Below are 138,359 nucleotides of genomic sequence, written 5' to 3'. Positions count from 1 at the left end.
ATCCTAACTTATTCACAATCAGGTATGTTTGCATACACAAGGTCCTGACTAATATAAAATACAATTACATCATATAAAACCATGTGTCAATACAAAAAAAGAATGTCCAAGCAAATGTAATTGGGTCTAGGTTTGATTTTCTTTCAAACATGAGCAAGCAAAGCTGTAGATTTTTAATTTTGTCCCATTATTTCTTCCATTCCACCTCGTCTTTGGAATCCGTCTGAATTTTAATCTCACCTCAGTCCACTGTACATGAGAAAAAGGGATTTCTTTGGAGACCTTATTTGTTTGTGACATCATGTGCATTGTTATCCTTCGTATTTCGTATATAAAAGATGTCCATACAGTCTATTCAAAGATTTTCACAGGCCGATTATTTTTATATTTAGGCTTGTAATTAAAAAAAAAAAAGAGTTTCAGGGAGTAAGTACAAATGTGATATTAAACTCTTGGTAAATCCAAACTTTCTTTAAGATACTAAATTCAGGTCTTTATGAAATTGTAACAAGATATAGATCTGTGCCATACATAATGAAACCTCTAAAGACAGATTCCAAAAGTAAACATGCTGAACAGTTTTACAGTAGTTTATAGCCAAGAGGAACCTCTACTTGCCCTGAAGGAAGACCGTGGTAATTCAGTGCAGACCGTGGAAATTCAGTACGGATGCCATGGTAGACTTGTGTGCAAGACATTTCTTAAAACAAGAAAGGGTGAAGATTAAAAACTAATAATCATATCAGCAGAAGTGTCTTGAGCATTTGTATTCTCATTGAGAGTCAAGTGCAGTTAAGTGCGTTGTCTGAACAAGATCTCGTTTCACACCCTGAGGGCTTTAATAGATTTCCATTGATAAAGTCAAAATCCAAAGCCATTTTAATTTCACTCAGTCCTACGCACATGTTGAATTCCTACCCCATAATTTCCCCAGAAATTCCTTGCTAAACCCAAACTGCTGTACTGTAATCAAGCAAAGGCTGAACATTTTCCACTGCATCTGTAGGTCCCTGATCTAGGTAAAGTCCTAATACCTGGCTCCTGTCCTCTGCTGGATGAGGACACGATCTACCCTTAACTTGCTGTCCACCCCCTGCCCAAAACGGCAAGTAGAATCTACCCTTGGCCTTGGTGGTTTTCTTGGGTCTTTTGAAAAGCTCTCCTTCAGAATCATGACCTGGTGGCATCCAGCCAGGTTTTTCTTTCAACAATTTGTCCCGGTCAGGTCGCACACTACGCAGAAACCTTTTAAAGATATTGCTGGTGAGTGAGAATCTCTTGCACAGCTCTTGGGATCGGCTGAGGTAGAGTGGATGAGCTGGGGAGTCTGGTCTGTTGATTCCCTTTCCCCCTTCAACACATTCTTTGTCTACTTCAGGCAGGTCAAGCCAGTTGCCTACCAGGTCGGCAAGAACGTTGTCTCCGAGTACCAGAGGCTGACGATTGCGACTGCGGCTCATGAGGGAGGAGGTCCAATCACCGGAGTCATCCAAGGTGTCCTCGATGTAGTCACTGTCTAAAGATGGACCCTCTCGAGATAGGCTATGAAGAATCCCAGACAGATCCACCGGTGTAACTCGGGATGAGTGTGGGTGCATGCTTTGGTGGTCTGTTGGTGTTTCACACACTTTTGGGCCACAATATTCCACTTGTGGTGCAGTGTATCCTGAGATCTTCCAAGGCAAAGACATACCCTTACTCTCTAGGCTGGATATAGAGGACGAAGTACTCGCACTCCTGGAATGTAGATGATGGAACTGAACTTGTTCTTCTTGGCCAGAGTTCTCCGATGACTGATTTTGCTGATCTTTAGTCTGAGTGTTTATGGATTTAGCTGGTGGATCCACACAAGATTTTCCTGAGATCTCCAGCTGCTCAAGTGCGGTTTGGACTTGGAGAAGTTTGAGTTCTTGAAGAGCTCCCATCATAGAGTTCATCTGAGCATGAAGACCATCACCAGCCTCTTTCATAGAAAGCTGCAGAGGGAAAGGGCAAAGGAATGGACAACAGATTAGTTAACGTGACATACACTGATATAGGACCTTTTACTTCTAAGCAAAAAAAGACTAAGAAAAAGGGAATCTCAATGGATTTTTGGATAACTTCGTTTTTTAAGCTCTTTTAAGTGAATATATTTGGAGATCTCTTATAGTAAAACATTTAGTTGTATTTTATTTATATATAATATAATATAAATGTCTATATATAGTCTATATATAGTCTGACCACCTCTCTGTTCATGCTACCCAAATACACACCACTGATCAAACGGGTGAAACCAGCTGTGAGGACAGTAAAGATATGGCCAGAGGGAGCCATATCTTCTCTACAGCAACAGTTTCAGGATCATGGAACATGTTTGCCTCTCAGGTCACATTGGACTCTCACACAGACATGGACATTTACACATTATCTGTTTTGGACCATATCAACACGTGCATTGACAATGTCACTACCGTCAAACACGTGAAATGCTTTCCTAATCAGAAGCCATGGATGAACTTTGAGGTCTATCTACTGTTAAAAGCAAGAGATGCACATGACCATTCTGGCTAATATTTCACATTCATGTATATACAGTATATATATTTAGTGGACTTGTTTATTCAGCTTGCACATTTTTTAATGCCATTACCGTCTACTTGTTGTTCCTTTACAACAGTGTCTGCACATGTTTTTCAATGCCATAGCCTTAGAACCATGCACTTGTACTTTTCAACAATGTCCACACATCTCTGCACTGCTATAGCCTTTATAATTATTCACTGTACATATGTTTATATATATATATATATATATATATATATATATATATATATATATATCGTCGCTGTCGGGCGGATGCCGGATGCTATTGGTCAGTCCCCAAGTTATTAACCAATCTAAAGTCTTGAAAATAGCTTGAGCGTAAATCTCATAACTCCATTGGACACTTCAACTGTCCACCTCTTCCTCACTCCACGGGAGAGCTTCACGGCGTATTTCTCCTCAAGAAGAGTCGCAACGAATCAACACGTCTTCTGAGGTAAATGTCTTCAAAACACTGGGCTCAAAGAAAAAAAATCTTGACCCCCGCTAGTTCTGGTGCTCGTCTGAGGACAGGAATTTAGCGCAAGACAATCCACTGCAACGCGGACTAAACCCTGTGCACTGCAGATAAGGTACGGCGTTTTTTTAATTTCCTGAAAAGTAACGGTTTTGGAGATACGAGGATTCCGCCCGACAGCGACGAAATATATTACATGCTGCATATTTATCTGCACTTGTTTAATGTTGTATCTATCTATGTATGTATGTATCTATCTATCTATCTATCTATCTATCTATCTATCTATCTATCTATCTATCTATCTATCTATCTATGAATGGCTCATTGGTTTGTTCATCTGGAGAACTTGTAGAGATTCTATGTTAAATCTTACAACAGAAGGTTACAAGAATGAAGTACAAATCCTTTAGAAAGCTACTAGGAACCTTGAGCAGCCCTTTTTTAAAACTTTATTGATATGCAATTTTTGGAACCTTATCAAGAAGAACTATTAATGAAATATGTGTTAGTGGGTAAAAGATATAAAGAAAGACCCATGTACTGTATACCATTCATTAACCAGACATTTATACCCAGCTTGTAAATAAAGGAAAAGTTAGTTGCTTATCATATAGTGCAAAATTAGAGATTTATTTCAGCTCCAGCAAGACCACAAGACACTGACCACATCCCAGCGCCATCCTTCTTGCTGATGATGTCATTCCTAAGCAACACATTTCTGCGTATTTCCTTACAGCTTATCTAATTGCGCATCATTATCCCTCAGTTATCTTTCTTAATGGCATTTTACACGTAATCCAAATGCGAAAAGAGACTATCAGCTTACCTTGCATCATCTTTCACACAGGGGAGTTCCTCCCTTCTGTCAGTCTCTTGTCCTCTCACCTTTCAGAGGCCAAGTTTGCTAGCCCTATATGTAGCTTTCTGCCAATTGGAGACCTTTGTTCTGCTCTGGCACCCAATAGGACATGTCTAGACTTTAATCCCAAATAAGGGGGGCAGGTTCGCTCAAGCATGATCGATTGACAGAAACTGGTGAGAGTGACAGTGTGGGGGTGGTAAAGGGATGCCATATGTCATTACTCTATTTCACCCACTCTGAAAAGAATTATTGACTCCATTCTGGATAATACCAATAGTAGAAGTGACAGGAAGTATAGGGCAGATATATTCATAATTTTTTCTGTTAGAAAAATGGTAGAAAGGTCTTTCTATTAGAAAACAAATATCTGGCACTACTAAAGCTGAAGCAATCGAATGATGATGGAGAAAACCATGTTATAAACCGGGGATATTTTATTTGTTGGCAAAAAAAGTGCTGTTATTTGTTTCTTCCGTGGAAAATTTAGCTCCACTTAATTATAACCATCCCCTTGTTCTCCATCTGTGTGCACCACACATATGGCTGACTTCATTAGGAATAATTAAACATCTTAAGGCAAAGGGTTCACTGAACATAATGACTGTTTGGTTACGTAATCCTGTGGGCATCAGCACATAACACTGTCATGCTCTACTATTACAGATGCTTTCAAAAAGATTGCTGGTGAATAATTCAGTGCCATGTTTGCATGCTTCAAGGTGGCAACCATGTGCGTTTCTAGGCACAGCTCTAGCTTGAACATCTGCTCATGCAGGGTGTTAGTACTTAAATATGGATGTCGGAAAGCATCACTGAACATTTTTCATTTGAAGATTGAAAAGAGTAGGGCTAAACTCCTAAAATGCCTTTATGGGATTAAGTCTTTAACCATTATTCCTAACAATTTTTACACGGGTTTATTTAATGTATATTCATAACAAATGTTTAATTTCCTGCCTTTTTAATGTTAATGTTTTTTTTATATTAAAATATAATTGAAACCATGAACAATATTATTAACAGAAGTGTAGTATACAACTAGAACGTATATTTCCTGAAGAAAATGTGAATGGTGCCTGCACGTAGGAAATCCCGGAGGCTAGTCGAGACGAGCATGTGACGTCATCTGAATACTCTTGAGGAGGTTTTCCTCATTGTGCTGAGTGTTTTGATATGTCACATGTCCATGTTGTGCTATTTTTTTATTTTCACGTGACATCACGTGACATCACGTGACGTCATCAAAATACACGTGAGGAAGTTCACAACAATGAGGGGAACTTCCTCACGTGTATTTTGATGACGTCACGTGATGTCACGTGATGTCGCGTGAAAATAAAAAAATAGCACAACATGGACATGCTGTCCATGTTGCAATCAAAAGTTTTTTGATTGTGCATATTTTGGGGGCGGGGCTGCGGCACAACCGGAAGGCCAGTCGTTACACCAATTTAAAAGTTTTTTTCAGAGTCTCACCCTAAAGGAGCTGGCGGAGTTTGGTGTAGATAGTTCGAAAGCTTGCCGAGTTATAAACCTCCAAAGTTTATAATGGGAGTCTATGGGGAAAAAGGCCTTTTTGAGACCCGGTACCGGAAGTACCGGTACTCGGATCGCTTATAAAAGTCATAGCACACCTCTCCTCAATGAGCCAGTCGATTTGACATGTCATTCATGGGTCTAGGACCAAAGCTGCGGGACAAGTTACACGCCGAAGTTTTGTCCGGCACAACAGTAATAATGTTGCTTTGCAAGCACCATTAATTAGCACAACAATTAGCCTCCAATATTAAAAACGCTCGTTTGATTAACATGCCTTATTAGCATCGACTTCACCAAGGTACATTGTTTCCCAACTCGCTCACGTTTTTCTAATTAAATCCTGCACCTCCTTTAAATATCCGAGAGCCTTGGTATACTCCTGCATCAGCATCGTTATGTTTATTCCGCTGCCGTTCTCATGCCCCCTGGTAATGTGAATAGAACAATGTCTGCTAATAGCCTCCTCCCTTGATTGAAAAGGGAACTTCCACAAGCTCTGGTAATAAACATGTAAATGTCAGGCGCACAGGAGGAAATGCTTCCATCACTATGCTGATGCTTCTTGGTTCATAATAGACAGCAAGTTTCATCCAATTTTTTCCCCCTACTGTATATAACCACTTGCTGCTTTTATATCTCCACATACAGTATATTAAACTGTTTAGATGCTGTTTTTGCACATTAACGTCTATTACTGTATATAAGTATGTTTGCGAGAACCCTTTTGTTTACAATCCTCTATTTTTGCACAATGCATAATTATAATATAATATAATATACAATATAAAATATAATTATATATAATATTTTATATTATATATATAAAATATAATATAAAATATATAATATACAGTATGCACACTAGTCTGTCCTGTACTGTTCTGTATTGTCTTTTGTCTCGCACTGTTTGCAGTAGGTTGCACACGATGCACTTTATGTAGCAAGGACAGCTTACTTTAAGTCCTTAGGTCCTGGAGAAACGTTGTCAATGTTGTCTCATTTCACTATGTACTGCATCAGCTACAGTATATAGGGTTGAAATGACAATAAAAACTTCTTGACTTGACTAAAAGTCAAACATGTAAGGAGTAAAACATGAGCTATAATAAGATCAATAAGGTGGTTCGAGGAAGCTTAGTAAATTTTAGCGTCCAACAGTATAAATAAGATAAATAGATAAATAAATAACAAATAAATAGATAGATAAAATATTTTTTAAAAAATGAAATAAATAAATATACGTTGTAGAATAGAACTACTGTTGATGAGTGTTGACAAGACATTTTAGGATGAACGTTGCTTTGGTATTATTATTTTTTTCATTCATTCATTCATTTTCTACCGCTTATCCGAACTACCTCGGGTCACGGGGAGCCTGTGCCTATCTCAGGCGTCATCGGGCATCAAGGCAGGATACACCCTGGACGGCGTGCCAACCCATCGCAGGGCACACACACACACTCTCATTCACTCACGCAATCACACACTACGGACAATTTTCCAGAGATGCCAATCAACCTACCATGCATGTCTTTGGACCGGGGGAGGAAACCGGAGTACCCGGAGGAAACCCCCGAGGCACGGGGAGAACATGCAAACTCCACACACACAAGGTGGAGGCAGGAATCGAACCCCCAACCCTGGAGGTGTGAGGCGAACGTGCTAACCACTAAGCCAATTTATTTAGTTTATTTATTTATTATAATATTTTTAATATTGTTAAAGATTTCTAAAAAAAATTCGAAAGAATTCCTAGCATTGAAGAAATTAACGAATTAGCTAATTTTAGTTCATCTCCATCCTACTTTTTCATTCAGTCACATTTTTCTGTAGCTGACTTGCTATTATATATTCACATAGTACAATCCGCATTCAGGGGCTTATAGTGTGTCATATTTATAGTTTCATCAGAGATAACATGACTTGGATACTTTAGATATAATATAAAAAAAAAGAATAATAAGAAGAAGTCAGTACTGAAGCTTTACATGTGGTTATGCATCACCTATAGGATCCGAGTAAGAGTAAATCAGTGTATCCTGTGTGTCTAATAAATGTTTGTTCATGGTCTTTAGAGATTTGTGTATACGTGAGGCACAGTGGCGGTTCTTTTTCAAACGCTCGAGTGCTGCCAATTGTTTGGTGGTGGAATTGCATCTGTGATCGTTTTGAAAAATTCTCCGGTTGCTCTTCTCGTCGACAATTGATGGAACAGGGGCCAATCAGGGGCCAATCAGATTTCAGCAGGGGCCAAGGCCCCTGTGGCCCCGCCTCTAGAACCACCCCTGGTGAAGCACAATCATGTACGGTATTTAAACCCCAGTGCACATGTGAAGCAGGAACCAACAGACCGATGCAACACATTCCTCAGTCACACGGAATAATGAGGGCACTTACAGGAGACTGTGTGGGCACATGAGGCTATTTCATGCCATGAGAGTTAATAAGGCTTTTCAGAGTCCTGGAAATTGAGTGCACTTATTTAACATCCTGCTTAGTGAATATGAACCACAAAGGTCAAAAGTGGAAATGAGATCCAGACAGTATCTTATTGAGACAAGGTGAAGCTAAAGCATGGGACTTGGTGCAATCGATCACTCTTTTTTTTTTATTTCTTAAAGCATTAGGTTAAAAATGTTCGTACACTAAAAAAATGCTGAGCAAGAAAAATCCATTTGCATGCATTTCCATGTGATAAGCTGGAGACATTTCCATTTGACCTATTTAGGGACGAAACCGAGCATTGAGGCGCATTTCATCAAAGCTGTTTGTGCCAAATTTAAAAATAATCGCTGCTGGTTTGCATATCAGAGCCAGACACTTTATATATTAAAGGCTCGCACTGATAAAAACTGGAGCATAGGAGATTTACTCAACGTGATAACTGAAGCATCTTCCTATTCACAGTGAAGGAAGGAAAGGACCAGGGATTAGCAAAAGCACTCAACTGAGCAAGCACTTTTTATTTGTTTATCTTAATATCTCCTCCCGCAAACTTTATCGTTATCTCAGCAGTCGGACGCAAATCTTTCTGAATTAACGTAAAAGAATACGGAGATTTCAGTGCTCCAGCTGCACCTTTTTTCCCTCAACAGGGTGAGTAATCTGCTTTAATCCATGCAGGCTAAATTGACTTGGGTGTGTATGTACACAGTCCCATGTGCATGCCCAGAGCTGGTCGTTAGAGGTTATCTGCAGCATCTCCAGCACAATAAACACGTAAGCACAGCCGCAGCTGTCGCCAGAATCCGAGCCAGTTTTAGCCGGCAGGAAGGAAGGGCTTTGTGAAGAACAGGAGCGATGGAGGAACAACAGAGACCTGGCTCAAATCAGGCCCATTCTTACGTCTGACCAGAACTTTTATTACAGCGTTTGTTTTTTGACTACACCTACTTTCAAGTAAAAAAAAACATGCTGGGGAGCAAATACGAGACTCAGACTAATGGACTCAGGCTAGTATCTTTAATGATTCTTCAGGTTTTTCCTTTTTGGTAGAACCTAGAAAAGTTAAAAGTTCTCTCTGAAACACTTCATGTAGAACCTTCTGACAAAGTTTGAGCTAGTAACTATTTGATGTTCCCTAAAGGAACATACCCAGTAAAACATACATACCCGGTATTCTCCTCTGCACTGTCAGGTTTCTTCCCTTTCTTCCTCCCAAAAACATGGCTGTGGCCTGGCGTCTATAAATTAAGGTGTGTGTGTGTGTGTGTGTGTGTGTGTGTGCGTGCGTGTGTGTGTGTGTGTGTTTCCTATCGAATCCTATCCACATCAACGATACATGATGATTCTGACATGAATAAAAAATTTATTATGAATAAATGACTCATTTCTCTGAATGAAGTTGGTTTGAACAATTCATTGACATTGAGTTGTTCCTTTAGATTAGTTTTGGAGACATTCTGTTTCGTGCAAAACCGATCCACTATTATGATATTATTACAGACGTTATTTGCTGACATTTTATTTCTAACCTCGCTAACTCGTTATAACAAACAGCCTCCTAATAATGCCTCCTAAGGTTTATGGAGCTAAATGATCTATTATTGATCATATTGTTTAAGTTATAATAGTAACAACAAGCGATTGCTTGCACACTCGGAAAACTAAGAAAAACGGCTCATTCCTGATCAAGGATCCATATCAACGTACCTGAAAATCGTCACGGTCCGAAACCGATCCAGCAAAAATATAAAAAGCCAACAAAGCCACAAACAGGTCAACTCGGTTTACTGCAATGGTCAGTCAAAATAGCCAAAAATAGCCTTGAGTTCTGTCAGAGTCAAAGCCTGACCTTTGTGCCACACACAGACTGACCCCCAGTGACCTCTCATTATGTTCACACTTGTGCCTGACAGGTGGCATTCAATTAGCCAAGTCATTATGGTTAAAGCTCTAAGAGCAGGTGATGAACTTAAAGCACATAGGCACTGAAGCCAAGCGAGTGAGAACCGGAAGTTTCCGACAACCGTGTATTCGTTTGAAGGATGTCCGAATCGTGAAAAAACTCTCTGGAAGGTTTTGAATTTTTATGTCATTTCAACATTTCAGCACCCTATTTGTAAACAGAGTGTCTATTCTATCTATTGTATGATTTAATATAATGAGCTACGATAAGATAATCCTTTATTTGTCCCACAGCAGGGAAATTTTATACAATAAGCACAAATCTGCGACAGCATGAAAGGTTGATTTTGTGAAGAAACGTTCATATTATTTTTTTTTTACAGCACAATTAATTACAACAATACGTATATGGAGTTAGTTGAGGTTAGTTTATTAGTTTCTGTGTTCTCTGTATTATAAGAAACTGCCTTTATACTGTAGCTGCTATGACAAGTGATAACCGACAACAGGCACTAACTTGTTTCACAGATTTTCTACGTTATGTGAAAAAGGTAACTAGGAACTGATAAAAACTGTAAAAAACTTTTAAGTTCACTTTAATGTCTTGCTCCCCTTTTGCTCTTGCGCTGTGGCTATTCTGCTCGACTCTAGTGTGGGTTTAAATGAATAACTTCCAGGCTGTTGACACTAACCATCCCACCATAGCTGATTATTTTTCTATAACAGCATGCAGAAAATGCATAACTCAGAATGAACCCTTCAAATGGCACCCCTTTGCCAAAATGACAGACAGACAGACAGATAGATAGACAGATATGACCATGTGGCATCTCTGGCAAAACCACCCCCAGTGCCAGACTCTTCTCCTCAGGAAGTCCGGGAAGACGGCTGTGCGTCTTTCTAAATGCATCTGTCTCTCCAGGCTGCAGCCCTACATGCTCCTTTACCATGTTTGCAAACTTAGATATGGCAACCGTGATCCGCCCTGGCACATGCCTGCCACCCCTGGTCTTAGTGCCAGCTGGTAGACATGCGAGTAATTTGGTGCAGTCTCTCCAGAACAGAGCTGGTAGCCTGTGCCAGGCTCAGGAATATGAGAGAAACTCCATTAGGATCTGATTACAGAAAGAGTCAGATCTAGTGTCACTAAATTCTCTTCTGAGATGCTGTGGATGGTATGTGGAAGTAAAAAAAAAAGAAGTGTGGGTTATTTGATACATTTCTGAAGTGCTGACACAATAAACACGAACTAAACGGAAGACTATTGAGTGTAATGTAGAAATTATAGGCACATATTTTACAGGCACGCGTCTCTCTGTCTCAGTCATGGTGCTGTCGAATGCTTCAGTCTGATTGGCCAGACGGCATCTTATGACAATAGCTGTGACGGTAGTTTAGGCAAATCACAAGCCCCTATTAATGCGTCCAAATATGTTATCGTTTCTATAGCAACGCATATCATAATTCCAGGTATTCCAGGGAATATAATCGATGCTCCGCATAATCTGAGTACAATAATAAAGTGATTAAAAAAAATAAAATAAAAAACAGTTAGAGTTACAAAGTATAACATGTTATTTTTTATTAATATAAAATTATTATCAATTGTAATATTGTAGAATGAGTGTGTGTGTGTGTGTGTGCCCTGCGATGGGTTGGCACTCCATCCAGGGTGTATCCTGCCTTGATGCCCAATGACGCCTGAGATAGGCACAGGCTCCCCGTGACCCGAGGTAGTTTGGATAAGCGGTAGAAGATGAATGAATGAATGTAATATTGTATTGTATTGTATATTGTATTAGACCATTTTTTTTTAGTGACACTGTAATTAATTCCAAAACAATGCAGGTGAAAAAAAAATTGCAATAACTTTGCACTCACCGGTCTCAAATGACCCACAATTTATGCACTCCAAAAGCCATTAAAACGTGTCTTCCCCAAACTGATGGAAATCCAGTGTGATAAACAGCGTGGGCTGACGTCACTGGTGACGTCACCATGACGCCGTGTTTATAAAAACATGCTAGAATGCGCGCAATAAATCCGAAAGCACAGCACGTGCTTATACAGTAAATAACTGGGTTATGATGTCACTTATGCATTAACATTAGAATGCAAGCAAACTAGCAGTAATGATTAGAAACAGCCTACAACATCACACTGGTTGTGCAACGGCATCATGTGAATAAACATTTCCTATGGACACTTTAAGCCTGAATGTCTTTAAATATGTTTGCGTTATGGGTAACCAAAGATATCCCACACCACTGGGTAGAGAAGCAGTTTATTCTGTAGCCCGAATATAACAGTATACATAAATCATATGAATGCATATCACATCCCATGCATACATACCAGTTCTTGTCTGAGTCTCTTCAAACATAAATCCATGCTTATGAGCTCCGACGCGCTGAAAAATGTTCCATTACATTAGAAATAAATCAGCAGCAAACAGCTGATTACTGATTTCCCTTATTTATTTATTTTTTTTCCCAGAAAGATTTTCTTCCCAAATCAGTTGTCAGGAATAAAACGCGCACGTGAAGCACGAGTCATGTTCAGGAACGCGCGCGCCTGCAGCTGTGCGCTCTCTCTCTCTCTCTCTCTCTCTCTCTCTCTCTATCTATCTCCCTCTCACTCCCTCTCTCTCTCTCTCTCTCTCTCTCCCTCTCACTCACTCTCCTTCTCTCTCTGCCCCTCTCTCTCTGTGTCTCTATTTCACTTTCTCTCTCTCTCTCTCTGTCTGTGCGTCTCTCTCTCTCTCTCTCTCTCTCTCTCTCTCTCTCTCTCTCTCTCTCTCTCTCTGTGTCTGTGCGTCTCTCTCTCTCTCTCTCTCTCTCTCTCTCTCTCTGTGTCTGTGCGTCTCTCTCTCTCTCTCTCTCTCTCTCTCTCTCTCTCTCTCTCTCTCTCTCTCTCTCTCGCTCTCTGTGTGTGTCTGTGCGTCTCTCTCTCTCTCTCTCTCTCTCTCTCTCTCTCTCTCTCTCTCTCTGTGTGTTTCTTCCTCTGTCTACAAAGGTTCAGGACTGAATAACAGTTACTGTCTTCTTCCACATGGCAGCTGTCCTGCTTATCTTCCCCCTTTCCGCACGCGCTGCAGCAAAGGCAAAGAAAATGCACACTCCTCCCCTTCCCTTATTAGGGCACCTAATTTTCCAGGCTTAGAGAAGTTCACGGATATGATTACTTACAGTTTACAAGCAGAGCTGCATTATAAGCTAGTAAAAGTACACAAGCCACTAAACAATCATTAAACAAAAATAAATAGGGAGATTTTCTGCTAAAGATAAGATAAAAAAAAAACTATAGGCATGATATATAATGCACATCTGAATTTCCTCAGCAGATCTTGGAGCTTACAGTATATTCCAGTATTAATCTGAGCTTGGAACACATGCTGGACAGATGGGATGCCAATACAAAACAGGGCATCATTTAGAGTAATTCAGAAACTCTAATTCAGTGCAATTTAGAGTATCTCATGAATTTGCCTACAGTTATTTTCTTTCTTTCTTTTTTTTTTTTGGAGATCCTGAAAATCAAATGATTTTAAAATAATTTGAACATGTTTGCATGAACATCTGTAACATTCATTCATTCATTCATTCATTCATTCATTCATTCATTCATTTCATTCATTCATTTTTCATCGTGCATCAAGGCAGGATACACCCTGGACGGAGTGCCAACCCATCGCAGGGCACACACACACTCACATTCACTCACGCAATCACACACTATGGACAATTTAGAGATGCCAATCAACCTACCATGCATGTCTTTGGACCGGGGGAGGAAACAGGAGTACCCGGAGGAAACCCCCGAGGCACGGGGAGAACATGCAAACTCCACACACACAAGGCGGAGGCGGGAATCGATCCCCCAACCCTGGAGGTGTGAACCACTAAGCCATCGTGGCCCCTCACATCTGTAACAGCCGTCAGCAATCAAGATTTACTTACATTTATTCCAGTGGTTTCTTGCTTTATACCTGCATGTGGTATACTATGTTGTTGAAGTAGGGATGACTTGGGTTTAAAGAGATCCAAAAATCTTCATGAGACAATCCATGCTGTATGTCTGCTTCAGTAGCAAAAATTAACAGAGCGGAAACATTTCTTTAACTGACCCGATTCCATGGAAATGAGTGCTTTAATCATCGGATTTTCCAGCTGTACCGCATGTTCACATGTCCCCACAGTGTGAAGAGCTCCAAAAGCAAAGCGCCGAGACAGGTACATAAATAAATCATCTAAAAGTCGCTTGTAAACGGAGAAAGTGAGGAGGAAAGAAATGAGGACGCTGCAGCAAAATCCTCCTGGATCTCATGTGAACTTAACGGCCTTGTGAATATGTGTCATGACCTCCATCCTGTTCTCCAGCTGCAACTTCCTTAAGCTGTCCTTGTAGAGGAAAGGAAGGAAGGAAGGAAGGAAGTTGTCCTTTTCTACTGATGCAAGACTGAAACCTACATTAACATTAATAATGGCTCATTTCAACAGACGCCATAATCTGCTTTTGTCAGGTTTTTAAGTTTTAGAAGTTGGAAATTGTTTATTAACCCCAATCACAAGGCTCTAATGCTTTATTTAATATCAGTGTTTATAAAGCTACGAGACATGTATGTGACCACTTCATGACTCCTCATATAAACCTTATAATCATTTATAAAGTTTAAATTCAACAGATGTCAGCTGTTATAAGCTCTGCTTTTGTCAGTTTGGTATGATGCTTAGTATAAGGGTTCATAAAGGTTACATAACACCAGAATAACCTCTTCATGACACCTGATATAAACCTTATAATCATTTATAAAGCCTCAATTCAGCTAATGTCAGCTGTCAGAATATTTGCTTTTGCCAGGTTTCATTTACAAGTTGGTATGACACTTCAATAAATCAGTGTTAGTGATTATAAGGCTTCATGACACCGGCATAACCTCTTCATGACTCATTCCATAAACCTTAGAATCATTTATAAAGGCTCATACTGTATAAACAGATGTTAGAAACAGATGCCTTTGTAAATTTAAAAGTTAGGTTAGAATAAAACTTTACTTTATGCCAGTCTTTATAAGGCTACATGACACCTACATTACCTCTTCATGAGTCCTGCCCTAAACCTTGTTAACATTTATAAAGCCTCATTTCAACAAATGTCAACCTTAATTAACTCTGCTTTTGTGAATTTCACTGTTAAACTGGTATGATACTTTACTTAATTCTAGTGCTTATTAAGCTACATGACACCTACATAACCCCTTCATGACTCCTGACATAAACCATTTAAACATTTATAAACCCTAACCCTAACTTATGTCAAGTGACATAAGTTTTTGTTATAACACTTTCCATGCTGACATAACCTGATACTTTGAGATAAAATTCTTTAATAAAGCCTCATTGAATTGCTGAATTATGCATGTATTTATTAAAAGTTATATTTATAAATTGCTAACAGAATTCATTATAAGCCATGTTTAAAGCATATTATAAAGCCAGCACAAACACTTTTTATAATGAATCAGGTTCATTCATAATTTATGGTAAACAGTTATAAAGTATAATAATTTTTTAGTAATAATTATAAATGTATTATAATGCCATGATTGTATTATAACATGACATGATTGATAAATCTGTCCGTCATAGACAGTGTAGACTCTACAGTACTATTTATCATAATGTTAAATGGCAGACGTTATTATGCAGAGCGAACGTAACATCATAAGAAAGATGATCATAAGCAAGATGAAGCATACGTGAGCTTTCACACACACACACACACACACACACACACACACACACACACACACACACACACACTTATCTAAAGGGAAGTAATATCTAGTTGGCACATGGCACACGGGATGCTGATAAAGAGTGTGTTGAGGAAATACTGTAGCTGTCTGAAGATGTTTAACTCAAGCAGATAAAACAATATTTAGTAAAATTGGAGGTTTTAAGGTTAATATAGTGCATATAGTATAATAATTTTATAAGGAATATAACTTAAAAAAAAAGTTTCTTTTTAAACTGTAGCCTGTATTTAGTTGAAATGGTTCTGCTTCAATTTGAGACACGTTTGACTCCAGTTTATGCAAAGTGCGTCTTTTCTCCCAAAATGTACTGCTAGTCTTGTGTTCAGTTTACTAATTTTATTTATTTATTTATTTATTTATTTATCTATTGGGGGGCACGATGGCTTAGTGGTTAGCACGTTCGCCTCACACCTCCAGGGTTGGGCGTTCGATTCCCGCCTCCGCCTTGTGTGTGCAGAGTTTGCATGTTCTCCCCGTGCCTCTGGGGTTTCCTCCGGGTACTCCGGTTTCCTCCCCTGGTCCAAAGACATGCATGGTAGGTTGATTGGCATCTCTGGAAAATTGTCCGTAGTGTCTGAGTGTGTGTGTGCCCTGCGATGGGTTGGCACTCCGTCCAGGGTGTATCCTGCCTTGATGCCCAATGACGCCTGAGATAGGCACAGGTTCCCCGTGACCCGAGGTAGTTCGGATAAGCGGTAGAAGATGAGTGAGTGAGTGAGTATTTATTTATTTATTTATTTATTTATTTATTTATTTATTTATTTATTTATTTATTTATTCACACCATCCTGGCTCCACCTGGAGGTTTAAATTGCATCTGCACCTCCATAAAAGATTAAAAGCTAACACACACGTTTGTAGGAATAAGATACAGCCTCTAACTTTTATCTACAGCCATTGAAGAGTAGATAGGAAAGATTTTATATATTAATATTTATATATTTAATCATACAGCCAGAATCTCATCAGAATCTCTTCAATAAATTACATGCTGTCTGGGTCACGGTCAAGCGATGCATTTGAATCTTTAATGCATGTCAAAAAAAATAGATTTTAAGCAGATCTGAATTTTTTTGAAACTTTTCCACTCCACAGTACCTTTAATAATGAGAATAATGACTCTAATCATTCCAGAAAACGGAGACCTTTTAATTTAAGCAGTTTGAGTAGTTTTTTTTTAATAATTATTTTTTTTTTAATCAGATGCTTCTTTCACAAGGACAAAGTCATAAATGAAACAACATTTTACAGAATAATGCACAACAGACATTGAAAATCAGGCTCAAAAACAAACAAACAAACAAACAAATAAACAAACAAAGAAACCCCTGAAAAACGAGAGAGCGGACTGTTATGGGAGAACATTTCCTCGGAATGCAGTTTCTGAGTAAAGTTTGTGTTCCTGTTGTGTCTGTACTTTAAATGTTTGGGGAAAAATGTGAAAAATAACTGGGAAAAAAATCATTATACCAGACACACAAAAGAAGAAATCTGAAATAATTTCTGAAACTGGCAATAACACCAAAGCATGCTGTAGCATGCAACAAAATATCAACGCACAATTTGAACATTAAACAATATCAGCTCACTAACTGAATGCATTTAATGCATGGTTACGTTATCTACTTTTCAGAATGTTCATTTGTCAGCGTGAGGGCTTTAAACTTCAAGCCCTTAAACAGGCGGCATGCACCACAAAGCTGAGATTTCCTGAATTATTTTAGTTCAAACAGGCGTGTCACATGACCTGCTTCTGTGATGGTTTATTCAGTCTGGCTATAAAGTGTCATATGGCAGGAGACGGTGAGTGTGTAATGAATAATTCTGATTTTAGCAATATATTTTTTATAAAACTTAAACATTTTCTAATATTTAAAATAACCTCCAAGAAGAAGAAAATAAAACAAAAGGAAAGTACTAATGTTATCCATGATGTTCTGGGAAAACTGGGATTTGTTACCTGGTACTTTTTAATACTGTGATTATAAATGATTTATACACTGTCTATGATGGGTTATGAAGTTGTTCTAAACAAACTGTCACAAAACAGGAACTTACTCCGGTGCAATTAACCAAAATGAACTTTTTTAACGAGTAATTATTAATAATATACTCTTATGACATTGTCTCATATGTTAATGACAGAATTATGTCAATCCTATGACATTGGGTGTTGTTACAGGAAGTGCAAAATAAACACAATATCTAGTGTTTTTCTGTGCACTGCTTCTGTTAAATAACTCCAAATTATGAAAGAAAAATGAAAAATGTCATATCATGGTTATAAGTGGTTATAACACTTTTTTCAATGCCACAGAACACATCTAAATAATGCTGGAATTAACCAGAATTAAAATGTGTCCAGTTTTGTAATGATTTCTTTTTTATATTTAATGTGTAACATGCTACGTCATCTTGTGTCACTTAAAGTAAACTGTAATTACTGTACTTTATTGTTTATAAAAAGACTATGTCAGTCATATGATTTCATCAGGTAAAACAACTTTAAAGGATGAAACTTAGGACGATTGCTTTATGACTGGGAATACACTGTTAACGACAGTTTATGCTATTACAGTTATTATCACTTATGATATGTTTATGGCATAATTATGTCAATCTAAGGACACGTCTCAGGAAAAGCATTCTGAAGTAGAGATAAAGCAAAATGAACATGTAACATAGGCTGTGATATAGTGTTAGATCACTGAAAATAAGCTGTCATGTCTTATAATATGTTTATGACAGGATTATGCCAGTATTATGATAGGTGGTAAGCAATCTTAACCATAGATGAGTTAAAATGATTGTGTATGTAAGGATGCCTTGTCTTGTTATATCACAGGAAATTAACTGTTATGGCAGTTATTATCATTCATGACATGATATGATTATGTCAAACCTATGATACATGGCTCAGGTAAAGTTAACCAGAGAGGAGCAAACAATGCATAACATATATATTCATATGATTGATCGCTGAAAATCAATGGTTATGACAGTTACTATGCACCATGAAGCCTTTATGACAGTATTATAACAGTTTTATGACACATGATTCAGGTGAAGCAATTTTAACCAGAGATCCCCAAAATTAACGAAGTGCATGGGCTATGATGTTTTGTTATATTATGGAAAAGAAACAGTTATGACAGTTATTATCTCTCATGATGTGTTTATGACAGGATTATATCAGTCTTATGAAAATGGTTAAGATAAAACAATTTTAAACAGAGAGCCACGAACATTAATGTATAATATTAGCTGTCATATATTGTTAAATCATTTAAAATAAATGGCTGTGTCAGTTATTAACCTCCATGATGTGTTTATGACAGGATTATGTCAGTCTTATGACATATGGTTCAGGTAAAGCAATTTTAACTAGACATCAGCCAAAATTAACAGACAAATAGAGCTGTAATGATTTGTTCTAAATTAAAGAAGAAACTTATAGATATCTATGATATCTTTATGGCAGGATTATGGCAGTCTTATGACAGAGGGATCAGGTGACGTGTTACACGTGTTATATTTGTTATATAAAAACAACTTAACTAGCAAAAAATGGTTAAGCAATTTCTTGTTTTTTTAATTTTTTTTTTATACAAATGTGCTTTGCCTGTTTAAGGGCTCGAGGTGGCCTTCAGGTGAAATGTCGGGTTTGTGAATCGAAGCCTTTCAGGTTCTCCCATAATCTTAAGCGGTCAAATCACTATTCATCTAAACAGTCACGATGCACAGACAAATACGTTCACATTAGACAGGGCAACAAGGATCTCTGAGCTTCTAACGGGCCGTTTACTTTATTTTCTTACTGCCACGAAGATGGACTACAGCGAGATGTAGGAGTTGTAACCACTAATCGACTTACTGTAGAGCAAAGTCTATTGAGTGATGACTAATGTGTGAGTTCAAACTGGAATTATGTTAGAATAAAGAGATAAAAGACAGAGAGAGAGAGAGAGAGAGAGAGAGAGAGAGAGAGAGAGAGAGAGAGAGAGAGAGAATGCTTTAAACTTTAATGAGAAGAAAATATAATAGAATGAAAGGAAAGAAAAGCAAACAGACCAGAAAAAATCTAAACCGTGTTTCTAATCGAAGAGAATTAAAACTCTTTTTTTTTTCTAAAATAGATGAGAATGTCATTTGGCTGTGTGGAAAAAAAAACGACTTAAATAAAACAGTGTAATCTTGCCCATTTTACACAACCGTATGTTCTGACTTAAACAGATACCTCTAGAACCTGGGAATAACACACAATATGGAAAACACATTGATTCTTCTATGTACTGCTCTTTGCTCCTAGCATCTTCAAACCATCTTTAAACATCTATCTCCTTTTTCCATCTCCTTCTTGAACACCTCGGTCACAAATCTGGAAACCAGTCCAGAAATGTTCAGGATTATACGTCATTTTCAGACAGTACACAGTGTCTTCTAGCTACGGTCTTCGACCTTTACGCCTCATCCTTTACGTTTTTTGTTTAATTAGATAAATCCCACAGTGTGTCCATTAGACGTGTTCAGCTCAAGGCTCATGGCCCTGCTCTGCTCTCCTACAGTTCCTCTTGTTCGTTCACAAGGCCGAGACCTTCACTATGCTGGAGCTGGAGGTGGTGTTGATAGTGGGGGTGATGGAGGAGGTGGTGATGGAGTTTGGCAAAGGCAGGGTGATGATAGCTGTGGTGATCTGCTGCCCTCTGCAGTTTATCTGTCGATCGTTCGGCTTTAGGTTGAGACTGGAGCGACAGCTGGAGGAAATATGAACAAGTTTTGTTAGATTTTGTTTCAGTTATTTGGTTTAAAGCATATTATTAATATCTATCCACAACAAATTTCTGTTATCGGATGATGACATGATGACGTGATGTGGCCTGATCCTAAAATCATTTTGTTTATTAATGAACAATGTGTCATACTTTTTATCCATTCATTTCTAACGATATATCAGATATAAACTACTTCCTCACTGTTTTATTTGTCTCTGCATGTCATGTTACCAGATCTACATGTCTCATTCACCATATCAGTGATTTTCTTTAGTTTATTGTTGAGCTTAGATTATATAGAGCATCTATACACAAGCAAAAAGCTCATACACATAAAACTTGTAAACTGGAACTACTTTCAGTGCTCCAGTTAGAGAAAATGAATCAAGAGTGTTGTCATGAGGTGGCGGAAGAATATAGAAAGCAATTTGGTAACTGATATGATCTGTTATTTTAATTAATTGTATTAATTGGTTTAAAACTCAAGAGTCTAACTATATAGCAATGTCTTTTTGGATCAGAGAGAGAGAGCGAAAGAGAGAGGTATAGAGAGAGAGAGAGAGAGAGAGAGAGAGTAAGTGTGTGTGTGTGTGTGTGTGTGTGTGTGTGTGTGTGAGAGGGAGAGAGAGAGAGAGAGAGAGAGAGAGAGAGAAAACAGGGTTCGTTCACCACTCGTTCACCTCGGTCCGAGGCTCAGCTGATCTCCACATTGGATGTGGATGGCGCTGAGCTCTTGCAGGTCCTGCGTGTGTGTGTGCGTGTGTGTGGTGGACAGACTGGCGTTGGGCAGTGCAAGTCTTTTGCGTGAGCGGCGAGTGCAGCAGGTTCCTGTGTAGTCTTCATTGCTCGAGAAAGAGGGGCTGCGAGAAGGAAAGTTCTGCAGCTGCGGTACTCCTTCAATACAATTCTGCTCGTACAAATCTTCATCCACAAACTCATGAGCCTGGTGGAGAAGAGAGAGAGAGAGAGAGAGAGAGAGAGAGAGAGAGAGAGAGAGAGAGAGAGAGAGAGAGAGAGAGAGAGAGACAAAGCGAGAGAGAGAGAGAGAGAGAGAGAGAGAGAGAGAAAGAGAGGGAGAGAGAGAGAGAGAGAGACAGAGAGAGAAGGAGAGAGAGAGAGAGAAGGAGAGAGAGAGAGAGAGAGAGAGAGAAAAGCAAAGAAAGTGAAATACAGCGAGCTCAGAAAGAGTCAGTGAGAAAGACACACAGAATCAGAAAGAGAGCGAGATGAAGACAGAGAAACACACACACACACACACACAAATGTTAGACACCACAGAATTTTCTGAATTATCTGAACTGATGAATCCCCTCACATTCATGTCCTTGAGATTATTAGCTCAAATCCAGTCGCCTTCACACACTCACACACTCACACACTCACACACTCACTGCTGCTAGACATTTTACAAACGACCCAAATGACTGAACAACTGAAACGCTCAGAGTATTGTGTTAGGCTTGTGACGGGACACGTTCACACTCACAGTGGTTTTCTCCAGGCAGTGCAGTAGGTGGTGGTGTTGACTCTCCAATAACGACGGGGTCTTATTCATGTGCTGCTCCTCTTCTTCTGAGCCCTGACACACACACACACACACACACACACACACACACACACACACACACACACACATTTACTGTATCAATATATTTTACAAAAAACGACGCAGTTAAGATTATACGAATTTCATGGTCAGGTGCAAAAGTTTGTACATATAAGATTATGAAGATTATGAAGTTCAGAGTTCATAAAGAAGTTCATCATGAAGTTATTTTATTACAATTAACAACAATAATTAAATACGTTTATATATATATATATATATATATATATATATATATATATATATATATATATATATATATATATATATATATATATATATTCTTTCTTACACCTCAGAAACACTGCACCCAAGCCAAAAATAGACATAATATATGAACATCCTTTGCAGGAAATCTACAGTAATATAAAATAATTTCAATGTAAAAATATATAAAAAGCTAATGTAAATATTCCTTATTGCCAACAGTATGCCTTTTTTATCTGGTTCTGAATTTCTTTATATCATTTAAATAGATTCTGCTTCCCTGGAAAGCTCATCTCAGAGCATATTATTGCATATGATGCTGCTTCTTCAAGATCTGGTCCAGAGCAAAATTTATCTTCCTAACGATTTGATTTTTGGGTTTAGAAATGTTAACAATTTTAACATTTTGAAACGGAGACAATTAATTATTTTTTTTCATTCAGGAACTACAGTTGCTCCAGATTTTCCACCTAACTGTAAGAAAACATCATTTCATTCAATCCCGAGTGCGGCTCAGAGAACCGGTGGTCTTTTATATACATTACAGTATATTATTATTCTAACTCATATTCTAATGTTTGTAAAAACCTGTAGAAATAGATGTATAACAAAAGATGAACTTTTTTTAATCAGTCTGACAGAAATCGGTGTGAAAACAATAAAAAATTGACATCAGTAAAGCTAAATTTCTTGATACTCACATAACCTTTAATCAGGAGGAAATGCTCTAGTGCCTTTATGGTATGATTTACTTACGTTTAGCCATCATAAAAACAAAACTCACTGAGATAAAACCAACAAAACAACAACTAAACATTTCACTAAATCTTCCAGTAACGCAGCTCAGCCACCGCAGCGAGTCACATAGGCCCTGTTCACACTGCAGGTAAAAGTGGCCCAAATCTGATTTTTTTGGGGTCAAGTGAGCAGGTCAGACTTCTTCAGGAGTAGTGTGAACACTCAAATCTAGCCCAGATCTGATTTTTTTCAAATCAGATTCAGACCACTTCCATATGTGGTCCTGAATCAGACCCAAATCTGATTTTTTCCAATGTGGCCGCAGTGTGAACAACCGAGACGGATTTGATGCGACTTTTATGTCAATCTACATCGACATTCGTCACAATTACACACCGGCGAGTTCGCACACAAACGTGACTACGCCTACAAAATGGATCAAATAATCAAAAGTTGCCCTCGACATCCGAAAATTTTCAAAACACTGCGTCTTTGTGCTGCCATTACACAAACATTTAGAAATAAAAGCGAAAATGCTTACTTCCTCCATAACCTCGCCAACTTTATCGCAACGGTGTGCTGCGTGTGACGTCAATGTTATTGTTCGTTTGCGCATGCGGGTCGGTTCGAAACAGCAAACAGTTCACACTGGTATCTGATATAGGCCACATTTTAAAAGGTAATGTGAACAGCCAAACAAAAAAATCAGATCTGAGCAAAATATCCAAATTGAGCATTAAGACTTGAAGTGTGAACGCGGCTATAGACACATGCTCACTCTTCCTCATTTTCAATTCAATTCAATTCAATTCATTTGTCTAGGCTTTACATAAGTATGGAAACAGGAAAAAAAATTTTAAAGTTTAAAATTAAGTTACTATTTATCTCTAACAACTATCCTTAATGACAAGCCTGAGGTGATGGTGGTGAGGAAAAACTCCCGGAGATGGTATGAGGAAGAAACCATGATAGGAACCAGACTCAGAATTGAACCTCATCCTCATTTGGGTGACACTGGACAGGAAATAATGTCAATGTAAATAACGTCCTTTCTACAACAGTTTGTAGTCGAGTGGAATTGTGTAACCAAGAGCTCCTGAGGAACTAACAGGTCAGAGTCATTTCTGAGGTAATTACTTAAAACTAATTCCTTCCTGCCGTCTTCAAATGTTCACTGATGAAGATCCGAGCACAAAGCTGACTGACGCAAAGGCAGTTCATAAACGGTGTGATTGTCTCCAAGTGGTTCTATCCACAGCAGTCCCATGAGTCAAATGATGTCCATGTACTGTAGCTCTATCTCAAGCAGAGCACACACCAGGTGACGAGACTCTAACCAGTGGGTTTTATAGGTCACCAATATTTTTGTCCTAATTGATCACTATTTTTTATGTTGAAACAATATGAAACCATTTGCATGAACTCATCAGAGATGATATGCTTTTACGCCAGTCATTTGAGGTTTATCTTAATGAGATCTAAATATACACAAACTCAGCAGTGAACATAGAATACAAGCATTTTTCTGAACCACTTGAATTTTCATCAACACCAAAATTCTGATGATTCACAAAAATATTTGTGTTTATAAATTTGTATCCAGGGGGGCACGGTGGCTTAGTGGTTAGCACATTCGCCTCACACCTCCAGGGTTGGGGGTTCGATTCCCGCCTCCGCCTTGTGTGTGTGGAGTTTGCATGTTCTCCCCGTGCCTCGGGGGTTTGGCGATGGGTTGGCACTCCGTCCAGGGTGTATCCTGCCTTGATGCCCAATGACGCCTGAGATAGGCACAGGCTCCCCGTGACCTGAGGTAGTTCGGATAAGCGGTAGAAAATGAATGAATGAATGAATGAAATTTGTATCCAGCCTAATTCAGCTATTTAAGGTCACCGACAGAGACAGAGCTAAGGTTGGCTTCAAATACTGACATTAACAAGTGTAGCTCTCTGGCTTAAGAGCTGAAGCTTGTAAAACACCAAGTTAAACAAACGCTGAAATAAGGCCAAAGTGCACATCACACAAAATGACATAAAATAATTTAACTAATTATTTTTTATATTATAATTTATATATTTATACAATTTTATATAATTTATAATTTAACTAATTAATTTAACAAAGAAAACCAATCAAAACAACTTGTTCTCCAGGAGCCGAATGCTTTCAAACCGCGAACCTTCGAAACCGTGACCATGTGCGTCTGGGTCTTGTTCGATATTGACATGTTTGCCGCACACTCGCACCGTATATCTGCTCATGCGGGTCAATGTCAAAATGAAAGACCAAATGAAATAATAAACAAAATTGAACACAATCAAATTTTTAACACTCAAACCAAATTTGAATGCTGAATGCTGAATGTTTGTACAAACACTGAATGAGCTGAATGTTTGTACAAACACTGAATGCTGAATGTTTGTACAAACACTGAATGAGCTGAATGTTTGTACAAACTCTGAATGAGCTGAATGTTTGTACAAACACTGAATGAGCTGAATGTTTGTACAAACACTGAATAAGCTGAATGTTTGTACAAACACTGAATGAGCTGAATGTTTGTACAAACACTGAATGCTGAATGTTTGTACAAACACTGAATGAGCTGAATGTTTGTACAAACACTGAATGCTGAATGTTTGTACAAACACTGAATGCTGAATGTTTGTACAAACACTGAATGAGCTGAATGTTTGTACAAACACTGAATGCTGAATGTTTGTACAAACACTGAATGAGCTGAATGTTTGTACAAACACTGAATGAGCTGAATGTTTGTACAAACACTGAATGCTGAATGTTTTTACAAACACCGTAATAGCTGAATGTTTGTACAAACACCGTAATAGCTGAATGTTTGTACAAACACCGTAATAGCTGAATGTTTGTACAAACACTGAATGAGCTGAATGTTTGTACAAACACTGAAACAGCTGAAAGTTTTTACAAACACTGAAATAACTGAATATTTTTACAAACACTAACATAGCTGAATGTTTGTTCAAAAACTGAAATAGATGAATGTTTGTACAAATACTGGATGAACTGAATGTTTGTACAAACACTGAATGCTGAATGTTTGTACAAACACTGAATGCTGAATGTTTGTACAAACACTGAAACAGCTGAATGTTTGTACAAACACTGAAACAGCTGAATGTTTGTACAAACACTGAATGAGCTGAATGTTTGTACAAACACTGAATGCTGAATATTTGTACAAACACTGAATGCTGAATGTTTGTACAAACACTGAATGCTGAATGTTTGTACAAACACTGAATGAGCCAAATGTTTGTACAAACACTGAATGCTGAATGTTTGTACAAACACTGAAATAGATGAAAGTTTGTACAAACACTGGATGAACTGAATGTTTGTACAAACACTGAATGCTGAATGTTTGTACAAACACTGAATGCTGAATGTTTGTACAAACACTGAATGCTGAATGTTTGTACAAACACTGAATGCTGAATGTTTGTACAAACACTGAATGCTGAATGTTTGTACAAACACTGAATGCTGAATGTTTGTACAAACACTAAAATAGCTGAATGTTTGTACAAACACTGAAACAGCTGAATGTTTTTACAAACACTGAAATAATTGAATATTTGTACAAACACCGTAATAGCTGAATGTTTGTACAAACACTGAATGAGCTGAATGTTTGTACAAACACTGAATGAGCCGAATGTTTGTACAAACACTGAATGCTGAATGTTTGTACAAACACTGAATGCTGAATGTTTGTACAAACACTGAATGCTGAATGTTTGTACAAACACTGAATGCTGAATGTTTGTACAAACACTGAATGAGCTGAATGTTTGTACAAACACTGAATGAGCTGAATGTTTGTACAAACACTGAATGAGCTGAATGTTTTTACAAACACTGAATGCTGAATGTTTGTACAAACACCGTAATAGCTCAATGTTTGTACAAACAACATAATAGCTGAATGTTTGTACAAACACTGAATGCTGAATGTTTGTACAAACACTGAATGCTGAATGTTTTTACAAACACTGAATGCTGAATGTTTTTACAAACACCGTAATAGCTGAATGTTTGTACAAACACTGAAATAGCTGAATGTTTTTACAAACACTGTAATAGATGAATGTTTGTACAAACACTGAATGCTGAATGTTTTTACAAACACCGTAATAATGTTTGTACAAACACTGAAATAACTGAATGTTTGTACAAACACTGAAATAGATGAAAGTTTGTACAAACACTGGATGCTGAATGTTTGTACAAACACTGAATGAGCTGAATGTTTGTACAAACACTGAATGAGCTGAATGTTTGTACAAACACTGATTGAGCTGAATGTTTGTACAAACACTGATTGAACTGAATGTTTGTACAAACACTGAAATAGCTGAATGGTTGTGTCAAAAATTAGGCTTTCTTTAAACATAATGTGAATGCACCAGCACTTACTTTTCAATAATACAATTCTTTTATACAGTATATATATAAAAAAAAAATCACCCAAGGCCTTACGCCTCCTTGCGCTGACATCGAGTCTCAGAGAAAGGCAGAAATGGCACGTCTGTAATTCCAAGTGTCAAACTTCTGACAGCTTCATCACAACTTCTGGCATGAAATCGCCCAGAAAACAGAGACCTCTCTGACTGCCTGGTTCCTGACACCTTCGACAGAAGGGTTTTTTTTTCCTTTCTCTCTCTCTCTCTCTCTCTCTCTCTCTCTCTCTCTCTCTCTCACACACACACACACACACACACACTTTCTCTCTGATATGATGAGAATAATGACAGCATCCTGAACTGATATACAGTACACATGAAGCCGTCACGGTCACGTGCACTAACAAAACAAAGGCTTGAAGCTTTGACACAGAGGTCTGAAGGAGGTTCAGGGGTATGTATTACACATGCTAATGGATTTTAATTAGAGGTGACTTTTATCGCTGAGTGACACTCAAAGAAAACAAAAAAAGGACCGTCGGGTCAGACAAGTACAGATGATTCTAGAACCTTTACGTTTCGGTTCTTTTAAAATCAGCACCGCTTCTAATTAGGATGGAAGGCGAGAGTGAGTTAAATCTGGCCTGATTTCATTAGCATGACTTTACCCTGGCACAGAGCACAATAAAATGGTGTCACAGGCAGTGGGATTTGACATAAAGATGGTCATTGCAGATTAGGGATGGAGTTAAAAAAAAAGTATTTCTCATTACCTCACAAGTACAAACCTGGTTTTATGTATGATTTTATAAATATGCGTATGGCTAAAAGTTTCTGGACACCCAACCATCACACAAACATCACATGACTTTTTAAACATCTACAACATTCCAGACTTAAGTCCAATTTTGCTGTTATAATTCACTCCACTCTTTTCTTCTACAGAGGATTTCCATTAGATGTTGTAGCAGAAGTCTGTGAAGATTTGTGATCATTCATCTACAAGAGCATTAGAGAGATCAGTATGTGCTCTGGGGTGCAGTCTGTGCTCCAGTTCAAAAGGTTTATAGTTGGGTTAAGTCAGAGTCGAGATCTTCTACTCCATCCTTCTCAAACTATACTGTATCTTCATGGAGTTTGCTTTGTGCACAGGAGCATTATCCTGCTGGAATATGTTCAAACATTTTAGTTCCTGTTTCAAATTGAGAAATTTTCATTTTAGAGCATACAAAGACATTTAAGATAATTCTGTACTTTGTGGAAACAGTTTGGTTAAGACCTTCATATAGATGTGATGCTCAGGTGTCCAAAAACTTTGGTACCATAAGAATATTCACTATCACTAAGGTATTGCATGATGGGCCAGAGAATTATTAGAAATTATAATATTAAACGGTCATCAAAATCAAAAACCTTTTAGTCAAATGTAAGCTGTGGCTTTCTGGTTCGAAGGTTCTACCTACTGCGATAAACAGCTACTCCAATCTGTTGAAGCACCTCCAGAAACTATATGACTCGACGAAGCTAGAAGCTAACCCGGTGTCGGTGGACACACTCGAAGTGAGTCAAGCCCCTCCAGCCAAACAACAGCGCCTAGATCTTACCCGGTGTCATGATTCAACCCGGACTTTTGGCCATGTGCTATTGTTGTTGTCATGTGTCTGCCCCGCCTATGTCTGCTCCTCCCTGTTTCATCACCTGTTCCTAATGTTGTCATTATCTTTATAGTATTTAAGTGAGCCGCGTTGCTGAATGTAGCGCGGAATCATTAGTTGCGTTATACCCGGTGTCATGTCTAGTCTATGTTAAGTGACGTCATCTGTTTTATTTCAGTTCTCGTCATGTTTTTGCACCTGTCTTCCTCATTTATTAAACCCCCTTCATTTGAAGCTATCCTGCGTACGGGTCTGTCTCATTCCAGCCCCCGGTTGTGACACCCGGACTGTTAGCCAGGGACAGATCAACAAAGCTATTGCACGGTATGTCGTTGAAAACATGCAGCCTGTCTCTACTGTGGAGTCACCGGCTTTCAGACAGCTCGTTAGCATGATAACATGTTCAGGCGGCACACAGCAAATGGGACGAAAAACTTTTTCCAACTACTTGGATAAAGAATAGTCAAAAATGGAAAGTGAGCTGAAGACAACATTTGAGGGGCTAGACTACATCGCGACCCCTGCAGACATTTGGTCCGTCCACAACAAAATATATTATTCAGCTTGTTTTGTTATTTATTTCAGAAATCCTTGTGATATATTCAGTTTGTGCTGGTCTGACTTTAATAAAATAGTGTTTAAAAATTACTTTGTGTTTAAGTCAGTTTTGTGTTTAGACTATAACGCATAAAACGCACAATTACTTTGAGTTACTTTTTGAATGAATTAACTAGTAACTGTAACTAGTTACTATTTCTTAGTAACTAGCACAACACTGGTCATCATCATGTATCATGACATCATTTACGGCGATATAGAAAGTATATTGATTGTGTGTCACATCACCTGGCCATAAGTACACTATTGTTAGTCTCCAAACTTTGTCTTTTTAAAAATGTGGCAAAAAATAAGGAAGCAAAATAAAAAATGTAAACAATCACCTGCTAAATCAAACTCAAAGCCTGTGGCTGTATTTTAAAAATACCCACTATAACAGTGTTATGTTAATATATCAGTATATTTATATATAATATATATAAGAGAAACTCACAGTGAGATCCAGCAGCTCGTTGAGGCGGCCGTTGCGTTTGCTCTGCAGGTAAGCGTTGGAGCTGCCCTTCTTCGCTATTCTTATTCGGGCCAGACGGGTTTTCTGTGTGGGCAGAAAAGTCCGGTGTCAGACAGCCAGTGGGAAGAGTAATGAATTGTCATTTGTGCCCTAGTCCACCACCTCACCCATTAATCACACCACAGACAAACATTAACCCGAGGCGAATTCCTGAGCCGCAGGTTCGGCTGGTGTTTTTCAATTATGCACATTATGTAATTACACTCAACATTCACACTGTACATCACTTTATTTATGAACTTAGACCTTAACGATTGATGTTATCATCGCTTGTTGGATGCAGAGTGAAATCGGTGGCAAATAACTACTCAATGCAGTAAAAAAACATTTTTTTAACCTAGTGACTTCCCACAATTTGATTATCAAAGCTGGAGATGTATTTTTTAATAGCGTGATTGTGTCAGAACTTCAAACAGCCGGTGTCATGAACAGAAAACACACACACACACAGACACAAATACAGATGTGAAACATATGAACATCTGATGTCTTGAAACTGTGCTCATGTACCATAGTGGTGGAACCAAATGGCCATAAATTAATCAAATTTAAGTACTGTGTAAAGAAACAAGTTGCTGAAAACAAGTCGTCCCGCTGCATTTTGGATCATTTGAAGAGGACGAATTGTGTTCATATGTAGACCTGCACGCAGTGACCTGCAGTGGTCCAGTTTTGAAATGACAAGAGACTGAACAAGTACAAGAAAATGTCCGAATCCTTCTTGTAGAGAAGGAACTGACATGAGTGTGTCACATTAGCGAAGAAAAGGACAGTTGATTACCCATGGTTACCCCAAGGTTGTGAGCTATGACCGAAAGGGGAGATCAGATCGTTGTGCAGGGATATTGCCTGGGGATAAATCATCTGGGATGATCAACAGTTCAGTTTTGCTGGGATTGAGTTTCAGCTGATGAGCTGTCATCCACGATGATATGTCTGCCAGACATGCTGAGATCCGAGCAGAAGCCATGGTATCTGAGGGAGGGAAGGTCGTGAGTTGGAATCCCAGCTTCACCAAGCATCCACTGTGGGCCACATTTTTCTCCAAAGATGAAAGAACAGCCCTTTTTGGTCCATTTATTTCAGCCGCCTCTGCCACTCATAGGTCTATCACTACTGTTATTACACTCTAATGCAGGGTGAAAAGGTTCTATTAAACTTTTGTCTCATCGTTGGGGAAAAAAATAACTCCAGCTCTATCACAAAACAGCTTTGAGATCCAAGTATCTGGGAGCCGTAATGAAAAGAGACGATTTGAAATTGATGAGAAAGTAGGGGAGAGATAAGCCGTGAGTTCTTTTCTCACGTTCAAGGTGAGAGTCATGTCTTAAAACTGCATGTCACACACTTTTGCAGCTGCTCACACACAAATTCCCCTGAGACGTGTGAAGATCTTGAGTCCCGGGGGGAGGGAGGGAGGGAGGGGGGGGGGACTTGCATTAGGGGAGTGTTGGGAAAATGGTTTATTTCAAAACGATAACGTGTTACGTCGTGTCTCACGGTGCACCAGCGTGAGACGATTCAGATTGAGTTCGATTCAAATAATAAAGGACGAAAAAACAAAAAACAAACAGACAAATTGTGGATGGAAATAAATCATAGAAAGTGAATATGGGATCGAGTCCACACCCAAAACCAATCATTAAAAATGTATGATCACATGTTATTATTCAGACCCCAGGGCTAACCGTGTACCACTGGCTCCAGGTTATACACACAACTGCTTGATCCAACAACATACTGGAGTCAAAACCTGCAAATGAGATCGAATTATAAATACAGTTTTATTTAGACGTGTTCGTTAGTGTAGTTTTTATTAGACATATCAACACTAGCTAATTTAAAGGTCAGGGCACCTTTTTGGAAGTTTTTATTGGAATGAAATACAAGGATGAGTAAAGACTTGGGTTACAGATCAGAAGGTCAGAGGTTCGAACCCTTTAGTCTTTTACCCTGTCAGTTCCAGAGGGACCTTAAAAGCCTGACCCCACATCTGACCACATTTTTCCTTACAAGCTGGGATTTATTTAAATAAAAAAATATATAAATCATAAAAAACATGCTAAATTATAAAGAAAATAAAAGCTGCTTAATTCACATAAATGTCTCAAGAGACGTTCAATATTAAAGGTGGGGTCTCCGATTTTTGAGAAATGCTTCAGAAAACTATGTTGGGATGCCAAACAAAGGGGCAGAAAGGGGCGTGTCTTGACAATATGTGCGGAGAGAGTGTTCAGTGTGCATGTGTGACATTAGCAGAAAGCGGTTTTAACATTGACATGGAGGATAAAAATAAAAAAAGAAAGTGAAGAAAGACTTACGATAAGGTAAGAAGTAGGACGTGTTAATATAGGATCAGCTTTCCAGTGCTGGAGAGAACTGAAGGAGCAGGAAGTTGGTCACATATTCACAGATTGGAGTTTCCTGAGTCAATAACTCCTGAGCTAAACACTGTCACTACACAAATAACACATCTTTTCTATCGTAGTAATGTAGAGACGCAGCTACAACCACGTTTTGTGTAGTAACAGCGTTTAGCTCAGGAGTTATTGACTCGGGAAACTCCAATCTGTGAATGTGACCAACTTTACTTAAGACGCCGAGGCGCTTTTTTCCTTCTCGATAGGTGAGTAACGTTGGTTTTGCTTTGTTACACAGAACTAATATATGTCTTTGTCCTTTACATGATTATGCTTGTGTGTCATTTTTGCTTGTTTGTTTATCTGCAATCGTATCGTTCTTCCCTTCAGCTATGATAAAGACATTAGTTGCCTGGGTTACGTATGTATGTGTGGGCGGAGCTATCAATACAGGGGTAGGACCCATTTGGGTTAGGGGTGTGTTTGTTTTGGTGATTTCAAATGTCAACATTGGCTTTCAAACATCGGAGACAACACCTTTAATCAGCAATTTTCATGCAACGCATCAATAAAAAAAATTATCTTAAGAAAGGTTTAGAAACGTTTTAGTGAGTTCGGAGTTGCTAAAATGTCTGCAGTCAGATGCAGAGTGACAGAGAAATGTTTAGAAGGATTAAATGATAATAAGTTGGTTTAGTGATACAATTAAGATAGAAACGATAGAAGCGCTCTCGGTAGAGCTTCCAGCCGATCAGACGGCATCAGAAAGCAATCAGTACGACGCGGTTAATCTCATCTATGCAGCTATATTCCTTTTCCCAAGCATTTATCAGGAACTTTTACGCATACTGCCAGGGTTCACTGAGGTAAATTAAAAGCTTGATGAAAATGTAAGGATTGTGAAAATGTAGAATGTTCTGAAATGAAAATAAATAAATAAATAAATAAATAAAAAACCATTGACCCCATTTTGTAAAAAAATTCACAACATAATAAGCAGTAAAATATAATTGTAAATTTATATATGTAAATGATTTGAATTGGGTTACAATGTGCTTCTTCAGACCTTTTTCCACATGGATGAATTTGATTGGATGCGTGAAACTTGACCAGGAAATAAACTGTTCATTAAAAGTTTCATTAAAAAGGTTTAATTGTACCAGCACCTAAGTACATCAAGGATGACAAACTTTTTCCCCCCTAACTGAGGCCAATGTCGTTTCTTTTTTCATAATTACTAAGCCGGGCCACCTCTCCACATCCCAGTCCTCTCCAGTTGGCCTCTGAATTACCTCCATGTCCTTGTTGTTGCGCTTTGTTTGCTGTCGCATGTATCCCTCTGGCCATGTCCTGCCCTTTTTCTGCTCTGCCTCTCTCTTATAGATGCACTTGACATTGCTCCAACATTACCGACTGCCCATTTACAATAACCTTCCGTGCCCACAATCAACCTCCTCATTGGTCCAGTAAATCAACTCTGAGATTTGTGATTTGTGCAGCAATAAAGAAGAAAATGTTGGTAGCCACATAAGAGTACTTAGAGAATAATTTAGTGTATTGTCAAAAAAATAAAAACAGGAAAGTGGGATGAGGTATCTGTTGACCCTGATTAAGAGAGAGAGAGAGAGAGAGAGAGAGAGAGAGAGAGAGAATGTAGGATATTAAGGTGCAGCAAATCAGGTAGCTGTATTCAGCAATGTATTTGTCTCTTAGGGTACAGATGTGGTACCTGGACTTGACTGAGTTTAAGTCTTCTAACACGAATCTACAACAGCTTTTACTTACATGGAAATAATAAAGATGATGGAGAGAGAGAGAGAGAGAGAGAGAGAGAGAGAGAGAGAGAGAGAGAGAGAGAGAATGTAGGATTTTTAGGTGCAGCAAATCAGGTAGCTTTATCTTGTATGGTACAGATATGGTATCTGGACTTGACTGTGTTTAAAGCTAACTAGAAGACATAGTAGCAATTAACACATATATACAACAGCTTGAAAGATGAAAGATGGTGGAAATGATTAAATGCCAGTTAACACATAAGAGAAGTCAGACTATAATTTAATCGACTCTCAAAAAATAAAAAAAGGAAAGAGAAAAGAGGGATTTCCTTTCCAGGTGATCAGCCAGACAGATGTGAGCCTGACCGAGAGCAGGTATGAGAGAGAAGGAAAGAGAGAGAGCGAGAGAGAGAGAGAGAGAGAGAGAGAGAGAGAGAGAGATGTAGGATATTTAGGTGCAGCAAATCAGGTGGCTTTATTCTACAATGGCTTTGTCTCGTAATGTACAGATATGGTATCAGTGTTTATAGCTACCTAGAAGCCCAGATGTATCTAGTATGTAACTTGCAGCAAATCAGGTAGATTTATTTATTCCACAACGCCATTGTCTCAAAATATGACGTTCAGCATCGTTAAACGTAACAATACCCAGATAAAAAATATTGATTATTAATGTTCGTTATGATCATGGTGAGTGAAATAAAAATGACTCAAGGACATATATTTAAGTTGATTGTTTAGTTAACTGCAACAGAAGTACTATCTATTACTGTATATGTATTAGTCATAAATGTTGAATTTGTCAAAGATCTGTGTTAAACAGTTCTATCCCTGCTGTTTTTTTTTTCAGGATCATGCACCTTCATAGCTGTTCTATAACTGGCAGGTGTGAAGGGTAGACTAAATGACTCCGCTCTCCAAACTGCCAACAAGAGCTTGCCGACGGGAGCTATTTGTGGCAAAAGAGCACTATTAAGGGCAAACGTCTCCCAAAACAAACTCTCTGACCCTCCTTGCTCTCTTTTTCTTTCCTCTCTGTGAATCTCTCTTGCTCTTCACCATCTAGTCTCTCTCTCTCTCTCTCTCTCTCTCTCTCTCTGCTTGCATGCCTGCTTTCATGTGCCAGTTCTGAAAGGTCAGCTGCGCTGTCTCTGGACTTGAGAGCATTTGCTGTTATTTAAACATAAGGAGAGCAGGTTGAACGTCCACTGGGGGTTGCGTTGCAGTCCGCTGGGACAACTGAGCCGTATCACGCTTATAAATAAATGGGAAAAAAAAAACATACGCTTTCTTGCAATCACATACCATTTCAGCACTATTCACACTCCCGGGATTTGGGGTTTTATTTGACTGAGTTTCTTGTTGAAGTAATTAGATTTTGCAGGAGGCGTAACAAAATGTTCAATAAAGCAAACGATCCAACCTCAAGCTAATGCAAATTGCTGCATTATGTCGCCTTTTTTCTTTGTGGCTTTGGGAAATATGGCAAACAGAGCACGTTAAATTGAGAGTTAAATGAATTTAGGTGGGAACAAAAGTCATATATTACAACCTAGTCTATTTTAAGCTGATATGTTTTTTTATTAAACTATATAACAAGGAGTTTGTCTATGGGTATCAGAAGATAGTAAGGTTGAAGACATACTGTACTTATATACAGATGGGTGACAAATTAAAAAAGAAAAACCCAACAGAAAGTGTGTTAGTAGGATTTTAGGCCACCAGTACAGCTTTATTTAATGCACCTTTTAGTAAATCAATAAACTTTATTTTTCTTTTTACGCTCTACTGATCTCACACGTGACTCCAAAATTTGTTCAGCTAGGTCGAGATTTGGTGAGTGTGTAGGCCATATTTTTGACCTTACTCCAACTTTTGGTCAAATCCAAACCATTTGGTCAAATCTTATGGCCTGTGAACAGGGGTGGGGTCACAAGAAAAGACCACGCCCATCAGAATAGAAAAACGTTAATCTTATCCTAATATCTTAACATAATATCCTGTGGATAGGCAGATGGATGGTATTACCCTATCCACCGTCACATTAAAGGTGGGGCGCACGATGTTTGAAAAATGCTTCAGAAAACTGAGTCGGGCCGACAAACAATACAAACGTGCAGCCAATGAGCAGAAAGGGGTGTGTCTTCTCAATATGCAGCAGAGAGAGTGTTCAGTGCGCAAGTCTGTCATTAGCCGAAAGCGATTGAAACATTGACATGGCGGATACCTGCCGTTATCTCTGATTCGGGTTTTAGGTGTTGAACTTCGTCTTCCACGTGAAACGGAGCTAAACCTTTCACAATACAACACACAGTACTACAAACACACATTTGTATTACCATAGTATTACTCATTGCGTTCATTTATTGATAAAAATATACCCTCGGCCAGCTGCCCCAACAGGTTATGCCTTAATAATTGCCTGGGTTGCGTATGTATATGTGGGGCGGAGCTATCAAAACAGGGGTGACACCCATTTGGGTTAGGGGCGTGTTTGTTTTGGTGATTTCAAATGTCAACATTGGCTTTCAAACATCGTGCACCTCACCTTTAAAGCAACAGTAAACAATCAGAAATAACCCTCATCATATATCATATAATCTTCTAGTCTCTCGAGCCTGACTTCCAGCTTTCAGTACAGTTTATTACTAAACTTATCCATTTTTTTCTGACACTGCAGAGGAGACTGTCTGACAGTAGGTCCACATGCTACAACCTAAAATAAAACCACTTTTACTATTACTTCTAAGCAATGACCAGGTAATAACAAGGAAACGTTCTAGAAAATACTTTTTATATTCAGCTATTTCTAGGAACATTTTATAGGAACATATAATAGGAATCGTATCATACTTCCATGCGGATTTTCTTTTTGTAACTCCTGAGATCTTATGACCACTTTGTGAAGTGTTCACCTGATACGTTCAATGCAAAACAATTGCTTGCATACTTGCAATTGTGCCCTTCAAACTGGTAGATGTTGTTTTTAGTAAAGAAGAACTACACTTTATAGCCTAAAGCATGTGGACACCTGATCATCACAACCGTATGTGGTTCTTACATTGTATAAGATAACATGCTGTAGAATTTATTTCTCATTTCCCTTTACGGGAATTCAGAGGTTTGAACCTGTTCCAGCATGACAACGGCCCTGTGCACAAAGCACGCTCCATGAAAACATAGTGTATGAAGGTTGGAGTTGAAGAACTCAAATATCTTGTACAGAGCCCAGACTCTGACTCAATCCCACTAATGTTCTTGTAGCTGAATGATCACAAATCCCTACCGCCTCGCTCCAACATCTAGAATCTACAACTTTCCAGAAGAGAACTAGATTTATAAAGTTCTTCGCAACAAACTTTGATGTTGGCTTTGAGGAGGCAAGTATTCGCAAAGGCGGGTGCTTTTTGGAGGCAAGTGGACATAAGGGTCAGTGTTACTTTTGGAGCCAAGTGGACATAAAACTTGTGAAATCTAGTGGAGCGCTAGGGTGCAAAAACATTTGGAGGCAAGTGGAGACGAGCATGTGACGTCATTAGAATACCCATGAGGAAGTTCCCCTCATTGTTCTGGGTGTTTTGATATGTCACATGTCCATGTTGTAAAATGTTTTTTAATTTTGCATATTTTGGGGCGACACAACCGAAAGGCCAGTCGGTACACCAATTTAAAAGTTTGTTCAGAGTATCACCCTAAAGGAGCTGGCCGAGATTGGTGTAGATCGTTCGAAAGCTTGCCGAATTATAAACCTCCAGAGTTTATAATGGGAGTCTATGGGAAAAAAAGGCCATTTTTGAGACCCGGTACCGGAAGTGCCGGAACTCGGATCGCTTAGAAAAGTCATAGTAACAAACTTCAGACCAGGGTCTACAACATATCCGAATTTGGTGCATGTGGTTAGAAAGCCCTTGGAGGAGTTACTCTTGATAAATTTTTGTCTAAGCTTAAATAGGAAAACAGAATGTTGGCTTCTACAAAGCGACATAACTAGGAATAAATCTGGAATGAGATGGTCCCTAAGCAAAGATGCCTGGTGTTCACAAACGTTTTCCTATCTATAGTGTAGCAACCAACTCAGTGGGAACTGAAAACGGCTAAATTTAGTCCAATCATGATACATTATTAGGAGGTAAAGGTATTTCTGATACCTATAGGCACTTGTTACATAGTACAACAATTGCACAATGTGAAGAAGCACACATCTGTAAGCTCTTGAATGAATGAAGACCTCATTTGTGTCACCTGCTGAAGCCCTGATCGGTCCAATGTCCGTTCATCAAACGAGGCCATCACTCATCAAATCTCTGCATTGCAATTAAGCTAATGAGCCTGTAAATGGATGTTCATTTGGTTTTGTGTGTATTCATGTGTGTGTGTGTTTGCGTGTACTAGTCGATCCAGGGGCATGCCATGGTCCATTGTGCCAGCCAGCTGTGCAGGGCAGCGCATACCAGTTGTTAGTCACTCATCTGGGGCCAGTGTTGGAGCAGACAATGTTGCACCATACTGGCTCTTACACACACATAGACACACAGGTCCGCCTTTGTCCCCCCGGTTAGTGTGGCAAAGCTCAGCGATTAGCTAAAGGTGTTCACCTGTACCTTCTGAGCACGCCGCTTGTCTGCTCTCTGGTTCTGGTGATAGATTCGGCTAAAGTTCGACACGATGACAGGCACAGGCAAGGCTATTACCAGAACACCGCTCAGGGAGCAGATGGAGCCGAAAATCTTACCGGCGATCGTCTTAGGAACCATGTCTCCGTATCTGGAATAACAAAGAAGAAGAAAAACCTAATCAGAAAAGATAGATAGAGAGATAGACAGACAAACAGACATAGAGATAGATAGAAAGATGGAAAACATAGACTGAGACAAAGTATAAGATGAGATTAAATGAGTTTGGGTACGAGTTTGATAGAAACCCATTTGGTATAAATAAGGATCCGGATCCAGAAGCTCAGGAGACTGATCATTTTGTTATCATTCAACAAACACATTTTGCTGTGATAAGTTAATCCTGCACACGTATTATTGTAATTTAATTACACACATGAGAACCCTGAAAATGGCTTTGATGCAAGCGGTCAGAGAGACGACTCTGATTTTTTTTACAGCTGATTGCCATGCTAGGTTCTGACTGGGTAAATCTGTGCAGGAATACCACTGGCTTCATCAGATACATTAGGTACAAGCTAAAAATTGTATAAAGCATTACACAACACAGGGGGGCACGGTGGCTTAGTGGTTAGCACGTTTGCCTCACACCTCCAGGGTTGGGGGTTCGATTCCTGCCTCCGCCTTGTGTGTGTGGAGTTTGCATGTTCTCCCCGTGCCTCGGGGGTTTCCTCCGGGTACTCCGGTTTCCTCCCCCGGTCCAAAGACATGCATGGTAGGTTGATTGGCATCTCTGGAAAATTGTCCGTAGTGTGTGATTGTGTGAGTGAATGAGTGTGTGTGTGTGTGTGCCCTGCAATGGTTTGGCACTCCGTCCAGGGTGTATCCTGCCTTGATGCCCGATGATGATTACACAATGAATGAATTACACAATACAAGTATATTGCAATAAGGGCGTGTCCTAGGACAGGAAATTGGCACCAAATTTTCATTAAAAAAAGTCCTTAGAAAAGCTCCACTTTCTTCATGCTTGTTGCACTAAAGTAATGGTACCTCTGTGAAAATTCTCTGAAATGCCAAATGTCCCTGATTATTTGCAAGAGAGAACACACAGATGTGACATGATTAATTATGGATTTGCCTCGGCAGCTTCACTGCTTTGCAAATAAAAATTACAAACAGCTTCCCTTTGAACCGAGCAATAAGTGCATCGGTAACCTCGGGGGCGAGTTCGCAGAGCAACGATAAGCGCAAGGAATCAATCAGCTGCCGCTCAGCTCATCTTGCATGCCTAAGTTCTTGTGAAAACAGTGATAAAATTAAAGCAGAGTGAGAAAGTGGGCAAGATGCCATGACTTAATGAGATTTGTTCTTTTTTTCAACTGGAATACTGCAGGATTTGTCACTTTTCTGTTTCAATTAAACACCCTTGCACCCGTGACTTGAGCACAAAAGTCTCACTCTGAAATGTCCTTAGTGTCTGTGCCGTCCTGTGGTTCTTTCTCTTTTTCTTCAGTCATATTAAAGAAGACATGGTCGGGGGATACAGTGAACGGACATAGTGTAGGTTGAGTTTTTGAACAAAAACTTAGAGATGTGTTTTTCTACAAATTTCTACATTCAATTTCACTACAGTTTAGCTGTCGGATTGGTTTGGACGTCACTCACCACTCGCTTGGACTGTATATCGTCGCTGTCGGGCGGAAACCTCGTATGTCCAAATTTTGTCAATTTCATATTTTTTCACATATGGATGCTATTGGTCAGTCCCCACGTGGGTCTGTTATTTTTACAAGTTATTAACCAATCTAAAGTCTTGAAAATAGCTTGAGCGCAAATCTCTTAACTCCATTGGACACTTCAACTGTCCACCTCTTCCTCACTCCGCGGGAGAGCTTCACGGCATATTTCTCCTCAAGAAGAGTCGCAACGAATCAACACGTCTTCTGAGGTAAATGTCTTCAAAACACTGGGCTCAAAGAAAAAAAAATGACCCCCACTAGTTCTGGTGCTCGTCTGAGGACAGGAATTTAGCGCAAGACAATCCACTGCAACGCGGACTAAACCCTGTGCACTGCAGATAAGGTACGGCGTTTTTTTAATTTCCTGAAAAATAATGGTTTTGGAGATACGAGGATTCCGCCTGACAGTGACGATGTGTACTGTATCTATAGCTCCTGCCGTGGTTTTAATGAAAAACAAAAAAATTCTTACTTTTCACATTTATTTTTCATCATTACTGATAATTGTATAAATGATTAATCGATTACGAGTCATTTTTTTTCCTGCTTTGTTTGTGTTTTACTGGTTCAAAAATGTGCCCATTTAATAATGTTAGCATTTTTTTAAAATTATTTTAAACAAAGTGATTCTCGCTACCAACATTACTGTAGTTACCATAAAAGCTGAGTTTTAAATTTAAGGCTTTGACTTTTCAGAAGTTTCTCAACAGCTGTATAGTATCTACTTCAAGGGGGCCAATACTTCTAGATTTAGATAGATAGATAGTGTAAATAGATAAGTGCGTGTTTTGTATTTAAAAAAAAAAAGTGTATCTAAATAAAGTGAAGATTTAAATGCTTTTCTTGTCAGATGTGTTGTGAATATTAAATATAGTATAAGCAACATTTCTATGTTGAGATGACTTTCTCATTAATAACAATTACATAATAATAATAATAAAAAATACTAATTTAAAGTTTGGCTAATTTAATTCCCTTAATGCCCTTAAGTCATATTTAATTTCACACAACTTCTGTTCTTGAACTGACTTTCAGTCATGGTGCTTTCATTTGAAATACTTAAGCCTATCTACTGTAGACCCTGGATTTTTTTACTAGAATGTTTATACATGTTTTGAAATACACATCATCTAACACTCACTAATCGCTAATCACAAGGTATATATTAAGTGCAGAATTTGATTTATTGATCATTTAGACAGGAAACTGTTACTGAAAAATATAACCTTCTTATAAAGCAAGTTGAGTTTACATTCATTCATTCATTCATTCATTCATTCATTTCCTACCGCTTATCCGAACTATTCTCGGGTCACGCGGAGCCTGTGCCTATCTCAGGCGTCATCGGGCATCAAGGCAGGATACACCCTGGACGGAGTGCCAACCCATCGCAGGGCACACACACACTCTCATTCACTCACGCAATCACACACTATGGACAATTTTTCCAGAGATGCCAATCAACCTACCATGCCTGTCTTTGGACCGGGGGAGGAAACCGGAGTACCCGGAGGAAACCCCCGAGGCACAGGGAGAACATGCAAACTCCACACACACAAGGCGGAGGCGGGAATCGAACCCCCAACCCTGGAGGTGTGAGGCGAACATGCTAACCACTAAGCCACCGTGACCCCCCTTGTGTTTACATTGAAGATTTATTTAAATATGTGGCTGGTGAGAGTTTGTGAAAGAACCAGAGCAGCTCTTTATTCCAATGTTATTCCAATCTGAATAACAGCTCTTGGATTTGGCCATGAATACATTATAAAAAGAAAAATATAAAAAAGCCTGCTGGCCATTTTCCACCAGGTACATGGTAGCAGTTGGTGCAATTTTCCCTAGAACAATATGATTATTGCACCTATACTCCTACTTCAGCAAAGAAAATATGACATTGTCTCTTCTGGTAGAGTAAAATGACAAAACTTTCCAAAACAAATTTCAGTCTTGACCACAGATAGTACAGTAATTCCACCAGTTTTGGCACGTTGGAATTCCAAGAGATTAAAATTGTTAAAAATCAAGGCTGCTCCATTATAACGGTGAAGCAGCCTGGCATCTGGTGAACAGACAGCATCCCTCAGCTAGCACTGACTGGCATGGTATTAATGATGTCATCCCTTTGGCTCCTGTGTTCCTGACATATGGGCACTTCCCAAGGAGAAATGGAAATAGGAAAAATGATCAGAAGGGTCAAAAAAGAGAAAAAAGAAAAGAAAAACAAAATAAAACAAATGTTTTACTCTAAACAAATTAGTATCAATGCAATCAATGTGTTTTCTGTAGTCCATTCACTATCTACTATCCCCTATGCACTACCTGCTATTCACTATACACTATCCAATATACTCTAGCCACTATCCACAACCCACTACACACTATCCACTATTCAGATCCCACTATCCACTATCCACTAGCCTCAACACTATATATAAGTGCTGTATTATATATATTGGCTATACACTATCCTGTATCCACTATCCACTATATGCTATATTCTATACACTATCCACAACCCACTATACAATATCTGCTATCCACTATATGCTATCCACTATCCGCTATCCGCTAAGCACTATCCAGTATATGCTATCCACTATCCGCTATCCACTGTACATTATCCACTATATGCTAAGCACTATCCACTATATGCTAAGCACTATTCACTATACGCTTTCCACTATCCGCTATCCACTACACACTATCCACTATCTGCTATCCACTATCCGCTATAAACTATACACTATACGATATCCACTATACGCTTTCCACTGGACACTATCCACTATACATTATCCACCATATGCTATCCACTATCCGCTATACGCTATACGTTATACGCTATCCACTAAACACTATCCATTATCTGCTATCCACTATCTTCTATCCACTATACACTATCCACTATACGCTATCCACTATACACTATCCACTATCTGCTATCCAATATCCACTATCCAATATCCACTATACGCTATCCACTATACGTTATCCACTATACGCTTTCCACTATACGCTATCCACTATACGCTTTCCACTATACGCTTTCCACTATCCGCTATCCAATATCCACTATCCAATATCCACTGTACGTTATCCACTATACACTATATGCTATCCACTATATGATCATGGTTTCATTTGCATCTCAGATGCAGAGACTGACGTTTAATCTCCAGAAAAAAAATATTTGCTGTTGCAAAAAAAAAAAAAACAGGATTAAACAAATGTGCTGCTTTACTTGCAAAATTTCATTATTCTACTTCTAGATAAGCCTCACACCAGTGTGAGTACCTTCCTTAGACCTGAAAGCACAGATTTGTCTGGAATGTCTATATGCTGATTCTCTTCACTGAAACTAAGAGACTCAAACCTGTTCCAGCATGACAACAAAGCAAGTACCCCCTCTGACTCAACCCCCTATGTCCTACACAGAGCCCTGACTCTGACTCAACCCCCTACAGTATGTCCTACACAGAGCCCTGACTCTGACTCAACCCCCTGTGTCCTACACAGAGCCCTGACTCTGACTCAACCCCCTATGTCCTACACAGAGCCCTGACTCTGACTCAACCCCTATGTCTTACACAGAGCCCTGACTCTGACTCAACCCCCTGTGTCCTACACAGAGCCCTTACTCTGACTCAACCCCCTATGTCCTACACAGAGCCCTGACTCTGACTCAACCCCATTAAACACCTTAATGAACTGGAACACCGCCTGCACCCCAGACCTCGTCACCCCACATCACTACCTAATCTCATTAACGCTCTGACTGAATGAACAGAAATCCTCATATCTAGTGAAAAGCCCCTGAACCATGAGCATCACCCTTCCCGCCCAGACATCTTTGTTAAAAGACAAAGACAAGAAAAACAGGAAATCAATTTTGAGGAAATGTCTTCATTCTCTTTTATCATCTCAGACCTGTGCTTGCTTTTGTCTTCATTAGAAGCGCCTCTGCAATTACTTTTATAACAGGGGCGAACTCCTCTCCAGCGGCTTCTAGCCGATTACTTATTGACGGACATCAAATGAAACAAAGCGGATTGGCCACGATGACGTCCAGTCGATGAGGAAACAAAAACAAACCATTTATCTGAACGGCTGAGAGCTGAGGATGTTTAGAACGACAGGTCGTGAGTTGTGTGCCAGAGAAGCCGAGGAACATTCAGACGAGGTTTCTACAGATAAGATCGGGTTATCTAATCATTTCACAACCGTGCCTCTGACTACCTTTTCCACATCAGCGGTAATGACTTATGACTCATGTGTCAGATTTGAGCTCACTTTCGGAGAGATAGATCGACCGTCTGTGCAAATTTGCCGCAGAACGTCGGATGTGGTCCAGGAGTTAAAGAGTCTGTCTGAACTTGCGACGAGCTCCATGAGCTGGCGAGAGGGGAATCTAATGAGAGAGGTGAAATCAAAGTGGAGCTATTCGTGGTGAGATGGAGTCGAGGGAGCTGGCTAATTTCTGTTTAGACCCTCAGGGGGGTGAAGCAGATCTTAACTTCTTAGGCATGAAAAGTACAAGAGAGAGTGATGGCCTGAGCAAGCCATTTAGAACAGAAGAGCCCAGTTTGTAAAATCCCTTTAGTGCTTTCATGCTTATTTATATCGCTTTAGCATTTATTGCGCAAAAATGGATTCGACTTGCTAACATTCAGCATTCAACATTTGAACTTCCTGTGTACGTGAAAGTTTATTAGATAGTTAGATAGATAGATAGATAGATAGATAGATAGATAGATAGATAGATAGAATTAAGATCACAAACACAGTCTCACCTCCTCCACACAAAGATGTGCAAATAAGGCAAATGAGTTGTTGTTTTTTTTTTTTAAATTACATCCACCTCAAAGGCAAAGGTTTTATTAACACGAAGGCTGTAAGGACACAATAATAGAGAATACGCTAATGTTTATTGACTAAAAGGATTACGAGCTCGATCACCCACCGTTATCTCAGCATATTTCTAGAAGAAATTAATTGAAAATCATTAGCTCACCTTCATTAAACAAACACGACCCTGTAATAGCATCTGTAATAACTTCCATTTCTGCTAAATATAAACAAACATAAATGTCTGCACCGCTACTGAAAGTTTTTTTTTTTCTCAAACCCCTGGAGTTTCTTTTGCGTTATTACAATTTAATCATTATTATGGCTGCTGATAAATAAGGAATGCGAGATTTTTTGTTTCGACGCATTAAGAGCTCGCAATGAGATCAAAATGTGACTCTAAATGCGTGTTTAATGAAATTAATTAATCCGTTAAAGCTGTAGATAAAAGACTCATAGGCTAAAACTGTAGTGCTAGCTGTAAAACGTGGTGATACATAAATGTGCTTTAGCTAAAGTAATTTTTCAGAGGGAAGAAGTACTGTTAATTCATGGATTAATAAATATTCATTAGTATGTTAAAATTGTGTTAAAACTATATTTAAATTAAGTTAAAGAGTTCTTTCTTTCATACTGTTTAACATACGTTTCGGTAACGATCGGAAACCTCATTCTAGTAAAAGTACTGGCTGAGGAAACTTATACAAACTGTTGTTAGTCGTGATCATTTCTCTGTTTTTCTCAGGGGTTTAACAGATACAACCATGGTGAGCAGGAAAGCATCACAATGAATAGTAAGGGCTACAAAAGCAGAAGACCACATGTTCGCCTCCAACAAGAATCCGAGGCTACAGACTTATTAATATGCAATGTTTTTAACCGTCTTTTGAACTGTCTATGGGTGGCACGGTGGCTTAGTGGTTAGCATGTTCGCCTCACACCTCCAGGGTTGGGGGTTCGATTCCCGCCTCCGCCTTGTGTGTGTGGAGTTTGCATGTTCTCCCCGTGCCTCGGGGGTTTCCTCCGGGTACTCCGGTTTCCTCCCCCGGTCCAAAGACATGCATGGTAGGTTGATTGGCATCTCTGGAAAATTGTCCGTAGTGTGTGATTGCGTGAGTGAATGAGTGTGTGTGTGTGCCCTGCGATGGTTTGGCACTCCGTCCAGGGTGTATTCTGCCTTGATGCCTGAGATAGGCACAGGCTCCCTGTGACCCGAGGTAGTTCGGATAAGCGGTAGAAGATGAATGAATGAATGAATGAACTGTCTATTGAACCGAACGGGACTTTTCAATAGACAGTCTTAGTATCTTATAGAGATTGTTAAATAAAAGGAAAAATCCAAATCCAAATCATTAAATTCAGGTGTTCCAATTCCATGGGGGTAAGTTTGATTTTGACATTGGTGGGGACATAATTTATTTGTCATTGGTGGGGACATAATTTATTTTTCATTGGTGGGGACATAATTTATTTGTCATTGGTGCGGACATAATTTATTTGTCATTGGTGGGGACATAATTTATTTGACATTGGTGCGGACATAATTTATTTGTCATTGGTGGGGACATAATTTATTTGAAATTGGTGGGGACATAATTTATTTGACATTGGTGGGGACATAATTTATTTGTCATTGATGGGGACATAATTTATTTGACATTGGTGGGGACATAATTTATTTGAAATTGGTGGGGACATAATTTATTTGTCATTGATGGGGACATAATTTATTTGACATTGGTGGGGACATAATTTATTTGTCATTGATGGGGACATAATTTATTTGACATTGGTGGGGACATAATTTATTTGACATTGGTGGGGACATAATTTATTTGACATTGGTGGGGAAATAATTTATTTGACATTCGTGGGGACAACATTCCCCATATTTTGTGCATAAAACTGTTGTTATAAGAATACTTTCTTACTCACATACCGGTAGCTGCATAATCACGTTGCATATTGCTTCATACAACTGAATCTAGCTGCAGCCTCCGACCTCAACACATTAGCGAGATAGACAAAGCCAATCAAACAGCGACGTTGGTTAGAGAGGCAGGACTCAAAAAAGGCAAAGGCCAATCCTTTTAGAGAGGTGAGTTACAGAGGCAGGATTCATTGTAGGGGGTAGATCTGTTAACCGTTTGTGTTCCACAAGTTGCGCTATTTTTTACAGAACGCCGTTGATTCCTGGATAAATGTTAAATGAAATAAGTAAAAAAGCACAAGACACAGAAGGACATCAGTGGTTATGTATAAATATATATATATAGGCTTGGTCTAATTATTGCTAGGGACAATTGAGTGTTCCCTGGATATTGGTAAGGACATGTCCCTACCGTCCCTACCCAAATCGACGCCCTTGTCCAATTCCTTCCATGGGCACAGGTGTATAAAATCAAGCATGCATGCAATCTACAAAGTGGCAAGCCACGTGAAATAAATGACCAACTTTCTGCTGTGTCAGTAGCTACAGACCTCCGAACAATGTGAGGCCTACAGATTAGCTCAAGAACAGAGCTTAAAGAGCTCCATGGGATGGGTTTCCATGACCGAGCAGCTGCATCCAAGCCTTACATAAGCAATTACAATGAAAAACATTGGACAGTGGTGGCGTGGTTTAGAGCAGTGGAGAGGCGTCGTCTGGCAATCCGATGGACGAGTCTGGGATTGGTGGTTGCCCGGAGAACGGAACTTGCCTGCCTGCATTGTGCCAAGTGTAAAGATTGGTAAAGAGGGGATTATGGTATGGGGTTATTTTTCATTGGTTGGGCTTGGATCCTTAGTTCCAGTGAAAAGAACACTTAATGCTTCAGCATACCAAGACATTTTGGACAATTTTATTCTCCCAACTTTGTGGGAACTGTTTGGGGATGGCCCCTACTGGTTCCAACATGACTGAACACCAGTGTACAAATCAAAGGTCCATAAAGAAATGGATGGTGTGGAGGAACTTTTCTGGCCTGCACAGAGTACAGACCTCAACCCGACAGAACACCTTTGGGATAAATTAGAGCAGAGACTGCGAGCCAGACCTTCTCGTCCATCATCAGTGCCTGACCTCACAAATGCGCTTCTAGAAGAATGGACAAAAATTCCAATAAATACACTCCTTAACCTTGTGGGAAGCTGAAGAGTTGAAGCTGTTATCGTTACAAAAGGTGGACAAACTTTATATTAAACCCTATGGATGAAGAACGGGTTGTCAATAAAGTTTATGTGCATGTAAAGGCAGACGTCCCAAAACCGTTTATGTTAATCTAACAAGGCTTTTAGAGCGTGTTTTTGTTTTTCCTTTAGCTGTAGCACTGCACCGACTTTAGCTGAAGAACAAAACCGTGTGCTAAGAACAACAAGGCAGAGCAGAGTAGCCACGGGCATGACGCAACCTGTTCGTTTCATCTGTTTCGATGCTCAAAGCCTTTTTGTTTCTAATAAAGAAAAAGCACAAGGTTGTATACTGAGAGGAGTAAACAAAGCAGAGGACATGGAAACAGGAACAGGGTCTGTATTACCAGCTCGGCTAATGAGCAGCGGGAGGATTATGAGCTCTGAGTCTCATTCAGCTTTACAACAGAGACTCATTCATCATTTACTCAAAAAAAGTACACGAGCTTGAAAACTCAATTACGGCTGGTCCTTTGACCAGAGACTGTATTTATTTTCGGTGCTAACTAACACCAGGTGATATTTATTATTCATGAATACATAATGATTCATGGTGAAAATATATATCATAAGGTTCTCACAGGATATATTTCACGTAGTACAGTAGTCCATGGCAGTACTACACACACATTTACACGCACATTCACATCTAGGAGAAAGTTAGCAGAGTCCGTCCTGCTTCTTGCATGTTTTTTGGGAGGTGGGAGAGAACTAGAGGAAACATACCTAGACTAAAGCCGCGTTCACACTGCAAGTCTTAATGCTCAATTCGGATATTTTGCTCAGATCTGATTTTTTTGTTTGGCTGTTCACATTACCTTTTAAAATGTGGCCTATATCAGATACCAGTGTGAACTGTTTGCTGTTTCGAACTGACCCGCATGCGCAATGACGTCACACGCAGCACGCCGTTGTGCTAAAGTTGGCGAGGTTATGGAGGAAGTAAGCATTTTCGCTTTCCTTTCTAAATGTTTGTGTAATGGTAGCACAGAGATGCAGTGTTTTGAAAATTTTCGGATGTCGAGGGCAACTTTTGATTATTTGATCCATTTTGTAGGCGTAGTCACGTTTGTGTGCGAACTCGCCGGCACGTAATTGTGACGAATGTCGATGTTGTTAGACGTAAAAGTCGCATCAAATCCGCCTCGGTTGTTCACACTGCGGCCACATTGGAAAAAATCAGATTTGGGTCTGATTCAGGACCACATATGGAAGTGGTCTGAATCTGATTTGAAAAAAATCAGATCTGGGCTAGATTTGAGTGTTCACACTACTCCTGAAGAAGTCTGACCTGCTCACTTGACCCCAAAAAAATCAGATTTGGGCCACTTTTACCTGCAGAGTGAACGTGACCTAACAGTAATATGAGCTCAGAATCTTGGATCTGTGAGGTAGAAGTGGCTAATATGATAATGTCCTAATGAGGTTTTTGTGGGCAGTGGTGGATGAGTGGTTAAGGCTCCGGGTTGAGGGTTGGGTTACAGGCTCCAGCACTGCCAGGCTGCCACTGTTGGGCCCTGGACTAAGGCCCTTAACTCTCTCTGCTCCATTGGTGTCGTATCACGGCTGACTCTGTGCACTGACCCCAACTTCCAACAAGGTGGGATACGTGAAGAAATCATTTTACTGTGCTGTAATGTATATGTGGCAAAATAAAGGCTTTTAAATAATAAAAAAGGAACATAAAATAAATAAAATAATAAAAATAATTTAAAACAAATAAAATAAAATGTAAAGCAAAAACAATTAAAGAACAAAATATATCATTTGAAAAAGTGACATACATACATACATACATATCTCCACATTTTTTTAAAGAGTTTCATCTGATGATTTATTTTTCTCAAATTTATAACAGCTTCATATTTATCCATATATTCTTTAATACTGAAGAATTTTAAGTATTCCAGATGTCCAAAAAATAATAATCCTGCATTATAATTCTAATATAAAACAACATGATTGACAACATGCAGTAGAATTTTGACTAGAGACCAGCTACAGGTGAAACCTTGGGGAAAAAAAATTATGACCATGTGATAAATTGCAAAAGAAAAGTATATTTTCTATAAAACTCTACAGTTTATGCCGCTGTTGTCCTTGAAGCACATATTTCTAACCAGAACTCTTTAAGGAAAAACATAAAATAAATCTTTATCTGGGGGCACGGTGGCTTAGTGGTTAGCACGTTCGCCTCACACCTCCAGGGTTGGCGTTTCGATTTCCGCCTCCACCTTGTGTGTGTGGAGTTTGCATGTTCTCCCCGTGCCTCGGGGGTTTCCTCCGGGTACTCTGGTTTCCTCCCCCGGTCCAAAGACATGCATGGTAGGTTGATTGGCATCTCTGGAAAATTGTCCGTAGTGTGTGATTGCGTGAGTGAATGAGTGTGTGTGTGTGTGCAATGCGATGGGTTGACACTCCGTCCAGGGTGTATCCTGCCTTGATGCCCGATGACGCCTGAGATAGGCACAGGCTACCCGTGACCCGAGGTAGTTCGGATAAGCGGTAGAAGATGAGAGAGTGAGTGAGAGTGAGTAAATATTTATCTCAGTAGCTAATAATATAATAGCATAGCATTACTAACATTCCCTTGCTGCATTGTACACAGTATATACACATCTATGTGGTTCCACAGAGAAAATAAATAAATCTGTACTAAAGCTCTGGATTTGCTCCGAGGTTTGACTTGCGCTCTATAAATAAGAAATTTACCACAAGTTTGGAGTGATGTTGTCCGTGTGTAACAGACATCTTAATGTTTTAGTTTTAAAAAAAAAATACGTCTGATTTTTTCCAAGTCATTTCTAATGTCTTCTAGATGTAAATCAAGGTGTAGGAAATTGTGTTGTAATCTTGAAGCCATTTTGCAACCCATCGACTCAGGAAGGCCAAATCACTGGATCAAGATCACGAGTCGGTCTACACGTGAAGGACTTTTTTTTTCTCCCCCCAAAGACAGTAATATAAAGAGGAAAAGTGCTGGAGGCTATATTTCTACATTCAACTGGAACAATGGTTCAGGAACAAAGTCTTTTTTCCACTTGGTTGAAAAAAAACCATTAAGCATTCAGCCACCATTTATCCTCCAGGCGAAGCTAAATTTTTAAACTTGAAAAGCAACTCTAGAAATAAAGCATTTGGAAACTTTCGAGCATCAGTCCAAAGCCTGCACACGATTTAAAGGCTTTATTGAAATGTTTATTGTGCAGATGGAGCTTGTTGCTTCATAGGAAAAGTTATTCAGATGGCAAACTGGACTAAGGGTCACAAATGTGTCAACTCTAAAGGTGTCTAGATTAGAAAGCGTTTAACATTTGATAATTCTGGCAGCTTTAATGGGTTTAAATGTGTTTCTTGAGGTTTGTAATTGTAGTTTAATCGAACACGTTGTTCCTAATGGCTCCTAATAACGTCTAATTTGATTCTGATGGTAATCATCAACTCATAAAAGAAAACCCTACTGGGTTCTGGTGGTATTCCAGAGTAAATGGAAAAGCCCTAATGAAAACCTAGAGGATTCTGATGAAACTCATCAAGCTGGTTCTGATGGACGATGACGGAAACCATTAGATTTTTATTTAGATCAGATACCTAGATGCATTTCCCTCATATCCCTTTCATACATTCCTTTTCATATGAAATTGTTGGAATATCGCTAAAGTCATGTTTAACAGAAAATGATACGATTTAGATTTCCTGAAGATCCAAACACAGGAAGAAGAAGAAAAGAAAAGCATGTTGGGTCGGTCATTCGTCTGTAATGTTTTGAGAAATGAAATCAATTTGGAACAAACGACAAGCTGCAAATAATAGACCGAAAGTAAATCGTTCATTTAAAAAAAATAGATCTTTAGTAGCGGCACGGTGGCTTAGTGGTTAGCACGTTCGCCTCACACCTCCAGGGTCGGGGTTCGATTCCCGCCTCCACCTTGTGTGTGGAGTTTGCATGTTCTCCCTGTGCCTCGGGGGGTTTCCTCCAGGTACTCCAGTTTCCTCCCCCGGTCCAAAGACATGCATGGTAGGTTGATTGGCATCTCTGGAAAAAATTGTCCGTAGAGTGTGATTGTGTGAGTGAATGAGAGTGTGTGTGTGTGCGCCCTGCGATGGGTTGGCACTCCATCCAGGGTGTATCCTGCCTTGATGCTCAATGATGCCTGAGATAGTTCGGATAAGCGGTAGAATATGAATGAATGAAAATCTTTAGTAAATTATTAGAATATCCTTAATGTCCACATTTTGTTTATTCCACGCACAAAAAAGAGCAGAATGCAGCAAAGAATTCTTATAAAAATGTACCTTAACTTTACAGTAAGCTATTATAATTTTTTTCTGATTAAATGTGTGTTGAAAATTCTACATTTTTAAATGAAGAGAGTTTGAAGAACTAAAACAAGTATATTATGAATCATATGTATAACAGAGTATATTTTTTTATTCTATTTCTTTTATAAATAATATTTTAGAATGACAATTAATATATTTTTTCAATTATATTTGATCAAATTTAACAGCAGACTATAAAATCCGATAGACGAGTCGTGCCACGTATTTATCTTTTGATAAAGGTGAATAAAATACGAACAAGTCAAATCCTTCCTCAAAATCCTTGCTATGCTTTAAACCACGCAGAGCCTGAAGTCGATAACGCACTTAATGAGATGGATTTAAAACCAGTCATTATTCCGGTGTTTGATCCTCCAACAATCAGTCTCTTCTTTTGGATCTTTTGGATTTCACCGGTGTTCTCAAAATAACTGCTAATACATTCTCGGTTGTATAATCAATAATAGCACATTGTGTGAAAAAAACAAAACAAACCCCAAAAAAAAAAAAAAAAAAAAAAACGGAACTTGATGTAATTAACAAACACATTCAAGTAATGAATGAAGGAATAATTAATCACTTAATTAGTTTTTTTTCCTGTTCTATTATCTGTTGAAAGCGTGCATCAATATAATCCATTTCTGTAACAATACCTTTATTGCTCTTTGTAATTTTTTAAAGCATGTACAGAAGGAATGGAATATCATTCAATATGTACTTACTGATATCCTAAAAATGTAAATAGAATACATGGCTTTATTTTTGCCTGGAGCAGAGAAGGTTAAGGGCCTTGCTCAAGGGCCCAACAGTTGGGGCTTGAACCCTGATGCTCAGTTCAACAACCCAGAGCCTTAACCGCTTGAGCCACCACTGCTTAACCTGTTTGTACCTCACACAATTGAGAAAAGCATCTTAACAATCTGATATACGTATCACAAAACCTAGTTAGCATCAGTGGAAGTCTTAAAAGTCTGTTAAACTCTTAGACTGTTAGACATTTTCCTGATTTTATATCACAATTGTGGGGGGCACAGTGGCTTAGTGATTAGCACGTTTGCCTCACACCTCCAGGGTCGGGGTTCGATTCCCGCCTCCGCCTTGTGTGTGTGGAGTTTGCATGTTCTCCCCCTGCCTCGGGGGTTTCCTCCTCCGGGTACTCTGGTTTCCTCCCCCGGTCCAACGACATGCATGGTAGGTTGATTGGCATCTCTGGAAAATTGTCCCTAGTGTGTGAGTGTGTGTGCCCTGTGATGGGTTGGCACTCCGTCCAGGGTGTACCCTGCCTTGATGCCCGATGACGCCTGAGATAGGAACAGGCTCCCCGTGACCCGAGGTAGTTCGGATAAGAGTAAATGTAAATGTAAATATAATCATAAATGTATTGAGATCTTCACAACACATTACTGCTCTAAATTTGTTATCCTTATGAGGTACACCACCTGAGGCATGTTACTAAGAACTTTCAGGAATGCGTACAGGTGAGAAACGCATGATGAGCTCAGCTGGCCTGGTCTCACCGGAGCTGCCCCATCTACTTTGGGCCAGGACCACCGCTATTTAATTAAGCGCCACTCCCTTCAGGTGGTTCCAGCAATGGAAGCCCAGAAATGAACAGTTTCCCTGGGTTCCCTAGGTTTTAAAAAGGCCTCTAAGTAGGTTGCAGACACAAAAAAAAAAAGAAGTAGGCTACCGGTGAGGCTCAGGAGAGCTCCATGCTGAAGCTTCAGTGTTAGAAAGATGACTTTCTACTTTAAGGGGATGCAGAATGATGTGTTCTCAAGATGATCTCCTAAACAAATCAAGAGAAACAGCTCACTGTGCAAGACAAAAGATAAAAGTGGGACTGCTTTCTACATGGACATGACAATGTATACATAACTGTGTGTGTATTTATATATATATATATATATATATATATATATATATATATATATATATATATATATATATATATATATAGTTTACATGACTTTCTCAGTCTCCTGGTTAGAAGCTAGAGTAGAAAACATGATTATTGTGTCAGGAAAAGAAAATACCATATTGTATGATGTTCCTGAGCTGCTCAGAGTCAGCCTGACAATCCTGTATTAGAAAATAACATTCAGTCTCGTGTCAGGGGTATAGGCTTGGATTTGATGGGAAATTTCTACACATACATCATAAACTACCTGAAATGTCATCATGCTACAGACAAAAAGAAGTCTGGCTAAAAGATGAGTCTCTGGCAGGAGACTCTGAGAAAATATGTTTTCCTGCTCAACAGGTAAGGCATTTATTTTTGCTCCATAACTTGGTAGGAAGCAAATTTATGATCTGATTGAATTTGTAATTTGTTGTCCTTTGGGAATTTGTATTATTAGCCAGTTGTTAGTGATCTAGCTAATGGTGGGTGTTTAATGAGTTCTGCTTATTTCATGTGTTGCATTGTACAGTAAGTCCTGTTAAACCAAGCAAGAGCAAACTGATTGATAATTCTGTTTGTTCTTGGTGTGTGTGTGTGTGTGTGTGTGTGTGTTTTGTTTTTCTGGATAAAATAGTACAGCTAAAGGCTAGTTATATGTTCCTTTACTTTATGCATTTAAAATTCAGTTTAATTGACTGAGAAAAAGTCAACCCAGGTTTCTATGTCTTATGTTTGACACTTGTCCAAAAAACTCAAAAACACTCCAACACAATTTGCTGAGTCTTTGTTAAGCCAAGTCAAGTCAAGTCAAGTCAAGTCAAGTCAAGAAGTTTTTATTGTCATTTCAACCACATATACAGTAGCTGACGCAGTTAACAGTGAAATGAAACGTTTCTCAAGCACTATGCTGCTACAAAAAAAAATGGCATAAAGCTACATAAAACCACATAGAGCTAAGGACTTAAGTGCAACCTACTGTAGTGCAACAGTGTGAGACAAAAGACAGCGCAAACAGACACGTAAATAGCACCACGTTGTATCCAGAGTGGCCGCTGCGTGCTTCCCGCCGTGCCGCCATCTTGGAACCATTCACACAAGCGTAGCATATACTGTACAAAAAGCGTAGCTTCTTCATATATGTGCATAAGTATAAAATAAAACCAACGTATTTTGGTTAAAAATGTAATACATTTCAATACTTTGTACTCACTGCTGCTTCTACAATTACCTCATGCTTATTTTATGTGTCTCATTTCTTTACAACTGCGCTGATAACGATGGTCAATACTGTATGTCCAGGATCCAGCTGTGCCCTTGAGCATAAATAATAAAGGTTTCTAAAGTTTCTCCAGTTCGGCTGTTGTGCTTGATATGCAGCAGAGTTTCTGTGCTTAACTCCAACGTCTCTGCACTCATTTACAGATGTCTACAGATGACTTCGACTAAACGATATAGACGCTTCATCTGTTTCACCCTCGGCTTTCCTTACGCACAACCTCCTAATTAGGCCCCAAATGTTCTGCTAAATGATGTAAAATCTGTTTATTAAAATGTTCGAAACAGAAAGACAGGACATCCACACGACAGCGTGTTATTTGTATTCTGCCGGCTTGCCCCGTGTCATGCTTGCTGAAAGTATGAGAGTGCCGGGTTTATATTAGATTAAGATGAAAAGTGAAACAAAGCTGTTGGCATTAGTCCCCTGTGGCTTTTTTTCTCAGAGCAGAGGAGAAATGAGTTGAACGTAGCAGCTGGCAGAGCTAATGAATTTGGTGCTTAGTTGGCCTGGACTAATATTTGCCCATCTTCACTGCATATGTATTCTGACAGTGACATTTTTAATGGGATTCTTTACGTTCATGGATTTGTATCTGGTCCAAGAAAAATCCAGAATGACTCGATGTTCGTCTAGAGTCGTATAAAACCTGGGCAATTTCATTATCAGTGGAAAAATCAAAAAAGAAGATGATTGCATACAGTAAGTGTTCACCCCATTGCTGTGACTAAATTAGTTCTAAATTAGTCCCTAACCCAGGAGTCACATAATTAGATGAAAGAAGTCAACCTGTGTGCAATTAAAGTGTCACATGGTTTCAATATACTGTAAATAACTCGTTCCTGAAAGAACTCATCGTTTGTTAGAGAGCATCATGAACATCATGAAAACCAAAGAGGAAGACATCCTTCGATATTCAGTGATGGGGTCAGGAGAAGATTAAGGCCATGTCCACACTAATACGTTTTCGTTTGAAAACGTATATATTTTTCTCTTCGTTTTGGCCTTTCGTCCACACTGAGACAGCGTTTTAGGTCAACGAAAACGTAGCTGTTGGAAGACGCTCTCCAAAGCGGATAAATTTGAAAACGCCGTCTTCGCGTCTTAGTGTTGACTGTGAAGACGGAGGCTTTTGAATACTATGACGCATTTTTAGTCACGTGATGCAGTCGAAAGTAAATAAACGCCTAGCGGAAATGACGCAGGTCGAAGTTTTACTCACGCGCAGTAGGGAGATGTAAGCGTTTTCATACTGTACATTTCAGTGTGGATGAGCAACTTTTGGAAAGCGTTTGAAAACGATAACGTGGACGCAGAACGTTTTTAGACGTAAACTCTGTTTTCAAATATATCCGAATTAGTGTGGACACGACCTAACCCGATAACCATATTGCATATTCGGTGCAGAATCTTGATACATAATCTCATATTCCCATGCTTCTTCTTCCGAGTTCTGGAAATTGTGAAAAAAATCTGATTTTAACTAACCAATGTTGTTATGAGATTAAACTGAACAAAGCGAATCTGACAGAAACCTTTGAATTCTTAAGCAACTCGTTACATTTCTGCCTTTTAGCTTCGTCGTGCATGTTTTCCTCGGCTTCCTTTCAAACTTTGAGACTTCAGACGAGTTCTTTAATTTAGTGAAAAGCCGTGTTTTGTTTTGTCATGCTAGTTTGCAGGCTTCCTCCTTACAGCATTTTCAGAAAGCTAATGCAAAGCACATTTTAGGGTGAATGTCAAGCTTCGATCAACATTTTAATATCGTCGTTTAAAACCTCTTTTGTGAGCTCTTTTGTAGCAACGTGTGCTGAAGGACATGCGCTCTTAAAGGTAAAGTCTCTTTGCAAAAACATGTTGCCAGGCTAAATGCATGACTAGATGGAGATCGATAAAGCAATAACGTCTGACAAACTGCAATGCAAGAAGGTGGTGGAAGAAATAAAGATAAAGCTTTCTAAGTAGACATTAATGTACCTGTAATAGTCGATGTAGAGTCACAGAAAGGTGACAGAAAATGACCAGATCTGCTCTGGTGCCAAGTATAAGACTTGATGCTAGTAAAACTCTCTCATTCTCTCTCTCTCACTCATCTTCTACCGCTTATCCGAACTACCTCGGGTCACGGGGAGCCTGTGCCTATCTCAGGCATCATCGGGCATCAAGGCAGGATACACCCTGGACGGAGTGCCAACCCATCACAGGGAACACACACACACTCTTATTCACTCACACAATCACACACTACGGACAATTTTTCCAGAGATGCCAATCAACCTACCATGCATGTCTTTGGACCGGGGGAGGAAACCGGAGTACCCGGAGGAAACCCCCAAGGCACGGGGAGAACATGCAAACTCCACACACACAAGGTGGAGGCGGGAATCGAACCCCCAACCCTGGAGGTGTGAGGCAAACGTGCTAACCACTAAGCCACCGTGCCCCCCCACTAGTAAAACTCTTAGCAAAGATTCTGAGAGGATTGTGAACAGACATGGAGGTCATTTTTTTCCATTTTACCTTTTCTAAATATTTATAATTATGTACTTAGCTGCAGCTGACAACAAGAATTTCACTATTGTATGAGTCAGTTATGTTTAATTCACTCACTTCCTTTGCTGTTAGCATGAACCAACATGATAACGTTGAGCTAGCCGGTAGTATTGTGGGAGGTAATGTTGCTTAGCAACCGTTTTACATATTGTTACTGATCACACTTTCACTAACATCTTTCTCGAATCTATATTCAGTATTTCGAAAAGAGGTGTTAATGTAAAGTGTGCTAGGAAAGCAGAGATACATTTTGTGCAAATGATATTCAAAGAGATGCGATGGCTAACATCTATGATGACTGGAAATTTAATGTGTGCATGCCGCGGCTAGTCACGTAGTTTTTTGTCGCCCTATTGTGTTAGCCAGGAGATAATAGTGAAATCATAGCAACTGGCAGAAACCCAATAGCACTCATTAATGAGGAAAACAGAGACACATGATGAAAAATCACTGTCTGTTTTGGGTAAATATAATTTGGTGCAACAACAAAATGATTTGTTTTATAAGCCTTAGCTTTGACCTATATAGCAGTTAGGACCCGTAGATGCACCAATACACTTCACATATGCCCCATTTTAGTACTGTGAAGTGGAACCAGGACTGGTATTTTTTGAGCCAGGAGATGAGGAGCGTCATTTCATCCCTTAGCCATCGACTGGTGCCACCTTGACCCTGCCAGCTTGGGCCGTGGCTCCAAGCCTTTTTTCTCGGTCAACAGGATATGAAACAGCTGGCACTTCAGTACATCGACAACATGCTGAGAGTTTAGGGTTCAGAAGATGCAATGATAAATTGAAATAAAATCAAAAAGCTTGCACTGTTTTAAAAAAATACAGTGTTGTTGAAAAGGGATGTTCGGTGAGATTTATGAAAGTCGTTTTGTTAAACTCTACATGATACTGTAGATGCTGATACTTTTGATTATCTCAATGGGGAATGAAGCAGCTGAAGGACAGTATCCTGCATCACATGTCACACCAACCCCAAAATGAACAGCGTCCAAAAAAGACGTACAGTACTGTTATTACAAGCACAAAACAACCGAGAGTACTGTATTGTCTGTCGTACACACGTATGCTCACGTTACATATAGTACTCTGTTAGTTCTGTGTAGCACCATGTTCTGTGTACAATGTTTCTTCACATAGAAACAATATCAGAGGAGAACCCATGACCTCACTGATGGATGTTTAGAATTACTCACTCACTCACTCATTTTCTACCACTTATCTGAACTACCTCGGGTCACGGGGAGCCTGTGCCTATCTCAGGTGTCATCGGGCATCAAGGCAGGATACACCCTGGACGGAGTGCCAACCCATCGCAGGGCACACACACACACTCTCATTCACTCACGCAATCACACACTATGGACAATTTTCCAGAGATGCCAATCAACCTATCATGCATGTCTTTGGACCGGGGGAGAAAACCGGAGTACCCTGAGGAAACCCCCGAGGCACGGGGAGAACATGCAAACTCCACACACACAAGGCGGAGGTGGGAATCAAACCCCCAACCCTGGGGGTGTGAGGCGAACGTGCTAACCACTAAGCCACCATGGCCTCTGTTTAGAATTACTCTTAGTTTATTTAATATTCCAAAATGTTCACAGGTAGGACTTTAATATCCAGGATTAAACTTTGACAAGGGTCCAAAGAGTAGAAATATGACTCACATGATATTTATTATATTACAACACATTCTCGTGCTAATAACATTGCTAAAACTTGCCTAGCGTCAGTACAAATCATTCACATTTTACAAACTGCCCTCCAAAAACATAGTCAATTCTACTCGACTTTATACAACTGTAAACATAATCTCACTATCAGGTGTCATCCAGATGAGGTGACTCAGATCAGGAACAAAATAACAACGAAAGAATAAAAAAAACTGTTTGCTGTTTGGTTAAATGTAAAGTTTGGCACCTCAACTTGCCATTTTCGAAGCGTGGCCAATTTAGTGAAAGGTGGCAACCTTTCATGTTGACTTTGATTTCGGATGCTAGTGATAAGCCTCAAGAACAATTAGTGTGGCACTATTAGATGTGTTGTGCGTTGACTATGAGCGACAAAACCGCACAAATTATACGAATAATAACAACCGCAGTCTGAATTTTCTTCCTAGCTGTTAGAAGTTGTTTCAAACTGCATGAACCCAAATGAACACGTTCATCTGGTGATGTATATCAAGTTGGCAAAGTCAGCCAGCGTACAGATGGCAAAAAAAAATGGCAGGTTTTATGGCACAAACACACGTTACAGAGCTCGGCATGTTGCAGGCACAGGGAGTGTATTATTCTGAATAATTCCCAGCCTGTATAATCCATTAAAGCTTGTCTCAACATGCTGTTTTAGGCTTAAAACAAACATCATTTCCTTGCGTCTTTAGCAGAGATAGGGTTGAAATATTAAGGCATTAGCTCAGCCGAGCGGCTCAATATTCCATGAATGAATTACCTCTGACATTTTGCAGGCGGTGATGATACGCACAAGCCCGCACCATGGCTGAGCAGAGGCATGCGGCTGGCTGAAAGATTTTTGCCTCCTTTGATATTTCCATTTTTGTAAATTACTGCTGTGCTATCAAACAGATCACATCCTTTCTAATATTATGTAACCCAAGAAAGCTGGTGCAGATATTAAAGTATTTTTTCATAGGAAAACTTTTTGTTACTTGAAGGAAACAGTGCTTTTATATAAGTATTCACACTTTAAGAACTTTTCCACATGTTGGATTGGAGCAAACTGGAACTGCAAAGGGTTCATTCATTCATCTTCTACCGCTTATCTGAACTACCTCGGGTCACGGGGAGCCTGTGCCTATCTCAGGCGTCATCAGGCATCAAGGCAGGATACACCCTGAGTGCCAACCCTTCGCAGGGCACACACACACTCACATTCACTCATGCAATAGGGACAATTTTCCAGAGATGCCAATCAACCTACCATGCATGTCTTTGGACCGGGGGAGGAAACCGGAGTGAACGGGGAGAACATGCAAACTCCACGCACACAAGGCGGAGGCGGGAATCGAACCCCCAACCCTGGAGGTGTGAGGCGAACGTGCTAACCACTAAGCCACCGTGACCCCCAACTGCAAAGGGTTTCTTTTATAAATAAACCTAATTGTTGGAAGAACAAATTGTCTAGAACGTCTTTCTATTTGGTTCCATAACCGGAACTAAGAAGCACAAGCCTATTATAGCATGACAATGACACTGTGTATAAATGGAGCAGAAGATATGGTTTGAGAAGGTTGGTATGGTCCTTGAGTGTCTTGCACAGAGTCCTGTCTTACATTCAAGGCCTTGGGCAGACACCCTTATCCACAGCAACTTACATGTTTATCTCAATTTAAATAACTGATCAATTGAAGGCCTTGCTCAGGGGCCCAGCACTGGCAGCTTGGTGGACCGGGGATTCAAACTTGCAACCTCCTTGCATTCGTATCACATCAGTAGTCCAACACCTTAACCACTAGACTACCGCATCCCCCTGACTGAACTCCTCAGCATTATCTTTTATTGTCCTTATTGACTGAACCTTATTAAATAATGTGCATTGATAAGTGAGGACTTTTATATAGATTTTTTTTATATGGATATTTTTCCTGCTTTCTTTCCATGTTATGTAAAAGTCATCATGCACCAAATTTCCTGCTGACAAATGATTGCTCGTCAGCCATGAAACTGGAGGCAAGAATTTCGAAAAGGCTAGATTTATTTGATAAGAAACAGAAGAATCTGATGCAAAAGCCATCCTACTCTGGCAATAATTGACAACGTGTCAAAACCCACATTACTAACAATGACAAGATTCACAACACTCAAACCTAGACAAGCTGGCGAGCGAGGTCTGACCATAATGACCATTTGGTTAAAGTCTAGAAGCCAGTGATTCCTTGTTCTTTCCTGAGGGGTGTCTTAACAATCACTCACTCACTCACTCATTTTCTACCGCTTATCCGAACTACCTCGGTTCACGGGGAGCCTGTGCTTATCTCAGGTGTCATCGGGCATCAAGGCAGGATACACCCTGGACGGAGTGCCAACCCATCACAGGGCACACACACACTCTCATTCACTCACGCAATCACACACTACGGACAATTTTCCAGAGATGCCAATCAACCTACCATGCATGTCTTTGGACCGGGGGAGGAAACCGGAGTACCCGGAGGAAACCCCCCGAGGCACGGGGAGAACATGCAAACTCCACACACACAAGGTGGAGGTGGGAATCGAACCCCCAACCCTGGAGTTGTGAGGCGAACGTGCTAACCACTGACCCGTGACCCGAGGTAGTTCGGATAAGCAGTAGAAAATGAGTGAGTGAATAAATAAATGAATGATTTGGTACAGTAGCGCTCAAAACATGACAAAGAAACTTCTGATACTTTTGAAATCCCACAATGCCCCATGATGATAATGCACTATTTACAAGATGCTTAATACAGAAATGAGCTTTCCATAATATCCTCTGGTTAAATTCAAGCTCCAGGTCTGTGTGACCCTGAAAATGATAAAGAGCTGAATGACAATAAATATGGAGAGAAATGTGGTAGCATTTAAGCACAATTTTTTACACCTGGGTATGTCACTGAAAATATTTGTGTCTGGGAATAAAAACTGATCCAGGTAACATGGTATTGGTTTATTTCTATAGTACCAGTCAGATGGAGCAGGTAGGGCAGCCTGATGCAAAGGGAAAGATCAATGACTCCTAAATAGCTCCAGGTGACCAGCGTCTCCTGCATTTCTACCAGAGATGACACAGGGGAAGAAGGGCCTTCTTTGATTCTATCCACCCCGCCAATGAACCCAGGAGCGAGAAAAATGTTCTCAGCACGAGGCACTTCATCAAAAGCAGGGGGCGAGATGTGGGGTTGAGAGAAGAAGATGGAGCGGATGTGTCTTGCATTCTTCATCTGTTCACAGCCCAGCTTCGGATTGCGAGTCTATGTGCTGTATGAGGGCTTTGAATTATCTTCAAATCTTTGTCCGTGTCAAGCGCCAAAGCCGTTTGTAAAGTAGAAAAGATACACAAATGTTATATTCTTCGGGCCACCAATATAAAAGATGGATATCGTCGAGAAAAAAAGGAACAACGGGCCAAACCTCACACACGAATATCAATGTATTGTTCCTTCTGGCTGTGTGTTCAGTTCATGCCAAAGACACATTAATAGATTACTGCCAATTCTCACAGCAAAACAACAGACCACACTTTTGATTGCATTTTTTTAAATATTTTTTTATTTAATTTATCCACAGGTTATTTCGGTCTCTCCATAGAGGCAGCACCTAATGAGACCTTCACCATTGGCATCACTGAAAGCGTGCTTCTTTATTCAGAACATTATTCATTTCATCAGGAGGGACGTGCCAGCACATGCTTGCAAAGGATCCCTCATAAAAAAATATATATATATTAATCATTTGAATAACAGCTCTGTAGAAGGCAAGAAAAATCCAGCCTAAATTTCTACAAGGATTCTTTGATAAATTCAAGCCATAGCAATCAATCGACGATAATGAAAATCGTATTAGAAACAATCCAGAGTTGTGTTATTTCTGATAGTCAATTAAAAAAAACAAAGCAATTAAACAGTCTCCAGGTTCAAGACCTGACGTACAGTATACTTTAATAATAAAGCTCAGCATTTTGCATTTGACCCTGAATGTAAAAATTAACAAGGCATGTAATTAATAAGATAAACCTTCCAGAGGATAGAAATGTTTTGTGGCAATACTAATTACCTTGCGTCAAGCGACTCTCTTGTTCCCTGAACATGTCTTTTCTGGTCTTGTACTCTTATTTTCATTTCAATTCATGTGGAAAAACAGTAACAGGAGAACGATGGTGCAGAGGAAAATATATGAGAATGGATATAGGTGGAGGTAGGTGAGATATTTCATTATTACTGATTCACTGAGTTTACGAGTGCGCCATCATCCCTTACGACGCCATGGATGCGCTTCTAGAAAATCGTCTTATTTCCGTCTATGTGCCCGATATCAGATTTTCATAGCATAGGTGCAGAACATGTTGATAAATCTGTAACTCAGGAATCCAGGAAAACACAATGTTAATGTTAAGGTAACTAACATTCATCTGTCCATCAACCAGTTCATTATTTTCCACAAAAAACTCCCAGCAGTTTGTTTATAGCCTCCACGCTAATCTTTAAAGCTTCACACTTCAGCAAAATGTCTTCTTTATTAATAAAGAGCATTCTGGTAAAAAAAGAAAGAACCATAAACTCTAGCTGGTTACATAACTGAGAGAAAAAAGGTTGTGGATTCATCCAAAATTCAGTCCAATGAATCGAATCTTACTGGATTTTTGTCAAGGGAACCAAAGTAACGATCACGTCCAGGATGGACTACAGAAATCCTGCATCACTGCGGCGGCTCTGTATTGAAAGCTAATTTCATTCTTAACCGAATAATATCTTTTAATCGAATGATACTCTCATGATATTTTTTCATTTCTCTACCTTTTGTTGCAGTTAAATGGCACAGAAATGAACTTGCAAGCAACAATCTGTGACTAGGGGACTGCTTTTAATATTAATAAATAATATAGATAAATAATGATATTAATCTAATTTATACAGCTGAGCAATTGAGGATTAAGGGCCTTGCTCAGGGGCCCGGCAGTGCCAGCTTGGGTCCAACACCGTAACCAGTGAGCTACCACATCTAAATACTAGCAAAATAAAATGTCTGCTTTATATCATTCATTTATGAGTAAAACAAAACTTTGAATAACATCGAATGCAATAAAGGACGTGCACTAATTTAATAAAACGAACAAATTTGGACACAAATATATATGAATTCTGGACATTATCACAATATTTATCTACGACCGGAAACTGAACCGGCTCAAACTCGACCCTGTAATTACAGAGCTAGTGATCCAAATACTGTATGGATTAGAAAAGTTAATGACTTGAGCACAAAAACTAAACCAAACACAACTAATATTAAAACGATTACTTGGCATAGTGTAATATACCAACTTTTTTAATCATTATTATTACTATTATTATTATTATTATTATTATTATTTTAAAAGCTCCATCTGTGCAGGTTTCTTTTATATCAGGGAGAATTTTTTTAAGAGGGTTCATTTTATAGAGGAGAGAAAAAGAAAGCTGTTCCAAAGGACCACGCGACAGAAAATTGAAATGCCTCGGAGAACTTCAAAGACTGGCAATGATCACATAGCTCTTGTTGAACCGTCGTGGAAAATTGAAAACAGATCCAGAGACTTGCAGCAAGGTACAATGAATAAATCTATTGTGCAGAAAAGACTACAAAAGAGGACGCACCTTTAAAAAAAATAAAAAAAAAAAAAAAAAAAAAAAAAAAAAAAAAAAAAAAAGCCGAACGAGAAAAGGTGTAGGATTTGATCTCATGGTACAAATTGTATTTATTCGATACGGTTCAAAAGCAACAGTTAAAAGAGAGGAAGAAAATACACAAAAACACAATTCTTTTTGATTTGTGGTATAAAAATTATTTTTTTTGTGCTGAATTGATTAAATATAGGTGTAAATCGATGGCCAGCAAAAATAAGCAGTCACACGTTGGTTACTTTTTAAGTTTGTATAAAAGTAAGGGGGGGGGGTCGATTCCCACCTCCACCTTGTGTGTGTGGAGTTTGCATGTTCTCCCCGTGCCTCAGGGGTTTCCTCCGGGTACTCCGGTTTCCTCCCCCGGTCCAAAGACATGCATGGTAGGTTGATTGGCATCTCTGGAAAATTGTCCGTAGTGTGTGATTGTGTGAGTGAATGAGAGTGTGTGTGTGCCCTGTGATGGGTTGGCACTCCGTCCAGGGTGTATCCTGTCTTGATGCCCGATGACGCCTGAGATAGGCACAGGCTCCCCGTGACCCGAGGTAGTTCAGATAAGCGGTAGAAGATGAATGAATGAATGAATGAATGAATAAAAGTAAAGAATATCATTAGATGTAGAGACGATGTACTGTATGTGCTTGGCCCTTGTCTTCATGTTAATGAACCTCCTTAATCTTAAATTCTTTGGATTTTTTTTTGATTTTCTAGTTTATCCAGTCAGTACTTTTAGTACTTTGACACCTCAGTGGGATGAAAATGAACTTTTTCTCAAAAGAATAATCAGTCTACAGGACATCACTTTAAAGTGCAAAGCTTCAGGACCTAGCATAGCATTTATTAGCATATATCTTTATTTTTTCCTCAAGCATCGGTTTCGAGTCCAATCCTGAAAACCGTCGATTCATTGATTCGAGGCATCAAAGTTGAACTACAGCACGACTCTGTAGGCAAATCCTTACCTAGAATCTGGTTGCCAGCTAAACTATAAATAATTGATCATCAAAAAGCAAATCGTTAGCTGCAGGCTCTGTCCAAATTCTGTAAGCAACTTTGAAAGAAAAAAAATAAAAAGATCGACCGTGTAGCAACATAATTGGGATGCTGATTGAAATTCAAGCAAGGTTTTTTCCCCACAACAACTTGAGCAAAAAACTTTAAGTCCAGTGGTACACATGTGCAGCAGTCTGATAAAATCCCAATATTCCCAATAAAGCATGTACTACTTCATGTTCAGGTTTTATACTTTAATGCTTAATGGGATTTTACACCCAGCGACCTTGGGATTCAAAATTGAGAGTCAAACCCCCCCCCAACATCTTACTATTCAAAGCCATATTCAAAATTCAATTTCGTTTCATATGTCTCCCATTTCACGTCCCCTGCTCATCCTCTGTGACCTTTACCATCTGCATACATTAGCAATGCTGCTGTTAGCATGCCTTTCCAGGCTACGCTAATAGAAATGTACTTTTTGCTCCATTTGAAGTGAAAGCTAATCACGGAGACGTTAACTTGCAGCCCGATTTTTGGATTTTATGAAATCTAAGATGTAAAACGACTCTTTGTGAGAACGGCACGTCTCGATCGGATCTTAGCACGACGGAAGCGCATTAGCCGCTGATGCACGCTAACTGTTTACGGCTGCTAGTATTTCAAAAACGTGTCTGCGTGCGGTTTGTGTGAAAGGACGGCTTAAATAAAAACAAAATTTCTTTACAAGGATCACCAGCAGAATCTGAAAATAACTTGCTAAATGTAATTTAATCTATTTTGACGCTCTCAGCAGTGCTTTTAGGAAGGTGTACAGAATCCCCTTGACGGTAAAATGTAGATGTAAAATTTTAGCCATTACTCAGCTTGATTTGTTAAGAGCTTTGATTAGCTTTAGCATGTTAAAAGCTAGCAGACACAAAACAACCACTGGGCCTTTTGAAATCCAGAGAAAAGAGATGCAGAGAGCAGAGGAAAGTGGTGGCAAAATAAATATGGTTGCAGAGAAAAAAATCGCCTCATAGAGACGAGTATAAAGCCCTAGATAGATGGATTAGCACGTGTGGCTCCTGAAGTGTCACCATGACGACCCCTCACTGAGGGTCCACTGACTTCCACGGAAAATTTGTTTTACCGGGTGATGAACCTTCCTGAGAATTTCCTTCACGGATCTGTGGATTTATGTCGCTGGTAATCTGAACATTTTTCAAGCTATCCTTAAATTCCCCAGCATTGTGTTCTAAAAGATTTAGGAAAGTATTTTTTGTGTTGTTTTTTTTTTTACAGCCGTAGCTACACCTCGGTGTTAACTGCAGTGTGTTAATTATTAACAAAGAACAGAGAACAAAACTAGTTCCAATGCTAGAATAATTTTTTAAGAGTATCATTTAAAATTCTCTTAATTATTACAGCACTGACAAATCAGGAAATCCAAACCCTCTGCTGATCCACCTACAGATATTCCAAAACCTTCAAATCTGATTGTGGTAAAACCTGCAAATTGATTCTTTTTCGTCTACACCTCTTTTATTTTTTACATTTAGTAATAAGCTCCACAGTGTCTCACAGATGTCATTCTCTCCACTCGGAAAAGCTGAAAAACCTGTTTGATATGAAAAAATGGCTGTGAATAATGCGGAGGAGAAAATAATTTTGAAGAGATCAAAAGAAATTAGTCGTACTGAGTATTTGAGAGTCATTCTGAGTATTTGAGAGTCATTCTGAATCATTCTGAGTATTTGAGTCATTGTGAGTATTTTAGAGTCATTGTAAGTATTTGAGAGTCATTCTGAGTATTTGAGTCATTCTGAATCATTGTGAGTACTGTGTTTGAGAGTCATTCTGAGTATTTGAGAGTCATTCTGAATCATTGTGAGTACTGTGTTTGAGAGTCATTCTGAGTATTTGAGAGTCATTCTGAGTATTTGAGAGTCATTCTGAATCATTGTGAGTATTTGAGAGTCATTGTATGTATTTAAGAGTCATTCTAAATCATTGTGAGTATTTGAGAGTCATTGTGAGTATTTAAGAGTCATTCTAAATCATTGTGAGTATTTGAGAGTCATTGTGAGTATTTGAGTCATTCTAAATCATTGTGAGTATTTGAGAGTCATTGTAAGTATTTGAGAGTTATTCTGAATCATTGTGAGTATTTGAGTGTCATTCTGAATCATAGTGAGTATTTGAGAGTCATTGTGAGTATTTGAGAGGCATTCTGAATCATAGTGAGTATTTGAGAGTCATTGTGAGTATTTGAGAGGCATTCTGAATCATAGTGAGTATTTGAGAGTCATTATGAGTATTTGATAGTCATTATGAGTATTTGAGAGTCATTATGAGTATTTGAGAGTCATTGTGAGTATTTAAGAATCATTCTAAATCATTGTGAGTATTTGAGAGTCATTGTAAGTATTTGAGAGTCACTGTGAGTATTTGAGAGGCATTCTGAATCATAGTGAGTATTTGAGAGTCATTATGAGTATTTGATAGTCATTGTGAGTATTTGAGAGTCATTGTGAGTATTTGAGAGTCATTGTGAGTATTTGAGAGTCATTGTGAGTATTTAAGAATCATTCTAAATCATTGTGAGTATTTGAGAGTCATTGTAAGTATTTGAGAGTCACTGTGAGTATTTGAGAGGCATTCTGAATCATAGTGAGTATTTGAGAGTCATTATGAGTATTTGATAGTCATTGTGAGTATTTGAGAGTCATTGTGAGTATTTGAGAGTCATTCTGAATCATTGTGAGGATTTGAGTGTCATTCTGAATCATTGTGAATATCTTTTCTAAATAACGTTTGTAAAAACAAGTGTATATGGTGACATATGCCATGGTGTGATGGCGATCTCAGTGATGGTTGTAGCTCAGACTGAGTGTTCTGACCAATCCTAACTGGACACGTCCATGCTCAGGCCACTGTCAGTCTTGCTGATTATCAGCACTTTTAATGAGAGACTATCAGCAACACGAGAGGGTGACATTCAGACCTCAGTTAATAGAAGAATGTCAACAACGCACAAAATCTTCCAGCGTGCATTATTCAATTTGGACAGTCATTTTCTTAAGGGCCTGATAACAGTTGGCATTTCCTTGCGTCAAGGCACAAAGATCTGATGACGTTCCGTATTCATCCTAGATATCCTCACCCTGAGCTTATTGGCGGGTTGAATGTTACCATAGGAACGTCTGTTTCCAGAGTAATGGGAGACAGGAGGAAAAAATCTCCAGGATGTTAACAATTAGAGTGTAATTGATTTTAGTGCAAGGACTTCTAATGTTCTGAGGGTTCTCATAAACCCGGGTGTTTACAGGATGCTGGCTGTGATGTGTGTATCCTCTAAATGCTCTCTCTCTCTCTCTCTCTCTCTCTCTCTCTCTCTCTCTCTCTCTCTCTCTCTCACTCACACACACACACACACACACACACACACACACACATATACAATGATATTCTGGACACAACATACACACTTTAATTAAGCTGCCTTTAGATACACTGTGTTTTACAGATGGCTGATGCAGACACTTTCACACGCACATACTGTATGAACTAACACACATTCTAATATACTTACAATAACGCTAACACACACAAACACAAACATACACTAATATTCTTACACTAACATGCACACACTAACAAACACGTAAACACTTGCACATATACACTAACACACACCCACAACCACACACACATATATAATATTATTCATACACTAACACGCACACAAACACACACTCACACTTTAATTAAACTGCATTTAGGTACATTGTATTTCAGACACCTGACAACTTTATACACACACACAAACAAACAAACACTCTTACATACACAAACATTCATACACTAGCACACACACTAATATTCTTACACTAACATGCACACACTAACAAACACGTAAACCCTTGCACATATACACTAACACACACCCACAACCACACACACACATATACAATATTATTCATACACTAACACGCACACAAACACACACTCACACTTTAATTAAACTGCATTTAGGTACATTGTATTTCGGACACCTGACAACTTTACACACACACACACAAACAAACAATAACTTACAATAACGCTAACACACACACACACACACAAACACACACACACTAATATTCTTACACTAACAAACACGTAAACACTTGCACATATACACTAACACACACCCACAACCACACACACACATATATAATATTATTCATACACTAACACGCACACAAACACACACTCACACTTTAATTAAACTGCATTTAGGTACATTGTATTTCAGACACCTGACAACTTTATACACACACACAAACAAATAAACACTCTTACATACACAAACATTCATACACTAGCACACACACTAATATTCTTACACTAACACGCACACACTAACAAACACGTAAACCCTTGCACATATACACTAACACACACCCACAACCACACACACACATATATAATATTATTCATACACTAACACGCACACAAACACACACTCACACTTTAATTAAACTGCATTTAGGTACATTGTATTTCGGACACCTGACAACTTTACACACACACACACAAACAAACAATAACTTACAATAACGCTAACACACACACACAAACACACACACACTAATATTCTTACACTAACAAACACGTAAACACTTGCACATATACACTGACACACACCCACAACCACACACACACACATATATAATATTATTTATACACTAACACGCACACAAACACACACTCACATTTTAATTAAACTGCATTTAGGTACATTGTATTTCAGACACCTGACAACTTTATACACACACACAAACAAACAAACAGTCTTACATACACAAACATTCATACACTAGCACACACACTAATATTCTTACACTAACATGCACACACTAACAAACACGTAAACCCTTGCACATATACACTAACACACACCCACAACCACACACACACATATACAATATTATTCATACACTAACACGCACACAAACACACACTCACACTTTAATTAAACTGCATTTAGGTACATTGTATTTCGGACACCTGACAACTTTACACACACACACACAAACAAACAATAACTTACAATAACGCTAACACACACACACACACACAAACACACACACTAATATTCTTACACTAACAAACACGTAAACACTTGCACATTTACACTGACACACACCCACAACCACACACACACACATATATAATATTATTTATACACTAACACGCACACAAACACACACTCACACTTTAATTAAACTGCATTTAGGTACATTGTATTTCAGACACCTGACAACTTTATACACACACACAAACAAAAAAACACTCTTACATACACAAACATTCATACACTAGCACACACACTAATATTCTTACACTAACATGCACACACTAACAAACACGTAAACCCTTGCACATATACACTAACACACACCCACAACCACACACACACATATACAATATTATTCATACACTAACACGCACACAAACACACACTCACACTTTAATTAAACTGCATTTAGGTACATTGTATTTCGGACACCTGACAACTTTACACACACACACACAAACAAACAATAACTTACAATAACGCTAACACACACACACAAACACACACACACTAATATTCTTACACTAACAAACACGTAAACACTTGCACATATACACTGACACACATCCACAACCACACACACACATATATAATATTATTTATACACTAACATGCACACAAACACACACTCACACTTTAATTAAACTGCATTTAGGTACATTGTATTTCAGACACCTGACAACTTTATACACACACACAAACAAATAAACACTCTTACATACACAAACATTCATACACTAGCACACACACTAATATTCTTACACTAACACGCACACACTAACAAACACGTAAACCCTTGCACATATACACTAACACATACCCACAACCACACACACACATATACAATATTATTTATACACTAACACGCACACAAACACACACTCACACTTTAATTAAACTGCATTTAGGTACATTGTATTTCAGACACCTGACAACTTTACACACACACACAAACAAACAATAATTTACAATAACGCTAACACACACACACAAACACACACACACTAATATTCTTACACTAACAAACACGTAAACACTTGCACATACACACTGACACACACCCACAACCACACACACACACACATATATAATATTATTTATACACTAACACGCACACAAACACACACTCACACTTTAATTAAACTGCATTTAGGTACATTGTATTTCAGACACCTGACAACTTTATACACACACACACAAACAAACAAACACTCTTACATACACAAACATTCATACACTAGCACACACAGTATAACAAGCATTTGGTCAGCGTGTGGTGTAATTCAAGATCCTCTAAAAGGATTTTGACATTTTACCACCTAAAAGTGGCTGCTTCCACCAGGAGGTTAGGATTTGAAACCACAAATACACACCACATACAATAAAGAAACAGAACCAAACCTAGGATTAAAGAGGACTGGTGTACTGCAAGTGACGAGAACAGGGAAAGTGGCTTAGCTTTGCCACACTCAGATTAGAGGCGCCAATAATTTTGAAACCATCACTTCTACTATTCCAAGCATTAATCAGTTTACATATTTATTTTTGTTGTTTATTTTTATGGAGATTACCAATACTTTTTGTCTTGAATGTATTGTAGGATCACAGTGAAGAATAGTTTGGACGTGTTAGCGAGTATCAATAGGATTATAACAATCCACCATGATTGATGCTCAAAAAGACAAAAACCAGAAACTGGCACACCGGAGCGCTGAGGGACGAACCGTACAGCTGGCAGCGCATCAGACGCTCAGCGTGTCGGTGACGAGAACGCATTTTACTGTCGAACAATTCAGGAAAGGAATCATCCAATACCATCCAATTGTGGGCAAATAAAACCGTAAAGTTTGCATGCAGAGAGCGCTTTATAAAAGATCACAGATGCAGCATGAGGCAAAATTCAGACATTTAGACATTTCATATTTACACAGCAATGTATTGGAAAAACCTCTCTCTCTCTCACACACACACACACACACACACACACACAAAACGCTAACTTCAGTGCAAATGGTCAGCCCTTGAGGTTTGCATCAGGCTTGCATCAGTCTAAACATTTCTCACATTAAGTCGGCTCTTTGCTCTTATCTATGAGCAGATCATATTTTTACCAAAAGAATCAGTTCTTCAAGTCAGTCCACACACTCACACACACACACACACACACACACATATCATACACGTATACACTTTAATTAAACTGCCTTTAGTTTTACTGTGTTTCACAGACAACTGATAACTTTATATACGCACACACACAATGACATTCTGGACACAGCATACACACACATTAAGCTGCCTATAATATTACACTAACTAATACACTAACACACATAAACAATGACACACACTCACACGCACATATTTATATATATATGCTAACACTAACACACAAAAACTGACACAAACACTGACACACACAAACAATGACACACACGCACATATATTTGAATATGCTAACACACACTACTATTCATACACACACAAACACTGACACACTGTGAGTGTGTTGCCTCAAGATCACCTTCAGCAAACACAATAACAAGCTAATAACAACTCCCTAAAATAAATATCCATCATGTCTCTTCATAACAGTGTTTATTTCTGCAGTAACAGAGCACCTTATTAAAAGCACGATGAAATGCCTTTTGCCTGCAGACATATATGAGGAACTTCTCCAGGAAACATCTCCAGCATACATTAAATTATAAAAGTAAAAGTCAATGTTACGTATTAAAACAGATATGTTAGTAAGACAACAAAAGTGGATGAGGACTTACTCACAAGCGTTTACTAGCTTCAAGATTCTTTAGGGGTGCTATTAATTTCTCCACAGACACTTTTTAGGAGAATAAATAAAAAAGAAATTAATTGTATGTTTTTCATTACTAATATTTATTAATAATTCATTCATTCATCTTCTACCGCTTATCCGAACTACCTCGGGTCACGGGGAGCCTGTGCCTATCTCAGGCGTCATTGGGCATCAAGGCAGGATACACCCTGGACGGAGTGCCAACCCATCGCAGGGCACACACACACTCTCATTCACTCACGCAATCACACACTACAGACAATTTTCCAGAGATGCCAATCAACCTACCATGCAAGTCTTTGTACCGGAGGGAGGAAACCGGAGTACCCGGAGGAAACCCCCGAGGCACGGGGAGAACATGCAAACTCCACACACACAAGGCGGAGGTGGGAATCGAACCCCGACCCTGGAGGTGTGAGGCGAACGTGCTAACCACTAAGCCACCGTGCCCCCATTTATTAATAATATTTTTTAATAATATTAACTGGCTAAAATGTCCAATTGTTCTTCAATTAGGTGAAAAATTGTTATTACTCACTCGTTTTTCTACCGCTTATCCGAACTACCTCGGGTCACGGGGAGCCTGTCCCTATCTCAGGCGTCATCGGGCATCAAGGCAGGATACACCCTGGACGGAGTGCCAACCCATCACAGGGCACACACACACTCTCATTCACACACACACTCACACACTACGGACAATTTTCCAGAGATGCCAATCAACCTACCATGCATGTCTTTGGACCGGGGGAGGAAACCGGAGTACCCGGAGGAAACCCCCAAGGCACGGGGAGAACATGCAAACTCCACACACACAAGGTGGAGGCGGGAATCGAACCCCCAACCCTGGAGGTGTGAGGCCAACGTGCTAACCACTAAGCCACCGTGCCCCCCAAATTGTTATTAAAATATTAAAATTTTAATTTAAATTTAAAACAAAAAAAATTTGGCTGATTAAATTTTCCTTAAAGAAAATTTTTCATCTTGCTCTTGTAAATAAACAATGTCCTGCATCTGTAGCTCATTGTGTGTTTAAATGATGTTTAATGGATAAAAACAGTGACAAAAAAATTGTAATAGCTGCACGTTTGGGGTTAAAACAGGAACCACCCTGTTATTGATTAATTTTCTTTACCAGAACGTCCCAAAGATTCTTTAATTAATAATTTATGCAAACTTCCATAAAGTCAGCCACAGAATAAATGTTATACTTCTTAAGAATCGGTTCGGTTTGTAGGGAAAAAGAGACAACATGGTGTCTGTCATGCTGTCTGTCCTGCTGTCTGTCCTGCTGTCTGTCCTGCTGTCTGTCATGCTGTCTGTCAGGCTGTCTGTCCTGCTGTCTGTCATGCTGAGGTGGATATTTTTGTCCATCTGAGGTTCCTTGTGATACAGTGAGCGCAGCAGAATGTTTGCACGCTCAGAAGTAAGTCAGTGGAGCAGGTATACAAACTCACGTCTCCCCTGTGAATGTCTTCGCTGCTATTCACAGACAACAAGTGTGTCTCCAGACCTGTCCAACATTTCAGGAAATGCCCCACTGCTGTAGCTCTTACTGACCAGGGGCGAGGCTTCGGCTGTTATTCACTACTGATATTAACTGCTTGCAAATGATGACAGGGATGAACAGAGAAAGGACGTGGTGAGGAGAATGTAGTGATGAGGACAGGGTGATGAGGACGTGGTCATAAGGATGTTTTGATGAGGACAGGGTGATGAGGACGTGGTCATAAGGATGTTGTGATGAGGACATAGTGATGAGGACATGGTCATAAGGAAGTGGTGATGAGTACAGGGTGATGAGGACGTGGTCATAAGTATGTGGTGATGAGGACATGGTCATGAGGATGTGATGAGGACATGGTCATAAAGATGTGGTGATGAGGACATAGTGATGAGGACGTGGTCATAAGGATGTGGTGATGAGGACGTGGTCATAAGGATGTGATGAGGACATGGTCATAAGGATGTGGTGATGAGGACATGGTGATGAGGACGTGGTGATGAGGACATGGTCATAAGGATTTGGTGATGAGGATATGGTCATAAGGATGTGGTGATGAGGACATGGTCATAAGGATGTGGTGATGAGGACATGGTCATAAGGATGTGGTGATGAGGACATGGTCATAAGGATGTGGTGATGAGGACATGGTCATAAGGATTTGGTGATGAGGATATGGTCATAAGGATGTGGTGATGAGGACATGGTCATAAGGATGTGGTGATGAGGACGTGGTCATAAGGATGTGATGAGGACATGGTCATAAGGATGTGGTGATGAGGACATGGTGATGAGGACGTGGTGATGAGGACATAGTAATGAGGACAGGATAATGAGGACGTGGTCATAAGAATGTGGTGATGAGGACATGGTCATAAAGATGTGGTGAGGAGGACATGGTCATAAGGATGTGGTGATGAGGACATGGTCATAAGGATTTGTTGATGAGGACATGGTCATAAGGATGTGGTGATGAGGACATGGTCATAAGGATTTGGTGATGAGGACATGGTCATAAGGATGTGGTGATGAGGACATGGTCATAAGGATGTGGTGATGAGGACATGGTCATAAGGATGTGGTGATGAGGACAGGGTGATAAGGACATGTGGTCAGAACAGACTGCCCTCTCTGTGGGTCTCAGTGGGTCAGAGATCATGACTCACAGCGAAGCAGGTGTCTGTCCATTTACCTGTTGATTAGTCTGATGGCTCACAACAGGAGGCGTGTTTATGTGGACAGATTTAGAAAAAGCAATCTGTCCAAGCGGACGCCTCTGTGCTTCAGAGTAAACCACGCTTAATATCCGACAAATAGAACGGCCGAGACTCGGAATCGAGGATGACATTTACACACAGAGGAGCGAGAGGCGTTTAAAGACTGACGAGGACAAGGCTTGCTTTCACGTTCGCCAGCCTCATTAGATCTATGAAAAGAACAGAGGGATGATATACTGTACACATTTATGTTTGTTTATATCATTACTTCGTCAATCCATCCATCCTTCCTGCCTTCCCTCCTTCCTTCTTTCTTTCCTTCCTTCCTCTCTTACTTATTTGTTGTTTTTGTTTCTGTTTGTTTATTTATTTATTTATTTATTTAGATAATTACTTTGATCCCTTCCTGCCTTCCTCTCTCTCTCTCTCTCTCTCTCTCTCTCTCTCTCTCTCTCTCTCTCTCTCTCTCTTTCTCTTTCTCTCCTCTCTGTTGTAGCTGTAGATGTTTCTGGATGCCATTGTGTGCTGTAGAGCTTTTTGTCTGCAAATGAAAGAAAACTCTCCACAGTTGTTAGTCTCTTTACAGAGGCGACTCAACAACACGACGACGTTTCATATCTCAAACTGATCTACATCATCCATCCTGGGCTCCCTGCCAATAGAGGAGACACACACATACACACACACACACACACACACACACACACACACACACACACACTATTTAACATCTGTAAACCCTGAAACGTTTTCTGCTTTGTAAGTCGGTTTCATATTATGATAGTCTGATCTGGTTTGATTTGAAATTTTGAAAGACTGCATGTTCCTCGTATCGCGTTATGGAGGCTGGAGTGCAAGGCGCAGATGGATGTCTGGTGTTTGGAATAGTGAAAGCCAAAGAATAGATCTGGGAGCTTTTTACTTCCAAGTTTCACACAGATCTTCGTCTCACCAGGTTCCGTGCCAGGCTTTTAGCAATCGTACTGCCGTGGCTGAAAAACAGGAGAACGCATGTGTCTGGGGGCTAATACTTTTGAGCACCTGTTGACCTGGGTGAAACTCGACGTTCACGTTTCCGTCTCAAGACTTCTCAGAGTTTGTGTTTCCCCCTCGAGGATTTTTTCCGACTTTGACAAATTTGGACGTGAGCTCGTCCCGTCAGCTCAATCATCAGTTTGATTGAATTTAGTCATCTGCATAAACAGGCCGTTATTAACAGCTGTAATCGGCTGCAAATGTCAGCTCGCTGTCCTCGCTCTGTTTCATCAATCACGCTCCCCAGGCGCCGCTGAACGTTCTACCTGATTAGCATCCGCTAGTTAAGAATGATGGCTGCTATCAGCACCGTAATGGACCACGATGCGATTCCACATGGATGAAAGTTCCTCGTGTCTGAGCCTGGAGGAAGCTACAGAGGAACCGATGGGGTTCTGAGCACGAGCGTGACACGACTGATCGGGCCGCACGGACGTCTCGCTCGGGTCACTGCGGCGCATCTCAGGAGAAGGCGATGTAGACGTTATGTCTCTGACACGTGTTCATCTCTGTGATGTCACGTCCTTCCTAGAGCTGCTTACGTTGTTCTTGTTCATTTGATTAGTTAAATATGAAGTTTAATAAGTTACATTCAGGTCACGACACGTTTTGTCTGGAAGAATTCACAGTTTTGTCTGCTTATGTATTTGTTTGTTACACAATCATCCAAAATGCTCCTGTTGTTAACAAACAAATAAATAAGCAGACAAAACTGATTGGTGGATTTAAATAAGGCTAGATTTGTCTTCTTTTCATTGTCTTCTTTTCATCCATCTTCCATTCATTCTTTCGTCCTTTTTTCATCCTTTTCATTCATTCTTTCTTTCTTTCATTTTTCTTTTTTTATTTCTTTCTTTCTCTTTCCTTATTCCTTTTCTTTCTTTCTTTCTTTCTTTCTTTCTTTCTTTCTTTCTTTCTTTCTTTCTGTCTTTCTTTTTTCTTTCTATATTTCTATATTTCTTTCTTTCTTTCTTTCTTTCTTTCTTTCTTTCTTTCTTTCTTTCTTTCTTTCAACTGTATTCATCTTTTTCTTTCTTTCTGTTTAGTTATTCCTTATCTTTCTTTCTTTCTTTCTTTCTTTCTTTCTTTCTTTCTTTCTTTCTTTCTTCTGTCTGTCTTTCTTTTTTCTTTCTATATTTCTTTCTTTCTTTTATTCTTTCTCTTTCCTTTTCTTTCTTTCTTTCTTTCCTTCTTTCTTTCTTTCTTTCTTTCTTTCTTTCTTTCTTTCTTTCTTTCTTTCAACTGTATTCATCTTTTTCTTTCTTTCTGTTTAGTTATTCCTTATCTTTCTTTCTTTCTTTCTTTCTTTCTTTCTGTCTGTCTTTCTTTTTTCTTTCTATATTTCTTTCTTTCTTTTATTCTTTCTCTTTCCTTATTCCTTATCTTTCTTTCTTTCTTTCTTTCTTTCATGTGAAAATCAATTAGAAAAATAATGACCAGTGTTTTAACTTTATAAATAATGTAAGAAAAACGTCACTTCCTGTAGATTTTCAATACTTTGATATATAAAAACCTGAATAAAGTCGAATGACGCAATGTAAACAGTACGAACTGTAAGACCCGAGGTTAAAAAGGCCTCAGCAGTGTTGCGGGTGAATTTATTGAGTCGACAAGTTCTTCAAAGAATTATTAGGTGTTACATTTGTGAGGCTTTGAAGAACACACCGGCGCCGCCTGACACAAAGCACAATTTGTGGCACACATTTATTAGTGGACTTATGAATTTTAATGAGTGAGCGCAAGGCTCTCAAGTGTGTTGGTCTGCAAAATAACGCCAATTTGCCTTCTTCTTTCCTGCCAAATCCAATCTGAGGTTTATGATTGTTTGTTTCTTTGTTTGTTTGTTTGATGGATTGATTTCTCGAAGGTCTTACAGTGTAATAATAACGTCACCGATCATTTGAACAGAACAGCAGTAATCAGCTTTAGCTCAAGCTCAAGGTCTCAAGAAGTCCACACTCAGTCACTGGAGAAACTGCTCTCTGTTTACACACTTTTTTTTCCACTAAGAGAAGAATATAATTACTTTTTAAGCAATTTACTTAATAATTGCTATTTGAGTCAGATTTTAGCCGCAAAGGATGACTTGTGAGTTCATTTTCAAGCGTGACAGTAAACGAGCCACGTCCGATGGATTCTATACAAACTTACAGGCTGGGGAGGTGATGACGGATCCCAGAGGACGAGATTCAACAAGTGTGTCTAAGAGCTGGACCTTAAATCTCATGGACTTTTAAACTGCAAAGCAGAAACGCAAAGGCACATTCAGAAACACAAAAGCAAAACAAAAAAACACAGCAGCAAAATAGAAAAGCAAAACCAAAAAAAAACACAACAAACAAAATAAATGAAAAACACAGCAAAACAATTTTATCATTGCACATGTTCACATGCGGGGGGGCAAGGTGTCTTAGTGGTTAGCACGTTCGCCTCACACCTCCAGGGTTGGGGGTTCGATTCCCACCTCCGCCTTGTGTGTGTGGAGTTTGCATGTTCTCTCCGTGCCTCGGGGTTTCCTCCGGGTACTCCGGTTTCCTCCCCTGGTCCAAAGACATACATGGTAGGTTGATTGGCATCTCTGGAAAATTGTTCGTACTGTGTGAGTGAATGAGAGTGTGTGTGTGTGCCCTGCGATGGGTTGGCACTCCGTCCAGGGTGTATCCTGCCTTGATGTCCGATGATGCCTGAGATAGGCACAGGCTCCCCGTGACCCGAGGTAGTTTGGATAAGCGGTAGAAGATGAATGAATGAATGAATGTTCACATGTTGATTTCATTATCTGTTAGTTAATTGTACATATTAACAAATTGTACATATTGTACACACATATTGCACTGACTATATGTATGAGCACATTGCACATTTTCATGTGTCAACTCATTATCTGTACAATTGTTCTGCTATTTCTGGAGTTCGCTCCTAAGAATTTCACTCACCAAGGCACATGTGCTGTGGTGATGTGACAATAAAAGTGACTTGACTTGACTTGTTTGCTGGTGTGTCTTTAGTTTTGTAGTGTGTATCTGATTGTATTGTTGTCTTTTTTCTTTGTGTTTTGTTTCTGTTTTTGCTGTTTGTTTACCAAATTGTTACCTTTTTGGTGCTAATTTTGCTTTGCACTTATGGGCACTTGCACAATACTGTTCCCAGCATGCTTCAACACATAATAAAGCTCTAATCACATCGTTATGGTCAATAACACAACAAACGAGTCCCTGTTCATTACAGACACGAGGCTTCACCTGGCTGAGACCTACCAAGTCCTGAAGCTCTAAAAACCAGATCTGTAGAAACAAAATCAACCCCATGTACAGCATAAAGGTGCATTTAGCCAAACGATCCTACTGAGAGACATCAGGCTGAAATGTTCGTTATCTCTGCATGCAATGTTTTTGTTTTTGGTAAATATACACTTGTTACACGCATCATTCAATCAGCAGAAAATGAGCACCAAGAAGCACTTACAGTGGCACCACGAGAGCAGTAAATGAAATGATCTGAGAAGAAATTTCCTGAACTGTGCACAATTCTCATCTGTAATCAACAGGGATGTGGACATGATGTAATCCTCCTGTAAGACAATCCCTTTAAACCGCCCGAATTCCACTATCGCACATTTCCAGAGCAAAATGATTCGCATCCTAAACGCTACGAAGATTTTATCCATGCTGTGAAATTACACTGGAGCTCTGCAACTGTCCGAGATACTTAAAGTACAAATGTGAGCCGGTGATGGTTCCCGATCATTCATGCATTTTAGATCTTGTTAGCTTGCTAAGCTAGTTAACGATACACACAAAGTTGTACTGTATATACATGTGATATTTTGAATGACAATATTACACAAATTGCTCAAGCCAAACTTTTTTTTTTTTCACCCACTGAGCCAGATCTGTCCTATCATATAACAGCTTCCAACTATAGGACAGAGCTAAAGGCTAATAAGTATTTCCACCAAAAAACACATGAAGTAAGACAAAGCAATAAGAATCTTTTCAAACTGCTGCTCTTGCTGCATCACAGGGCAGAGAAAGGACAAAGGCCAAGCTTTAACCAGTAGATAATCAGATAGTGTCGCGTCTGTTTAACAAGTTTATCCTGGTTGCTTATATTTTAAGACTGATTCAATTATTCAAGTATTACTTTGCTTATTTATTTATCTAAATATTTATTGATTTAACTTATTTCATTATACATCATAATATAGTTCGGCAATCAATTAATTCTGACTTGATTCTAGTGTCCTGCACTCCTATTGGTTGCCTTCTCATTTGCATAACAGATATTTCTTTCTTTCTTTCTGAACAAAATGAATAATTTTTTCTACAAATTATGTTAGGTAAGGAGCTTTTAAAGATTTTTAAAACAAAGACTCTATATACAATTTTTTTTTCTTCCCCCGCACAGCAATGTCAGATCGTTGATTGAGAAACTTTGTTTTAAATTGTTTGACTACATCCACAAATACAACGATATGGTAAAAAGACCATAGACACAAATTTGTGGACTTTTACTCGAGAGCGGAAACCTTATTATAAGTTGGGACGCCAATACTTTTGTAGTACAGGTTTTGTTTCTTATAATTAATATTTGTCAATTTTCTTCACCAGTGCCAATATTTTATGAGTTAAATGTAAAGCAAGAAAATGCAAGGATTTACCTTGAAATCATTTATGGATGATAAAAATTCTTATTTTTTTATTCCTACCTTTAATCATATCAAGAATCTTTAATAACGATGATAAAAACATTTGGAGCTCCTGGGGTTAGTTTTCATACCAGGCCGTGTAAAGGAGAATTAGATTTTACAGAGAGATTAAAGCATTATAACTGCACAATAAAATTTTGTTATATAGCCCTTTCGTTTTTCTTTTATGTCTTGAGGTGGGAGAAGATCTACATGACCAAGAGATAAAGTGAGATTTAAGGATTTCTGAAACATTCACAATTATATTTGAATGGTTTTAAGCAGTAAAGGAAGCTCTGACACAACTGAGTAAAAATCCACAGCGATCATTAGACAGCGCACCGTTAATGGAGCTTGTGTTGCCAAATTGGCTCCAAATTTTCACACAGATAAGAAGGATATCTTTAATTTCCGACACAGCTTGCTCATTTTCAGCCGCAACCCTGTAGGCTGCTAAAATGCACCATTAATTCTATTTGGGGCAGAACTAGCATTGAGGATAGCTCACAAGCCACAACCAGTTGATTTCTGTCTGTAAATGCATCTTGTGCTTACTTTAAAACAAAGTTAAAGCAAAAACTTTTCAAGTCTTGTTTCAGACACGAGCGGACACGATCCCACGCCACGATGAAAGCACAAAAGGAAAGCTAATAAGACATCAGAAAAAAATACACAACTAATCTACACACAACAGAAAAAATAATATCATAACAAAAACTACAAAAACAACAGAAAAATCCTCACAACTAAACTATAAACACAACAGAAAAAATGAAACCCTAACAAAAAACTAGCAAAATAGCAAAAACAATACAGCAACTAAACTACAAACACAAAAGAAAAGAAAAACACAACAGAAACCACAACTAAACTACAAAAAAGCAACAGCAAAAATATAACTGAACTACAGAAACAAGAGGAAAACTACAAACACAACACAACTGAACTACAAACACAACAGAAAAACTACAAACACAACTGAACTACAAACACAACAGAAAAACTACAAACACAACTGAACTACAAACACAACAGAAAAACTACAAACACAACACAACTGAACTACAAACACAACAGAAAAACTACAAACAACAGAAACAATTAGAAGCACAACAAAAAATGACAACTCAGTATCGAAACAACACAACAACACAACAACGAAACAACACAACAACGAAACAACACAACAATGAAAAAAAACAACACAACAGAAAGCACAACAACTAAACTACAAACAACAGCAAAAAAAAAACACAATTAAATGACCAATACAACAGAATAACAACACAATTCAATTCTAAACACAACAACTAAACTTACAAACACATCACTGTCTTTCACCCTGTCTGGATCAATAGCAAAATCTAATCAGTTTATCTGCTGGTTTCAGTGTTAATTCATATCATTCCTTATAATTTCTACAACCGTTCAACTATTTGTTCATGAGGAACAGGTCAGCAAAGATAAACAGAAATAATCCACACTCATACAGCAAACAGCAACAAAACACTGTTAGCTTTAGCAAGAGGAACGCCCATTAAGACTACACAGTGAAAGACAGGACTAAACCCAAACAAAAAAGCACATGACTGATAAGGACTTGATGAGGCTGACTCAGAGAATCCTGAGGCATCTAGAGATCTACCAGCTCCAGTTGGACTCTGCGATACTAAAGAGGAGATGTGAACTCCATGTGATCTTTTGCATAAATACAACATTTGTCAGACTGTATTTTTATAATCACACCTTCCAGTGTCACCCATACAGTATGTGGATGAGGTTCCCCTTTGAGTCTGGTTCCTCTCAAGGTTTCTTCCTTTACCAGCTAAGGGAGTTTTTCCTCCCCACAGTCACCTGAGTCACATCAGACTTGCTCATTGGGGATAAATACATATGGAGTGCCAACCCATCGCAGGGCACACACACACACTCTCATTCACTCACGCAATCACACACTATGGACAATTTTCCAGAGATGCCGATCAACCTACCATGCATGTCTTTGGACCGGGGGAGGAAACCGGAGTACCCGGAGGAAACCCACGAGGCACGGGGAGAACATGCAAACTCCACACACACAAGGTGGAGGCGGGAATGGAACCCCCCCAACCCTGGAGGTGTGAGGCGAACGTGCTAACCACTAAGCCACCGTGCCCCCAATACATATTCATTGCGAACTAAATATATCTAATATTAATCTTGAATTTTGTTTTCTATTAATCTTTCTATTATTCTTTATATTAACCTTTTGTTCTATGTTTATGTTCTGTAAAGCTGCATTGAGACAACGTCGATTGTAAAAAGTGCAATACAAATAAACTTGAATTGAATTGAATTGAAATAAGGAGGTAAGTAGGGATCAGGAATCATGTGCAAGATGATGAACTAGTAACAATAAATGAAAGAAAGATAATATTAGATGTAGATGTAAATTCCCAGGGGCCTGACTAGTGGCTAACATGTGTGTATCACTCTTCTGAGGTTGTGGGTTTGAGTACTGTCTCCACTCATGCATGTCTGGAGTCTGCATGTTCTCCCCGTACATCAGGGGTTTCCTCCCCAGTCCAAAGACATGCCTTGTAGACTTGCCTTGTTAATTGTCTGTCATTTGTAAAAGGGTTTGTGAATGTGTGTTGCCCTGGGATGTGTTGGTACTAGTCCAGAGTGTCTCCCTACCTCGTGCCCTGAAGTCCACTTGATTAGACTCAAGGTTCCTTGCTACACTTTGTGTCAGGACTCAGCCCGGACTTTGGCCACATGTTCTTGTTTTTGTTCCCTGTCACGTGTCTGCCAAGCCCTTGTTTACTCCTCCCCGTCTCCGCACACCTGTTCCTCGTGTGTTCATTGTCTTGTCTATTTAACTGTGCCGCGTTGCCTTGAGCAGCACGGAATCCTCTGTTGTCTTCGGTTTGTCGTCTGATGTCGTGTCTTTGTTTAATGTTTTTATTTATTAAAACCTGTTTATTTTTACGCTATCCTGCATTTGGGTCTGTTTTTATCCCCGCGTCCGTGACAGAAGGATTCCGCGCTGCTCTTGGCAACACGGCACAGTTAAATAGACAAGACAATGAACACATGAGGAACAGGTGTGTGGAGTCGGGGAGGAGTCAACAAGGGCGGGGCAGACACGTGACAGGGAACAAAAACAAGAACACGTGGCCAAAGTCCGGGCTGAGTCCTGACACTTTGTAGCTTCAGTGCTGCAGAAAACAGCTGGATGGATGGATGTAAATCCCGAAGACACAACCTGTGCTAACAGGACGGTCTAATCTTCCCTAAAGCTGCCACTCACGCAATGCACCAGGTTTAAACGGCTTGTGACAGAAGCTTAAATATGCCCTTGATATTTCCTTCAGGAAAGGATTCTGAATAAACGTTTGAAGTTCAAGTGTATTGACATGTTTGGAATGAGAGTTTAAGATGCTGCCTATGATTAACAAGCTTAACATTTAACCAACCAAAAAAAAAATCTCTGTGAAGGACAAAAAATGTTTTCATCCTTGGACGACTCGGTCAAAAGCACACGAGAGATGCCCCATTCAAACAAATCCACTTGTGTCGGTGGATGTAATTCTTCAGAATGTAATTGCTTGACCTCCAGTAAGAGTGCAGGCCTATATCTGTACGAGTGAAACGGCTTGAGGCTCCCTCTCCTTCGCCTCTCTTCTTTTATGTCTCCGAATTATAGATTTGCGCTCCGAGAGTCCTAAACGCCACTCTGAAGCCGATTAAATATAGTTACTGATTAAGGCAGACGGGAACATGACCTACATGCATAACTTTTCTCCGGTCTTAACGCTCTGCTCAGGAACACGTCCGAGTCTTTACAGCTGGGAAAATTGCTCTAATTATAATCATAAGCCAGCATCATACTTCAGCACATGGACGAATTTGTGGTGGAGCTCAGACAGCTGGGGACGAAGACCCTCTCATCACGAAGGTTGAAAAAGACCCTCTGCTTGATAAATAGACCCCCGTCTCCCCAGACGGCTTTGATGTAATATCAAAATCACGCAGTTGAAGATCCCAAAATAACCGAAGCACCTGGGAGGGGATCCATGCTCATCAATCTCCTCATTGCTGTCTCGGAGACCGGACGTCTGGCTATGCACACAATCGCCGTCCTTTTTATCAGCCACCTGAGCTTGATTTAACACCGCCATTCCCAGAGAGCGGAGGTGTGATTACATAGTTTCCCAGACCTCACCCGCATCCAGCATTTGGCTTAATGCATCATGTAAAAAAAATATATCTCAACGTTATGTGAATCTTCATGAAGTGAATGTGGTGCGTTAAATAATGTGTTTCTAAAATATTAAAGACCCCAAAAGATTGTTATGAACCGAATATTGAACACACTCCCACTAGAGTTTACCATAATGCTAATGAATTCTCGATTCTGGTTGGTCAGAAGTTGTTGATTCTGTTGATTCTCTACATCATGTTTTTATATAAATTATTCTGTTGTGAGGCCAGAGGAAGAAAACACTTTAGGATGTGCATTTATGGGAAAATAATCAACTTCTATATGGGGAGTGTAACACTGCTGTGCATCAGTCCAAATCACACCACCCCATTGTTGATAATGGTTTTCTTAAAATTAGCTTCTATCCATTCTTCAAACAAAAGAACTTTATAGAACTTAAATAGCCAAAAGTTTTGGTCACCTGAGCTTCGTACCCTTACAGTATGTGGTTCCTCTCCAAACTGATGCCGCAAAGTTGGAAGCACAGATTTACCTAGAATGTCGTTTGTTGGCTGTTTCTTTACAATTACCCTTCACTCAAACTATTGCCCCTTTTCCACCGAGGCAGTTTGAGTGCTGGTTCGGAGCCAGAGCCTAATTTAGAACCAGTTCTTTCTGTTTCGGCAGCCAAAACACCAGCTCTTATCCAGGAAAAGTGGTTCTTTAGTAGCACCAAAACGTTGCTGGTCTAGACTTTAGAACCGCTTGTGTCAGGAGCTGTGGGTGGGGCTGTGGGCGGGGCTACTGTTAGCGCATTTGATAATGTACCTTAAGTATACTAATGTTTAATACACTTTTACTTTACCGCGATATGATACATTATATCATGACAGTAGGTAGCTACATGCTAAGGCTAACTTTTTCTGTGTTAATGATAAAATAACATTATGTACTTTCTCGATTACAACCTCCGTTTATACAGATTACATGGAGCTGCACATACACGTTTTATCCGCCGCGTTTGGATGCCAATGTATGTTCGCAAAGCCATGAGCATTACCGGCAAACCGGTTCTTAGGAGGTTCACCAGTGGAACCAACTTTGAACCAGCACCAGTGCTAGCTCTGAACCAGCACCCGGTTCTTTCCGGTGGAGCCTCCAGCTTGACATTCACAAACTTGGACTCGACCCCACTGAACACCTTTGGGATGAACTGAAACGCAAATTGCACCCCAGACCTCCTGACCCAAACATAGTGTAGCTGAATGAACACAAAACCCAAGAGCCATGCTCCAACATCTAGTGGAAGACCTTCTTAGAAGATTGGAACTTATTATAAATACAAAGGGATGAGCCTGAAGTGTGGGATGTGGTAGTCTAGGGATTAAGGTGTTGGCTAGAGCTACTGGGTCCCTAAGCAAGGCCCTTAACCCTAAATTGCTCAAACCACAGACTCAGTGCATCTGCAGTGCTATTAAACTATTGACCTTTAAACTTTATAAAACCTTGAGAACGTAGATAAGAAGTCGAGCAGAAGATTGCTTATTGATCTTAAATTCGATTAACCGATAAGTGCTTCATTAATTCGCAAGTAATTTGTTGTAAGTAACTCAGTAGGAAAAGTGCCTTCATTGAAATGTAGCCTATTATAAGGAAAGTAAAGTGTGGTATTTAATGGAAATTTAGTCATTATATAGTGATATATATCAGACTCAGGCTTTAATATAGCTGAAGAATAGTTCTCAGCAGGTGATATTAAAAGATGCAATAAAATGTTGAAAGGTAGGAGCAATTCTTCTCTTCTTTAACAAAGATTTATTTAAGAAATGTATTATTTTAGTGCCTACATTTTGCATTTAAGTATAAAAGCTCTAAAAGTCATACATCTGATCTTTAAATATCTCTGAAAGCACTATTTATTATTAAAAAAAGTACTCAATATATACTGTTACAAATATTCGTACAGTGCACATCACATTAGAGCAAATGTTTGTGCACCCATGATCTATTTTAAAAACTGCAAGAATAAATACCCATTTTACAATTGATCTACAAAATAATACAGGTCAAAGAAGTTCAACAATTCTACACTTAACAAAAATGGATATATCTGGAAAAAATGTTTAGCAATGTCCACTTTAATCTCTAGACCAATAAAATATGAGAATAAAATATTAGGGGAAAAATCTGTCTTGTTTGTTTGACTTTTTTATTACCACGTTATTGTGCGTGTGTGTTTTTTAATACTTTATGGTACAGAAACCAGTTGAAATAATAACCATGGTTTTAGAAATGTGCTATATAAATTAAACTAATAAATTATTCATAAACACTATACACAAACTATTATTATTATTATTATTATTATTATTATTATTATTATTATTATTATTATTATTCCTTCATTCATTCATTTTCCACCGCTTTATCCGAACTACCTCGGGTCACAGGGAGCCTGTGCCTACTGTATCTCAGGCGTCATTGGGCATCAAGGCAGGATACACCCTGGACGGAGTGCCAACATATCGCAGGGCACACACACTCTCATTCACACACTACGGACAATTTTCCAGAGATGCCAATCAACCTACCATGCATGTCTTTGGACCAGGGGAGGAAACCGGAGTACCCGGAGGAAACCCCCGACGCACGGGGAGAACATGCAAACTCCACACACACAAGGTGGAGGCGGGAATCGAACCCCCAACCCTGGAGGTGTGAGGCGAACGTGCTAACCACTAAGCCACCGTGCCCCCATTATTATTATTATTATTATTATTATTATTATTATTATTATTATTATTATTATTATTATATATGGAAAGCAAAAAACCAAAAGATTTCTACATAAATATTTCTAAGTGTTTAGAAATATTTATGAATGTTATTGAAGAACATTTATATCACATTCAACAATGGAAAGACAAACTAATTGTACACACACCACTAAACCATTTTCGACCACTACAACTTCCAAGGGTGCACAAACTTTTGCATCAGACTGTATTACGGGACTATAACTCTAAATCCTCAAATAGGATCACGTCCTATTTCACCTCACATGCTCTCCAAGTGCCTGGACAGAGCTGTCACTGTAGATCTGTTCTTTCACAGTGTCCTATCAAGCAGCTTGGAGATGGACATTGACTAGCCTGTAAAAAAAAAAAACTGGGGCAGATGGAACGCAAGTGACCTCATCACCAGAACATATGCCCTTTCAGCAGGTGAGCTTGAAGGTGGGGCTTCAATAGAACACACACACTCACGTGTTCTTACCCCACAGGAATGGAAACTTCTAATCCTGTTCTTAATTCATTAATGTTCATTATAACCACCAGGCATTTAATTAAGGAACATTAGATAGTTGTAACATCTGTTAGACCTGTTCATCCAGATGTTAACAACAGCAGTCACGCAAATGTCATGACAGGAAAATTTTCTATAAATAAATAAATAAATAAATAAATAAATAAATAAAATACACACACACACACACACACACACACACACACACACACACATATATATATTCAATTCAATTCAATTCAAGTTTATTTGTATAGCGCTTTTTACAATGGACATTGTCACAAAGCAGCTTTACAGAACATAAACATAGAACAAAAGATAAACATAAGGAGAAGTATAAAGAATTAATATAATAAAAATTCAAGATATATACAGTTCACAGTGTGTATGTATGTATGTATGTGTGTATGTGTATTTGTCCCCAATGAGCAAGTCTGAGGGCTCAGGCAACAGTGGCAAGGATATATATATATATATATATAATGTACCTATCTATCTGTCTATCTATCTAGAAATAGATTTGGGAAACAAGCATTTGAAGATATATAGATTTATCGTAAAGTAGGAGGAGCTGAAAATAAATGATCATGATTGGACAAAAACCGTGAAATAAAACTTTCAATATTTTATTGCTATTTTTATGACTACATTAGAGAGAAGATCCATTATACTTTATACATTATATGTACTTTATCTAAAAATATGAAAATTGAGATTGACACTTTGATGATTTGCCTTAAAGCACAAATTTGGATCCCTCACCATGTTTCACCCATCACTGTGATTTTCCGAAATACAATAACAAGTGATTGAAGCTTGACAAATTGTGATTTGAGAGAGGCTTGAAATGAAAACGCATTGATTCAGGTGTTCCTGCCTGCTGCTGCGCTACACAGCATCCAAGACTCCACACCACCCCAACTGAGACTCGCATATCAATAGTCTTTCAAAGACTACATGAAACCCAGTGAGTGTAAGAAGTCTTTAAAAATCATTTTATCATGTTGCTGTGAATCCTTGTTGAATCTTAATTTCACACTGACTGAAAAATAGGACCTGTGTGGATCAATATGATGTGTTCTTTATCTGAATTACACCATCGTAGAAAGCAGGTGTATGAGCTGAAGGCGAAAAGCATGCAAAGACTAAAAAGAGACAATTTCACAGCCAGGTGACAAAATAAAATAAATGCTGAATGGGCCATTATTTATGTCTTTGGAGTCTTTGGAGGTATGCGCTGGTTCAACTACATATTTATGCACTCTGATATTTTTGAAATATATATTTTTAAATATTATAATCGATAAAAATAACCTTGCTGATATAAGTACTCAAATCTATTGATATTTTATAAAAATTGTTTTACTAAACGTATAGTACAATTAAATGCATCTGCAGCACAAAAGATTAAAACGTTAAGTAAGACAAATGACCAAACTGCTCATTAATAACACAAATGACCAAACTGCTCATGAGTAACACAAATGACAAAACTGAGCAGGGGTAACACAAATGACCAAACTGTATATGAGTAACACAAATGGCCAAACTGCTCATGAATAACACAAATGACCAAACTGTATATGAGTAACACAAATGACCAAATTGCTCATGAATAACACAAATGACCAAACTGTATATGAGTAACACAAATGTCCAAACTGCTCATGAATAACACAAATGACCAAACTGTATATGAGTAACACAAATGACCAAACTGCTCATGAGTAACACAAATGACCAAACTGTATATGAGTAACACAAATGACCAAACTGTATATGAGTAACACAAATGACCAAACTGTTTTCGAGTAACATTTACACATTTACATTTGTGTCATTTAGCATACACCCTTATCCAGAGTGACTTACAATTTTATTTCAGTTTATACAACTGAGCAATTGAGGGTTAAGGGGGCTCAGGGGCTCTACAGTGGCAGCTTGGTGGACCTGGGATTCAAACTCATGACCTTCCGCTCAGTAGTCCAAACCGGTAATGAATAACACAAATGACTAAACTGCTCATGAATGACACAAATCACAAAACTGCTTATAAGTAAAACAAATGACCAAACTAAGCATGACACAAATGATGAGCATGGGTAACACAAATGATGAGCATGGGTAACACAAATGATGAGCATGGGTAACACAAATGATAAGCATGGGTAACACAAATGATAAGCATGGGTAACAACTGAGCATGAATAACACAAATGGAGAAACAGCCTATGATTCCCGAACAACAATTCAAGCGTCTTACAAAAAAAAACTATTCTTATGCATGGATTTGTAATTACCAATGTTCATCTTGCTATGAATGCACAATTACACGCATCTTAGTGTAAGTGAGGTTACCCAAAAGCCACTCTCAAGACTCTCAGCAGATTTGCAACATGGCGTCCTCTCAAATACACTTTTCAGTAAGTTATTTAGGAAATGAAACATGACATTAAACTCTTAAGGACACCAATCTGGTTGCTGAATCGAGGCAGATGATCTTTATGTCTCAAGCAGGAAAGATGATCTATAACTTCCTTAACTCCATGCCGGTGATATCAAAGTGCCAGCCATCCAATTACCCACAGACTGAAAGCAAACAGCAGGAGCAGGAAAAAGCCATGAATGGTGGTAAGATTAGACTCCAGCACTAATTGAATCTGGCAGTGATGAATGAAGTCCTTTTTCTCCAGAATGTGAAATGCTCTCTCGATGCTTGTCAACAAAACCCAACACACAACAAACGTGGGTGATAAGAAACTGCATAAAGTTTCAATTTGGTTAAAAATATGCAAATTTATGCATTAGACAAATAATTAAAATACCAACAACTCAAAAAATAAGGTGTGAAGCTTTTGATCGGTGTGAAGCTAACAAATGTAGACAAAGAAAATGCTAATATATCACAACAAAACATGTTTACACTTACAAGATGAGCGTGTTTTATTTTAACCAGCTAGCAAAAGTTCACTCCCAATTTCACTTTCATGCACAAATTAAGCGTTGAAGGATCAGAACAAATCACAAAGCCAGAAGCATGAGCTATACTGTTAGCAAGCTAAGATAGCTTGCTAGCTAACAGACAAATCCTTGTTCAATATGAAGTGTTGCTTTTTTTTTCCAATTACCTATGAATCTCCGACCTGTTTATTTTATTTTATATAGATTTTCTTCTCTTTCTTTCTTTCTTTCTTTCTTTCTTTCTTTCTTTCTTTCTTTCTTTTACTGTAACTATTTTTATCCTATTTTTTTAATAATTTAATATAAATCTAAACCCTTTTCCCCTACATCTTGTGTGCAATCTGTTATAAAAATCACATATACCACATTAAACTCACATTAAATCGTACCAATAAAAACAACACCAACTCATAACACTGTGACACTGAAGAGACTACCCTAATGATAAGCAGCAAATAATTACATTCACAGAGGCTCAAATACTTGGGCTGCATCCCTAACCTCAAACCACCAAACTAAACAGTACTGTATGCTAGTGCATCAGTGGTGTCATTACTGTTTAGAGACCCAGAGAATGCAGCATGAGACACAGCCTTAAATTATCCGTGAAGGTTTACTGACTGCATTTGAAAACGGCATCTTTTAAAATGCTCTTCGATAAGTAGCTGCATTAGCATGTGTGTATGAGAGAAAGCAAAACGACAAAATCATTATTGGAGTTTTCAGCATATAAGTAACATAAAACCGCAAACAATAACTCAGATGAGACAACCGCATACGACCCGATACCCGATAACTGCATACCATTATCGCAAATGTCAGTAACAGAACTGTAAACATCTTGGCAAAACTGTATTTATGCAAATCACAAAACAGCTAATGACAAAAAGGTGCTGTATACGAGTAACACAAATGACAAAGGGGCTTTTTACACCTGGTCACTTCATGCGTTTTCTGTGATCCGATAGCTATCCGATGGTAAAAAGACCAGGTCTAAATGCCCTCCGAAACGTTTTGGAGACGGATATAAATCCGTTGGTTCGAACCACTTCAGGAGGTGGTCTGGGACGCATTTCAGATGAAACTGGACAGGTGTAAATGAATGTGGTTGTTCAAGCCACATACGTCAGCGCTATACTCCTCCCAAACGGAAGTACGTCACTCGCAGGTGACTCACGAGTCGTGCATCGCGCCAGAAACAAATAACATGGACGACGAGGGTTGGTTTTTTTGTAGCATAACCATCGTAACAAGTTTTTTCATCTTTTTTGATTGCATTCTGAAAAACGCATACACCAAAGCGTGTTCCATTACAATGACCCCGGAAATGAGGTAAAATATATTTGCATTTCCGGCTGGAGTAGAAAGATCGGATCGATATCCGATTCGCCGAGACGCATTTATGTGGCCTAATGTAAATGGAACAGTTTTAACAAATCAGATAGCTATCGGATCAGAGAACACACATGAAGTGACCAGGTGTAAAAAGACCCCAAAATATACATGAGTAACACAGATAGCAAATGAGAATGTGAGTAACAGAAATGAGAAGGTGAAGTGTAACATGACAAAATGGCAGAACTGCATACAAATGGCATACAAATAGCAGAAATAAAACAATATGCACATGGGTCTAGAGTAACACGAATGAGAAAAATGCACGAGTCACACAAATGACAAAAAGACATACAAATAACACAAATGAGAAAACTAAATAAAAGTAATACACATCTACACAGAGTAAGAAAAGCACAAGTTTGTATGAATGACAACAAACAACAAATTTCTATAACTGTAATAAACTCAAATAAACTAAACTCATGACAATAACAGTACAATTATAAGTAATTATAATACAGTAAATTATCTCAAGCGATGACAGGTAAAGGTCTTCTGCCCACGCTTGACTTAAAGGGCACTCAGCTTTTTAGTAGATCATCAGACATGACCTCTATCCTGAGGTGTCACTGCACAGGTAATTAGCGATGTCATCGATTGTGGCGGATAGAGGATAAAAAAGGCGCGTTCCTTCAAAGCGATTTCACTCGAGCCAATAATTGCTCTCATTTGTTCGTATGGAAAAGTGGCATTTCTTCCCTGTGCATGTCATTTCTTACCATTGTCTCTTTCATTCCGTGTTCTTTTAGATAACAGGAAGGAACAATCTGACATGCTGTCATAAAAACAATTCGCTTTAGAGCTGAGTGAATGAGAAAAGTTAATGAGCAGCGAGTGCTCTGTGCTTTATCATTAAAAGTCTGAAGATGCTCGATCAATTTAGCGCTCTCTCTCTCTCTCTCTCTCTCTCTCTCTCTCTCTCTCTCTCTCTCTCTCTCTATATATATATATATATATATATATTTTTCTCCCTCCAATGCTCTCATGCTCTCTGGCTCCTGGTTCCTTCCTAAAAGTGATAGACCAGTGATTAATGATGAGCCAGTGACCAGAAAGTTGTGGGATCAAATCCCAGGAGTCGTTAATGGACCTAAATGAATAATTTCAATACAGTATATACAATAGAGAAAGATGTTTCAGTACTTCAGGGAATTTTAAGGGATTTTGCTGTACCCTCTTTTTTAATTAGCTTCATAGAAGTGTAAACTGCTAGCAGGACGTTTTTTTCACATAAGGACTGCATGTTTATCTCAGCTGCTTTTCAGTTTAGTTTAATTCAACGGAGATGGAAAAAGAATATGATGATTTATATAAACAATGGGGACGTGGTTTGATTTCTCTACATTTATAGATAAAAATTTATAGGAAAAGGTAAACACTAGCTCTGCCCAATCCTAAACTTCACCTTAATGTTCATAACCTACAACCTTTGACATTTCTCCACCAAGTTGCCAGAGGAAGCCGTATCCCTTTTTTTTAGAGGTTTAGTGTCCATGGGCAAGTTATGTTGAAGCTAATGCTTTATCTCCTTGTCCTTATTTTGCGCTCTTGATTTTGTTTTGCTTTTTTGTGTGGACTTTTGTTTCATTTCTTTTCTTGGTATTTTTTGTTTAAGAAAAAAATTGCTAAGCTGAACCATGGGTGCAGAAGATGTGCTAAAACATTGATCAGATTCAGTTAGCGTCAGTTAGCATCTCCGATCCTTACTTTCAAATAATTATTCGTATAAACTGCTTCAGATTTCTTATGCAAACCGAATTTTATTTGTGTAATTAAATTAGTGTTTGTTTTAATTTACTTTTATTTGTTATTTTCACTTTTAACTAAGCTTTTGAATCGAAACAATCAATTTACTGTGTCTTGTCTTATAAAGGGCTATTAAATGTCATTAAAATTCAATACTGCGACTGGATATCTTTCGATTTCAGGGAAGAAAGAATTAATAAATAATAAAATAATTTTATGCTATAAAATAGAAGAAATAAAATGATAGAAACTTTTTTAACATGAACTTGGGTTACACATTTTTACTTCGATCTGTTTCGTCGCTGAACTTTATCCACTGAAATTCAATTTCGAAATCAAACGGATAAAGATGACGTACACGGATTACCTTTTAATTTTGTACGAATGAAGCTGCATCGATCTTCCTAAGGTTGGTTTTTAACATTACATATAGTAAACAAGAAATTAAAAAATTTCTGAAATACACTGAAGAGCGGGCACGGTGGCTTAGTGGTTAGCACGTTGGCCTCACACCTCCAGGGTTGGGGGTTCGATTCCCGCCTCCGCCTTGTGTGTGTGGAGTTTGCATGTTCTCCCCGTGCCTCGGGGGTTTCCTCCGGGTACTCCGGTTTCCTCCCCCGGTCCAAAGACATGCATGGTAGGTTGATTGGCATCTCTGGAAAAATTGTGTGTGATTGCGTGAGTGAATGAGAGTGTGTGTGTGTGCCCTGCGATGGGTTGGCACTCCGTCCAGGGTGTATCCTGCCTTGATGCCCGATGACGCCTGAGATCATTGGAGCTCAATCAGACACAGGCTCCCCGTGACCCGAGATGGTTCGTATAAGCGGTAGAAAATAAATTTATGAATGACATTGAAGAGCAAAAAAAAACAAATAAAATTTTTGCACCTTATATATGAAACGTTTTGGAGAGATCTTTATTTATTCTCAAAAATAAAGCCTCAAGTAACACAAACCCACCTTTCTTTTGCTGTCTTGTGGAACTTGTTCGACTTTAATTCAAAGGTGTGAAGAAGCAGGAGAAGAGCTCTCTCTCTCTTCCTCTCTGTCTTTCTCTCTCTCTCTCTCTCTCTCTCTCTCACTTTCTTTCCTTTCACTGAGAATGAAATGGAGATTGAAAAGGGGGAAGGTGTACCATTTAAAGACCTGACATGCACTGATTTACACACCCGGGCTATTGTAAATGCTGACCCGCTGACAGCCGCAGAACAAAGCGATATCTTCCCAGCAGTGGCTACAAAGGGGATGAAAGTGCAAAAGAAAAAAAAAGAATAAGCTTGAAATAGCAGCAGGGTTTCACCCAGAGGCAGATAAGGCATGAACTTATTGGATAACATAAAATCCATTAGACCTTTAAGATGCACCTCCACTCTGCTGCTGTCTTTCTGATCTCTGTGTTTACGGCTTTGGGGCTATTTATAGAATTTACAATGATTTATATCTTTTAAATCTGGGTCAGATGACGTAATAAAATTAGACGGATGTGTTTCCTGTTGTTATTATAACGCATTGTTAGTAGAACGTTTTCTAAATGGAGCTAAATTTCAGAAGCTGATCATGATGTCGGATGTGGCTTTAAAATCTAATCTTTCGCTTTATAGAGAAAGTGTTTAAGGTGTAGGAACAGATTATATTCTGGGGTCTTATTGAGGGTTTAGTAAAAATGATATAGAGCAAACGTCCTTATTCAGAGTGACATGCAATAGTGCTTTGTACTGTAGTGTCTATCAATGAATACATTAACACTGGTTCACTAGGGTCCGTAGTGTGTGATTGCGTGAGTGTATGAGAGTGTGTGTGTGCCCTGCGATGGGTTGGCACTCCGTCCAGGGTGTATCCTGCCTTGATGCCCGATGACGCCTGAGATAGGCACAGGCTCCCCGTGACCCGAGGTAGTTCGGATAAGCAACCTCTCACTCTGAGAGGGACCAGTTATACAGTCCTAGATCAATGGAGGAAGCAATGTGCAGTGCATGGTGCATTGCGAGGAGTGATAAGAGCTTGAAAATAAGATGGTTCTGGTACATTTTTGGCTTTCTAAGCAAGCATCGGTGTTTTGAATCTACCGGAAACCAGTGGAGGGTGTGGAGTCAGTGGTGGGGTGGTGTGGGAGAACTAGGTATATCTATACTACTGTATATAGCCCGAATAGAGATACTTTCAAAGCTGGTGTTCCTCCATCCATTTTCTGTACTGCTTGTCCCACACAGGGTCACAGGCAGCCTGGCGTCCATCTCAGCAAACTTCAGGACACAAGACACCCTGTTCGGACCAGACGCCAACACATCACTAGGCAACAGTCATGCCCCTTTTCCACTGAGGCAGTTTGAGTGCTGGTTCGGAGCCAGAGCCTAATTTAGAACCAGTTCTTTCTTTTTCGACAGCCAAAGCACCGGCTCTGAACCAGGAAAAGTGGTTCTTAAGTAGCACCAAGACGTTGCTGGTCTAGACTTAAGAACCGCTTGTGTCAGGGGCTGTGGGCGGGGCTAATGTTAGCGCATTTGATAATGTAACTTAAGTATACTAATGTTTAATACACTTTTACTTTACCGCAATATGATACATTATCAGCACACATGATAGTAAGTAGCTACATGCTAAGTGACACACGTGACACGTATACAGTGACGTCAGACTTGGACCTGTGACGGCTCTCTAGCCGGTGGAAAGACAAACCGGTTCTTAGAAGGTTCACCAGTGGAACCAACTTTGAACCAGCACCAGTGCTAGCTCTGAACCAGCACCCGGTTCTTTTTGGTGGAAAAGGGGCATCAGTCTCAATCTAACTCACACACCTGTTAACACTATGGAAAAATTAGAAATGCCAGTCAGCCCACAATGTATGTCTCTGGATTGGGGGAGGAAACCAGAGAACCCAGAGGAAACCCTGAACCACAGAGATAACATGTAAACACCATGTACACAGGGTGGAGACAGGAAATGAACCCCTAACTCCGGAGGTGCAACACAATCATGCTAAGTCGCTCCTTGGTTCCACAAAACTCCCAAATAATTCACAGCAAGTGATAGACAGAAAAAAAGAAACCATTAGCGTCTTGATGTCTTTTTATCTCCTTGAATGGATGAACATAGTGAAATACTCTATCCTTCCTGAAACTCATTAAATTCGATCAGCACATCATTCAGAATAATCTGATTTACTGTTTTTTTCCAAGCTCGAGTTTATAACTCAGTTTAAACGGTACATTCAGTACTATGAACAAGCAAGGCAATAAATCTTACGCTGCTTTACTCAGGCCGTAAAGGTCAAAGGTTCATTGTCTGCACCCTCATCCCAATGCCTAAAGACATCACTGCGGAGGTAAGAAGGTAAGAAAAGATAACTGACGCTCAAACTCAAAGCATTAAAGGTAGAAAAAAGCCTGAATATTCTCTGTTTCGATAAAGAGCCGAGGCATTAATCAGCCTTGAGATGATGAACAGCTGCCATTAATCTGCTACAACGCTCGTTATAGTCCAGAAATAGTATCTCTTCTGTGTACAGGATGTTCACTTTGATGGCTGTTGCTGACCGTCAACTAAATAAAAGTGAAAAAAGATGATCAAAGATTCTTCATGTCGTATGTTAATAGACTGATTAATCTGATTGGCCAGACAAAGGTGTAGATCAACGATTCCAGAACTTTCCATTACTATGTTTAGAGTTTAAGCTACAAGGTTTAATGCGCTCCTTACTGTGTGTATAGTAGCAAAGGTTTGTACGGTATAGTTTAGTACAGTGTTTTGTTAGGAGTCTCCAGTGTCAATGCTTTGAGGTAAAGAGTTCTGCGCTTTCTCAGTAACATAAAAATCAGCATGGATTTTTGTCTTATTATAGTAATGCAAGGGCGTAAGTTTGATTTTGACATCGGTGGGGACATAATTTATTTGACATTGGTGGGGACATAATTTATTTGACATTGGTGGGGACAACATTCCCCGTATAAAACTGTTGTTATAAGAATACTTACTTACTCACATACCGTTAGCCTGCATAATCAACACATTAGCGAGAAACACATTAGCGAGAAAGACAAAGCCAATCAAACAGCGACGTTGGTTAGAGAGGCAGGACTCAAAAAAGGCAAAGGCCAATCCTTTTAGAGAGGTGAGTTACAGAGACGGGATTCATAGAAGGGGTGTAAATCTGTTAACCGTTTGTGTTCCCCAAGTTGCGCTATTTTTTACAGAACGCTGTTGTAAAATATTTTTTATCTTATTTAACGATTCCTGGATAAATGTTAAATGAAATAAGTAAAAAAGCACAAGACACAGAAGGACATCAGTGGTTATGTGTGTGTATATATATATATATATATATATATATATATATATATATATATATATATATATATATATATATATATGTGTATATATAGGCTTGGTCAAATTATTGCTAGGGACAATTGAGTGTTCCCTGGATATTGGTAGGGACATGTCCCTACCGTCCCTACACAAATCGACGCCCTTGTAGTAATGTTTTGTGACAGAAAGAGAGGAAAGAAAAGGCTGATGAGGGAATGACGGAGCGGCTGTAACTATTGTAGCTTCCGTAACACAATTTAGAACAGGAACAAACTTGTTTTGCGTGACATAAACGTAACATTAATCCGAAAAAATCTATTGTAGTATTGATTGTTGCAGCCAAAGGTGCTTGAATTTTTTTTCTAACCCTAACTCTAACCTTAACCCTGCTGGATTTTGTTTTGTTTGAAATCTTAAAATCGCAAGCACAGAATTCTTCTAAACTCCTACCAGTGGGACATACAGAATTCAATTATATTTCATTTCCATTTATTTCTAAAACGTTTTTAACAACTGACGCTTTCTCAAAGCAACTTTACAGACGCTTAGAAATAAAATTAAAATGTAAAAGTTTCAAATTAAGTTACTATTTATCTCTAACATCTATTCCTAATGACAAGCCTGAGGCGATGGTGGTGAGGAAAAACTCCCTGAGATGATATGAGGAAGAAACCTTGAGAGGAACCAGACTCAGAAGTAAACCTCATCCTCATTTGGGTGAAACTGGACAGGAAATAATGTCAATGTAAATAATGTCCTTTCTACTACAATTTGTAGTCAGGTGGACTTGTTTAACCAAAAGCTCGTGAGGAACTAACAGGTCAGAGTTATTTCTAAGTCTCCAAATGTTCACTGATGAAGATCTGGGCTCAAAGTTCTCACTCACTCACTCACTCATTTTCTACCTCTTATCCGAACTACCTCAGGTCACGGGGAGCCTGTGCCTATCTCAGGCGTCATCGGGCATCAAGGCAGGATACATTCTGGACGGAGTGCCAATCCATCGCAGGGTGCACACACACACTCTCATTTACTCATGCAATCACACACTATGGACAATTTTCCAGAGATGCCAATCAACCTACCATGCATGTCTTTGGACCGGGGGAGGAAACCGGAGTACCTGGAGGAAACCCCCGAGGCACGGGGAGAACATGCAAACTCCACACACACAAGGTGGAGGCGGGAATCGAACCCCCAACCCTGGAGGTGTGAGGCGAACGTGCTAACCACTAAGCCACCGTGCCCCCCGGGCTCAAAGCTGACCAACACAAAGGAAGTTCATAGACGGTGTGATTGTCTCCAAGTGGTTCTATCCACAGCAGTACAACAAGCCATGGGCTGTCCATGTAGATCTAGACGAGACTCCAACCAGGGGTAGAGCTTCAGGATGGATAAGGCAGGTCCAAAATGACTTTCTGTGGTCGCTATACTCATGTTTTCATGTGACTTAAAGAGGGCTTGAGTTAAATTAATGTCATGACGATGATTGTAGTGGTGCAATCCCGTACATGCGGTGTGTGATGTGGTGTGTGATTAAATACAGGAATAACAAAAAGTGGAGCATTGTGATTACAAACATAAGGTATATCAGTACACATACATCTGCACTTTAAAAATGTGCAGGTCCAGGAAGGTCCATGAAGGTGATTTCATGCCAAGTTCAGAGCGATGCAGCCGTGATGATAATTGGTGCAGTTGTGGTTCAAGTGGTAAAGGCTCTGGGTTGTTGATCATGGTTCAAGCCCCAGTACTGCCATGCTGCCACTGTTGGGCCCTTGAGCAAGGCCCTTAACCCTCTCTGCTCCAGTGGTGCTGTATCATAACTGACCCTGTGCTCTGATACCAACCTCCAAAGTTAAGATATGCAAAGATAGAATTTCACTGTGCTGTAATGTTTATATGACAAAAACAAAGGCTTCTATTCTACTCTGTGATCATTCCCAAAGTCTCGTCGAGACATCCTGCTTTTCGGCGATTCAGAAAAAGAAAACCTGCGCTGCGCTTTTTCAGCAATCCTCAGTCGAGATGGAGCGGCTGTTTATGATTTGTGTGTGACTGGAATAACAAGTGCCAGTTGCAGGGGAGATGAATAAAATATGAATTCCTAATTATTTTAATTGTGTTACACTGTTATGCTCTTGGCGGATGGCTTCTCTGATTTCTAGAGCTGCTAAGGAGGACATAAAAAACACTCCCTTGGTGGCAACACTCGACACACTGCCAATGCTGGGTTATTTCTCAGATCAGATCAAATGTGTGTGTGTGTGTGTAGTCTTCAGAATGCCTCTTAACCACAGATGGCATGAATCCACACACGTTCCTGCAGCTCAAACAGCTGCCTCTAGCTGCCACTCATTTAAATGCAGAGATGCTGCAAAAAAAAAAGGAAGAAAGAAAGAAAGAAAGAAAAAAGAAAAGCCAAACTGCCGAGATCAGCGTTGTTGACGCGAAAGGAAAAGCGTTGCTTTTGTAATGCATTATGCAAAATAAGCACAGTCTCTTAAGGTCTCCTACAGTACCTGCGTCTGATTTTACCTCATCAAGCTCAACAAAAACGTGACTGAGAAAGCTTCCTTTTTTTTTTTTTTTTTATCTTCCTGCATTATGTAGGAGGAATTCATGAATGTCAATGGAGGCCATTAATAAAGCAGATAAATAAATAATAAAATCACAATCACACAAAAGCATTACCGAGTTCACTCCAGGTGACGAAAAAAAAAAACAAAAAAAAACGGAAAAAATATCACCATCCGGTGTTTCGTTAAGGTTGACTAGATGATGAATTTTAATAAGGGATAATGCTCGGGTCAATTTGATGGGACAAACCTGTTTTATTAGCCTAATCAAAGGGCAGGGAAATTTCTGCTTATGTTGTAGGGTGTCACGAGTCTTGTGTGGACCGTGTGCTGAGGATGGAGATGTCCAGGCAAATGATCTGTTTGTCTATACGGAGATGAGCGCTGAATGGAGTGGACTGAATGTTTAGCTGTTACGTTATAGCTTATATTTAAAAAATTTAGCAAATATTTTTTTCCGTTCATTTACAATACATTTTTAAAGTTTAAAATTAAGTTACTATTTATCTCTAACATCTATCCCTAATGGGGGGGGCACGGTGGCTTAGTGGTTAGCACGTTCGCCTCATACCTCCAGGGTTGGGGGTTCGATTCCCACCTCCACCTTGTGTGTGTGGAGTTTGCATGTTCTCCCCGTGCCTCGGGGGTTTCCTCCGTGTACTCCGGTTTCCTCCCCCGGTCCAAAGACATGCATGGTAGGTTGATTGGCATCTCTGGAAAATTGTCCGTAGTGTGTGATTGCGTGAGTGAATGAGTGTGTGTGTGTGTGCCCTGTGATGGGTTGGCACTCCGTCCAGGGTGTATCCTGCCTTGATGCCAGATGACGCCTGAGATAGGCACAGGCTCCCCGTGACCCGAGGTAGTTCGGATAAGCGGTAGAAGATGAATGAATGAATGAATCTATCCCTAATGATCAAGCCTGAGGTGACGGTGGCGAGAAAAAGTGATGATGATGAAGAGGAAGAAACCTTGAGTCCTTGTAACAACACTCAGAAGGGAACCTCATCCTCATCTGGGTGACACTGGACAGTAAATTATCTAAATAATGTCCTTTCTACAAGAGTTTGTAGTCCAGTGGAATTGTGTAACCAAGAGTTCCTGAGGAACTAACAGGTCAGAGTCGTTTCTGACATTATTACAGTCTTAACACTAATTCCTTCCTGCTGAAGTCTTCAAATGTTCACTGATGAAGATCCGAGCACACAGCTGACCAACACAAAGGCAGTTTATAGACGGTGTGATTGTCTCCAAGTGGCTCTGTCCACAACAGGGTCACGGGCTGTCCATGTACATCTATCTCCAACAGAGTTCACCATCTAGCGATGAGATTTTAACCAGGTGTAGAACTTCACGATGGATCAAGGATCCAAACTGACTTTCTACGATAGCTATACAAATGAATCGAAGAAGGTTTTAGATTGGACTAATGTGAGCGACGACAAGGTCCATCAAGCAGGGTTGTGTCTATACACCATCCTGAATTCCTTGAGGTTTCTGTGCCTTTTGTTACAATTCACATGAAAACTATTTTTGTTTCAACAACCTACCATCCGTGACCCTTATGGCTATCCGCTGAGCGTGGCATGTAATTAAGAACCTCACCGCTGACTCGACCTTTTAAACAAACAAGGATTAAAAAAATAAATAAACAGCCGGTTAATTGATGCAATTTAAATTCCACTACTTCTTGCTTCCTAACAACCTTTAACAACTTGTCAGTGGAACAATTAGTTCAGCAATTACGAGAAAACAAACAGCGAGATGATACGGCGACAGCAGCGGCGTTACAGAAAACTTCCCTTAGGCTAGGTTTGAAATATCAATTATGTTTCTTGAAAAAAAATAAAAATAAAAAAGAGGACAGCGGTGAAATTTTAATGACAACCTGTTGAAGTACAAAAGAATATCGGAGAAAGAAGTGCAGATGGTGTCCGCTTCTTCTGTCGGGAAAAATGTTTCTGGAAATTTGCCTTTGGCTTTACAGTAGATGAAGTCAATAAATAAAAGACCACCAAACTAAAGAAATATAAAATCTCCCATTAGATAGAATAATTCAGTTATAATGAAATCCTAGAAATTATTTATGTCATATGACCAATAGAAGAGATTGAGGTTGTATAAAGAGAAAGCTGAAAATGACCGGAAATAATATTATATAAAATAATATCGGAATAATATATTCCATGTTCAGTTTAAGCCTTGAAGAAATTTTTTTTTGATCATTTGCAGAAATTTTAACTTTCAAAAAAAACACATTTGTCTGAAACCATTTTTAAGCTTAAGGCTTTTGCTTGTTTTAGTACAGTACCACATTGCAATCATCAATCAGTTTCACCTGAAACATTCATTCATTCATTTTCTACCACTTATCTGAACTACCTCGGGTCACGGGGAGCCTGTGCCTATCTCAGGCGTCATCGGGCATCAAGGCAGGATACACCCTGGACGGAGTGCCAACCCATCACAGGGCACACACACACTCTCATTCACTCACGCAATCACACACTACGGACAATTTTCCAGAGATGCCAATCAACCTACCATGCATGTCTTTGGACCGGGGGAGGAAACCGGAGTACCCGGAGGAAACCCCCGAGGCACGGGGAGAACATGCAAACTCCACACACACAAGGTGGAGACGGGAATCGAACCCCCAACCCTGGAGGTGTGAGGCGAACGTGCTAACCACTAAGCCACCATGCCCCCCACCTGAAACAGGAAATGTTTATTAATCCTGATGAAAATGAGAGTTTACTGTATGTGATTATTCTTAGCGATGTTGTGAAATTGAACACAACCGGACGAGCACAACGGAGAAATCAGAAAACCAGATAATCACTAAAACTGATCATCTTTAACGTGCTGTTTTCAGACCTGGTTCAGCAGTGAAATCTGGAATAAACAGGCTAGCATGGCTCAGTCCTAAACTCAAGATCAGATCAGATTCGATCGTATTGTTTGTAAGTTTGCAGATTCTTCCTGCACAACAATCGTGAGGACTAATTTCTTTTCAGCCCTCACTGTAGATTCAAGCGATGATAAATGAACAGATTAGATTGGGTTTCCTTTGTTCTGATATTTTTTAGAGGCATCTGTACCACATGGTCATCACTGACTACTGACAGGAAGGTTGTAATTTTGAATCCCAGGTCCACCAAGCTGTCACTGCTGGGCCCTTGAGCAAGGCCCTTAACCCTGAATTGCTCAGTTGTATAAACAAATGAGATAAAATGGAGATTGTAATTTAGTTTTTTTTTTTACAAAATGGACACATATAAAAGTGGATAGATGAAACGTGTTGTCTAATCAAAATGTATAAAATGACAAACAATAAGAGTTTGACTGTTTATTTGTTTGTGTGAACAAAAGGGTTCCAATTATGGATTGATGATATGACCAAATTATCGTATCGTGATTTATTTCTACGATACATGATAAGCATCACTATATATATATATATATATATATATATATATATATATATATATATATATATATATATATATATGATATTTGACTTCATTTTAAAGATTGTAAACTGTAAGTAATGTAGTAGCGTTTTGGGAGGGAATTTCATGTTTTTATTCAAACCTATAATGAAAACACTGAAAAGTAAAAAAAAAATGTTAAACGAATTATTTTATTCCTATTATTTATTTATTTAAAACTCTAAAAGATCTAAAGAAAAAAAAGAAAAAATAATGATTCATTTTAAAGCTTACAATAAAGATACAGAATTGAATCAAATCTCCTGCTTAGTCTTTTTTTTTTTTTTTATAAATAAATAAACAAATAACGTTGAATATTTAAATGAATAGATCACAGTTTCCTTGATAAAAATGCTTACCGAAATTTCCAATTTTTCAGCTGAATCTGATTGGTATTCAGAGGAACTTCATCTACTGAGTAACTGTATCATCCAGATGAACATACTGACGTTATATTTCATCCGCGTGTCTAATTTCCACTACCGGCTGAAATGACCCCACTGTTTAACCTCTGAAGAATTACTTCATAAGGACTCGGACTTGCTCTCATACCTCAAATGTGATGAATCCTTTGTCATAAATTTCTCTCCTAATAAACTTCTCATATAAGGCTCTTCAGTGCTTTTATACCTAAGCAGCATGTGGCCAAGCCTGTACTGTGTGTCCTCCAGCGGTTGTGTCCTTATTCTGCTCGCAGCACAGTAAATGGCAGATATCATGAAGGTTTATATTTGTTAGCAGATGTAGTGGTAGCCACTATTAGTCACTCTGACAGCTACTCATATCCACTGCGCCTTCGCATCGGCTCTCCCTTACTCACAGCCATTATGGTCTTAGTCCATTTTCTACTTTTTTCATATAACAATAACCCCTGGGTGAAAAAACGTATCTGAATCACCAGATATGTGCTAAAGTCAAGATTTTTACTGGACACGTAAAGACGACCAACGTTGACGTAGCTGTTCAGACTAAAGATCCTGACCTGCCTGATATTTATCTTAACTCAGACACCTGCTGTGTAGTTTGGTTATAATCCAAAGATTATGGCTATACAAGATACCACAGAGAGACCGCTGAGCTAGCATTAGCAGTAGCTAACATATTTACTAGGGAATAAAGCACTTCAGGATGTTCTGTTATAGCAAAATAATCAGTAATATGATAGTGTCATGTTATAAAACTCTGACATTTAATATTTTAACAGCAAATTTTATTCAATTTTCAAATTTTAGCAGTTTTAGTCCTTAAAAAAAAGGTTCTACCAAAGATATTTGCTAACGTTAACCAAAAATGTTTTCATAAATAATAGCTGTATCCCAAATGACGTACTACACTATGCAGTATTTACTCTAGTGTCTACTATACTATACTATACTATACTATAGTAGTATAGTAGTACTATAGAGTACGCATTTGAGGAGGTAGAATTGTCTAACTGGAAGAATAAGCATAAATAAGAATACGATGTAGTCAACGACAAACACACTTTGCCACTATGGCAGCTTTATCAGAATATGTTGCATTTTTAAAATTATAATATACAATCACACAATGTGAGCTAATTTAAAAGACATTTGTAAGACATCTTGTTTAAACGTAGTGTTGTCGGCCATCTTGAAAACGTTCAGGTCCAGCGTCAATGCCTGGTTGCCCCACCCCTTCCTCTCCATAAGCAAAGCTACAAGTGTTAAGTGACGAAGTGTCCAACATTCCGTATTTTCACCAACATTCAACAACAGTGTTGTTGTTTAAGCCAGGATAAGAATCATTTTGATCCCGAATGCCGGCTGGATGCTAGACGTCTGTCCCTCAACCATACAGTATTATGCCATTAAAATAATACGTTTTTAAACTAGAACAGAAATGTAGAAGCCAGCAACTTGAGCGTTCCCTTTCAGAAATAGAGACATGCCAGGTTTACATGCAAAATATGGCCTGATATTTCTGTCAGACAAAAATTGCATAAAATTCCTTGGATGGAAGTTATAATTGTTTTACTGAGAATTTTCAAGCAATTTCACAATCTAAGATCCACCAATAAGGGGACGGTACAGGTACAAATACAGTAGTGCCAATGGCCGGTTTCGCTGATGGATGACGAATAACATTGTAATCTTTTCTCACACATCTACAGTTAAAGTATCTTCATTTATTAATCAAACAAGAAGATTGTGTGTTATCGTATAGTGTGATACAAAATTCTGCCCAGATTTAGATCCTGAAATCTCATACAATTTGAGTAGAAATAATCTTAATAAGATTAAAAATTGACAAAGTCTAAACCAAGCTTTAGGAAAGTACAAACTATCCAAAGAACCCCTGAGGAACCTGTAGGTTCTGACGTACTGTTGTGAAGCTCCTTCACACACTGGTGGTGCTTGTAAAAATGCATATAGAGATGCTGAAAAGTACAGATATAGCCAGGGTCTTTGCTATCAACTCAACCTTTTTGCTAATTTGTCTTCACCACTTACCCGAGAGTGGTCATTGTGACGATGGTGTACCAGAAAGATGCAGGAATGCTAGTGAACTTGCTTGAGCTTGATCCCTTCTCGGCGTAGAACATAACCGTGGCAAAGATGATGATGGCCATGGTGAGGGAGAAGAGGAGGAAGCCGAGCTCGGAGGCACAGCTCTTAAGTGTGTATCCTAGGATGCGAAGACCTTGGGAATGCCGTGAGAACTTGAAGATGCGGAAAACACGAAAGACACGCAACGTGACAAAGGCGCCACTCACATCCTCATTGTCAGTCATGACCAGGCCAATGTAGTAGGGCAAGATGGCCACCACATCAATGATACTCATGACCGAGCGCATGAAGCGGTAGCGGCTAGGTGCAGCAAAAAGGCGTAGCAGGTACTCCACTGTGAAGATCATCACACACGCAGTGTCCATGCAGAAGAAGGCAACGTGGTAGCGCTCACCACACGGCACATCCTTCTGGCTTGGGGTGGAAACACAAGGGACGGTTTCTACTACATTGGTGATAACAGAAACAGCAATGAAGAAGCCAGTGACATAGTAGAACACCAGGGCCATGGTGCTGGTATGCGGGTTCTCAAAGGCTCTCCACATAGTTTCACGAAAGTTCATATTAGGCAGCTTGCCCTCTTTGTTTTCCTCCTGGTCATCCATGAGGCGCTCGGCATTCTCCCGTTTGCGGTCCTTGTACTCTTCGTAACAACAGTCTCCGATAATCTCTGGGATGATCCCAAAGAAGGCGAGCTCCTCGTCGTAGGCTGAGATGCACTCGTGGCGAGGATAGTGGAGCTTTCCTGTACGATAAAAGTTAAGCACACTACGGAAGGCATCCGGATCACGGTCGAAGAAATACTCCTTTGTTTCCTCGTTATAAAAAAATTCTTTCTCTGTGCTGCCAAGAAGGGTGTCAGGGTAACGGTCCAGTGTGGTCCTCCAGGTCTGGAAGCGGCGTCCACTGACATTCAAGATGATCAACTGATCTTTCTTTTTAGTGTGTTCCCTGGGTGCGGCAGGCATGGGGCAGTTGGCCACTGGCATCCAGCCAATGGCAGCTGCCCGGGCAAAAGGGAGCCATGCCGCTACTCCCGTTGCCATAGTGACTCCAACACAGGGTGCTTCAAATCCAAGCTTCCCCAAGATCAACCATCATCTGTGAAAGTGGAAGGAAATAATTGTAATCAAACTGGTGGGATAGAAATAGTGTGTGTCTGCGGCACTGCAATTTCAGACAAAAGCCGACCCGAATCAAACTGACTACAGTCTTAGAAAGATTTTCAAATCAGATCTACGTGGAATCTTCTCTGAGAGAAAAACACTCTGTTGTATGGTTCTTAAAAAAAAAAAGGTTTTTGCCAGAAAGACAAAGAATATAAATGAATCTATTCATGTGATGCTGATCTAATTGGGGTTAATAACATCCTGAAACACAAGATTGGACGGGACAGAATTGATTTATTTTCTAATTCGATCAACAGGTTTACGGTTGTCACGGACTTGGGTTATGTTTCTAGTGTGACACGGATCTTGAAAGAAAACGCAAGTCTTGCAGAGAGTCGGCTTAAATATTACGATAAGATCGGTATTAGAGCATGGATCATCAACAAGGATAAAAATGGATCTCTACATCATATAGATAAAACAAGTCCCTCAGCCATCTCTTTCTTCGCATTGTGTCTGTTTACTACTTGCAATTCTCTTTTGTAATTCTTCTTCAAATTTTCTAATACATAATCTATCAAAACTCCAGCTCTGTCTTTCTTGGTTTCCATTAGGGAAATATCGCTAAGATCGGACATGTCTTCTCATTGCATGATATCGTTTATGCATTTACGCCAGAACTACTGCAGCTTTTCCCTTCTTAGAGCTTGGCTTAGTCTCTAATTAGTCCACAACGCAGCAGCTCATCTATCACAAAGACTAAACGAAGCATTCAGTGTTCATTATTTCTGTGAATTTTACCACTGCGTTTAAATAATTAGTGCTCACATAGCAGGTTTTGTACAAAACTGTCTAGTATATTATAAGGGATAAAGATACTTGCTGTTCTTTTGTAACAATGTGAGGTCTCTGATGTCTTTAAGCAAGGACACGTGGCTATCTGAAGGACTAGGTCAAGGCAAAAGGAGGACTGCACACGTTCCAACAACATCCCCTTCATTTCAGGTTATCCGAATCCCTTTGCAGAGACCGGAACCTTAGTAGAAGCTAAGAAGTTATCATTGTTGCCACCATTTCATTGCATGTTTTCAGTGTCTTTTAACTGTAATATTACTGTTCTGTATATATTTCCTGCTCGTAAGTACGGGAAAAGATTTTTGACCTGGTTAGAAAAACCACTGACTGAAAAATGAACTCTATATAAAGATGGTGACATTTAGGATGAGAAAGAACCGTGATGAAATAAATGCAGTAATACTGTATAATACCATTGTATCAAGACTATCATAGCAACAACATGATGAGAAAGAGAAGCATTTGTTTAGTTCAGGTATTGTATATTAAATGCTCACGTGTTTTTATAAGAAATATAGAATATTATAAGGAAAAAAAAGTGTGCTTTTGGATGAATGAGCAGAACCTGTAGTGTGAACTTGTAGGCACCTGATACCTGTTGAGCCATGATGCTGAGGTATAGTAGCTACAATCACAACACAAACACTGTCACTGTACCGGTGTTTAGAATGGATTAAAAAGAAAAAAGAAAAAAAACAGGGGAAATGCACGTGCAGCTCATTTCAAGTAGAGGAAAAGAAAACGACATGTTATTTAAACGAGATGTTATTAACACAACGAGATGTCAGCCTATACTTTTGCTGTTAAGAATTTTAGATTCGCTCCCCAAACTAAAAGCTACAAGTATTATCATAGCCTATAGCAGCTGGCATGACGAATGGAACGAAATGAATGGAAACGTCGGACTTGTCGTACTCACGGAAAGTAAAGCGCAGAAGCACCGAGGCGACGCAGGGGGGAAAAAACGAGATGTCCGTTTGCAAAGCAACTCTTTGTGGAAGATGACGTCCTCTTTCAGGCGTGAACGAGGTCCTGATCGCGGATTTAGCAGAAGAACAAGTAGGGAGACGAAGAACGAGAAGGAGAAGAGCGATAGATGGATGGATGGATGGATGAGCGCAAATTGCGCAAGGACAACATGTCATGCGCAAGGACACCGTGTCATTTCTCCTCTACATCACTCCGGCATTGCGTTTCACCTCCGTGAAGAGAAGAGAACTGTGGGGAAAACTCACAGTCACACCTCTCTCTCTCTCTCTCTCTCTCTCTCTCTCTCTCTCTCTCTCTCTCTCTAGCGTGCGCGCTTTGCTCAGCTCATCCCTGCACACTACTATAGTCATTATATATACGTCACTATACAACCTTCTATCAAATAGTGTCCTATAAAACACCCTGTTTCAACTCCCATCCTTTTTATTTTTTTTATTAGTATAAAAATTGCGTTTTGTGCCACAGGTGGACTCCCAGTTAAGTAAGTTATCTGTTAAAACTAACCAAACCGAAGAAATGATATAGACATGAATCTATAAACAAAGGCTTTGAATCTGATTCATGGCCAGTCATTACAGAGAGCCATGTGTTTGCATAGATGAGGTTGTCAGTCTATTATTTATTTTTTTTTTTTGTGCATAGTTCTCCATATTTTTGAAAAGAGTCTGAAAAGTGTTTTATTGAAACTGTGTTTTTCTTACAAACTTAAAGATAAAGGTTCCTAAATGGTTCTCTGTCAGGGCGTATGGTTCTGTGAAGAACCTTTAACATCCACGGATCCTTTTATTAATCGCACAAAAGGTTCTTTGTAGTCGAAAATCCTCTAAAAACTTTCTTTGTGGCTCTCAGAGAAAAAGTGGTTCTTTTAAGAAGAATTTACCGAAAGGTTCTTTGAGGAGCCGAAAATGGTTCTTTTATGACATTGATGCTGAAAACTCCTTTATTTGGTTCTTAGTATCATTTACTTTTAAGAGTTTAGTATAAAAAGGCCAGCGATGAGCTGCTGAAACCTGTTATCCTTATTCTTTTCTAAATTAGGGTTTCTTATTTCCTTACTGTAGTGTTATCTTATTAAAAACAACTTGTATACAATGCTAACAATATGGCAAAGATATTCTACCAGTTTGACCAGAGTGATTTGATTTGACCGCAGAATTAATCAACAACATCAACAACAAAAAAATCACCTTCATAAAAAAGGTCAATCTGGAAATCTACGTGTTTTATTATTATGTATTTTTCATGTCTTTTAAAAGCCTCTTTGTGCTCATTGAGTAGTGTTATGAGTGATTATTATAGAATTATTTATTCATCCTAATTTACATCTTCAAAAATGTTTCAATTCCAAATTGTTGAGTCAGATTGTTAAAGCAAAGTATTTGTATAAAGTATTTGTGATTCTGGACACATCTCATAGATGTAGCTGGTATTGAATGACATTTTAGGTCATTATTCCTTCCAGAAAGCCAAGCTACTATACAAAATATTAAGATAATAGAAGCTCTATTACGCTCTATACCTTTTCATATTGTGTCCGTTTCGATCTGTCCATTTTCACTTAAAAAAAAAAATTAATTTTTATCATTCTCTGAGAATAAGAAGAAAACAAGCATGAAAGCGATGACGTATTATCCAGACTGTCAGTCAGTGTGAGTGCGAAAGGAGATTAGCCTGTCCATCAGGGGAAACGCTATAATCCTCAAATGCTGAGGACAGGATGCTGTGTTGTTTTTTTGTTTTTTTTTCCTTTTGTAATATTCTCAGCTTGCTTTCATAGGCAAGGATTATTACTGTATAATACAGAGACGTGTCATTTAGACATAATATTGGAATTTATTAACAGAACAATTGGAAGCTGGGATGTTATTGGACAGGCTGAGAAATGTCTCTGGAGAATAAATAAAATAAAATAAAATAAAATAAAATAAAATAAAAAATTAAAACTAAATGTTTAGAATATAGAATTTCAGTGTCAAACCGAATCATAACAATCAGAGCGTCATTTTGACATCTTTTAGTCACGTATCTGCTGCAAGATACATGGAATAAGCAGCTTTTCTTAGCTCCTGTAGCATGTACCATACTGTACACCACACAATAGGTTCTTTGCCAGGTTGAAATGACATTACCCATTAAATCCCATCTAGGGTATTAAATCACATCTATTGTAAGCGACTATTCCTTCGCCTTTAAGAGCTAAAATGACTTACGCTCCTGTAATATGTTAGAAATCTCCCAGTGTGGATGTAAGCTGAAATGAAGCTATACTGTATGATGCGTTGGGTGTCACGGCAAAGATAAGAAATTTGTATTTACCTAGAAGGGCATGCTGCACAACAAAACACTATAAAGAGATTTGAATGAATAAAAGATAGCGCTGGATTGATTGTTTTATTAGAAACTTCCATCCTTGGAAACAGTTCATCAAAATACCACCGATGATCAAATTAGAGGTGGAGAATTACAGAAAATTATCATTTACTGTAGCTTCATGGTGCAGATGTTCACCATTACCTCTGTTAACTGGCTTACCTCCGCTATGCCAAGGGGATTTAATATGCGATTGTTTGAGGTGTTGGATGATTAACATGGCAGGCTATACTCGACTTAACGAAGGTAATGTAGCTAGCATTGTTGTGGTTGAGACTAGGGTGGGTGACAGGATTGGTTTTCTTTTGATGTGTGTTCCAGTTTGGGTTTGAAGTAAAATGCAATGCTGTTACGAATCTAATTCAAGCTAGACTTGAACCACAATGCAGTCTTATATCAGTTATTCCAATGGACTAACCTTTTTTTTTTTTTGCAACCGAAATTTGCATGAATTTTTTTTCTGCATCAGCAGGAACGATTCAGGAGGAAACAATGGAGGACATTTAAGACCGCAGAACGATATTAGACAAATTCATATGAATTTAAAGGATCAATGCTGATATGGTTGGGTTCTATTGGATTATGTTCAAGGTGCTAGGAGTTCAGTTGATTTTTCTGTAGCATGATTTTCTGTAGCATGATAACATTTCATACAATACATTCATTTATCGCACTAATGCTTCTCCACTTGCTTCTCTCTTTCTACTCATCCCGAGGCATCCAGAGATTGTACCAGCTTCTGTTGTGTTTCGTGTCATGAAGATTTCAGACCTTCAGTGAGAAGAGGCAAACCCTGTGAGGATCCTGAGGCATCTAGAGATGTCCAGCTGGATTCTGCTTCATAAAGATTTTAAACATTCACAGAGAAGATGCCAACTACATGAGGGATAACAACCACCTAATCAATACACAATTTTGACTGTAGAAAATACATTATTCAGAATAACACACTGTGGTGTTTATAATAATTTATAATCACACCCTCCAGTTGCATCCAATGAGGATGAGGTTTCCTTTGAATCTGGTTCCTCTCAAGGTTTTTTATATATATAAGTTTACCTCACCACAGTCGCCTCATGCTTGTTCATTGAGGATAAATACAAACACATTTAAATATAACTTCTTGATCTTTTGTCTAATATTAATATTTGTATAATAAACTTTTTCTGTGTTTCTTCTGTTCTGTAAAGCTGCTTTGAGACAATGTCCATACAATGCTATACAAATTAAATTGAATTAAAAATTCACATTCTGTATTATAAATAGGGTCATGGTGGCTTAGTGGTTAGCACTTTCGCCTCACACCTCCAGGTTTGGGGGTTCGATTCCCGCCTCCACCTTGTGTGTGTGGAGTTTGCATGTTCTCCCCATGCCTCGGGGGTTTCCTCCGGGTACTCCGGTTTCCTCCCCCGGTCCAAAGACATGCATGGTAGGTTGCTAGTGTGTGATTGCGTGAGTGAATGAGAGTGTGTGTGTGTGTGCCCTGCGATGGGTTGGCACTCCGTCCAGGGTGTATCCTGCCTTGATGCCCGATGACGCCTGAGATAGGCACAGGCTCCCCGTGACCCGAGGTAGTTCGGATAAGCGGTAGAAAATGAGAGAGTGAGTGAGTGAGTGAGTGAGTGAGTGAGTGTATTATAGCGATATCAGATTTATTAACAGATTTATGTGTACCGTACGTACCAGAATATGGACACACATGAATACTATAAACAAAAAAGTTAATAATCTACAAAACTCCTACGTTTGGTATAAGACTAAGCACTAAAGCTATATTCAAGACATAATAAAGGCCATATGCAAGGATGGGCCGTGTAAGCTAAAGACTTAAAGACTGAAAGTCCCAGTGTTATGATTCATGTCCCCTGGCTAGAAAATGACCTAAATTATACACGAGCAATTAGATAAAGAAATATATGTTATCTATGCGTGTTCTGTGCTTCTAGGATCATGCCTCAGACCATAGCGAGGATATTAATGAGGAGCCATGAGTCATTTCACAGAAGGAACAAATTCGTCCATTTTACATCGCTGAAAGGTCTCTTATCACGCCTTTGCTCTAAGTGCCGTTCAGATTCGGAGGGTTAGAGTCGTAGCGCTCTTGGGTATAAATGGGGGATCAGGCCATCAGAGAACCGGGACGAAAATAGTATGCTACAGTGACACAACATAAATTATTCCTTGCTACACAAGGGAAGCCATTGGCATGAATTAGTTGCCTGACATAACAGATTCTATCAGGTTCATCAAAACCATTACACGACTGCTTTTCCCCTCCTGGTGCTCCCTGTCTATAAAAGTGTTGCGCTAACATCAGTGTCTCAGTGTGTGGATAACAGATGGATAATAATCTCAACGAAGTCTGAAAATCTCAAATAAATTCAAAAGACAAGGTTCTGTCTGCATGAAACGTGTCCACCATTTAAGAGGTATGAAATATACAAAAAAAAAATGTTGCTCATCATTTCCAACATCTAACGAGGAAGATACATTGTTCCTTAAGTCAGAGTTCCGTGACGGTTTTCCCAACCCAGAACTCAGGAAGTGATGTTAAGTCAAAAATGGTGGTTCACACCAGTTTTACAGTATAAGTGTGTACAAGAATTTGCTTAAGATCCATCAGCATAATAATATTTATCCATTGATCAATTAAAAAATATATTAAATATTCTTATTGAGTTATTATTATTATTATCATTATTATATTTATTATTATTATTATTTCATTCATTCATTCATCTTCTACCGCTTATCTGAACTACCTCGGGTCACGGGGAGCCTGTGCCTATCTCAGGCGTCATCGGGCATCAAGGCAGGATACACCCTGGACGGAGTGCCAACCCATCACAGGGCACACACACACACACTCATTCACTCACGCAATCACACACTACGGACAATTTTCCAGAGATGCCAATCAACCTACCATGCATGTCTTTGGACCGGGGGAGGAAACCGGAGTACCCGGAGGAAACCCCCGAGGCACAGGGAGAACATGCAAACTCCACACACACAAGGTGGAGGCGGGAATCGAACCCACAACCCTGGAGGTGTGAGGAGAACGTGCTAACCACTAAGCCACTGTGACCCCCTATATTATTATTATTATTATTATTATTATTATTATTATTATTATCATCTGTGTGGTCTGTATGATCAATAAAGAGATTTTGCCAAAGGTCCAGCACCAGACCTTAAGACACTGAAAGATTTTCAGAGGCTTAGTGTAAATCTAAGAGATGCTTTCCACAGGTCATGTCCTCACTAAGTAGAATTTTCTATCATTACATGTTGATTTGAGCTAGAAACCTATTCATTTCGCTCTTAATCCTGGCTCAACATTTCTACATCTTGCGTAACAGCACACACTCCAACTGACTATAGACCTACATTTCACCATTTTATGACTTTGCCTGAATTTTATTTAATAAAGTATTGTATTTATAAAGGTTTGGCTACAATCTGCAAACGTGATTGATCTCGTGAGTGTGGATTTGCTTGACTCACAGGCTGGGAATTGACTCCGTGTCGAACAGTAGATGAGGCAAGGCCTTTAAAAATGAGAAGAGCTCAGCTAGAACACGCTGCATGGGATCAATGATTATAGTTTGCACAAGCACATTTTAAAAATACACACCACATTAGTCATGAGCCTTGTTTGTAAGAGTTTGGTTATCAGTTGGAAGTGAAGTGAAGACTGATTGTGGTTGTACTGTATGGATGTAATGCTCACAAAGGTGCAAAAAAACAGCATGTACATCATATTTAAAACTAGATTTGTAAAGTTCGTCACGACAAACTTTGGTGTTGGCTTTGACGGTGCAAGTATTCGCAAAGGCTGGTGCTTTTTGGAGGCGAGTGGACATAAGGGTCAGTGCTACTTTTGGAGGCAAGTGGACAGAAGCTACTGGACCGCTAATGTGCCAATACTTTTGGAGGCGAGCGGACATGAGCATGTGACGTGATCCGAATACCCGTGAGGCAGTTCCCCTCATTGTGGTGAGTGTTTTTATATGTCACATGTCCATGTTGTGCAAATTTTTGATTTTAAAATAAAGACACGTTAAATTAAAAATGATGTCTCATTACCAGGGGGGTCACGGTGGCTTAGTGGTTAGCACGTTCGCCTCACACCTCCAGGGTTGGGGGTTCGATTCCCGCCTCCGCCTTGTGTGTGTGGAGTTTGCATGTTCTCCCCGTGCCTCGGGGGTTTCCTCCGGGTACTCCGGTTTCCTCCCCCGGTCCAAAGACATGCATGGTAGGTTGATTGGCATCTCTGGAAAATTTGTTCGTAGTGTGTGATTGTGTGAGTGAATGAGAGTGTGTGTGTGCCCTGTGATGGGTTGGCACTCCGTCCAGGGTGTATCCTGCCTTGATGCTCGATGACACCTGAGATAGGCACAGGCTCTTTGCAGGCATTTGCTGTAACTCCTGCATTTTAGTGTGATTTATCTAGATTCTCTACAACTTCATGACTCATGTTCTGTTGGCAATGATGGTCCCAGACAGATACCTTAAAGATTTTTTTTTTTGTATAGACCGAGTACACACTTTCCTGTTCTTGTCAACAGCAATAATACTAAAAATAACACCATCAATCAACTTCTTTAGTATAACAGCCTTTATACTTTTAGATTTATAATAGTTTAGTAGTTAGCACAAATTTTGTGCACATGTTCTCCATGTGCTTCAGGGATTTGCTGCTAGCAATAAAGAAAAGCCCAGTGCTTGCAATGCTCAGCGCTCACGTGTAAAAACTTCAGCCGCAATCCCCTCCTTACCACCAGAGGGAATACCACCAGAATACTGAGGGATTTCCGGCTCAAGGGTTACTTCCTGTTTCTAAAGTTTTTTAAACCATGCTAACACTAACAGCCATGAGAATCATTGTCTCTCTGTAGCATAATAAGCTGTTTCATTGTGTTTCATTGTGTTTGTTCTCCTCTATATTGACCCTGTTTTCTGTTTAATGACCTACGTGTTTATTTTGCTTTGCCTTCTTTCTTGGATTTGTCTTCCCCAGTGATTGGCTCTACTGTGCCAATTGAACCGTGTCGGTCTTTTATGACCAAAAGGCTTACGTCACATAGCATCATATCGTCGCTGTCGGGCGGAAACCTCGTATGTCCAAATTTTGTCAATTTCATATTTTTTCACATATCGATGCTATTGGTCAGTCCCCACTTGGGTCTGTTATTTTTACAAGTTATTAACCAATCTAAAGTCTTGAAAATAGCTTGAGCGCAAATCTCATAACTCCATTGGACACTTCAACTGTCCACCTCTTCCTCACTCCGTGGGAGAGCTTCACGGCATATTTCTCCTCAAGAAGAGTCGCAACGAATCAACACGTCTTCTGAGGTAAATGTCTTCAAAACACTGGGCTCAAAGAAAAAAAATCTTGACCCCCGCTAGTTCTGGTGCTCGTCTGAGGACAGGAATTTAGAGCAAGACAATCCACTGCAACGCGGACTAAACCCTGTGCACTGCAGATAAGGTACGGCGTTTTTTTAATTTCCTGAAAAATAGCGGTTTTGGAGATACGAGGATTCCGCATGACAGCGACTATATGGTACTAGATATTATCTGCATCTATCCATTACTACCTACCTCTGAGAATACTGAATTCTTTTGAAAGGCAGGTGAAAAACAGAAAGCTCAATAATATCCAGACAAGTTAAAGGAGTGAACTCACCATGTTGGAATCCTTACCTGCAGGGATCGGTGCTGTTATTAAGGCCAGCAGAGGCATAACCCAGTATTAGGAAAGCTATAACGTGATTAGATCCAGCTATGACGGGTATGAATGAATGAACCCTTCATACAGTGATGTGAAAGACAGACAGATTTCTGATTTGCTTAAAAAAATGCATAATTGGCAGCACAAGAGAAGGTCGCATTGAGTTAGAATTCTCACTGAGAGATTATCATGATTATTGCTCTGTGGTTTAGTTCTTCCTAGAGGGTTCTTGTCATCCTGTCTGACTATAATCATGCCATATTCCAGACAGCACTGTGACATCATGTGGGTTGGGTATCTACAGAGAATCAGTCACGGATCAATAAAAAATTAGCCGCTTGCATATGTTTTTTACTGTGGTAAAAGTTATTGTTATTGTCGAAGCAGGTGAGGAAAAAGTTCATCAACGAGAGAAGAGCATTTTCTTTTTGTAGAGAGAAGGAGAGACAATGGTGTGGGTGACTGGGAGTGCTGCATGTTCTCGCAAAACCAGAGTGATTTATATTAGTTATATGTCATTTATAATGGCTCTGCTCTTTGAGTCAGCTCTTCTAGGTGAACACTGGCAGCCGGCATGCATGACTAAAATAATGCTGGAAAAGTTTATATATATATATATATATATATATATATATATATATATATATATATATATATATATATATATATATATATATATATACAGTATGTAAAATTATTAATTTTGTATTTATATAATCCAAGAGGCCAAGAATTACTTTCAACATCATGCCACCACCACCATGTATCACTCATTTTACTACAGTTTCTAATTTTACACAGACTCATTCATTCCATATATATTTAATAATAATAATAATAATAATAATAATAATAATAATAATAATAATAATAATAATAATAATAAAAAGTTTAGATTCTCCTAGAAGTTCCAAAACATCACAGTGATCAGAGTTATCCTACCAATAGGATATGAATTTATATAAAAGAGAAGAGAATACATTCATTTATTTCACTCTAATTTATATCTAATATATAATATAATCAAGGGGGGCCTCCGCCTTGTGTGTGTGGAGTTTGCATGTTCTCCCCGTGCCTCGGGGGTTTCCTCCGGGTACTCCGGTTTCCTCCCCCGGTCCAAAGACATGCATGGTAGGTTGATTAGCATCTCTTGAAAAATTGTCTGTAGTGTGTGATTGTGTGAGTGAATGAGAGTGTGTGTGTGTGTGTGTGCCCTGTGATGGGTTAGCACTCCGTCCAGGGTGTATCCTGCCTTGATGCCCGATGACGCCTGAGATAGGCACAGGCTCCCCGTGACCTGAGGTAGTTCGGATAAGCGGTGGAAAATGAGTGAGTGAGTGAGTGAGTGAGTGAGTGTGTATAATATAATCATATATATCTAATTCATGCCAAATATGCCTTTCTATTATTTCTCTTTGATTTGTTATAGAAATTATTAATTAAATAATGAATTGTAAACAAATTGCAGAGCAAACAATTTGAAGAGCAGTTACAGTATCTTAGACAATAATGTTCACAATTAGTAAGTGATCACTTAGTATGCTTTTGATTTGAGTGTAAAATTTAAACCACTGCCTGATATTGGACAGTTACCAACAATTTTTACACATAAGCATAAAAATACATATCACGTCCTTCTTTTGTTCCTCTCAAAACCTTTATTTCAGCAACTGAAAGAAAACCATTTTGTCCCAGTTTTTGGAAAGGAAATAAAGCATGTTTCTTCATCTTTTGGACAATCCAAAAATCTCCACAAGATGAAAATTGACTCATATTTCAATCACAATGATTTTAGATTGAGAAATAATAGAATCTTTGCTCCTCATACAGGGATAAATGCTCACAGGACTTACAAGAACAACTCGTACAACTCGTGCAATAAGCAGCAGTGAGAACATTAACGTTTACGTATTAGTAGTCCTACAAAACAAGATGATATTAGGCAAGTTTTAGTATCACTCCACTAGCTGCTATTTCCTGTAGAACTGACTATAAAATTTTATTACAGGTTTGATTTTATTACTATTTAATGGTACAGAACCTTCATACAGCTCTGAAAGCCTGATAAACTATGTTCAGAGATAAAGCTTTTAAGTCTCTGTTCCTTTTTTAAAGCCTGGGTTCCTTTAAATCTTCAGGATGGAGAACTTTTGTGGTTTCTAAGAAACTTCAAAAGAGTTGAAAAAGAAGAAGAAGAAGACGAAGAAGAAGACGAAGAATACGAAGAAGAAGACGAAGAAGGAGACGAAGAGTGAGGGAATGATTGTTTCTAGGTATTATAACCTATATAACCTATTACTTAAAAAGCATGACATTATTATTTAGTAATATGTAATTGTATTTATTAATGCAAATCATATCTGTGATATAAGAGGGTTAAACACTTTGGGGAAAACTGAACACTGCTCATCTTAAGAACACACTTTCCAAAGTGAAGCATGGTGGTGTCAGCAGATCAGAATAAATAGGTCACTCAGAAGTATGTATAGTTGCTATAACATAAGTGATGAAGTTACTATAAATGGACACAAAATCTGATGTTATGATTTAAATCATTTTGTAAACTGTTAAACATTTGCATGTAAGAGAAATAAAACACTTTTCTTTTTATTTTTCTGCTTATCTCCTTGGAAACACCATCCCTGCAGTGAAGCATGGTGGTGGGTGTGTATGAGCAGTTCAGTGCTGCTATAACATAAGAAATGACAGGAACTAACTTGGATCTTTGGAATCCTGAATGTAATTATAAATGTTTAAAAAAGTATGACATTATTTATGATTTAATCATTGAGGAATCTCTGGTGTAACATATAAAGCACAGTCCTTATGTCCCTGAGAACACCATCCACACAGTGAAGCATGGTGGTGGGTGCGTACAGTATGTACTGTAGGCTGTTCATTGCTGATTATTTTCCTATAACAATATGCCACAAAGTGTTAATTACTATAATGTTTTTATATCTGCTATAGTATATAAGTGATAAGAGGAAGTAACTTGTGGACCTTCCATAAATGTAAATGTAAATATTCATGGATAAAAAGTTGGACAGTATTCTATAATATGTTTTTAATTATGCATTTTTTTAATTAATTGTTGAAAAATCTCTGTGGTTTAAGATTAAACATTATTGGGCGTCAAACTTTGCTTATCTCCCTGAAAAGACCACAGTGAAGCATGGTGGTGGGTGCGTTTAGGAGATTTACTGTTCAATTTCATTGACATTGTTGACTGAATACACACAAGTGGCGTATAATAGTGTTCTGTGGGGATATCCAGGCCTCAGTAAAGCTTACACTCTCTCTCTCATTCATCTTCTACCGCTTATCCGAATTACCTCAGGTCACGGGGAGCCTGTGCCTATCTCAGGCGTCATCAGGCATCAAGGCAGGATACACCCTGGACGGAGTGCCAACCCATCGCAGGGCACACACACACTCTCATTCACTCACACAATCACACACTATGGACAATTTTCCAGAGATGCCAATCAACCTACCATGCATGTCATCGGACCAGGGGAGGAAACCGGAGTACCCGGAGGAAACCCCCGAGGCACGGGGAGAACATGCAAACTCCACACACACAAGGCAGAGGCGGGAATCGAACCCCAACCCTGGAGGTGTGAGGCGAACATGCTAACCACTAATCCACCGTGCCCCCTTGTAAAGCTTACAGATTTTTTATAATCTAACCCAGGTGAAACAGTCCTTGTTTTTACTGACTTCCTGTCACCACATTTATTAATTACAGTGGTCAGTGATTTAATTAAAACACAAATGAGGACACGTCATGGTCAAGACTCCGACCGACTCGTGTCAAATATAATGAATATGCTGCAGTAATTAACATTCCTAATTAATAGCTATGAGTATTTTTGTGCAGAAAAAACAGCGGCTGTCTTCGAGCTAAATGTTTACTTTTTAAGCCAGGAAAATAAATGGTTTTAGTTTGTAAGGCTACATATTGAAATTAAGAACAAAGTGGCAACATTTCTTCCTTTGGAATCACCAAATGGCTTCATAAATATACAAATAGCTTGATTTTGTTTTTTTGTTTTTTTTGCTATTTTTTCATTGTTGCTGAGGCACAAAGTTTCTCTCAGCCTTTTATCACTGAGTCATGAAGATAAAAGCGGCACTAAGTCGAAACTATTTTACTTCAGCGGCTATAAAACTGATAGTGCCTGAGACTGAGATGCATTCGTGATGACATTAAGGATGCTTTGTTGGTGAAAGTCTTCTAAAGTGAATCTTATTTTATTATCTCCGGGTTTTATTGCTGTTTTTTTATTTTATTTTATTTTGAAAAAAGCCACGTTTTTATAAATATTTAGCTTGCTGTTCTTTTAAACGTTCTTCTGAAGTAAAAGAACACTGCAGTTGTATTGTTTTTACTGAGTGAATATATGTAATTCATCCCTTACAGAAAAGTCAGGGTTTTTTTTAACCATGATTTATGTATTTTCTCATGATTTTTACTTGATTTTATTTACTCACGTTTGATTTGTTGTATTTTCACATTTCACTCTTTTACATGTTTTAACATGTTTTTTTAAATATACTTTTTTTCTATTTTCATGTTTTTTTGTTTTGTTTTGTTTTTTACACACATAATTCATTTATTTTCAGTTATGCACATTTCACGGTGCTTAGTGGTTAGCACTTTCGCCTCACACCTCCAAGGTTGGGGGTTCGATTCCCGCCTCCGCCTTGTGTGTGTGGAGTTTGCATGTTCTCCCCGTGCCTCAGGGGTTTCCTCCGGGTACTCCGGTTTCCTCCCCGGTCCAAAGACATGAATGGTAGGTTGATTGGCATCTCTAGAAAAATTGTCCGTAGTGTGTGTGTGTGTGAGTGAATGAGAGTGTGTGTGTGCCCTGCGATGGGTTGGCACTCCGTCCAGGGTGTATCCTGCCTTGATGCCCGATGACGCCTGAGATAGGCACAGGCTCCCCGTGACCCGAGGTAGTTCGGATAAGCGGTAGAAGATGAGAGAGAGAGACATTCATGTGTGATATTCATGTCATGTTTTTTTTTTACATATAATTCCTTTATTTTTCCTACATAATTTATATATTTTACTTTCAGTTTAGATTTTTTTGCAGAATTAATGTTTGTGATGTTTGTCCATTTAATGGTTTTTTAAAGCATGATTCATTCATTGTATTTTCCCATGTAATTTTTTTTTTTTACTCTTTTTTTTTATTCACATGATTCTTTTTTCCACATGACTTTAAAATATTCCCTGATTTCTTTTTTTTTTTAAATACATGATTCACTTGATTTACATGATTTTTAAACCTTTATCTCACATGTTCACAAATTCACCTTCACATTTTGGCCGTGTTTATTTTCTCATATGTTGGTCATATATGCTTATTTGTGTTCAATTCCTTAAGCAATTTCAGGGCATGACATTTTGGAACGCACCTTCACACTTATTTGTCACTTTTTTCTGTAACAGACATAACCTTATTTTTGCTGCTTGTCTAATTTTATGATTAATCATAAAAATCGATGAGTTCCAATTCTGTGGTCTTATGGGTAAAAAAGCTCAACTTGCTTTGACCCTGAACAGTGAAGAAAGGGATGGAAAAGACTGTTATTGTATAAACAGTTTGTCAATTTGACTCATATTGTCTCATTAGATTGAAGCAAATTACCATGGGCATTCAGCCGAACCCTTAGAGCCTCGAATTATTCAAAAGTCAGACTCGCAAAATGAGTTTAACACTGAAATGGTGAAAATAAAAATGTGTCTCAATGTGACAGGAAAGTGGAATCTATTGCCCGCTTATAGGGGACATTTAAAGCCCACATTCAGAAAAGCTGGAGCTGTTATGAAAGAGAACATTTTGTGGGATCGCAAGGCAAAGCAGAAAAATATTTAAAACATTTTGTTCAAATCTAAAATGGACAAATTTCTGCAGTCGTTGATTTGATGTAAAAAAAAAAAAAAAAAAAAGCCTAATAAAAATCCTTGAATCATTAAAAATGAATAGCACTTCATCACCATGGCTCATATTCATGCTTCCAAAGCTATTATTCCTGTAATTAGATAATCAGGCTGACTACTAATTTTGGATTTCTTAATATCAGAGTTCTTTTTTCCAATGAGAATGACAGGATTCAGGGAAGATGAGCCGAGGATATAAAACTGAGGGAGTTTTCAACAAACATACTGTAGGCAAGGTCTGGATTACAAAAAAATTGCAAACTACTTTTAATTTTAATAAAAATAAAACTTGCTAATGTGAAGTGAGAATCTGATCGCATGAGCTACCAAAGCCCTAAATATTATATTATTGTTATTTTAACTTTCTGTATTACTTAATATATTGTTCATGTAATATCATGACATTAAGTCATTGTTTATGTTTACCTTTAGTAACATTCATCTAACTTAAAAAAACAGTTATATCTTTAGTTAAATGACGAGATTAAAAGTTAAAGTGTTATTTCGTCCTTCAATTTAGTGTCTTACTGCGGTTTGATCTTGTGACTAATGTTCCTCTTAACTTTATTATTTTGACTTCAGAACTCATTACATGATAAGCTAGTATTTGATTATTTTTTATTGTATTTCAACTAAGTTATTGTCTCACTATATTGACTTAATGTCTTTTTGTTCTGACTTAACAAGTCAATTATTTTGACTCAATTTTAAGATACTATCTCGTTTTTTCAAAAAATATCTCATTATTCTGACTTCTCATTATTTCACGATATTACCTCATTATTATTATTATTATTGTGTATTATCTAATTATTCTGACACCTCATAATTTTAAAACATTGTCTTATTTGAATACAATTTATTGTTGTTTTTTAAACAAAATTATTTCAAGACATTTTATGATTTTGTTTTAACATTTAAGTTTTGTAACTTAAAAACTTATTTAAATATCATATCCATTTTGAATGAATAAATCATATTTTTAACTTTATTCATTCATTGTAACTTAATATCTTGTTAGTTTTTTTTTATATAAATTGAATGTCATTAATTTAATAATATCTCATTTAATTGAATTATAAGATATTGACTCCTTATTTCGACATGATATCTCATTATTCTGACATGGCTTGTTATTTGAAGATGTTATTATTTTTTTTTTTTTCTACTGAACATTATTTTAAGACATCTTAACTTTATTGCAAAATTTAAGATACAATATCTTTATTCTGAATAAATATCTCATTTCATCTTTTTTTTTTTTTATTTAAAAGATTTTAAAAATTTAAGACTTAAAATCTTAACAATGGATTATTTTGGCTCCAAATCTCAAAATTTCAAAATACTATCTCATTATTTCGAGATATCTCATACTTTTGTCTTCTTATTTCAAGATATTATCTCATTGTTGCATCTTTTTCTAATTATTCTGAAATACATCATTATTTTAAAATATTGTGTTATTATTTAGGGGGTCATGGTGGCTTAGTGGTTAGCACGTTTGCCTCACACCTCCAGTTCCTCCGGGTACTCTGGTTTCCTCCCCCGGTCCAAAGACATGCATGGTAGGTTGATTGGCATCTCTGGAAAATTGTCCGTAGTGTGTGTGTGTGTGTGTGTGCCCTGTGATGGGTTGGCACTCCGTCCAGGGTGTATCCTGCCTTGATGCCCGATGACGCCTGAGATAGGCACAGGCTCCCCGTGACCCAATGTAGTTCGGATAAACGGTAGAAGATGAATGAATGAATGTTATTATTTACATTTTTTCAACTTAACATTATTTCAAGACGTCTCATTATTTTCTCTTTGCCTATTTTTTATTTTTTCCTTATTTAGAATGAATATCTTAATAATTTCAACTTATTCTTTGAAATTTAGTGAAAGTAACATCATAGCACTTTCCAAAAAATGGCATCTATTTTTTAAACGAAGATACACCAGCTGCTGCTTTAATGGCTTCCTTCCAGTGAAATATCAAGCTGCTGTACAGTCACCTAATGAGTCAGTGAGCATTTGTCATAACACAAAATACATTGCAAAGAAAAACAACAATTTGATGGTCATACGAAATGACTCACTGGATAGACAGAAAAGTACTATATGTCCATATTTATCTTTACTTTGCTATTCCCAGAAAATCCTCCAGATACACAACCCTGATGTGATTATTGATGATGCTGGGAAGCTTTTAAAAGCTGGAGTTTTGAGTCATTCACATTGCATTTCAGCCTCGATAAACAGAACATGGCTCTTATCACAACCACTAAGGAATTTTCTAGAATTTTCTAGTTGTTGTCTGGTACAACTGCAGTTTCTAACTAAATCTTTCCTGACAGTCTATATACAGTACAGTCTCAGACGATGTTCGCGCTACAGTGAATGGACTCATTGTGTTATGGATATATTGTGTTATTCCTCTAATAGTGCTGCAGTTTACAGAAGATTATGTTCTTTCACTTGTCTATGAATGACACGGCGTGCTTTAGAAATGTTTCTACATTAGTTCTTTTTTCATTTACATGATCTATAGCAGCTACAGACAGTCATGCTATCAGAAGACAAGACTAAAATTGCAGCTTGTCAATGTATAGAGAAGCTGGTCAACAAAAAGTCTCTCTCTCTCTCTCTCTCTCTCTCTCTCTCTCTCTCTCTCTCTATCTCTATCTCTCTCACTTCTTCCGTAAATGTGACAAATATCTCCTAACTGAAAGCTTCACCACATCAATGAGTACACATTTCTCATACATAATAGCTCCAGTCCTAAATAATACCCTAACGTTCATAGGCCGAGAGCGTTGTGCTAACAAGGTGAAAGGGATAAACTAAAGAACACTTTGTTATTGTAGATTTTACCTTTGTGTGGATTTTGACAGATTTAAGTTCCCACGTTGCTATACAGTATATACTATACTCCCATTTCTTTCTTTTTTTTTTTTTTGCCTTGAATTTTTAATTCAATACCTTACCTGTTTATACTTTTTACTAAAAAAACGCCTTTTACTTTAGCACACCAGGAGGTTTATCCTGATGGGAGAACCTCTAGTTCTGTGTAAATTCTACTACAGAAAGAGTTCTTTCTTCCCTTTGAGAAAAAAAAAAGCTTTGAAGTAGAATCCTGTAATGAGGCTAAACTGGTACTTTCCAAAGGCTCCTTTGGGATTTTTTTATTTACTTATTCTTTTTTAAGCGATCATGGATTCACCTGGATCATGTGATGATGACCTTGCTTGCATTCCATTTGCATTGCTGCTACAGATATTCTGAAAAAAAGTGAAAAAAAAAAATGTAAAGTAAATTAAATTAAAAGTAAAAGTAAATTTGCATATGCATCCATCTTAAGAGACAAACATTTATATCAACTTATAGAATAGATTTTGGGATACAAAGAAAAAAGCATGGCATCCAATTTAATATATGTGTAATTTTATAGTGGACTCATCAAGACTATTTTAATCAAAATAATGACAGCAGTTTTGGTGTATACCCCTTAAGCACTCTACTGCCCCCAATAGGGCAAATCTAGAAATTCATTCATTCATTCATCTTCTACCGCTTATCCGAACTACCTCGGGTCACGGGGAGCCTGTGCCTATCTCAGGCGTCATCGGGCATCAAGGCAGGATACACCCTGGACGGAGTGCCAACCCATCGCAGGGCACACACACACACTCTCATTCACTCACGCAATCACACACTACGGACAATTTTCCAGAGATGCCAATCAACCTACCATGCATGTCTTTGGACCGGGGGAGGAAACCGGAGTACCCGGAGGAAACCCCCGAGGCACGGGGAGAACATGCAAACTCCACACACACAAGGAGGAGGCAGGAAAAAGACGTTCTTTTACAATAATAACAACTCTGTTATGCAACGTAGAAATGATTCCTGATTAATTCTGATGATCTGGATTATGATCTTTCTTCCATTTCCATCATTTTTTTTTTCACTTCTCATCTCGATTTCTGTCCAACCAGCAAAAAAATTCCCAAGATATTGAAATGAACCTGAACAAAACTTATATCCTATTGTGTAAATAAATTTGAGGCCAAACAGGAAAAAAAAATAAATAAATAAAACAGCATAACAGAATAATATTTTTGAAGTTTAAAATTAAAGTTACTATTTATCCCTAACATTTACCCTTAATGACAAGCTTGAAGTGACGGTGGTGAGGACAAACCTTGAGAGGATCCAGGCTCAGAAAGGAACCTCATCCTCATTTAGTGACAATGGACTGTAAATAATTATTTTCTACAACAATTTGTAGTTGAGGGGGGCACGGTGGCTTAGTGGTTAGCACGTTCGCCTCACACCTCCAGGGTCGGGGTTCGATTCCCACCTCCGCCTTGTGTGTGTGGAGTTTGGATGTTCTCCCCGTGCCTCGGGGGTTTCCTGCGGGTACTCCGGTTTCCTCCCCCGGTCCAAAGACATGCATGGTAGGTTGATTGGCACGTGGACGTGAGTGAATGAGAGTGTGTGTGTGTGCCCTGTGATGGGTTGGCACTCCGTCCAGGGTGTATCCTGCCTTGATGCCCGATGACGCCTGAGATAGGCACAGGCTCCCCGTGACCCGAGGTAGTTCGGATAAGCGGTAGAAAATGAGAGATGAGTGAGAGAGTTTGTATTTGAGTGGATTTAATTGCATGAATGAAAGAGGGCACATACTGTACACCTACTGTGTGTGTAATAAGCAACAAACATTTCACTGCTCCTCCAACAAAAAAGCATCAGAACAAATCATTTTACAAAATAGGCGTAATACGATGTACAGGCCTTTGTCATTGCCATTGTGTTTTATTCTGCACGTCACTGGACTACTAATCCCTCCTGGTACAGTCCTTGGGCCTGGTCCAGACCTGGGATAACTTTCTTAGTTGCACCCCATGTGAGAGAGCAGGGCTGCTCTCTGGTACTTTGGTACCACTTTGTACTCTGGAAGAAAAAAAAGAAATCACTATAACAGTGCTGCAAATTTTTCATAACCTCACAAAAATCTGTTCTGCCTTTAAATTTTTGAGGTTTATACAATATTAAAGAGAGTCTGGTCTACTTTCTTATTCTTATGCAGCATATAATACTGAAGCGACTGCAAAAAAAAAAAAAAAAAAATCAAGGTATAAAAAAATGGGGGAAAACGTTCAGTAGTGAGCCAACAGGGAGATTTCTGGCAGCATGTTAAGACATAAAGCTCATTTGTTCCAACATGTTGTCAAAAAGGAAAGACGCATGGAGCACAAATGTATTGTTTCATGCCCAAGGACAGACATTACTCTTTTATTTACTATTCCATAGACCAGAAAGAGTCATTTATTTCGTTCTGGTATATTGAATACCATAATTATTAGCAAGAGCCTCATAAGAGCAGGGTGAAAAGGTTACGATAGCGTTGCAGAGGAGAACAAACCAGCACACAACAGTTTACTGGGGATTTTTTTTTTTTTTAAATAAAGAAATGTTTCTCTGCATTTTGTATAGCACACTAACAGCTAAGATATATATTATTAAATACTAATATCTTCAAGATTACTAGAAAAAAATAGTTTTGGTTTAATGTGTGCTGCTCTTGAGTAGTAAATCATTTTTTAGATGAAAATGGGCTTATAGAAATGAATATTAATTAGAAGGCATTAATATGTGATCTATATTTAGGGGGAAGAAGTAACTCTGTGGTTAATGTGTTGGATTACTGATTGCAAGGTTATGAGCTCAAATCCCAGGACTCTGAGCTGCCACTCCTGGGTCCCTGAGCAAGGCCCTTATCTCTCAATTATTCAACTGTATTAATGAGATAAAGGTAAGTCACTTTGTCAAATGGCATGAAGTTCCGCTAAATGACATAACGATCAATAATTATTTGCTAACAGGAACATTACAATTAGAAAATGTTATATAAAGCATTATTGCACACTAATTGGGAGACATTTAGTAGGTACTCATGGTTTTTAATAAAATATGTGTTGTATATTAAGTGATATTGTATATCAAGTGGGCACGGTGGCTTAGTGGTTAGCATGTTCGCCTCACACCTCCAGGGTTGGGGGTTCGATTCCCGCCTCCGCCTTGTGTGTGTGTGTGGAGTTTGCATGTTCTCCCCGTGCCTTGGGGGTTTCCTCTGGGTACTCTGGTTTCCTCCCCTGGTCCAAAGACATGCATGGTAGGTTGATTGGCATCTCTGGAAAATTGTCCGTAGTGTGTGTGTGTGCCCTGCGATGGGTTGGCACTCCGTCCAGGGTGTATCCTGCCTTGATGGCCAATGACGCCTGAGATAGGCACAGGCTCCCCGTGACCCGAAACAAAATTTTGTTATAGTAGTTAAAACAAAATCATAATAAATAACCAATATTTGTTTGTTAGCTAGAATTTTGGCTTGCTGCCTAACAATTATTTTAAATATACATTTTTTTTTTTTTTTTTAATTCAAAGAAAAGTTGCCAACCCCATGAGGACTTTTCGAGGAGAACTTCTTAATCAGTACATAAAATAAAGATGAAAGAGAAGTGACATACGGCTAAGTACTGTACGGTGACCCATACTCAGAATTCGTTCTCTGCATTTAACCCATCCAAAGTGCACACATACAGCAGTGAACACAAACACACCGTGAACACACACCCGGAGCAGTGGGCAGCCATTTATGCTGCGGCGCCCGTGGAGCAGTTGGGGGGGTTCGGTGCCTTGCTCAAGGGCACCTCAGTCATGACCGGCCTGAGACTCGAACCCACAACCTTAGGGTTAGGAGTCAGACTCTCTAACCTTTAGGCCACGACCTCCCCATTCTAAACATGCTGTATCCCCATCGTTGAGTATTTAAAGGCTTCAGCACAGAGGCGTTGGTGTTGAATCTACAGTATAATGAACTCAGATGATGTGCTCAGGAGCTTCAGGTTACACAACTCCAACTGACTGTATATGACTATAGAAAGGGCATTATTTATAATCTCACTCTCTGGTTTCACCCAAATGAGGATTGGTTCTTTTGTATCTGGTTCCTCTCAAGGTTTCTTCCTCATACCATCTAATGGAGTTTTTCCTGCTACAGTCACTGCTCATTTCAGGCCTGCTCATTAGGGTTAAATACAAATAAATTTACATAAACCTTTTCTGTTCTGTAAAGCTGCTTTGAGACAACATCCGTTGTTAAACGTGCTATGCAAATGTAATCGAACGGAAGTGAATTGAATTTGTGTGTTTTTAGCAAAAAAAAAAAAAAAACGTGGAGTGTCAGTAAGTGTGGAGGCTAGAAATTGGTTTAAAACTGAAGTCCAGATTTCAGATGAGTGTTAATATGAAATAATTCCATTTATGCAGTGTTGTAATGTAACGGAGTACAAACACTTTCTTTACTGTACTTAAGTAGAAATTTCACGCATCTGTACTTTACTTCACTATTTAAATTGATGTCAACTTTCACTTTTACTCCACTACATTTCCTAGATAAAATGTATACTTTTATTCCGTTATATTTCCACTAAGCATCTTCGTTACTCGTTACTACAAAATAAAATCAGAAGAAATGTGTGTGACTGCAATAAGGGAGGTTTGGAGAATCACTGCTCCTAGATTGCATTAGGCAGATCCGCACGCTCTATTTCAGTGTAATGTTGCTAAAGGAGGAGGAAGCACAACTGAAACCGCCATTGAAGCACCTACTGGATGACCTCCCTTTATCGTAGGACAAGGGTGGCCAACCAGTCAGAGACCAAGAGCCATATTTTTTTACTGTGTTACTGCAAAGAGCCGCATTATACTCATGGGCACATATGAACATCACTTTTTTTTCCCTGCCATTTTGAGAGCGAACTTGACACAAATTGTTTACTCAAATGATCTTGTCCTACTGGGAAACTTTGAGGTAATTTTCATCCCACTCACATGCGCGTTTGACGAAAATACCGTATTGAACTCAAGCGAAGCGAACACAAACAATAAAAAGACACAAATACAAACTTCGATATGAACGTAAGAGCCGCATGAAACCGGGCAAAGAGCCGCGGGTTGGCCGCCCCTGTCGTAGACGACATACGTTATACACCCGTGACCGTATTTGCAAGAAGTTTTTCTGTACATTGGAATGAAAGATTCTTCCTACCGGATGAAGTGTCTCTTATGCCTACAGAAAATCAGTGAAATTTTACTTTTTACTTTTACTTCAAATACTTAAGTACATTAAATATCAGAAAATGACTTTTGATACTTAAGTACAGTAAATATCAGATACTTTAAGACTTTTACTTGAGTAATATTCTAAAAGGTAACTTTCACTTCTACCGAAGTCTTTTTCTAGTACGATACTTGTACTTTTACTCAAGTATTGCTTTCTAGTACTTTATACGACACTGGATTTATGCTACTTTATTAAAATTTCTGATCCGCTTCAGGACTTCCTGATCCAATCCTGTGTAGTATATAAAAGCTCCCCAGAGATTTCCAGTGTATTTATTAATCCCTCAGATCGTAATTACACCAATAACTTGTTTTTTTTTTTTCAGAACGCTGTACATTAGCAATTTTCAGGTTGAAATGTTCAGAGCGGCGCACAGTCCAACTTACTATCATAGCTGAAAGAGTGGGAAACCTTTCACTCATTCCTTTAAAGTTCATTCTAACTGAAAATGAGATACATCACCCATAAAAGAAAATAATGAAGTCTTCAAATGCATCAATTAAAGGTCACAGAATGTACTTTGCTAGCTTTTTTTCACAATTGAACCAGATGAACTGCCATTCTAGCCTTTCTATAATGTGCAACTGCACAAGTAATATTCCATAATTGATGGGAGGTAATTTAGCAGTGAGTAAATGAAGTGTAACTCTAAAAGTGTGGACTGAACTGACCTTCTAACTTACAGAGGTTTTGGAGGAAAAAGACAAAGAAGTTGTTAAATTAAACTTTTTATACTTAATAACTACTGAACAAAATGTAACCCTCAACGATAATGATGTGAAAAATACTGTTAAATGGCAAAAAAGACATATAAAATAAATAAATAAATGAGTTTTTGTGGTAATTGTATTTTAACCCTTTGTACTTGTATTTTGAATTTTAGTTGTTGAAGATAAATTTTAGCACTTATGAGATCAACATTTACTCTAAAGATACTGTAGGAGCTTCATATCAACCACCGATATGGAGTCGGGCATGAAAAAGACATTCAATACTGAGCATGAACACAACAAAACATAAGCAAACTCTATTTTATGTCCTATGGTTTGTTCATATGATCATAAAACATTCATAATGAACTGAATTCATGCTTAGTGGTTAGTGCGTTCGCCTCACATCTCCAGGGTTGGGGGTTCGATTCACCTTGTGTGTGTGGAGTTTGCATGTTCTCCCCGTGCCTCGGGGGTTTCCTCCGGGTACTCCGGTTTCCTCCCCCGGTCCAAAGACATGCATGGTAGGTTGATTGGCATCTCTGGAAAATTGTCCGTAGTGTGTGAGTAAATGAGAGTGTGTGTGTGTGTGCCCTGCGATGGGTTGGCACTCCGTCCAGGGTGTATCCTGCCTTGATGCCCAATGACGCCTGAGATAGGCACAGGCTCCCCGTGACCCGAGGTAGTTCGGATAAGCGGTAGAAAATGAGTGAGAGAGAGAGAATATTATTGTGACTAAAGAATAATGAATGGGACATTTAATCGAAAACATTTTCTAAACATTCCTTTATTTAAAAAAAATCAATCAAGGCAAGGCCCTTAAATGAATTTTACTCTGCCTCACTTTATATGTGACAAAATAAAAGCCTCTATTTTTTTGCTTATTTTCTGAATACTGAATGCATGAATACTGAATAGTTTTGTTATCATTTATTCTAGTCAGGAATGGCACTGATTTATGCTCAGTTTACAGTTTAGTCTCCAAATCTCCAATATTCTGCCTAATATTATAATCAATGCCTCACTATAAGTAGCCGTACACTGCTTTTTAAATCCCTTTGACGTAGTTTAACAGATATTGCAACAAAAGTAAATAATAATAATAATGATAATAATTTTTCCATCCAGAAAAGTTCCTGCTAAGAAGCGACGACTTTGTCACCGTGTGTACGATGTACGCTGCTTTGTGTTTGGAACACGAAGCCGTTCGGAGTAGCTAAGGCTTTCACCGGCGTCTTTGTTGTCAAGCTGCTATTGAAACGCCTCCATAACAAGAGAGACAGAGTCATCATTAGGCACAATGTGCTGTCACACATAACGAGCGAGTAAATAATTGATTTCGAGCGCTTCCAAATAGCATCAGCACAGTGTATGATAAAGCCAATCAGACTGAAATTGCCAGTGTTTTTAGAATCTTGAAAATAAATAAATAAATAAATAAATAAATAAATAGAAAAGCAGAGATGGGAGGAAACTTTCAGTCAACATTCTGGACGCGTTTCCTGGCAATCCAAATGTTTAGACAGTGTTCTGCCTTTGTGAGGTGACCTTGTTGATAAGGTGTGTGTGTGTGTGTGTGTGTGTGTGTGTGTGTGTGTGTCTGTGGGTGATTAAATATTAATGGGAACTTAATGTTGACATGTGGACAAGCTCAAGGAGGATATATTTTTTTTTTTTTGCCCCTGATTTATTAAGTCAGGGCTTTTATTTCGAGGTGTTTTGAGCCTGACACTAATCAGTATCAACAACACTTTCACACTTCTTTTATTTCTTGATGGAACATTTCAAAGCTTATTATTTCCAGCATCATTTTTAGACGACTCAAACGGAATTTTTATATTTCTATTTGACATTTAAGCTACAAAAAAAAAGAATCTTCATTTAAAGATGTTTTTCTGACTGAAAACCTGACACAAAAACCTGAGTATACGGCAATGACGTCTAAATCCGCAGGTTTAGAACTGTATTATACTGTATACGTTTTGTATTCCGGTTGAACTCCGGTGTTCAGCACATGTTGAAGCACAGCAACCTCAAACAGGTTCAAACTTTTGAGGTAAAACAGGAAACGCCTGTCACATGACCTTAAAGAGAAAATATGGGCTGATGAGAGAGAATGGAGAAAGATATAAAAAAATATATGTGTTTATTGTTTATAGATTAAAGAGCTTAATAGGAAAGAAATTAAAAGAAAAAAAAACACAACCCAGGAGAAAAAAAATTATTAATTAATTAAAATAAAATAAATAAATAATAGTAATAGTGATGGTTAAAACTATTTAAAGAAAAGTACAATAAAACTAATATAAATACAATGTAAAAGTAACCAGTTAAAGGTCATTTTTTATTTTTTTTTTCAGTTCCAGTTTTAATTTCATTAACTGGTTTAGTTAATTAATTTCAGTGATAATTTTACTGATGATTTGTTAACATGTTTTTATTTCTGTTTTCTGTGATTTCTGTAAAAACAAACCTCACATTAAGCTTTTCTGTATTTGTTAGTGTATACAAA

At 38.8% G+C, this 138,359-nt stretch overlaps 2 protein-coding genes across 3 annotated transcripts in view; both read right to left on the bottom strand.

Annotated features, from left to right (window-relative positions):
• LOC132838043 (PAK4-inhibitor INKA2-like) overlaps positions 1-12,407 on the bottom strand; it is a 12,598-nt gene extending 191 nt beyond the window's left edge. The window contains exons 1-2 of the mRNA XM_060858145.1: positions 12,153-12,407; positions 1-1,976 (exon numbers count right to left, since the gene is read on the bottom strand). The exon at positions 1-1,976 is cut by the window's left edge and continues 191 nt beyond it. Coding sequence (XP_060714128.1) covers positions 945-1,976; positions 12,153-12,188 — 1,068 coding nt within the window. The 5' untranslated portion in view covers positions 12,189-12,407 and the 3' untranslated portion in view covers positions 1-944. The remainder of the gene's footprint in view (positions 1,977-12,152) is intronic.
• A 7,615-nt stretch (positions 12,408-20,022) lies between these two features.
• On the bottom strand, positions 20,023-113,020 carry LOC132837837 (potassium voltage-gated channel subfamily D member 3-like). Of its 2 annotated transcripts, none has more exons than XM_060857737.1 (7): positions 112,837-113,020; positions 109,897-111,054; positions 38,895-39,063; positions 30,087-30,188; positions 21,874-21,966; positions 21,068-21,330; positions 20,023-20,369 (listed from the first exon to the last, which is right to left on the bottom strand). In XM_060857737.1, exons 2-7 carry the CDS (start codon positions 110,997-110,999, stop codon positions 20,195-20,197), a joined length of 1,905 nt encoding a protein of 634 aa, XP_060713720.1. In that variant the 5' UTR covers positions 111,000-111,054; positions 112,837-113,020; the 3' UTR covers positions 20,023-20,194. The 2 variants fall into 2 exon arrangements, with proteins under 2 accessions (XP_060713720.1, XP_060713721.1); XM_060857738.1 differs by having other exon boundaries at positions 38,901-39,063.
• Positions 113,021-138,359: the final 25,339 nt, after the last annotated feature.

The sequence above is a fragment of the Tachysurus vachellii genome, chromosome 22, assembly GCF_030014155.1.
Source record: "Tachysurus vachellii isolate PV-2020 chromosome 22, HZAU_Pvac_v1, whole genome shotgun sequence".
NCBI classification, from domain to species: domain Eukaryota; kingdom Metazoa; phylum Chordata; class Actinopteri; order Siluriformes; family Bagridae; genus Tachysurus; species Tachysurus vachellii.
The sequence above is the reverse complement of the archived record's forward strand: the minus strand, read 5'-3'. Positions and strand labels throughout refer to the sequence as shown.

Excerpts from the sequence above, each read along its gene's own strand:
- LOC132837837 (XM_060857737.1), bottom strand. The coding sequence starts at position 110,999 with ATGGCAACGGGAGTAGCGGCATGGCTCCCTTTTGCCCGGGCAGCTGCC. Across the intron at positions 39,064-109,896 it reads GTCACAATGACCACTCTCGG|ATACGGAGACATGGTTCCTA; the intron begins GTAAGTGGTGAA and ends TTGTTATTCCAG. Across the intron at positions 30,189-38,894 it reads GGCGTGCTCAGAAGGTACAG|AAAACCCGTCTGGCCCGAAT; the intron begins GTGAACACCTTT and ends CTGCCCACACAG.